Raw genomic sequence first — 110,301 nt, 5'->3', positions numbered from 1 at the left:
CCACCAGGCAGCACTCCATGACACTGATATGGTAAATTATAAGAAACAGTGGAGCTATTACAAAAAAAATCAATTAATGTGTATTTAAATCAAAATGAACTTTACCAATGGGGCTGCTGAGAGCCTAACTGGGGTGCCTAATCCACTAGACCACCAGGCAGCGCTCCACAAAACTGATACACAAATTGGAAAACAATGGAACTATTATAAATAATTCTTTTACTATAAATTGGTGTGTACTTCAACCAAAAAGAACTTTGTTAATTGCTGTGACCCCCGGCTTATGTGAAAGGTGAACCTGGTGGAATTTATTGGTATGCAAGGAAGAAGGATCCAAAGGCCAAGAACCCCCCAGAATTATTCCCTTTAAACAAAAACAAAATAACAGAGACAAAATAAAGATCCGTTCATTCTGAGACGCCTGGACAAACTGCATAGGCGGTGGGAAATTCGGACAAGGGATGACAGTTCCAAAGTCGACCTGCTGCATACATGAAGGATGGGGAGTAACGGTAAGGCACTAGAGTTCACAATCCACTTTTCAGGGATAGGGACGTACTTGAGGGACATTTATATGACCAAGCAGTTGAGCTGCCTGGTTATACTGATGCCACCACACGAAGGCATCCCTCACCGGCACCCAAAGATGTTAAAAATGCAACATAAAACAAGAACTCCCTGCAAAGAGCACTTTTACACCATTTAAATATGAAATACCTTGACGTAATGCATGCACAGGGTTTCCCACCCGTTATGGAGATACAAGTACGGAGTATGATGAGATTATAATGCGAATTTTGAGTCAGAAATGCTAACTTAAAATGGGTCCATTATTATTAAGAGACTGTTCAAAAGCTAAAGCAAAAATATCCTCCTCCAAAAATCATCATAAGATCACCAATAACTGCATAATGGCTAAGATTCGGATCCAAGGTGATATACAATGCTTTTTACACTCAAACTTGTCCCTAAAATAACTTCAAACTTCTAAAAAAATAAATAATCTCAGAGGACACTCTCTGTAACACTGGGTAACTCCCATTAAATAATAAGTAACATATAAAACCTTAGCTACTGCATTTCAAAATTAATTAACACATAAGAACTTTATAATATCAAGCAAGAATCCATATATATACAAAAAAAAATGAAATACACTGTTTAAAGGCAAGCAGAAGTGAATACAAGAGGCATATTTCAGAATTCGTTTACAGGCACCCCTTTCAAAGCATCTGGCTATACATACACCAGCAAACAGACTGATATATACATAGGCAAAGAGAGGCAGGGATATAGATGGATGGATGGATGAAGATAGATAGAGAGATAAACAGAGAGATAGATAGATAGACAGATAGACATATAGACAGACATAAGATTTGTTAAAGATGAGGAGTAAGGAGGTCTGTTCACAAGTGTTAAGGTGTGCTTAGATGGAGAGCATGGAGATAGACATTATAGTATAGTGTGTGTGTGTGTGTGTGTGTGTGTGTGTGTGTGTGTGTGTGTGTGTGTGTGTGTGTGTGTGTGTGTGTGTGTGTGTGTGTGTGTGTGTGTGTGTGTGTGGAATAAAGCAAATCATTTGAGTGAAATTGTTAAAAGGGAGGGAATGATGATGATGATGATAACAAATAAGTAACATAATTGCTCATGTAATGCCACTCAGGGATGAGTGAGGCTGGTCACTCTCATCTTAAACGTCGAGACCAACTGCCTAGCCCCGGGCTCCTACGCTCCTCGTGGGGCAATGTAGGATTGGATGATGGATGGATGGATGAAGAAACAAGTAATAAAAATTAATAGCATGGCAAATTAGCTGAAAATAATAGACACTTGTAACCACCATAATTTTGGGCAGCAGAATGATAATGATGATGATGACCAACATAAATGAGGTACAGAGGGGGAGAGAGGTGGGGTGGGAAGGACACACACACACACACACACACACACACACACACACACACACACACAGGGGAGGGGGAAGAGGGGGAGAAAACCTAACAAAAGAAACACAGGAAAAGAGCAAGAGAGAGAGAGAGAAAGGGGGGGGGGAGAGGGAGAAACATAGGGGTAGCAGGGAGGCACATACTCCTCCAGAGGGAGACATTATAAAGAAAGGAGAGAGAGAGAATTCCCACTTCTCCACCTTCCACACTCATTAAAACACAGACACAGGAGCAGCAAAGGAGCGAGTGAAAGAGTCACACTCTCCCTTTCTCTCTCTACTCCTCCTTTTCCACCTTGTACAACTTGCACACACCCTCTGCACACCCCTGGCACAGCAGCTTGTTGTGGTGGGCTAGGGGCATGCCCATGCGGCGGGTGCGAATGTACTGCGGGGTGACGAGACCATAGCATGTAGCAGCAATGTTGTAGTACAGGTTTGTGATGACCTGAAAGAGCACATACTTTATTATAACTCTCACAATAATCTGGCCTAGATTTTGGTCATATTGCAACTTATTTCATGTAGCCCAATGAGACAAAGATCATGCTACAACTCTACATCTTTTCCAAAGCTCTTTTCCGTGAAGAGAGAGCAGTTTTAGGACAACTTAAAGTAAAAAGGACATTGAACCATAATTCCTTTACTGTTGCCTGGCAAAAAAATTTACGTTTCTCCATCCTTAAAGTTGAGTTATAACAAGAGAATAAGGCTAGAACACGGTGCTTGTCACAAGAAAGCGCTGTGGAGAGGATGTACAGTTGTAGTACTATATTATTCTACCACTGTGCAACGGGAAATAAACTGCAAAAGGACGAAAATCTTTGCCTACTTAGAGGGAACGAAGTATAACCTAATTCAACCCCACCAAACCAACAAAACTAAACTTAATATTGTGCTTCCTCTGGGTACTGTACTAAAGAAGCATCTGGATCTCATGTAACGCAAAGCCAACCTAATCTAGTCCAACCCAACCAAACCATACATAACTAGCCCTATGTCTAACATGGTGATGCTGTGTTCTCCTCCCATGTGCCTCCTTAGGGTGCTACAGAGGCAGCTGGAGCTCCAATGTTTGTGATGGTTGACACAGCCTACAGTCCTAGCCTTTGTAGGTGATGATGATGATGATGTATCGTCTGCCATCACCTCTGTGTCGGTTCAGGGTACCACAGGGGCAGCTGGAACCCCTGTGAACCCAACCAACCATACAATACAGTACATTACTTTACCTAACTAACCAAACTTAGTCTACCCCAAATTAGCCCAACCATTCTCACTTTCTGTGCCTCCTCAGGGTACCACAGGGGCAGCTGGAAATCTTGTTCTTGTGGAGGCTGACATTCCCTACATTTCTGGCCAGCCAATTGGTACACCACTGTCCCAGCGCCGGTACGCTGGTCCTGTCGGTACCGGAAGACCACTATGCCGTACATGGACGTCCACCCGTCACTGCACATCTGTGGGATCACCATCACCATCAAAAATATTGCCATCATTATTATCATCATCATCATCATCATCAACAACAATATTACCACCATTATTATCATCACCATCATCAACATATCATCATCATTATCATCAATATCATCACTGACATCCACCATCACCTGGTATTACGTTTTTTACCGTCATCTTCCTTCACAAAACACCTGCCACATCTCCTTATGTTTTATATTCATGTCAGTTGTCTCCCTTTCTCAAATTCACCACATTCATCCCCATCCATCCATTCACCTATCTATCTACCTATCTATCGGTCTGTCTCCTACCTCACAGTAGAAACGAACTTTGGCCAGATCCTTAAACGTGTTCCACTTGGATCCACTGGGTTCCCATCCTGACTTGGCAGGACGCAGCGACCACGGGTCAGGAAAATTGCGGAACAGTGCATTCATATGTCCGCACCAGACATCCTCCACACTCCTGTTGAATGAAGCTACAGTTGTTTACATCCGATGGAAATGAGCTACTGTCATAAATAATATCATGTTCTATCCATGAAATCAAATGGGTCTTCATTATGGGGTACGAATGAGACTCTGGTAAATTGCGGAACGGTGCATTCATATGACCACACCAGACATCCTCCACACTCCTGTTGAAGTAAAGAGACTGAGGTTGATTTCACGTGACGGAACTGGGCTACTTTGAACATATGCAATGTTGAGTTGTGGCTGCACGGAATTCTGTGAGCCTGAGTTGTGACCTACGACAGGGACTCATAGTTTACTGTAATCTGTATACTTTAACTTAGAGAGAGAGAGACTCACGGATGTCCCTTTCTTGGTATTGAGTGCAGTAGTCGTGGCCTTCCAAATGTGTTGACAGGCAGGTCCAGTTGATGGTAGTAGTTGTAGAAGGGCAGCAGCTGCATCTGTGGGCCCTGAATCAGGGGTCCACCTAGCCTCGGTCCCCTACCCTGGGATCGCACGAGCCCCGCTGCCATCATGGGGTGCCGTGGAACCCCTACAATGTCCCGCCTGGCTCTTGGGAAAGGTGGGGCGGGGCCAGGCATCCAGCCAGGGAGTCCGAGGCACGGCGGGGCAAGACCCAGGGTCCACTCAGGGTACGGCAGGGCAAACTGGGGCATACCTACTGGCAAGGCTTGAGGCATACCCTGGGGCTCTGGGGAATGCATGAACCTCACCATATCAGTCTTTCTGGGGGGACATGGGAGAGATGCAGGGAGCATTTCAGGGCACCTAGGGCGGAGCAATGCACTTGGAGGCACCAGTACAGCATCCTTGGGCACTGGCAGGGGCTCAGGATGGAGCGGGGCATCTGTGGAGTCAGGGTGCGGCGGGGTATAGTCTTGGGTGGGGTCAACAGGGCATGGTGGTAGTGGTGGGGCACTGGGATCAAAGCAGTCCCCCTGAGGTAAGGCGTACTGACCTATGGGGTACCAGCAACCGTCCAAACCAAAGACCCCAAAATGATCATGTGATGGAAACAGCTGAGGGTTAATGGACACTACATCGCCTTGCTCTTCCTCCTTCTTCTCCTCTTTCTCTTTCCTTTCCTCCTGCTCTTGTTCCTCCTCAGCGCCTTCTTCCACCTGGGCAGTGTCCGAGTGTGGGTGGGTCAGAGGGTGATGTGTCGGGAGGATGACTGGTGATACATAGACACGACGGTCCATCCCTTCCCAGCCATACTCCACTTCTTCATTCTTCAAATGTCCTTCCTCCGCCTGTCCTGCCCCGCTTCCCTCCCCCGGGGCAAACTGGGGCAAAACAGGGCAAACAGTGTATACCACACAGGGATATGTTGCATCACAGAATCCAGGCGGGGCGGTGCAGGGCTGATCCGCGGGACACATGTAGGGAACCACAGGGCTATGCTGGCCAGAGTTGGGATATGGCTGGGAAAAGGCGAGCAGGGGCACGCTGGGGCAGGCCGTGGCCGAGACAGAAGTGGAGCAGATTAAGGATGGTGAGGATATGTTGAAGTCTTGGGCAGGAGTGGGGCTGACCTGTGGCGGGGCAGGGCAAGGTGGAGGGGAACCTGAAAGGGGGCAGGATGGAAGAGATGTGAGAGACTGTGAGGGAGCGGGGAGCAGATTTTGAGGTGGGGTGGAGTAGATACTGGGAGAGAGGGATGGGTTACCAGTAGGGAGGATGGCAGGGGAGTCTGGACGGGCTGGGGGAAAGATGGAGTAAAGCTGGGTAGATGCAGGGCAGGAGGACAGGGACGAGGAGGGTACAGGGTAAGGTGGGGCAGGGATGAGGGTGGAGTGGGGTGGGGTATGGTGGTGGACTCGATGCATGCTCAGTCTGGATGGCCCCTCTGATGTTCTCATGTCGACTAACTCATTCACTGACATGTCTGTAAATAATAATAATATTAATAATAATGATGATGATGATAATAATAATAATAATAATAATAATAATAATAATAATAACTACATCATCATCATCCGGACCTCCTTTCCCACCCTAGGGCAGGGTGAAGAATAGCAATGTCCAGACAGCGCAAGTCTGACCAATCCGATGGGCCACACTCACCATTCACTCACCATTCAAGCCCCCGGAATCCTGGCTCAATCGGATACGCCAAAAACATTCACCACTTTCTGTAGCTTCACATAAAGGTATCCAATAGAGTCAATCCGGACGCTGTCACGTTAAAAGGGGTGCCAAATCCCTGATCATGCACTTCTCACAACATTCATCCACCCAGCCCATCTTTTGTCAGCCCCCTAGCCTCAGCGACTTCCAAAGCTCTCTCCCACACACACTCATCCACCATATCCTTCCACCTTCTCCCTGGCCTACCTCGCCTCTTCCATCCTTCAAATTCGCTTAGATATACCTTTTTCACCACTCTGTTGTCATCCATTCTCTCCACATGACCATACCATCTCAGTACACTCTCTTCGATTCATTCCGCATCTTTCACTAATCATATTTTCGTGCCCTATCCACTCTCTCTGATCCACATTTTTCTTTATATGCAAGGAAGAAAGAATTGCCCGCAAACCGTTCCTTCCACGAAAAAGACAAAAACAATACAACAGACAGCCAAATTCAAGATCCGTTCATTTCGAGATGCCTGGACACACTGCGTTCGAAAGACTGGAGATCACAAGAAGTCGCAAATACAGACAGAGGGAGACAGTTCCAGAGCTGACCTGTTGCATAAATGAAGAACTGGGAGAAACGGCTAACACTTGCATTACAGAGTGAATATAAACACCAGGGCAGAGAAGGGTCAGTGAACACGAATACCAAGGTGTCTGGATATACTACAGTACTGTGTCTATACCAGTGGCGCCCCGAGACAGACTGTGACCAGCCAGTAAAGACAGAACCAGTAAAATAGTGTCGCCGCGGCTAAGTGACATTCATGTGTGCCGCGGCCCGCGCCTTGTAATGTGTATAGTAATATCAACCGATCTGACCCTCCACCCCATCCACATATAGTATATCCGGTCGGGTACATTAAATGACAATTGTGCCTTAACTCCAATAACTGTACTGTGCCCTAGTGACTTGTAATATCCATGTGTGTTGAAATAATTGTATTTGCCCTCAACAACCTTACTGTGCTGTGTACACTTTATACCTGTAATAGTAACTCTGTCACCCTGTCCATTCTGTATCCAGTCTCTCTTTGTTCTGTACTGTATGGAGTTAGAACTAAGACAAGAGATGTGCTAAGGTATACTGCCGTTTTTATGCCCTGTTCCTTTGTGGGTGCTTTACTTCCGGTCCGGAAAGAGGACCCCGCTCAGTCGCGGGCGTTTTTAGGACGAGAGGTCGGACAAAAAACACCCAGCATAACAAAAACGAAGAGAGTTGGTGATAGGACAGAGCCCTGAGGAACACCACTGTTGACAGATCTAGGAGAAGAACGATGGCTGTCTATGAATGCAGCTACAGAACGACCAGAAAGGAAGCTATAAATAGGGGCACAGATAGAATGATAGAAACTGTAAGAGGGAAGTTGGAACTTAAAGATTTATGCCAGACTCGATCGAAAGCCTTTGAGACGTCAAGTGCAATGGCAAAGCTTTCGCCAAAGTCCCGAAAGGAGGATGACCAGGAGTCTGAAATGTAGGTGAGAAGATCGCCAGTGGAGCGTCCATGACGGAACCCATACTGACGATCAGAAAGGCTGTGAAAGGAAAGATGCTTTAAAATTTTTCTCTTAAGAACAGACTCGAAAACTTTTGAGACACAGGATGTTAAAGCAATTGGACGACAGTTAGAGGGCTGGGAATGGTCACCTTTCATTGGGACTGGCTGAATGAGGGCAAACTTCCAGAGAGAGGGAAAGGTACAAGTTGATAGACAAGCGCGAAAGAGTTTACCTAGGCAGGGTGTAAGCGCATAAACACAATTACATTCCTCAACAGCTCATCTCCACTGCTGTCACTCTTAACTTTTCATTTTCATGCCACACCATAGTCTCATATCCATATGTTAAAGGTGGCACTAACACTCCTTCATGTAGGCCTAAGCCTCGTGCAGCTGCAATACTCAAACCTCTGTTTCTTAACAAGACCTTCATTGCACCAGCAACTTTCCTTCCTTGTGTCACTCTACTTTCAACTTCTTTTGCATATTTTCCTACCTTTCCTATCACTGTACCCAGGTATCTGAACTCTCTCACTAATTCCCGTCTCTCTCCAGTCACTGTAACATCACACTGGGAGTCACCTTCTCTCTCAATAACCATTACTTTCCTCTTTTCTACATTTACTCTCAAGGCACGACGCTCACAGACATCAACAAAACTCTGCACTAGTCTAGCAAGTTCTTGTCCCTCGCTTGGACAAAAAAATGGCGCCCAAGTCAACATTATGACGGAAATAAGTCAACAGAAGTCAAGTTCGGTTGACTTTTAACACTCGCGAAATCACAGCTCTTGTCGCACGCCGGCACTGATCGTGAACCATTCACTTACATGCCCATTTACCCTTACACATGCCTCACTACCACCATAAAAACTCTTGACGGCACCTAGCAGCTTACCATCTACACCGTACATGGGTAAAACCTTCCACAATCCTTCTCTGTCTACTTTGTCGTATACTTTTTCCAGATCCATAAATGCCATAAACGCCTTATCCTTCTCACAAGCCTTCTCCTCTATCTGTTTCACTGCAATTATTTGATTCTCACATCCTCTGCCACTCCTACAGCCACCCTGTTCATCACTCACTAGGACTTATGAACAACAATACTAATAAATACAGCTGCAGGCAGCAATGCTAGGGTTCAGCAACCACCACGCACAGTGTAGGCCACTAGAGGTGGCGGATACAGGGACTCCGGAGAAAGTGTCTGAAGATGAAAACTGCACACAGCGATGTGAAAAGCATCTGAACAAAAATCTGATTTAAAAAAAAAATCTTCTGATGAACACAAATCGTCTGGCCCCAATTCACCCGATGAACAAAAAATCGTCTGGTCAACAAAAATCTTTATACTGACAATTTCGTCTCATCACTGGAGCTGCCCTGCCTCTCGTCTGACTGCCTCCACAGCCACCGGCCTGTTGCCACCCACAGGTATCCCTCCTACCTTACTTTGTACCACCTTCAGCATCACCAGGTCATTCATTGTCCATGCCAGTGTTTCCACGCCATACGAAAGGCCAAGCACTGCTACACCCTTCCATACACCTCGCACCAACTCATACACCAGCTTAGGCACACTTCCCAGTCTCCCCATCCAATGCTTTGCTCTACAATCTTTTTTTTTTCTTTGTCCTCTAACATCCTTTCTCATCAACGATCATTCCAAGGCACTTCAATTTATATATTCTCTTAATATTTCCACTACCCAGCACCTGGCACTTTTCACAACCAAATTCACGTTCTGGTCATTACCATACTGTCACTACATCTAGCGTTATTTGCAAGGTCTGATTACTCTCCCTCAAGATCACTACATCATCTGCATACAACAAAATGCTCAGGACCTCATGCTATGCCTGTATCCCTAACACTAACCTCCTTATTCTCAATGCCAGCTCTTCTGTATACACACCAAACGACGGTGATTATATACAACCATGCCTCACACCTCTTACGCTCCACCCATTCTGTTTCCACACCACACACTCATGCAAACTCTTACGTGGATGAGCTTCCCACTCACTCCCCCTTCTTTCTGGGATCCTTCGCCTTCCTTCAGTACGTAGCCATTTTCTCGATCCTCTCTCTCACACATCAAATATAGTACCTTTCCCTCTTCTGTTCATCCTAAATTCATTCTGTTCCTCGCCCAGCACTCTGTTCCTCTCTAGAATCTCTCAAACCTCTCTCAACACGCAATTTCCTAACGCTCTCATACCGTATTAAATTTCACCATATTAACTAAGATATTAATGCCACAAAAACCACACTATACTCCACGATATAACCTGCATACGGAGATATTTCCTACACTGCGTTCTCCAATGAGCATCCGGAGAATATTATCAATAGGGGAAATTCTGTGGATTAAATCTTACATCACGGCGCCATTTTCTTCCTCTCAAAAACGATGTTCAGTTCCACAATGTTAACTAAATTATTAATACCACAATAAACAGACTATACTCCACGACTGTACCTGTAGACGGAGAGACTTCATCGTCGTCTTCCAATAGGTGATGTGGTAAGGCAAGTAGGTCAGAAATAAACGCAGGCTCCAGCATGCTTCCTACACTGGATATGATGCAATATGGTGTTGCTGGACTTGTCTTTCTGAAGGCTATCATCCTCCTTTCCGTGGACAGGAAGGGAGATGGGGCACGTTTGCAAATCAGGCAGTGACACCACTAGATTTTACCTGCTACACAATCTGAAGGGATCCCTCTATAGCACCGAAACTCAAAAAATAATCCTAATCTCGGGACTCGCCATTACTTACCCCCTCAAAAACCATCGAAAAATCGCATGTTTTAACTAAGTTATTAATACCACAATAACCAGGTTACACTCCAGTACAATACCTGTATATACAGAAATGAGGTTTCAGTACGGTGTCCTTCAATAGGCGTCCTGGGAAGGAAATTATAGAAAAAAATAACAACACACTGCGCAGCAACATGTGAGAGGCTCCACGCTGTCTGGGACGGTGGCCAGTTGGTTCGAATTTGAAAATGTTAATATTATCTACATCTTTATATCCCTATCAATTGCATTTTCCTCTATAATACTTTGCTTTCAAATTATATTAAAAGCTTTTCTGCATTCTGTATGTTATTCAGTCTGGTTCGAATTTGAACGAATTAATATTTTGTTTCCTTCTATGGTCACCTTCCTGCAGTATATTTTCTCCATAACGAGTAAAATTCATATTAAAACCTATTTTTTCCTCTATTGGTGGTTTTATAGATGGGGTTAAAATCATTAATATAGTCGCTGTAACGTGGATATTAGTTTCCTGAAAGTCGAGCTGAGTTAGGACCGTCTCTTTGGCTACTGTCAACTCTCCAATGTGACAACGCACAACAGAGCTGAAGGGAGTTACAGATATTAACCGGATTAAGAGTTGTTGGAGCCCAGCATCTTGTGGGGGTTCCCTAATTAAAGAAAAGCCTGAGCGCCAAATATGTGAGGCAAAAGGCAGAGGGGCATAAGGGGGCGCGATGTCGCAGAGAAGTGCGCTGAGCAAGTGTGCATGTGTGTGTGTGTGTGTGTGTGTCACGATGAACCACTGTTTTCTAAGTGTTCTCTACTCCAGCCTTCAAAGCGCCTTTTTCTCAGTATCCGTGTGACAAGTTGCTTATTACCATTTCTGACTCGTCTGGTCATCTTCCTGCTTCTCTCTCTCTCTCTCTCTCTCTCTCTCTCTCTCTCTGGGGTGAAAGAATACTTCCCCAGTATCCCTGTTGTGGTAAGAGACTAAAAGGGCCCTCTTTATCTCCTAATTTTCTCTCCTTACTGCGTTGGGGGGCACGGTAGCACAGTGGTAGCGCGCCGGACTCGTAATCGGGGGATTGCGAGTTCGAGCCTCGCCCGGGCTGCCGTGCCGGGAGTGGTAGCTCGCTCCTGTAACCCTAGCGGGGCTATATAGTCCAATACAGGGCTTAGCTCGGGGGAACTCCATTTTCTCCTTACTGCGTTCTGTCCCACCTCTCTTCTTGATATTTCCTTGGTTATTTTCCCTCAACTCCTCTCAGGTTATAGTCATGTGGAGAGGATGAAGAATGACAGGCTGACTGGAAGAGTGTACTGGAGTGAGGTGGAAAGGAAGAGAGAGAGGATGAGATGGAGGGAGAGTGTGGAGACATTTGAGGGAGGTAGATAGATAGATAGACAGATAGATAGATGGATAGTCCTCTCCCTTTCATCTTGTCCTGACTACCCCGTCGACATACCAGGGGCCATATTCTTAAACATATTTACTATCGTTTCCCGCCGTAATTTAAATATGTTGTTACGAGAAAGACTAGACAGGGGAAAATTTTGCACTGCTTTCCTTGATCTTCCTTTCCCTTCCCTTCCCTTCCTTTCCTTTCCCTTCCCTTCCTTTCCTTTCCCTTCCCTTCCCTTCCTTTCCCTTCCCTTCCCTTCCCTTCCCTTCCTTTCCTTTCCCTTCCCTTCCCTTCCCTTCCTAAGACTTATTCATGAAGTTAAAACAGTACAAAGAGGAAGATGCCAAGTGTATTTCAGGTGTGGCCACGTATATGTCAGGTGTGGCCAGGCATAATTCAGGAATGGTCTTAGGGAAGGAAGGAAGGCAGGCAGGAAAGAGGGAAGAATAAAGAAATAAAGACAAGAGAAAGAGAAGGAAAGCAGGTGGGATGAAGAAAGGAAGGAAGGAGGCAAAGACGGGAGGAGTGCAAGATGGAGGGAAAGAGGGAAGACAGGAGTAAAGAAAGAAGGAAGGCAGGAGGGGAGGAAAGAAGGAAGGCAGGAGGGAAGGAAAGAAGAAGAGGAAGAAAGAAGGAAGAAGGATGGCATGAGAGAAGGAAAAATGGAGGCAGGAAGGAAGCAAAGAAGAAAGAAAAAAGACAGGAGGAAGAGGGGAAAGGCTGCAGGGAAGAAATGAAGAAAGACAGGAAGGAGGGAAAGAAGAAAGGCAAAAGGAACGGAAAGAAAGCAAGAAGGAAGACAAAAGGGAAAGAAAGTGAGAAGGAGGAAAGGAAAGACGGAATGCAAAGGGAAGGATGGTAGTCAGGAGGAAAAGAAAGAAGGATAAAAGCACAAAGAGAAGGAAGGCAAGACGGAAGGATGGAAGGAAAATTATAAGTAGAGGACGTCCGTGAAGGAGGCTTAAGATACGGGATTGTACACAGATTGCTTACTTGACTGAATTTCTTTTCTTTGTCCCATATTTATTTTCTCGCACTCAATTATACCATTACTAACAATCCAGTTCTCACTATACGTTAATAATTCCTATTTGTGGCTGTATTAAGGCAGACGGAGAAATAAATATATCAAAGTCGACTCCAAGTAACGAACAGTTTGAACGGATCCAGCAAAGGGCACAACAACACAAGTATTGCACAAGGGTTAGTCGCCTCCCTTTTCAATATATTTTATCCTCCGTTTCTAAGCATGAGTGACACTGGCGCCATTCCCAAAGGAGCTGTGAGGCCAAACGTGGACGTGAAGAAGGAGAACTTGAGAAATGAGAAGCGGCAGGTGAGTGAAATATGGTTGGGGTTCGCAGGGGATGGGTGCATAGTATATTGGACAACTGTATATTAATTCAGACAAAAATTGGCCATTGTAGATTGTTATATTCTATTTCTAAGGCTGTAAGAATGATGGTTAGTTAGAGAGTATATAGTGTAAAAGATAATAAATAGCTGCAGGCGAGTGGAATGGGTTGAGGTTTCTAGGGCAAGAGAACTTGTATTTAAATATAAAAAAGAAGTGTTTATTATAGATTGTTATAGTACTTTTAGTTAAGCTGTAGAATTGTAATTTATTGTGGTAAAAATAATGTCTGAAGAGAGATGTAAAGATAGTTACGTACAGTTTTTAAAATAAATATGAAGAGAGTGTATGTGAGTGAGGTGGAGGGGGAAAGAGGGAGGGGGAGGCCGAGGATGAGATGGAGGGATGGGGTGGAGAGGTATATGAGAGAGGGGGGTGTGAGTTTGGAGCAGGGGAGTGAAATGGCAGGGGACAGGGCGACTTGGAGGCGATTTGTTTGTGGCCACCCCAAACAGGATTGAGGCGTCTGGCAATAGATAGATAGATAGATGAAGAGCACTGTTGAAACTACAAAATACTTAGAGATATACCATCAGAAATTGGTAATCCACAGTTCATTTAAGCAGGAGAAAGACTATCAGTTCGCTTATTCGCTGAGATCGTTTTCCATATTTCTTTATGATTATGGTGGTAAACAGCTGCTTGGTGGTGATTCTGTTTTCCTGTTGTTTTAATTCTTGTTTTATTTTTCTGAAGCTTGTTGTTTGGCCATGTGGAGAGGATGGAGAGTGAGAGACTGATGAGGAGAGTGTATGTGAGTGAGGTGGAGTGGGGAAAGAGGGAGGGGGAGGCCGAGGATGAGATGGGGGGTTGGAGTGGAGAGGTATATGAGAGAGGTTGGGAGGGCATGAGCTGGAAGCAGGGCAGTGAAATGGCAGGGGACAGGGTGACATGGAGGCAATTTGTTTGTGGCCACCCCTTACGAGATTAAGGCTTCTGGCAGTAGATTGATAGATAGGAAGATGTTGTTTCATGTGCATATTGGTGGACATTTGTTGAAAGGTACTCTATCTATCTATCTATCTATTGCCAGACGCCTCAATCCCATTTGGGGTGGCCACAAACAAATCACCTCCAAGTCGCCCTGTCCCCAGCCATTTCACTGCCCTGCTCCCAACTCACACCCCCCTCTCTCATATACCTCTCCACCCCATCCCTCCATCTCATCCTCGGCCTCCCCCTCCCTCTTCCCCCCTCCACCTCACTCACATACACTCTCTTCGTCAGTCTACCAAAATTTATGTGCTTTTCCAATTTGAGTTTGGTTAAGTAAGGTTAAACTGTGCAGGTTAAAATATAGCTTAGGTTAGGTTACTTTCGGTTACAGTTGGTTAGATTAGTTAGGTTACGTAAGGTTTGATTTTGAATGCGTAAGGTTTGGCCAGTAACAATAAATTCTGGTACCGGTAGTGGTTGTAATACATCTGCCATTATGCTCAAGAAACAAACACACATGAAGAAATTGGATTAACATACACACATGAATAAATCAGATGAACATGGAAAACAGCAGGAAAACAAAATTCACATGAAACTTAATTATGCACATTTAAGAGGAGCCTGTGGAGTCACATGGAGAGACAGGCTGACGAATGAGGATATAAAGGAGCGTTGTGGTGTGGATGTGGATGTGATAGGAAGCGTTATGAGGAACACACTGAGGTGGTTTGGCCATGTGGAGAGGATGGAGGGTGAAAGACTGACGAAGAGAGTGTATGTGAGTGAGGTGGAGGGGGAAAGAGGGAGGGGGAGGCCGAGGATGAGGTGGAGAGATGGGGTGGAGAGGTATATGAGAGAGGGGGGGGGTGAGTTGGGAGCTGGGGAGTGAAATGGCGGGGGACAGGGCGACTTGGAGGCGATTTGTTTGTGGCCACCCCAAACGGGATTGAGGCGTCTGGCAATAGATAGATAGATAGATGGAAAAGATAAAGAAAAAAAATAAAAGCAACCAGGGAATAGGTGAAGTGAATCAGTTAGGTGTTTGTGCCTCATTTTTGTTTTCAACCTGCTTCCATGCATTAGTCTTGGTCATCTAATGGTGGCTTTCCATGCTGCTCGATCTCTGACAGCTTCCCTATTTAGTCCCTTAACCCTGAGGTCATGCTCAGTGACCTCATCCCAGGCTTTTTTTGGTCTACCTCCCACCACCCTACCCCCAACATTAACACTTCTCGCTTTCTGCACTCAGTTATCATCCCCCATCTGCTCCACATGCCCAAACCATCTCAATCTACCTCTCCCCATCACAACACCAATACACTCCAGTCCCAGCCTACCAGAAATCTGTAAAGAATAAGGAGTGGTTGGTAAGCTTTATCTGGTGGTGCCCCTAAATACGATCTTTACAGAGAAAAATACTGCATTTATAATTTTCCATCTTATTCTTGCTACATCTTGACAGCTTTTGCTCAACATATGAGGGGTAAAGGAAGACAGTACCTAACCCCTTCAGCTCTGACACTCGCCTAAGCTAAAATAATCAGGAAATAGCAGTGTATATTAGTTTATGTATTAATATTCTTGTTAATACATATTTTCAGAGTGAAACTGAGTTCCTTGATGACCCATTGGACCAGAAGTTTATCTCTATGGACAAAAAAGGTGTTGAGAAGAGAGTTCCAGCATTAGTGAGTATCAATTTGTTTGTACAGGTATTCCCCCCTACACTAAATAATACCCTGGCTTAGTGATGTGAAAAAATTAACACCCTTCCCCGCCCACTGATGGCAAATCCCCAGTTATCCAATGGGGTTTTGTTTTCTTTCAACCTATTCTGATGATATATTTAAATTTTGTGTTTTGGTTGATTTATAAACTGTTTTAGACTCAGATGAATGTGCCTGACTGATAGGTGGGGTGAACACTGTCATTTTTGGGTGCAGTTTAGAAGTTTCATTTTTCTCCAGACATTTTTGATGATTTTCAGATTTTATTTTTGGGTTTGTGTGAGTTGTAAACTGCTTTTAGACGTGTGTTTTAGCTCTCGGGGGGTTTAGATGAGCTAGAAACTTGTTCTGGGGTTCATTTGGGTGCGTTTTGGACTTGGTTGGGGAAGGGGAATCCCAAGACTCCCAAACACATCCCTATACAGTACTTTCTGTGCTATAACGTCCCCGTTTAACGATACTCCGGCTCAACGATTGGTTTTCCCAAACGCATCTCATCGTTATAATTGTGTTGTTTGTAAAGGCTCCAACATGCTTGCAACTCTTCCTTGGCAATGTACAGCGCACCTGTGCCGTACAGAACCAGTTGGGCGAAGAGGCTGACGTTATACTGTGTCCAATTTGTTGGTAGCTACCAATTTCTCTCAAATTTATCACCAAACTCCTCTTTTCATTGAAATAATTTGATGATAACAGACATGTGAGATAGTTATATAGTTATTACATATATTTTGGTAAATAACACTTTTTAAAAAGTAATTACTGGTCTGCCCAAAATGGGGGGAGGGGGGGTGTATTCTTCCCCTCCCCACCTTCCCACAAATCTGTACCTGTTATATGGGTCTGTGTCACCCTAACTAGGCAGTTCATCTCAGCACCCCTGGAAGCAGCCTCACAGCAACCTTTATACACCAGGTTCATGTTCACTGCTAGATCAGTATTTGAATGAGTTTATTTATTTATTTTTTTCTGTGCCATCTCCTGGGAATTTTACATAGCCTAGAATAGACATTTTAAACTGGAAGGGTTAGACACAGCCTTCACACACCTCTTCAGTAGGAAAAACCTTTGATAGGTTGGATAAAGTTGTTTGGGAGCAACAGGAGTAAGGTATTAATGGTGTTGCCGAGTTTCAGGGGATTAACAGGGGAGTTGGGTGTTTGGAGACTGCCCAGCTGTCTCCTCCTGCCTGGGATCTGAACCTGGGACCTGTTGGCTGTGAGCTGTTTGGACTGACCACCAGAGGATCTGTGTGTGTGTGTGTGTGTGTGTGTGTGTGTGTGTGTGTGTGTGTGTGTGTGTGTGTATGTGTACAGGGGGTTAATCTGTTCATGTATGTTTTCAGCACAAGGGATGGGCAACACGCAGTACACACATCCGGTACACACGACCTCCAGTGGGTGGTGGTGCATTGATAGTGGGTGCTTTGGATTCGTGGTTGGAGGTGATGGAGTTTCTGACAGAAGATTTACGCCACCTCCTCACACTGCCTCATCACAGGTATCCCATCAACACTACTGAGTTTTGGCCTACAAGCAAGGTGAAAACATTGACGTGGATAGTTTTAATTGGCAGTAGTTGCAGGGAGGGCAGCAAAATGGCGGGGGACAGGGGAACATGGAGGCTGTTTGTTTGTGGCCACCCCTTACGGGATTAGGCCTAAGGTGACTGGCTATAGGTAGATAGATAGATAAGAGTTATAATGGTAACTGAGAAAATAAGGTTAAGAAAAACAGCCTACAGTACCATGAACAATTAATGTAATGAAGTATCTTGGAAAGTGAAGAGTTTTTTGGAATCTGAATGTTCGCATGTGGGAGTATGTACTATACTGTAATTCGCTCACCTCAGCTTAGCCAAGATTTCTGTCCTTTAGCAGCTTATTTCATGCAGCTTGATGGCATAATAAAGCAGTTCTACAGCTCCAAAGCCTTTCCATAGCACTTCTTTGTGACCAGCATTATACTCTTTCATCATCCAGATTACTTGTCAGTTCTCCAGCCTCACTACCTCTTCTGCCTCTCTATGTCGCACTCAGAAATCTTAATTATTTTTACAACTCAGCATTCATGATGGCGAGATGATATTTGTCAGCCAACTGAAAGTGTAAAGAAAATTGTGATAATTTCTTCCCACCCACCATACAGGCCGGTCCTGTCATACGAGTGGGATATATTAACGGAGGACTGATGGCAGAAACTCGTATATCAGATTTAAAAAAAAAGGATTGTGAAACTACCATAGCAGAGTACATGATTTATGGGAAAAATGGGGTTAGGTCAACTGATCCTGCTGGCATCACCAAATTTGGGTCTAATTGTCCATTCTCACTTCATCAGTTTTTCATATAGTGGATGCATGTATAACAGGACCTGCCTGTACCCTAATATAATCCATCCATCATCCAATCCTACATTGCCCCATGAGGAGCCTTGGGCTAGGCAAGTTGGTCGTGACATTTAAGATGAGAGTTATAATCATGTATCATATTTTCTCTTTCCTCATGCGAGGTTGTGGTCACAAGTGGTATGGGTTAGGTTAACTGACCCAGCCGACATCACCAGATTTGGGTCTAAATTGCTCATTGTCTTGTCATTGGTTTCTTATGTAACGGATGCTTGTGTAACGGAACCTGTCTGTACTCTAATCTAATCATGTATTTTATTTTCTCTTTCCCCTCTCAAGGTTCTGGTCACAAGTAGTATATGATGTTGGGTTACACGACAGCCTAGAGTCATATTTAAGCAATGCCCATCGCTGGTATGAAACCGATGACCTGGATGAATGTATCAGGCCAGTGGTGGAAAGCATACACAAGATGGTGCTACTGGTGTACATCAGGATGGCCACACATAAGGAAAGTAAGGTGAGAATATCAGTGGCTTCAGGTTTTCATGTGTGATTATGAGCTGGTCCTTCACATGCAAGGTAAAATATTCTAAGCCAGTCAGTAGCTAGGAAGGATACATGATTTTTAAAAGCACACCTCTGAACTCTTTACCAGATCACAGACTTATATCATGCACAGAAACTTGAAGCAAAATTCTGTTGGTTGTGCGTTCATGTGTACAGGTACAGACTTAAAGATCAGTGCACCGTATTGTGGTAAGTTGTGCGGTAGTCATTGAGAAACAACTTTCGGAGTGTCGGATTGGTACGTGCAAATGTTTGAACTGTGATGTTATGATGATGTGGACAATTTCTATCATGATTATTGTTTTTATCAATGATTATTATTATTGGTAGTACTGTATATGCCTTACTGTATAGCTAGTTGTCTAATGTACTTAAAGGAATGCTCTGTATAGCCATTAGGAAATATGTCACGTCAGCCAGAGGAGCTGTGTCACTGAATTTACTTGTGATTGGACAGGATATGGGTAATTTGGAACTGCCTTCCTCTGTCTGTATTTCCCACTACCTATGACCTCCAGTCTTTTAAATGCCTTGTGTCCAGGCATCTCAAAATGACTGGATCTTGCATTTGGCTCTTTGCTATCTTGTTTATGTTTTTTCTTGGAGGGAACAATTTTGAGAGCCTTTGGCCTTTGGTTTCTTCTTTTGCAGAAAAAAAATAAATAAATCTCACCAGGTACATAGAAACCATTATGGTAACTTTAATACTGCCTCAAGTGGATAATAAATCAGTAGAGGGGTGAGTCATGGGGCTTCTTGTCAGTTGAGGAAGCTCCCTAACACTGCTATGTCTGATGGTGCCCCTGAGGTGGAGTTTCAAGCACATGTTTGAAAGTAAATGAGTTCAGTAGCAGTTCTAGTGTTATTGAAAACTATACCTACTCTACACAAACTTGACCCATAATTCTACCCCTGTCCAGTTTATTGCACATCCATTTCATTGCATTGTTCCATGAAACACATGTATAGTGCCCCACATAACAGGCATTGTTCATCATAGCCGATGGAAGTCAGGTGGCTTCATAATGTCCATTAAATCTGATATCCGGTCTATCGAGGTACGTTAAATCAAGAGTCTACTGCATTTTATTATTCTGACCCAATATATTACCAACAGGTAAATTAATGATTTGCCCATTATTACCACCAGTAAGCAACGTTGGGTCTGGTTAGTACTTGGATGGGTGACCGCCTGGGAACACCAGATGCTGTTGGCATAATGTTCTCCCTATGTGTCAAGTGGGGTTGGTGGAGGATTAGTGCCCCTCCCTGTAAAACAATTAACTCTAAGCCCTTGGCCACCCCGTTTGGGATACATGGCGTCTGGCAATGAATGAATGAATGAACCTATTTAACTGAGGATGACACTGCTTGTTAATAGCGGGAGTAGCAACAGTTATTATTCCCACCAAGTATGTTATATTTTTCACCTGATAGGACTGGGCCATTCCCGCAATTAGAATACTAAGCCGTGCTTAATGAAATTCAATGCGTCTTATTTATGAGGTAAGGATGAGTAAGTTGTTTGATGTGTGTGGTGATGAGGACGGAGAAAGGGATCAGGATGATGATGATGATGATACTGTATACTTCTTACCATTATTTATTTGTATTTTTGCCAGTGGTGCCACATAACTCCGTCGGTGTTTGGTGACATAATCTACGAGAATTACCTGTTCGATATCTGCAAGTTGTTTGACCTGTGTATGTTGTATGGACGAAGCAAACGCAAGCTTGTCACCCTTATGCTGTCAAACATCTTCAAACACCAGCCCAACTACTACAATGATTTGACTGAGGCCGTCGGCTCCATACGCAATGTGAGTAGGCCGTCCACTCACTGCATGTGGCACCTTTTTTGTCTTTCGTTTATAATACCTACTCATGTTGTCAATTATCTTTACACATCAGCCCAAGTACTACAGTGATTTGGTGAGTATGTATGTGCCATCCACTCTCTCAATGTAACACACTATTCTCTGCCCTTTATGTAACTGAACTTGTCACACATCTCCAAGCATTAACCCAGTTACTACAGTGGTGTGGTTGAGGTCATCCCAGCTCCACACAGTGTGAATATACCATCCACTTAGTCAGTGTAGTGAGTTTAGTTGATGATGACAGTGATAATAATGACAACTGATGATTCCAAGGGCTTGCATGGGGAGTGAATAGGAGTGTGGCTCATTCAGTTGGGCAGACTTTGATTAGCATTTCATTCATTCAGTTTTTTCAAGCTCTCCGGAACCTACCTCACCCTACCTTGGGGTGGGAAAGGCAATCTGGGTGATGATGATGATGATGATGATGATGAACCTGCCTCCCCGTAGCTTCGGGTAGGAAATGAAATGTGGATGATGATTTTTTTTTCTTCCTTAGCACACTATGGAGAGAAATGAAGACAGTCTTGGAGTGTTGGAATATATGTTTCCTTTGCCCTAAGTAATTCCATTGACAGAAGATAATGATGATGATGATAATAATGATGACAGTTTTCCTCTTCTTCCCCCACAGGTCATGGAGAAATTTGAGGACAAACTTGGAGTGTCGGAATACACGTTTCCCGTTGCCCTGAACAACTCCAGCGACCGAATATCACCATCAGAGCTGGAAGACATTGTTCACTTCCTCTTGGACACTTTCTCATCACTACAAGTGTTCCTGTCATTGCATCCGCCGGGAGCCAAGTACTTCTGCCACGAAAGTTTTGAAGTCAAGTAAGTGTGCAGCATTGTTTTTTTTTTTAATTTTGTTGTAGGTGATGTACTGGTGGTGATGACCGGCATCCAATCCATGTTATGCTGCTCACTTCATCTTTCACCTTTATCATTCTTTTTCTGTGTCAGCCCTCCTCTCTTCCTAGTTTTAATCATCATCCACTCACTTGATATAATGCTGCCCATTTCTTCCTTGATCTTTATCACTCTTTTTCCGTGTGTGCTCCCCTCTTTTCCTATTTCTCCCATTTTTTCTGTCACTTTTTAACACTCTTCTTTCCTTTTCAAGTGGCTTTACACTGAGTGACAAGCCTGATGGTTCTCTGTAAAACAGGAGACCATTTACAGTGCTGGGTGGTAACCATATAACCAACCCATTACATGTTCCCTTCATGTCAACAAGTGGGTTGGCAGAGGGTTAGTGCCCCTCCTGGTAAAACAACTAACTCAAAGAAAAACGGCAACTTCATACAAGATTATGGTGTCTGGCTGTAAATACAGTAGATAGGTAGTTATGTAGCATGTTTTTTTAATATTTTATTTGATTAAGGTGATGTGGAGATGATTTCTTTGTGGCTGCCCCGTATGGGATTAAGGCATCTGGTAGTAGAAAGATAGATACATTTCCATATGAAACATGACCTGATCCACAGTAATTACAACCCTTTGGCAGTTAGGTGTTTGACTCAGCTGAATTGAATTGACCACTTGCAGTGGAAGCATAACAGTGTTCATCAAGTATTTGGCACAACGTCAAGTAAACGTAGAGATTCATTTAGCCATGGTGAAGTGAGTGATGATGATGATGATGACTACCATAGCAAGGCTGTAAGGATGATTTATTGAAATATTTCAGGTTATGTCAGTGCTCCAGCAGAGTATTGCAGACACTGATACGTGAAGTGAGTGAAGATGATGATGATGACTACCATTGTATGTCTGTTAATATCCAGATTGTGTGTGTTCTGTTTCAGGTTATGCCAGTTCTATGACAGAATATTCCCGGCGCTGATTCATCGAGTGAGTGACAGTGGTGGTGGTGGTGGTGGTGGTGGTGACACGAGACTGATGGACAAGGTGAATATAACCAGAATTGAGGTGCTGAAGGTCTTTCGCTCTCTCCACCACCACAAGTGCCTCTCTCCACTGGAAGATGAGTATGTGTTTATATCTCTTTTCCCATAGTTTGTTCACTTTACCCTGGCTCAGATAAAGTGTGTGTGTGTGACAGAGAGAGAAAGAGAGAGAGAATCATTAATGCTCATGGTCTTTAACTCACTCCTTTACCACAAGTGCCTCTCTCCACTAGAAAATGTGTGTGTGTGTGTGTGCGTGTGTGTGTGTGTATATACAGGGTGGCCCATATATAACACTCCACTTCCCTTCCACCAGGTGATATTTTGTGTGGTGTGGGGCAGCTCAGACTATTATCAGTACCTACCCTGTATCATGTATTCATATTCTGCTCCACAGCCACACTCACTCTGGAGTTCTGTAACCTTACCATGGCCAAGATTTTCATTCAGCAGCAGGAAAAGACAATGCTATCTGTGGCTGTATGTCCTTTCCCAAGCACTTTTTCATGACTAGCATCATATTGCAGTTAATCTCTTGTGCAACTCAGCAGTGAAGAGGGAGAGATGACAATTTTAGTCCAAGTTAGAGTGCTGCCTACTTCTTCCTTCACCTTTATCATTCTTTTTTGCCTGTCCTCCTCTCTTCTTGTTCCTCCCATCTTTCCGATCATTTTTTATTACCCTTCTTTCCTTTTCAGATGGCTTTACACTGAATGACAAGCCTAATGGTTTCCTGTAAGCCAGGAAACCATTTATAAGGCTGGATGTTACCCATATAACCAGCCCACATGTGTTCCCTACTTGTCAACAAGTGGGTTGGCAGAAGGTTTATTCCCCTCCCCATAACACAACTAACTCAAAGACAAATGGCCACCCCATACAGGATTATGGCGTCTGGCAATCGATAGATAGAATAAAGAGCATAGTAGACTGAACCATTTCCTCAACACATAGATACTGCCATGTGAATTCCTAGGGGAGAACCATTTATTGGGGTCATCCTGTTTGACATTTTTCCACAGCTAATACACATGTATATCAGTCTTGCTAAATTTAGCTTATAAAGAACTGAGTATTTTATATGAGAGAATTTTGTAGACTGAGAGAGTTTGTTAAAGCTGAAAGTTGGTAAATTTAGCGTATAAAGAACTGAGTATTTTATATGAGAGAATTTTGTAGACTGAGAGAGTTTGTTAAAGCTGAAAGTTGGTAGAGAGAAGTTCATTATAGCAAGGCTTTATTCATTTAGTATTTTAATATGGGGTGGAGAGGTATATGAGAGAGGGGGGTGTGAGTTGGGAGCAGGGCAGTGAAATGGCGGGGGACAGGTCGACGTGAAGGCGATTTGTTTGTGGCCACCCCAAATGGGATTGAGGCGTCTGGCAATAGATAGAGATAGATTTTAATATGATATCTAATTTTTCTCACTACAGCTGGATTATTTTATTAAGCTTAGAAGAGCTATACTTTTTTCTTTTTTTTCAAGATGGAAGGAACCAGATGATGGAAGCTTGCAAGATTGTTTCCTCAAATAAGGGAAAAAAAAAAATAATGAGAGCCAAATACTTGTATAGAAGAATCAGGTGCCACTGATGTATTGTAGGTTGAGGCATCCACACACACATAATTGATATATATAGTGCTACCATCAGGTGGCTCTGCACTGAGTGACAACCCATAGCCTCCCCCCTTCCCCTCTCCTTTTAGTTTCAATGACTTCGCCAGAATTACATGTGTTGCCTTTTGTTGCATAATGGCAATATTTGACGCATCTCAGTGTCTAGTAGCCTCCCTGTTCAGTCTTTTATCCTTAATGTCACACTCTTACTTCGTCCCAGATCTCTTTCTATCTTCCTCCAGCAACCGAGAGTATAAATATGTGTGTTGTTTTATCCCTTAGGCCATCAGCAACAATTGTGGGTGAGTGTGTGGAGAATTTCATGAATGCCATGTCCAGTTGTGCTGGTGAGAAGACCTTCATTGCTGACTACTGCTCCATTTACCCACTCAGGCCCGACCTGGAGCTGTTTGAGGTGGGTGTAGGACTATCTGCCTGTCTGTATGCTCTGAATATCTCTTTATCCCCTGAAATGAATGTGGTAGACTGCAGGATAAGGGAGCATCAGCCTCCAGTCCAGTGGGTTCACAGCCAGATAAGCCTGGGGTTGCAGCCAATACCAGTACTAATACTAAAACTTATACTATTACTACTGTTACTACCACTTTCATTGCAGAAACATGGAGGTGACACAACAATGCTGAACTTTGTAACGGATGTGGTAACGACGGCGCTGAATGATGGTGGGGTGACAGCTGACCTAACTGACCATAAACTACAGTCTTCATCAACCAGCAATGCCTCAGAGGTACTTTTGTGTGTGAGAGAAAGAGAGAGAGAAACCTTAACCTAATCATATCCCATAAGTCCTACATGATATTACACTCTGGTTTAGTAAGCAATCAGTTCAGCTCACAAACCTCTCCATTATCACTGCCCAGTTTAGCGAGTAAAACATGATTAAATTCTGGTAGATTTCAATATGTGTATAGTAACATCTTTCATTTCATTCATTTTGTTACACAGTTTCGTAGGGGTTCCAACATGCTTGCACGTGTCAGCCTTGGTCACCTAATGGCAGCTCTTCATGCTGCTTGATCTCTGGCAGCTTCCCTGTTTAGTCCTTTTTCCCTGAGGTCACACTGTATGACCTCATCGCACAACTTTTTCAGTCTTCCTCTCACAACCCTACCCTGGACATTCACACTTCTCACTTTCCACACTCAGTTGTCATCCTTCATCCTCCCCACATGGCCAAACCTCAGTCTGCCTGTTTTGATAACCTTTGTTAGAGGAGCCACTTCCATTGTCTGACATTATCCGTTATGCAGTTTAGCAACAAAAGTGCATAAAATACAAACCAAAGTACCTAAAATGCAATTCCTCAGTTTAGTACAGAATTGTATCTAGCGCATAGGGTAGTGTTTGAATTAGTGTGTTAAATAGAGGAGATCCAGTATACATATATACCCTATGTATTTACTTTCAGGTGCCAAACAAGACTGACGAGAGTGGTATGAATGGGTACGGCCTTGTTCCTGATGACGTGGAGTTGACCTCAATGGTGTCCAGTGTTCAGGATTTGTTACCTGATCTTGGCAATCACTTCATTAAGCAGTGTTTACAGTAAGACCATTCACACTGTCTTATGAACCTAACTAACGCAACCTAACATAGCATTACATAACACATCCTAACCAAACATAACAAAACAAAACCTAACCAGACCATGATAGTTACTTCAGGCAGTGTCTATAGTAAAACCATTCACACTTACTTGGGAAATTAACTAAACCAACTCAGCCGAACCTAACATAATGTAATCTGACCCTAACCTTAACTAATCCAATCTAACCTAACCTAATCTAACTTACCCTATCCTAACTTCATCAGACCTCCAAACTGGAAGATGGCCTAAACAGCTTACATAACCAAACATCATCAAGATGACATTGCTGAAGTTGAGTTAGGTTAGGTTGTGGCCTAAAGTGAATTACGGCCGAAACAGCCAGGACCCTTGGTGGGTACCGACTGACGGCACACATATGCACGCGCCAAATTTGAATTTGTGATTATTATTTTAGTTGTGTTTACATTGCTTTGACTGTTTTTTTTTTTAGTATACAATAGTTCATTCATTCTTTCATTGCCAGACGCCATGTATCCCAGACGGGGTGGCCAAGGGCTTAGAGTTAATTGTTTTACAGGGAGGGGCACTAATCCTCCACCAACCCCACTTGACACGTAGGGATGCCAACAGCATCTGGTGTTCCCAGGCGGTCACCCATCCAAGTACTAACAATAGACCTCTTGAAAAAATCCAGTTGTTAGAGGATTCTGGGTGTTAGAGAGCTGTATATAAGAGGTTTTACTGTAGTAACGGTACAGAGAACAAGAGAGAATTGTTAAAATTGTTAGAGGCAGAGGGGGAAAAATTACTGTTATTACTAGAGCAAGAGTGAATTAACATTGCATTGCAATTATTGTTCTTATCACTAGTACTATTATCATTGTTATTATTATTACTATTATAAAAGTTGTTATTATTATTATTATTATTATTACTTCCCAGATACTACAGCTACTCAACAGAAGAGGTCATCAATGCCTTACTGGAGAACAACCTCCCCCCGTCCTTGGCCACCCTTGACCGTTCAGCCACCATTGACCCGAGCACCACCTCTACCACCCCGCCACAGCCAGCATCACCATCACCACCACCACCACAACCACGAACCGCAGATGACCAGGTTAAAATGAACCCTTTGAGTTTCTGATGGTATTGCTGTGCGTCATGTGCAGTCCAACCCCAGAGATTCCTTTGACACATCCACGCATCATATTAAAATTACTGCACAATAACCAGCCTAAAGAGCAATAAGCTACATATCATTCAAAAGGCAATTTATCACAGTTTTTCATGATGCAAAAAAAGAAGTTATATGTCTATTACTTTATTTTTGGTGAATATTTTTCTATGGCAGTGCCTTAGACCTTAGTGATAAAAGGGGACATGGCATACCGGTAATTTATTTTTTTGTTTTCCTTTTTGAACAAACAATGATAAAGATGAGACTGCTGAGGAATGTATGTGGAGTACAGAGAGTGGATAGGATACAGAACAATGTGATTCATGAACGATGTGGAGTGAGGAAGTCGGTGGACACCAGAATCAAAGAGGGTGTACTGAGATGATATGGTCATGTGGAGAGAATGGATAACACTGGAGTGGTGAACAGGGTATATATGTGTGTGAATTTGAAGGAGGGAGGAGGCGAGGTAGGCCAAGGAGAAGGTGGAGGGATATGGTGGATGAGTGTGTGAGGAAGAAAAGGTTTGGAGGTCTGTGAGGCTAGGGAACTGACAAGAGATTTAGCTGCATGGATGAATATTGTGAGGAGAAGCGCATGATCAGGGATTGGGCACCCCTTTTTAACGTGACAGCATTCAGATTGACTCTATCGGATATGTTAATGTGAAGCTACAGAACGTGGTGAATGTTTTTGACGTATCAGAAAGAGCCAGGATTCCAGGGGCTTGGATGATGAGTGAATGGAAGCATGGCCCATTGGATTGGTCAAACTTGGGCTGTCCAGACATTGCTACTCCTCACCCTGCCCTAGGGTGGGAAAGGAGGTCTGGATGATGATGATATATATAAAGACGTACATACCCCATGTTTGAAGATAGAAATAGGATTAAGATGATGAGTATGATGATGATGATTTCCTGTATTTTTGCAAAGGTGCCAAACAAGTCTGAGCATCAGTTGCTGGATCGAGCCAATGTTTACAACAATGATGAATTTGACGTGTTCAGCAAATCCCAGGTTGACCGCTCAAGGATACACAAAGGGAAGAAAAAACATGCTGTGGTTCAGTATGAAGAGGACCCTGAAACAATAGAGAAGGTAAACCAACAGCATATTTTACTGTGTACTGCCAGCTGCTCTTATTCATATAAAAAACTGTCGAACTCTACTTCACCTGTCACCAAGTGTAGGGCCTGAAGCTGGGTTACTCTTAGTCCAGGCCATCCAAAGGCAGGAGACTGACTTGCACACTGGCCACCTCATGGACTTGGACCTTAGTTTGTAGGCAACAGTATATATGCATTGACCTGACCACTCTACCAGTAGCACCACCACCACTTCAGTTATTGATAAGTTTTTGGTAGGCTAATGGCTAATATACTGTATGTTTTAAGATTATATAACAACTCAGTGTTATTCAGTTGCAAAACACATTGTAAAGAAGTTGATTCTAATGTATAATGATTTGGTGGCGCAGCAAAGGGATTTTATGTAATCATCATCAAAATACAACTGCTTGGACTATTTTTGGGAGGGTGCTAATTATTCTGGGACAAGTTACATCATACCCCCTCTCAGTGTGGAGGACCAGCTGTATATGTGGGTCACTTTTATTTCAGTACTTCAGGCACAGTAGTCATTTTGGATTCTGTAATGGGGAGGGAGAGCTGAGAGCATCAAAGATGCTGAATACACGTACAGTATGCTTACATGTGTGTGTGTGTGTGTGCGCAATAGAGAGAGAAAGAAAGAGGTATAGAAATATCACACAAATCCTCCTCCTCCAGCTTAAAGCAATCGCACGTCAGTATGAAGAGCGTGGCGGCACCAGTATCTATGAAGATGAATTCCGCTATGAGGAAGAAGAAGACTACCGACCTTGGACGTATGATGATGAATATGATGATACGTACGATGATAACGAAGCCGGCAATATTGACGAATTTAATGCTGACAACGTTAAGAAGTAAGGGAAACATTTTTGATCTGGTACTCTTCATCACTTTCCTTCCTTATTTCATTTTCTCTCCTCTCTTTCCTTCCCAGCACCATTTTCTCCTCTCTTGCCCTCCGTATTCCTTCTCCTCTCCTCTCTTTCCCTCCTTACTCCCTCTCCCCTCCTCTTTTCTTCCTTTCTCCCTTTCCTCTCCTCTCATTTCTTCCTTACTCCCTTTCTTCTCCTTTCATTCCACTTCCTCTTTACATCAGTCTTCCTTTCACTCCTCTCGCCCCTTTCCCTTCTGTCGCTTCTCATCTCTCTCCTCCCCTCATTCATTTCCACATCCTCTCTTCATCCTTCTTCATTTCACTCCTCTCTTCCTTTGCCCTTCTCTCTTCTCCCCCTCATTTCCATCCACAGTGCTGAGTTGTAAGAGGTGCCACACTTACTCAGGGAAATACTGCTTCAATATTCACTTATTGGAATACACAGATAGATTGTAAAAATTCCTCCACATACTTTAAGTTGTCTCTGTGGACCCTCCCTCACCATGTGTATTGGTGGGAAGACAGATCTGGATTTGTATATATTTATTTGTTTTTGTGTGTGTGTAAGTTTAATTTTGATGTACTATATATGTCACAAATCCCTTCAGTTTCTTGGTATATATTACTGGGTGCGCTGTTGATGAAGTATCCTGCTGTTATGTTTTTTGTCTTGCTTTTGTAGACTGTATCTCATCCCATCCTTTCATTGGAAAAGCAAGGTCTGAGTAATAATAATGATGATGATGATGGTGGTGACAGTGATGATATTTTTCCTCACTAACAGATGCCCACGAGTCACAGGAGCCATGAGACTAAATGCCTCCGTCCATCGATCAAACCATACTGTTGTTTCGTCAGCCAGGTTCAGGTTCTCACGTGGGTCAGTCAGTCTCCACATTCTTCTATTCTCAGTCTCCACATTCTTCAGTTCTCAGCCATTCTCTTTGTAGCTTGACAATTTCTCTTTGGGTGCAGTTCATCTATAGTTCTTTTACCTTACCTTGGCCCATATTTTTTGTCCTTTTGCAGCTTATTTCAGGTAGGTAAGTGATAGAAAAAGACAGTGCTACTGTTCTTCCTTTCCATACTACTTTCTGACTGGTATCATATTCTAGTGTTAATGTACTGTTATAACACAGCACTCAAGATGGAGACAAGGAAGTTTTAGGCAAGTTAAAGTATGAAATGAGTACAGTAGACTCTCACTTTAATGACCAAGAGACCAGATGTAGGATTTAACAGACACTATGAAGGCCACTGAACTTTGTCTGCTATAATGAACAATGTCCATTGAATGGAGTGCAGTGGGTCACAATGCATGTGTTTCCCACCCTTTTTATGCCAACCTGGACTGAAATTGCCCTCTCCCCATTGTGATTATCGAGTTGTAATCCATAATATGATGCAGATAAGTGTTGTTTCTGCGTGTGTGTCTGTCCACATGTGACCCCCCTGGATTTTGACGTGCCATACATCAAAAGACACTGTCCGACAGTGTAAATTATGATTGCATGTAAGCCATGCTCACTTTCGTGCCTGATTTTTCACCAGACACTGGGAACCCTTTTGCAGGTCATACTGCTGTGGAATGGGGTAATATTTTGCATGGGCATGCTGGATATGTCAGCAGGTCCATGTCAGGTTTGTTGTTAGTGTGTTTCTTGGTGGCAAGTGCTTGGTGGCCCAACAGGGCTGCTGAGCACGTCACAGACTATAGTTATACTGTACTAGTCATGAAGAAGTGCTATTACAAGGATGTGAAATAAGCTGCAAAAGGACGAAATTATGGGCCAAGTTAGTGTAAACTGGGTATAGTTTTCACTCTTAGTTCAGTTTAGTATTGGTTTCCTCATCTTCCCTCTTGTCTTTGTACCTTCACACAGTACTTGTAGTTCTAGCAGCAGGTGCATCTGAAATGTCTGCCACAGAAAGGCAGCTACTTGCATGTGGTTGATGGATCTGCTTGGCCAGACAGATCAGGGTAAAGCCACAACAACAGCAACAATGACAACTGTATCTTACCTCCAGTACTTCTCTTAGCTTTAGACTTCCACACAAATTATGTTGTACAGTATGGTATCTTTTTTTCCTTTCTGTTGTTTCTTTACAACTTTAATCAGAGTTCAACTTTCCATTACAGTACTTCATGGATGTTTTTGTATGCTGTCCAGCCTGTCTTCAGAATCCATAGCCAGATCCACATCAGGAGGGTTTCCAGTGGTATTACAACAACCAAGATTCATCTGAGGAGAAATAACATGCTTAAAAGGAGAACAAACTTTTTTTTTTTTTATTCTCCCCAGACACATTTATTTATCTTGTATTAAAGGCAAACGTGGGGATGGATGCCATGAGGTGCTTACTGGTGCTGATCTCTGTAACATAGGCCTTTGAGCTTGTAGAGGCTGGTGCCATTATACAAGCATCCACTGTACAGGACACCAGCGATAGGAGAATGGCCAACTTAGACCCAAATTCGGTGATGCGAGCAGGGTCAGTTAACTTAACCCTGTTTCTCCTGTCAGTTATGCACTTCGTTATACGAGTTTCAGAGTCCCTTTTTTCCAGTCCGTTACACAAGTATCCGCTGTCCAAGCCTGTATCCTTTAATACAGTACAAGGCCACTGCATCCTGCAGGTTACCACAGTTACTTCCCCTAGGTGTTACCCAAGGATTCTCATTACTCACCAGCCCACAAAGGGTGGACGGACACCTGAGTTAAGTAGCACCAACCACCTGCACCAGCACCTGAACCCTGGTACGCATACTAACAGGATGGCAGCCTGGCAGTCAGTAGTGCTGAATGTCTTCATCAGCTTCTTCACTACTGTCAGATGTTTTATTCCTTTTGTCACCAGACAGTTGTAATAAGTTTTGGAGCTTCTTAACCATATAATTATTACCATAAGCCAGTTCTGCTTACCTTATGAACTGTATTTCAAACAGACGTCCAGGAATCATCGGAGCTGGCAGACTAAATGCTCCCATACAGTACGGCAACAGTCAGGATTCATCCGAGAAATCTGATGCAGAGGAGGAAGGCAGCACACTGACTCAAGAGGCAACTGAGAATAAAGATACTACCACTACCTCTCGGCCTCAGAATAGGTCCGTAATTATTATTAAGAATATTATTATTATTATTATTATTATTATTATTAATTTTTTTCTGCATTTTCATCTCTTCAACCTCAGAATAGGCAAGTTTCATTCATTCATTGCCAGACACCATGTATCCCAAATGGGGTGGCCAAGGGCTTAGAGTTAATTGTTTTACAGGGAGGGGCACTAATCCTCCACCAACCCCACTTGACACGTAGGCAAGTACTTTTGTTTAATGCTGTTACTAGTTCTGTAGGTGTTGTGCTTTCCTGTTACTGTTTCTCAGTCCTTTCCACCCCTTAAGTTAGTGGCAGAAGGTTGGTGATGATGAGCATGTACTCTCTTGAAATGGGATGCCACCTGTCGGACTGAAAATAAGGTAGTTAGATCATAAACTCATGGAGGTTTTGCAGTCATGTTATCTTGGTTTTAATTTTTCTTGGCAGGAGTAATCATGTGGGCGTCTGGCAGGTTTATATTATTACCCATATATGAATGAGAATGAGGGAGAAGTGTAAGATGGGGGGAGGGCATTGAAGTGGCAGGGGACAGGGCGACATGGAGGCAATTTGTCTGTGGCCACCCCTTATGGGATTAAGGCGTCTGGTGAGAGGTAGAGAGGTAGACATTATTCCACTACATATCATTCAGACATGTACAGATCCAGTCCTGAAACTGAGTAGGAGAGGCACATTAACTTTACTGTTTGACTGTAGGGTGATCTCCAGTAACAAGTCCACCAAGTCACGGTCGCCAAGTTACCATGTGTCCAAATAGTGGTAGTAGTAGTAGTAATAGTAGCAGCAGCAGTAGTAGTAGTAGTAGTGGTAATAGTAGTAGTAGTAGTAGTAGTGGCAACCAGACCTCCCACATTTCACAGGCACCAAGTTACCATGTGACCAAATTCAGTAGTAGTACCGGTAGTAGTAGTAGTAGTGCAGTAGTTTTAGTAGTAGTAACAGTAGTAGTAGTAGTAGTGACAGTAACAGTAGTAGTAGTAGTAGTAGTGGTAGTAGCAAAAGCAGTAGAAGTAGTAGTAAATAGTAACAAGTCCTTCCACACTTGACAGGCAGCAACCCAGCGTAAGACCCAAGAACAAATTCAGTACTCGAGGCGTCCAACGGATTTTCTCCAAAAAGTCAAGCAAGCCCAAACAGTCAACCCCAGAGCAAAATGCCGGCCCCGGGCCCTCGGAAAATGGACCCCAGGCAGACCCCGTGCCGACCCCAAACCAGCCCAGACCAGAAATGAGACCGTTCTGTGAGAATCCCGAGGTTGTGAGACAGAGAACGGAACAGAGGAGAATGGACAGAGAGGCTTATAGGAACAGAGGGTGAGTTGGATGATGATGATGATGAAGCAGTGTGATTTATTATTTTATGGATTTTAAATTTAGTTGGTGTTATGAAGGTGGTGGTAAAGGATGTCTTCATATACTGGCACTGATATATCTGGAGGGTGGAACTGCTCATTTATGCAAACACCCCTCAGCTTGCTGTCCACTGCAAGGAGGAGGATGGACTGTGCAGGAAAAGGGTAACTTCAGCCTGCAGCCCACTGGGGTCACATCCACATGAGCATGGGGCCGCAACATGAGATTAAACAATGTAGTTGTCATGCACACATGTTGCAGTGTGTATGTTTTTGTGTGGTGTCCAGTAACATATTGTATACACATTTCACTTTATAATGTCACACACTCAACTATGCCCACCAAACTTTTTCCATATTCATGTATAAGAATAAGATGCATAAAAATAAAATCTTTGTGTCATTAATAATAGCTCTCGATAACAGTCTGTGTCCATTCATCGATCATGTAACCAATTTTTGCATCATCACGAGCTTGGGGACAAAGGCTAATCTGTCATTTAAGGCAAGGCTGACCGGCCTCTCTCATCCTTGTGTGGCATAATGTGAGCAGCAGACTCTGACCATCCCTTAGATATAAACCCTTTCATGCACAGTGCAGAGCATCTTAACCCACTAACTCACCAGGTGTCATTTGTTACATGGTTACCACCTAGCATAGTAAATTGTTTTGTGGATTGCAAGAACCCTTTAGCTTGTCACACAGTGTAGAGTCATCTTAAGTGATAACAGTATTGTAATATTACAGTATATTTAGATAATACTAATGATGTTGTTGATGGTATATACAGACCAAGATGGCACAGTGAAGGAGGCAGGGGAGGCGAGGGTTCACAATTAAGCAACGGTATGGGTGACAGGCGTCCCAGGATATCCCACAGCTCCACAAAACACAGCGGCAAGAGTTGGCGGCACAGTGAGGGTGGCGGCGGAGGTGGTGGTGATGAGGAGAGGGGGTACAGGGGTGGGAAATGTAAGTACTGTATGTGAGAAGAGTGAGAGGTTTTCCAGAGTAGATACCATAGAGAAATGCCTTCATGTGGCACTGCTTAGTAAAACAAGTGTCCCTTAGCACTCTTCACATCCCCTAAAAGGAGGGTGGGGGACTGCTGGATAAGGGCAGCTTCAGCCTGCAGTCCACTGGGTGCATGTTCCAATGAGTCTGCCTGATCCTGAAGCCACAGCACCTCCCATCCAAATTAATCAGAATCACTTGTGCTTACCAGTGTACATCATCACACTAACTGTCAGTCTTCATATCCTTTAAAATCTGTACATAAGCCCAGTTCTGCAGACATTTCCTTCATGCTCTCCTTGTTAATTATTTCCCTTCCATTGCTGACAAGGAAGACAGTCACAGCCACATTCAGATCTCCTGAATATTGTGCAGGATTGTCATTTCATAGTTTATTCTCACTGCTAACAATTTGTATAGTTTTTATACTGTAGTGTATTCTTACTGCTAACAACATTATCCAGATTATGAGAGCTTTGTTAGTATCACCAAATTGTGTTATTCTGCTGGTTCGACTGATTTTATTTATTTTTTTTTGATGGTGAAGATGATGACAGTGATGATGATGATGATGATTATAATATTGAAGGCCTTTTGTACTTTTTCTGTCTTTGTTTCAGGGTCCTGCCTCACCCCATCTCTTGTATGAAATTAGAATTAGGCTGATGATGATGATGATGATGATGATGATGACAGTGATAATGATGATGATGATGTTGTTGAATGTCTTTTGTACTTTCTCTTTCCTTGTTTCTGGGTCCAGCCTCATCCCATCTCTTATATGAAAATTATAATTATGATGATGATAATGATAGTGGAGAAATCTTTTCACCACATGAAGTACCGTATTTTCTTCCTTTGAACCTGAGAGTCTTAATACTGATCGTTTTCCCTTCACAGATAAGGAAGATACAAACCACGGCCACGCTCAGAGCCGCCAGTATCGCAACAAAATGATCCACAGGAATGACCATAAACGACAAGGAGCACAGGCTAAGTTTAACAGAAATAACTGATTGGGGTGGTAGTGTGGTGTGATGGGGCTGTGGTGTGGTGTTATAGGGTGTGGTATAGTGTGGAATGAAGGTGGTGAGTTGTGGTGTAATGTGGTGAAGTGTAGTGTGTGGTATAATGTGATATGGTGCAGTGTAGTGTGGTGGTGTATCTGGTATGGTATGATGTGGTGTGGTACTGTGTGGCTGGTCTGTGATGTGGTATGGTGCATTGCAGTGTGGTGTGGTGATGTATGGCCTGTATGGTGTGATGCAACTTATCTATGCCACAATATTGCTTATGTCATTAGGCCTATGCAGAAATACTGTATAATCGTTCCTTACGTTCCTCATTCCTTATTGATAGCAAAGGAAGGAAGATTATTTTGTGATTTTCCTCCTTCCTTATTGGTAAGGAAGATGCACTAGTAAGTTTAGCTCACTTATTATCAGTAATTTTATTATTATTACTATTATTGTTACTGTTTGTGTCATTAGTTGTTTGGTTAACCCCTTCAAAACAATGAAATATTTTATGGTATATTTTTGCTGTCTGATGCTTTTATTGCAACTCTGTCAAGAATTTTTCAGACTGGTTGAGTTAGATTAGCCTTCATTAACCAATTTGTTGCTGGAGAGGGAGGCCTTCATGTGGTGGCATTGATGTATTTAAGCAATGCTTATATAAACATCCTTCACCTCCCTTTACCCCGGATGGTGGATTGCAGGAAAAGGGAAACGTCAGCCTGGATGTAACTAAGCCACGGTTATACAAACATCCTTCATATTGGACTGCAGGATGGGGACATTTCCAGCCTGCAGTCCACCAGGTTCACATCCCTATGAGCTTTGGGCCACAACAACTATAACAGATTTGTATTTCATTTGAAAAGAGGTGTCTGGAGGCAAGAAATTATAAAAAACAAAAGATGCATCATTTGTACCCCCCTCTCCAGATATGAAATATGTACTAGCATTATGGTAGACCCTCCCTGTAATAGACTGATTGGGGTGGGAAGCCTGATTCAATAGAAAATCCGTTATACCCGATGTTCCCCCCTGAGGTGGGATTTTAAGCACTTTTGAAAATAAAATTAGTACAGTACCGGTAGAGTATTCTAGTACTGCAGATGAAAATTGTACTCATGTTACACTAACATGGTCAATAATTTTGCCCTTTTTACAGTGTATTTCCTGTGCTTGTTATTGCATTTTACAGACGTTGTTCGTTATGGCTGACAGAAGTCCAGTGGTTCTGTAGTGTCCGTTAAATCTGATATCCGGTCTGTCCAAGTAGAGTCTTTTAAATCCAGGACCTACTGTAGTTTTTTACCCTGGTACCTATAGTCTGTTCACCTTATATTGGCAGGGATTTTTGTTATTTTCAGCTTATTTCACATTGTTCATTGGTAGAAGAAGACTGCACTTCATCATGAATATAATTCATTCACCTTAACCCTCTCGTTACTGGAGGACGCAGGCTGTGTCCAACTGCGGGCAAGTACTCAGGATGTGGGCCGGCTCGGTCTTGGCCGCGCCGGCCCACATCCTGAGTTTCTGCGCTCGTGGTACTTTGTAAACATTTAATTCTCACACCCTTAGTTTTGCGTCTATTGCCATGATTTTTTATTCCTTGTAATCTTGAATAGTTGTACTTGCTTATGGTGTAGATAAAAACGTTTGGCGAACATGAATTATGCACTGATTACAATGTTTTTTCTTTGTGATTTCTCATAGTAACACAGTATATGTTTTTTGGTAATTGTTACTGAGAAAGAGTTTTAGGAAATTTCATTAGCTACATTTTGGTATACAGTATAAACATTTTCTGTAGGACAATTCGGGTCAGTTTTACATAGTGTAGAAGGAAATTATCTTAGGATGGCGCTGCAGTGAGGGAGCGGTGTTTCACACAGCCAAAGTTGTTGGTAAATTATTGTTTCCCCTGCCTTCATATATGCCTCTATCTGCCTGACTTTTTATTCACAGAATCTCGAATAGTTATACTTGCTTATGGTTTGATAAAAACGTTCGGTGAATATAAATGATGTGCAAATTTACATTTTTTTTTTTCATAAAGCAAAAAAATCAAGGAGTGACTTTGTTTGACTTAGCTTGAGTCATCCAGTATCGAGCGGGTGAGATTAATTCAACGCTGCCCTTGTCATCCAGTAACGAGCGGGTGACTTTTGCACTGCTGCCCTAAGTATATATCGAATGGGTTAACTTGGCGTAGACTTTTGTCCTTTTGCAGCTTATTTCACGTAGCTCAGTGGCAGAAAAAGACAATATAACGGTTCTACATCTTTTCCAGAGCACTTCTTCATGACTAGCCTCATATTCAAGTGTTAATCTATTGTTACAACAGCTTTCTGATTGGAGATTGAAATTTTATGCCTAGTTAAAGTGAATGGGGTGTACTTTTAGTGTTAGTTATTATTTATTATATTAATTGTAATTATTATTTTACCCTGTCCTGTGAGTGGTTGTGGCTTAATGTAATGGAAATATATTTTATACATGGATTATTGTGTTCCTGCAAGATATGAGAGAGAGAGAGAATGATGAGGATGATAGTGGATGATGTTGAGTGACCGTGAAATGTGTGAACGGTGATGAATATAACTGTGATGATGATGTTATTGATAAGGATAATAATGATGATGATGGGAGTGGTGGTGGTGATGATGATACTATACATTTCCACTGTTAATACACACCAACTGTAGAGCAGTTTCCATTTTATTTGTACTATGCAATTTATTTTCTCACTGATGTGCTTCATAACTCATTTATTTCCTAATTATACAGGGATCTCCAAAAAATAGCACTGTTCCAGAAACTCAGCTGGTGGTGTCATGTGTGTTTCGTGGCTCAGTCTGCTGATGTGGGTGTAGGTGTAGTAGTGGGATCAGGGAATTAATAAATAATGCAGGGTAGGCATTGGTAACTGAGCCATACCTGCAGCAGTGGGGGTAGAAAATGATTAAATGGTGCAGGATAGACATTGATAACTGCAGGAAATGAATAAATAATGCAGGATAGACATTGATAACTGCAGGAAATGAATAAATAATGCAGGATAGACATTGATAACTGCAGGAAATCAATAAATAATGCAGGATAGACATTGATAACTGCAGGAAATCAATAAATAATGCAGGATAGACAAAGCACTGACTAAGCTAGCCTGGAAATGCCAGAAATCCCCCAGCTGAGTTAAAGGGAAGGGCTGTGTGTAAACCCCCCTGTCTTTGTTATTCATAAAGTTTGTAAAGTAACTATTTTTTGTAAAACTGATACTTGGGTGAAACTATAAAGGGATTTTCTTGTAACAGGGTACAGCGCTGTATTTACATCTAACCCCTTCTGTATTACTTGTGTCCTGGAGATGGATACCTTCATGTGGTGGCACCAATATAAGCTGGTGGATCCACTGCCTGGTTATACAAATGTCTCACTTCCTATTTACTTAATGGAGAGGGCTTCCTTCATGTGGTGGCACTGATATAAGCAGGTGGATCCACGGCCTGGTTATACAAATGTCCCTCAACTCCCTCCCTATCCCCTGAATGAGAATCGTGGACGCAGAATGGCCGCCTTAGCCAGCAGTCCACTGGGTTCACATTGAGATGATCCGAAGGCCACAACAACAACAGCAAGAACTGCAAGGGGTCTATATATATATATACAAAGATGCATAATTTGTATTTATATATTGTTATTAAAGCATGTTATTGATTTATTGGTGAATTTTGCTACCATTGTTAGAGGGAAGGATCTCTCTCTCTCTCTCTCTCTCTTTGTCTCTCTCTCTCTCTCTCTCTCTCTCTCTCTCTCATATTAAAGTTTGTTAAAGGAGAGTAAGGTAAGTTTTCTATTATTATTATTATTATTATTGTTATTATTATTAATTATTATATTATTATTATTATTAATTATTATATTATTATTATATTATTACAGTATTACTATTATTATTATTATTATTATTATTATTATTATTACTACACTATACCCTGCTCTCAGGTGGGAAGAGGAGGTTGAGATGATGATGATGACTGGAGGAGGAGGAGTGAGAAGCTTTGTCTTATTTCTTTATATTGTTTACCTTTAGATGATTTGATTTTAGTAAAGGAGTTACAATAGCTTTTACGAGATTAATTTATTATTCTTTATTTTCCCCATCACCAAATTATGTATAAATATTTTTTTTTCATAGTGAGACTTGGAGGCGATTTGTTTGTGGCCACCCCAAACGGGATTGAGGCGTCTGGCAATAGATAGGTAGAGAAAGTTGACTTTTTTTTTTTTCATAAGGCTGACATTGTATTTTTATTCGTGCTTCAACCATACAGTTTTATTTTTGCAGTTAAGGAGTTTCCAGAATGATTTCTGTATGGATGATTTTGTTCTTATAGTGTAGGTCTTATCACAGTCATGTTGCTTTATTTTTATGCAGGAGTTCACAGTCTATAAGGTCACGTCCACATCAAAAGCTTGCTGGTGCGGTTGGGTGTTGAAGACGGGTGTAGGTGGGCGTTTGGCATCATTGTAAGCCATAGATGACCACACCCTCCCTGGCTGGGTCTTCTTGTATGGGTTTCAGTGATGCCCAAGTTTCACGCCTGCCCGTAAGTGATTGGTGTGGATGTGGCTTTAGTTTTGTTGAGGAGAGAAAAGGTTGATGTCTTATTTCTCCGATATTACTACTGTTAAACTGTTATTTACATTATAAGGCAAGAAGGAGTTTGATATGTCTTTATTCTTGTTATCACTGTAGCACACGTGTTTGTATCTGATAAGGATCCATAACCCCCTTTTCAGCCTAGTTGGTGGCCAGGTGTGGTCAGGTTAAATGGTGAATTTGGCTAGTAATCAAGGAGACTTGTACTTGCCTCATAACTAACATTCATCAAATTTTATACAACATGGCATATATTCATGTTATGGGAGTAATCTAGTTCCATCAGATGCAAACAAACTGGCCATAGGTGAATTTATTTTCTTTTAATTTCTTTTTAATTTATTTTAAATTATCAAAAGTAATGGCAGTTGATATTACTCTTTCTTGAATATAGATATCACCAGATGAGGTATACACTAAGGAGGGAGATCGGCATCTTTTGTCTTTCCTCTTGCCACCACCAGATAATTTATTCTTGCTGTGGAAGAGTTCACAGCTGTTTTGCTTTCTGCAGGAGGGGCCATGTTAATATCTTTCTCTATTCATTGCTTCTGCTGTGGCGTATTTGGCATTGATGCTGAAGAACAACTTTCTTGCATTGGCACTGATATAAACTGGTCACTTGGCCACCTGGTGTTAAAAACATCCCTGAACTCACTCCCTAACCCCCAAGAGAGGGATTGCAGCCTGGAGACAAGTACAGTACATCCCCCTAGTACGTGTCTATATGGGCGGCAGAGAACTTCTCATACTAGGGATTCGCGTACTGTGAATACATAAACTTATGGGAAAAATTACATATGGGTGGCACCCCCCTTCATGGGCAACCGGTGAGATGCCTTTCAGACCTAAGTATTGTACTATGCAAGGAATCTATCTAAGACATATTATTTAAGATAAAGTAAACCTACAAGATCATGGCTTTACTAGGTAAATCATTGGTGGTAGGTGTTGGCGACCATCATCCACTCACATGATGTAGTGCTGCCTACTTCTTCCTTAGCCTTTATCATTCTTTTTCTGTGCGTGCCCTCCTGTCTTCCTATATCTCCCATCTTTCCTGCCACTTCTTATTGCTCTTCTTTCCATTACAGGTGGCTTTACATTGAGTGACAAGCCATATGGTTTCCTGTAAGCCAAGAAACCATTTACAACGCTGGGTGGTAACCATATAACCAACCCATACATGCTCCCTTCGTGTCAGCAAGTGGATTGGTGGAGGGTTAGTGCCCCTCCCCGTAAAACCAATAACTCAAAGTCAAATGGCCACCCCTAATGGGATTATAGCATCTGGCAATAGATAGACAGATAGATAGACCTTTACCTGTTATCGCTTCTTGGGGGGGCAATGTCGTGTACTCGAGGTAACCCCAGATTTGGGCCACTCTTCGCTGCCCGTCTCTCTTACAAGGAGTTCAATTCGCATACTAATAAAAAATACACTAAAATAAAAAATATAGGTCCTCACGTACAAGGGGGATCGAGTACTCAGAACTCGCCTGCTGTGGGGATGTACTGTAGTTTTATCTTGCAGTGCACAGCATTCATGTTCAAATAAACCTGGGGCCCACTACAATACCACTAATCTTTGGCATTGTGTTCGTATTGTTGCCACCACCTTCTAGTGTTGGTCAGAGAGGAGTAAGAAGGTTGCTCGTACTTTACTTCGAACCACAACTGAGGCTGAAGTGGTTAGTTCATCGGGCACATCCACACTCACATCTATAAAGGCAGAAATTGCATCTATTTTAGTTGTATTATTGCCACTGCAGGACGACTTAGCACACCTTAAGATCTTTAATGGCATATTATGATGGAAAGGTTATCATTAAGTTCAGAATGCTGAAAGAAAGGGGGAAGGTGACTGGCTGAAGAGTGTCCGTGTTATGAATTAGGAGGGAAGAATGCACAGGAGCAGAGCAAGGAAGACGGAATGAGAACCTGTGTGTAGACCTTCAGTACAGCAGTTTGAGAAGAGAAACAGCGCAGGATTGTGACATAAGGAGAGGAGGCATCATGTGAAAATACCTGCACATGCTGGCAAGGTTCATAGTCTTTAAATGTAGTATAACTTGGCATAATATTGTAAATGCAGTCCACTGTTTTTAGTCTGTTCTGCATGACATCATCTGGTGTTTGGTCAGCTAGATTCAGTGCATCTATAAGTGCTGTATGTGTGTTCACTTTACTGCGACAGTAGCCTAGCGGTTTGCACTGATACTCTTCAGTAGTTACAAAGCTGCCAGTCTGATAGTTCCAGGGTTCAAATAATGGTGCAGGCAGCAGGCATCACTTGACTCATAATTTACAACCATCCACCCTTTGTGGGTTCGTAAATAAAATGAGTGCCTAGGAACCCTTCACCATACCCTGTACAATATCTCTGCACCTGCATTCTGAGCACTGACATAACTGCACCTCACCTGGTGGTAGGTCAGTGGGCGTGGATGCCTCTTCAACCAGCGCTGTACATGTACCCAGTCTGCTCCCCACCGCTGTCACCATACCTTCCGCCCGCCTCCACGCTTCATCTGCCGCCTTTCGCCCTGCCTCCACTCGGGCGTCAGACATTGACTCGTGGGAATAACTGAACACCAACTGAAACGTCAACATTCTCAGGCCTGTATGACTCACTCTGGGCTGGATAAAATTGTCAGATGTTAGCTCAAAGAGAATATGAGAGTTGTCCTGACCTTGAGAGGGCTAAGTCAGGCTCATGTGGCTCAGGCAGATAAATAGATAGATTGACAGACTGTAAAAGTCGTATCTGGGGTCATTATTGTCCCCTTAATGACATCGAGTACTGTAATGGTTGGCATTTCCCATAGTTAGTACATGAGGGGTTTACTGTGTACTGTAGATAGATAGATAGATAGATACAGTATATATTTGCGTCGTTCTTTCATACCTTCTTCAGTGTGACTACATCAGTAAGCTTGTCCAGTAAGGTCATTGCAACATTTCTCACAGCCTTGGCAGGAAGCTGCACTGTGATTCGCACCAGTAGTGTTACTCCTCCGTCACCATCAGTTCTCTCTTCGCCTTCCTGTATGTCGTCTGTTTGGTGCTGGTTTAACTGTAATAGATGGAGAGATAGATAGGTAGTTAGTTGACTGACTGTACGACATAAATGTTATGCCACAACCCTCACCATCAACTCCTTTACTCTTCTATATTTCATTTGCCTGCTGCTTATTTAATTGAAATAGATAGAAAAATAGATATAACAGTTTTGCTTACACCTGAGGGAACTGGGCTACATCCACGGCTTCAATCCAAAGCTTGGCAGCTAGAAATTCAGTGACCCTTAAAAACAGGATTAAAATGAATCTCCCAGATCACTATTTTCAGTTTATTTTTTATCCAGTGGAACTAGGCAACTCCAACAGCTTCATTATTAAATTATAATTGCATGGAATTCATTAAATCTTACTGGAAGGCAAGAATGAGTTTTCTTAGTTGTCAAATAATCCCTAGCATTATACCAGATGTTATCACAAAGTTTAGCAATATCCTAGTCAGGTTATATATGGTTTTAGCGATATTCTGGGTATTACAGAATTGCAGATTATTTTCAAACTAAGTGGCATTCTTGCGGTCACAAAAGTTAAGCGGTGTTTGCAACGTTTTTTGAATTTACCGCCAATCGCCATCTTTTCCCGCGTTCTGGATGTTAACGCGCACGCAGCTGTCGCTCCCATGTTTTTCTTTGCTTTTTGTGGTATTTACGGTGATTTTTCTCCTGTATTCATCTTCCACGGCTTCAGTAAGTATCATAGCCATTGTCAAGGTTACAGTGTGGGATAATTTTTTTTCCTTTAGCTGTAATATGGAAGAGATATGGAGAGGTAGCTTCACAGACTTCGTTACTCGTTCATAATTGACTCTTAGATAGTTTATAATTAGATTTATATATGTACTTCTGAAGACATTTTTAAAGATTTCAGTACATTCTAGAAATATCAGCCTCTGGGAACGAAGTTAGCAATGATTGTGGCTTTTTCAATATTCGCGCAATGTTTTACCGCATCGCAAGTTGCCTTCCATAGTGTCACCCTCCCGTATCTTATTTTTTGTTATTTGCGGCACATTTTCCTCCAGTTCTCGCACCTGTGTCTTCAGTAAGTATCCTGGATCCCTTCAAGTTGAGAATATGGGATTATTTTGTAACAGTATTGAACTTGGGCCCATTTGGGGGAGATGCAGAAAGGTGAACTTACCAAATCATCGTATCGGTGAAACTTCTCTTGCTCGTGGGATTGTTTATGCTTTTATCCTAACTCATCGGGGCTGGAGAGGGTCGCCTTCTTGTGGTGGCAGTGATAAACCCTGTCGGCTCCTCTCCCCAGTTATACCTGTGTCCCTCAGCTCCTTCCTTTTCCCCCAAACTTCAGCCTGCAGTTCACAGGGTTTGCGTATGAACATAGGGATGCGACTAACTTCCTCGTCTTTGGTGGCGCGGGGGTCATGTTTCCTTGTAATGAAGGAGATTTTGTCGAAATGTCATGCAGCAATAAATTGAGGGCCTCGTAGCACTTCTTCCATAGCGATTTGTTTTGCATACTTGGCCATGTTGATAAGTTAGAAGATATTAACAGGAAAATCCAGTTTGAGGGCATTACCAGGCGATTCCTAAATATTTCCTTGACCCGAATTCTCATCGGTTCAGAAGGCTCCCCTAACACCTCCTCCTTAGCGATTTATTATTGGATATGGGTGGTTATTATCCCTTTGATCGTTATTAAGTAGAGTAGGGGTATATTGGAAGGATTTATATAACACAGAAGAGGATAGTAAGGCATAAAAAACAAACTAAATCGCCTAGAAAAATGTGTTTGGGAGCTTCCGTAACCGACGAGAATACTGTTAGGTCATAGTAAATAGCATAGTTTTGGTGAGACCATGGTTAGATTGAGCTAAATTAGGATCACAGCTCACTTAACTCACCATCTGATAAACATAGGGAAACAAGAGTATAGTTTGGGTGAGAACAGGATCAGATTGAGTTTAGGATCACTTAACTCACCACCTGATACACATAAGGGAAGCAATGTAGTCTTGGTGAGAACGGGGTTAGAATGAGCTCAGTTAGGATCACTTGGCTCAACTCACCACCTGATACACGTAGGGAAACAAGAGTATAGTCTTGGTGAGAACGGGGTTAGATTAAGCTCAGTTAGGATCACCTGGCTCACTTAACTCACCGTCTGATACACGTAGGGAAACAAGAGTATAGTCTTGGTGAGAACGGGGTTAGATTGAGCTCAATTAGGATCACCTGGCTCACTTAACTCACCGTCTGATACACGTAGGGAAACAAGAGTATAGTCTTGGTGAGAACGGGGTTAGATTAAGCTCAGTTAGGATCACCTGGCTCACTTAACTCACCGTCTGATACACATAAGGCCTCCTCTTGTCTATGGACGCTCTGCACTCGTCCACTGTGGGTTTGTGGGCGACTAAGGCCACGGTGAGACGGGCCAGCAGGGGGCGAACCTCTACCTCACCCACACCACTCACAGCCACTGCATTCATTTCACGGCTGTTTGGTGTTCATCTGAGGGAACTGGATCAGCATTCATCTCAGTCACTGCATCATCTCACAGTCACTGCATTCAGGTCTTGCTCCAGGGGCTTGAGTAGTGGATGAGTGAGTGTGTGGCCCATTTTTCACTTGCTTTCTGGATCCAACTTCATCCCGTCCTTAGGTGGGGAGAATAAAGGTCATGATTATGATGATTACAGGTATGATGACGTTGGTGGTGGTAATGGTTGTTGTGATGATGATGATGATGATACTGTTGAGTAAAAGACAGGATGGTAGGATGTCCTGGCAAGTGTTGGGAGCGGCACCACGGCCACAGACTGGAGGGGTTGAATATAAGCAACGGAAGAGTTTGCACTGACGAACGCGGTGGCAGAGGCACCTGTTTGTTTTGGTGCCGTTGTCATGGCAACCGGGGACGCGATTCACAAGCCGTAGGGGAGCCGTTGTCTTGGTAATGAGAGACGCGATTCACACGCTGGAGGGGGGGCGCCTTCATGTGGTGGCACTTATATAACCAGTCCCTCAGGTACTCCCCTATCCCCCTAGAGGAGGAGGACCTGCCGGGAGAGGCTAGCACTGAGACTACACACTACTGGGGTGCATTCAGATGGCTGGGATTGCAACTTTATCTGGAATCCTCGGTCATAATCTCGATGAATGCAAGGCCCTGTGATGATGATGATGATGATGATGATGATGATGATGATGACATTATTGTTGGTGATGCTGATGATAGTGGTGGTGATGGTGATGATGATGATGTTGATGATGATATTATTGTTGGTGATGCTGATGATAGTGGTGGTGATGATGATGATGATGGTGGTGGTTGGTGTGGTAGTGATGATGATGATGATGATGATGGTCGTGGTTAGGATAAACAAGAGATATAAGTTTCTTTTCTCAGTGTTCCCTCTCCTTCCAAGAAAAGGAAAGTAGGAAAGTTGAGAGAAAAATGTATCGCATGGTTAGAGATAATGTGTGTTAAGCAAAATACTCGTGATTTACTGCAAAAAAGCAAGATGCCTTTTCTTTCATTTATCACTCTTCCTCCCTCTCTTCATCATCATCGTCACCACCACCACTAAGACCTCTCCATTAAATACATTAAATTTCCATCCGCCTCATACAAAGAAGAAGAGGAGAAGAGAAGGAGGAGGAGGAGGAACAAGAAGAAGGAAAGAAAAAAATATGCGTACTTGCTGCTAAAAGGAAAGTCAGACACATAACTATATAGAGGCAATGCATTTTCTGCCTGTGCTTTTCCTTGTAAGAGAGCGGACGTGTTACAAAGGCTTGAGTGAAACCGTCTGCCTATCGAGAAGCAAGAAGACGGTTTAAAAGCACCATTGTAGTAGTAGCGGTGGTGGTAGTAGTTGTAGTGGTGGTAGTAGTAGTAGTAGTTGTAGTAGTGGTAGTAGTAGTAGTAGTTCAAAGGCTTGAGTGAAACCGTGTGCCATTCTAACAAACTGACAGGTGGTAGCAAGAAAAAAATATAAAATCACCGTAGTAGTAGTAGTAGTAGCAGTAGTAGTAGTAGTACAGTAGTGGTAGTAGTAGTAGTAGTAGTTGTCGTTGTTGTGGCCCATGGTTCATGTCGAGGTGAACCTAGTGGACTGCAGGCTGAAGTTCCCCCTGTGCAGTCTTCTTTTCAACGTTTGTATGACTAGGCCGCGCACCTGCTCGGGTATATCGGTCCCACCACCTGAAGGCGTCCCTCTCCAGCAGTGACTGAGAATATTTGAGTTTATTAAGAAAACTATGGAGTGGCAGAAGAAGACAAAGCGGCATTCAGTGACGATGATCATGTGTCTCGTGATTTTTACCTTCTTCGCGCAATACCTCGCATTTTCTCGCATTTTCTGGTACCCGGTTGTTAAGCCTTCTGCCCAGCACCTTAACAACGACGAAGATGATACGGGTGAGTCGAGGGGGGGAGAGGGGGGAGGAACTATATTGAAATTATGGTAGTACTAGACTTACTACTGCTACTACATTTTTCCTACAGGGAGAGAGGAGGGGGGAAGGAAGTTATATGGAAATTAAAGCCATATCATACTGCTATTACTACTACTACTGCTGCTGCTACTACTACTACTGTTATTATTATCATTACTACTACTACTACTACAGGTATTTTTCTCGTGCAGGTGTTGAACGTGTAGGGCCGCCACAACACATCAGCTACTTACAAATATCACCACAGCCATCGCCAGAACACCTTAAATACACATCCAGCCTCCAGTGTTATTTGACAACGGGAAATAATCAACAGTGCAGACAGAAACAACAGAATGCCCTACCACAGAGAGCACCACCAACCAGACGTGCAACCAAAACTGTTAGAATTATTACAGAAAATGCCAGTGTTGCTACCAAATACACCAATATTGAGCATGCAGCCAATAGAACTGATGTCACTACAATTGTCTATACAGCAACAAGTCTGAACACAGTTGCTAATACCAGTGTTGCTACCAATGATACCGGTGCCAGGACATTTGCTAGTCTTCCTACCAACCGTGATGTGTCCACTCATACCAAGGGTGCTACCAGTGTCAGTGTTATTACCAGTGATGCTACCAGTGTTCCTACCAATGCACATGGGATTGAAAATTCCAAAATAGCTGTTACTCCCAAGGTTGCTACCAAATATGATGCCACTGGTACCAGTCATGATCGTACCATTCCCAGCTCTGCTACCACATACAGTGCCACCAATTCCAGTGTAGCTACCAGACATGATGCTACCAATGCTGATGGTCCCGTAAATGAAGTTGCTACCAATTCAACTGTTACTACCAGTCAGAGTGTTGCTGCCACATACGATAGCACCAATCCCAGAACAGCTACCAGACATGATGCTACCAGTCCTGACGTTGCTACCAATCTCTCCGTTGCTACCAAATCCTTGAGGGTGCTGGCAGAGAGAGTGCTGAGTAAGATGACCACCATAACGTTACCATGTCGACGATTGCTGAGGCAGGGGGGAAGGACCTGTAGGCGTATTCCGGATGGTGACAAGTGAGTTAGCTCTCTCTCTCTCTCTCTCTCTCTCTCTCTCTCTCTCTCTCTCTCTCTCTCATGAAGTAAGTCTGATTTCATGATAAACCCAGAAAATTGTGACTCCATAAGATAAATCACTTACTCGCATGTACTAAGTCATATTCTAACACAGGAAGCTCTGCCTGGATGGTGGTCAAGTGGGATCAGCGCCGAGGGGTTCGTGTCTCGTCTATTCATTCGGTATTGGACACGATTTCAGTTTCGACAGAGCGATGGCGGCGTTGGGATGTGAGGTGTTTGCTTTTGATGATGATGACTCGCATAATATCTACCCCACCACTCCTTATTACAGGTATTTATTATTATTATTATTAGTAGTAGTAGTAGTAGTAGTAGTAGTGGTGGTGGTGGTAGTAGTAGAAGTAGTAGTAGTATTTCTGAGTAACCATAGGAAATGGATGTGTTTCTGAATCAGCCTAAACACACACACACACACACACACACACACACACACACACACACACACACGAAAGTGATCTAGTGTTTCTACAACCATTTTTACACACACACACACACACACAGGAAACTGATCTAGTGTTTCTGCATCCATTTTTACACACACATACACACACACACACACACACACACACACACACACACACACACAGAGGAAACTGATCTAGTGTTTCTGCAACCATTTTTACACACACACACACACACACACACACACACACACACACACACATGGCAGGGATCCAAGCTGGTGTATCAGTTTTGTGTTCAGCTTAACAATGAAATAAGAAAAATAAGCTTTGACTCTACCTTAAACTCTATTCGCTCTATACCTATTAGCTTATTAACTCTATTAGCTATGTACTCTATACTCTATTATCTTCAATTACACACAAAAAAATATGACTATTTTTCAATTCTGTTTCCTCTTCGTAGGGTACAAATGATGCCATATTGTGTGTGTGTGTGTGTGTGTGTGTGTGTGTGTGTGTGTGTGTGTGTGTGTGTGTGTGTGTGTGTGTGTGTGTGTGTGTGTGTGTGTGTGTGTGTGTGTGTGTGTATCTTTCAGGGTGTACAAGTTGATCTGTGTGTGTGTGTGTGTATCTTTCAGGGTGTACAAGTTGATCTGTGTGTGTGTGTGTGTGTGTGTGTGTGTGTGTGTGTGTGTGTGTGTATCTTTCAGGGTGTACAAGTTGATCTGTGTGTGTGTGTGTGTGTGTGTGTGTGTGTGTGTGTGTGTCTTTCAGGGTGTCCATGTTGATTTGTGTATGTGTGTGTGTCTTTCAGGTGTACAAATTAACCTTTTTTCTCTTTCCATCCCAGAGTTCACTTCACACACGTTCGTCTCGGCTCAAAATTACTGTACCAAGTTGTAGAAGACCGAGTTCGCAATGAGACCCGCGCCTACCTGTACCGTACCTTAGATAACATAGTGTACCGTCTTGGCCACCGCACCGCCACGCTCCACCTCCTGAAGATGGATGTGGAAGGGGCAGAATGGGATATTTTTACTAATTCTATATTTAAGGTGAGTGGATGGTTGCTGTCTCTCACTTACCATACCTGGACTTGTTCTGTCTGTCCGTATATCTATCTGTCTGTCTATCTATCTATTTTTCTATCTATCTCCACCCCATAGGCCTACCTCCACCTCCCTCCAACTCACACACACACCCTCTCTCCCATATCTCTCCACTCCATCCCTCCACCTCACACCCCCTTCCCTCACAGATCTCCACTCCATCCCTCCACCTCATCCTCGGTCTTCCACTCCCCCTTTCACTGACATACACTCTACATCTGTACGATACACACATGATACTGCCTAAGTGGGTAATTTGGATATGGAAACTAAGAGATAATTCAGTGTCTTTTATTGCTGCTACCAAATCCACCTTGACAAAAATAATCCTTTGTGCATATCCTAAAGTTATTTCTGTGTGTGTGTGTGTGTGTGTGTGTGTGTGTGTGTGTGTGTGTGTGTGTGTGTGTGTGTTCTTACCTAATTGTTCTTACCTAATTGTATCTTTACAGGAATGAGTCCAGCTCGTACTGTCCCGTGTCTTAAACCATATTTATCGTACATATCCTTAAATTTGTGAATTGTTTTGGCACACACTATTTCATTCGGTAGTGCATTCCATTGATCAATTGCTCTGTTTGGGAAACTGAATTTCCTTACGTCTTTATCACCTCTCTTCTTATCATCATCATCATCATAGAGTTGTACATTTGATAAGGCCACTTTTGTGTGTTATTAAGGTTGTATAAATATCCTCATGTATACCCAACTCCCTGGAGCTCACAATATACATCTTCCTAAGGTATTTGGTACAGTTTATGTGCTTAGATTCAATTTTGTGGGACTCACTCCTCCCTCTCCCTCTACCCTGCCTCACCCCACCTCCCTCTGCCTCACCCCTGCCCAACTGTGCCTCACCTCGCTCCATCTGCCCTGCCTCACTCCACCTCCCTCTGCTATGCCTCACTTCCCCCTGCCCTACCTCACCCCCTCTGTGCACATAAGAAACTGGCGTCTTCGAGGACCTCATTTCTCAGCAAACATTTTTAGCTACTTAACATAAGGTTGTAAATCGCACCGTCCATGGTGGTGATGTAGCGATTCAGCCAACTGTGATAATGCTGGTAAATTTTCACTTCACTCCCGTATTCAGAGTTCAGCTATTTAACTGGACAGAACCCCACGTAAATGACTGAGGTTGATTCAGGGCACAAGGCTTTGTATGGTACTGGTGATTAACAGGATAAACACTGCACCTTTCTCCCTTCCTGGCATAGTTTCAGTCCCTTACCAAGATAGATTTTTAGATATTGAATGGACAGTTCCCCTACACACACACACACAAGTTTAGGAGATTATTTACCACGCATTTTTGTCATAATCTCTTGTCTTGATTGTATTTTTTGTCATCTTGGTTATTCTTTTGTCTTTTCTGTGTAGCATTCCTTCGTGGCACTGTTTCCCCTTCCACTGCTGCTGTATCTTCAATCCCTGGTCTTAATATTGCATCAGGTTTTTTGACCGGCAGTGTCCACCTCATGCTGGCAGAATCGGAGCCACTCGCGTCTTTGTCATTCTCTTTTCTTTGTCATACTCTTTTGTCTTCGTTGTCATACTCTTTTCTCTTCTTTGTCATACTCGTCTCGTCGTTGTCATACTGTTTTCTCTTCTTTGCCATACTCTTTTCTCTTCTTTGTCATACTCATTCGTGGCACCAAACCTTGCTCTCAGGACGGTAAACAGTCTTTTTCTATCGCTGGTAAATCTTCAGTCCCTGGTCTAGATAATGCTTCAGGTTTTTAGACGGGCAGTTCCCACCTCGCAGAATTGGCAGGTTTTTTGTCACTCTCTTCTTCTTGGTCGTGTTCTTGCACAGCCCAGGGTCTCCACAGAAGGCTGGGTGGCTGTCTTTGGCTTCTCTGTGGCTGTCTTTGGCTTCTCTGTGTGTCTTTCTCTTCTCTGTGTTGCTGTGGGGGGTCTTTTTCGCAGACGCCTTTCGCCTGTCTGTGTCTTGCTCCCAGGCTTTTGTCGCTGCTGCCTTCTTATGCTCGTTCTTGGCACGAGGTTTGGGCTTCCTCCTGTGACAGAGCTGTGGAAAGAGATGAGTAAGTATGAGTATGAGTAAGTATGAGATGTGTATGATGTTGAAAAGTAGCTACATGACCCATTCTAACGTATGGAAGTGAAGCTTGGACCCTGTTGCAAGGACACAAGGGTGAGAGAGTGGGGAATATAAGCTGGAAGGGCATGTGGAGTTGCGTGGACAGGCAGACCAATGAGGAAGCAAAGGAGCATTGAGAGGAGCATGTGGACTTGTGGAGAGACAGGCAGACTAATGAGGAAGTGAAGGAGCGTTGAGAGGAGCATGTGGACTTGTGGAGAGACAGGCTAATGAGGAAGTGAAGGAGCGTTGAGAGGAGCATGTGGGCTTGTGGAGAGACAGGCAGACTAATGAGGAAGTGAAGGAGCGTTGAGAGGAGCATGTGAACTTGAGTGGAGAGACAGGCAGACTAATAAGGAAGTGAAGGAGTGTTTTGGTGTTGTGGATGTGTTAAGATGCATTAAAAGAACCTTGAGATGGTTTGGCTATGTAGAGAGAATGGAGAATGAGAGCCTGACAAGGAGAAGTATGTGATAGAGGGGATGAGGGAGACACAATGAGATGGAGGGACAGGGTGGTGAGCTATATGAGAGAAAGGGGTTTATGTAGGAGAGAGGGCTGACTGATGGCGGACAGGGTGACGTGGAATGCTGCTACAACTACTAATAGACTCACCGCAGCTGCACGTTCAAAGGGCTCATTCCCAATCTCCATCTCATCTTGGCTGGCATATTCCTCGTCCTCAAACCCAGCTCCTTCCTCCTCTTCTTCCTCACCCTCAGCTCTCTTCTCTGCCGCATTCTCTCCATCACCGCTCTTCTTTGCCTCGTTCTCTCCATCACTGCTCGCTGCAGTTTCATTCTCTCCTTTGCCTCTCGTCGGAGTTTGATTCTCATCCTCTCTCTCCATGCCTTCTTCAGAGTCGTCCTCAATTTCTCCACCAGCGCCCTGTCCGAAATTTCCTGGCCGTCCCCGTGCCTTAGGTCGGACCCTTGCAGTTTCCCTAGACGTACTCTCGACTTCTTCCTCGAACACATCCTCGAGAATGAACTCCTCGAGGCTAAGAGTTCCTTCATAGTGGAAGTTGGCTTCAGCGTCTGGATTCCCCTTGAGGTTGAGACTCTGTTCGAGGTTGAGGCTGTCTTCAAGAGGGGGACTTCCTTCAAGGATGAGACTGTCTTCAAGAGTTGGATTTTCTTCAAGGTTGAGAGTTCGTTCAAGGTTGAGGCTGTCTTCAAGAGCGGGACATCCTTTGAGGGGGAGACTGTCTTCAAGGCTGAGATTCCCTTCGAGATTTAGACTGTCTTCAAGACTGAGACTCCATTCTAGGTTGGGACTCCCTGTGGGGTTGAGATTGCCTTCAAGTGTGGCCTTTCTTTCGAGGCTGAGACTGTGTTGAAGGTTGACCCGTTGTTCCAGGTTGGCTCCGCCTTCATGTAGGCAGCATCCTAGAGGACTGTGACATCCTTCCAAGCTGTCACTCCCCTCAGGATTCAAAATATCCCACGCATTGTCATTCCCTTCGAGGTTAAGACTTCCTTTGACTTTGAGCGTCCTGTCGAAGTTATGACTCCCTTCAACGGTGGCACTTCCTCCAAGATTAAGATTCCCTTCAGAGGCACTACTCCCTTCGGCACACTTATTGCCCTGGGAGGAGGTAGCAGGTCGGCCCTTCCCGTAGTGGTAATCGCAGAAGACCAATTCCTCTTCTTCGTGCGTTAAAATAGGTCTTGGGCCGGGAGTGGTCCTTGGCGTGGGTCCTGTGTTGTGTGGGCGGTATGTGGGCTGCTGTGGGATGCTGACGTGATACCAGCCGTCCTCTTCCTCACTCAGCACACACTCTGGCGGGAAAAGGTACTCAGATGATTTAACTGAGTGAGGTTTGTATGCTACTGAATGATGTTTAGATGTTTAGATGACACCACCCGTCTCCTTCATTCATTATAGGAAAAAGCAGCGCAGATGAATTTACTGAATTTAGATGGACAGACAGACAGATAGATGGATGGATAGATAGATAGATAGATAGATAATAGATGGGTTATTGAAAGCGTCTGGCTATAGATATGGTGAATGATGTTTATAGAATGTGTACAGATAAAACCACCTGTGTGTGTGTGTGTGTGTGTGTGTGTGTGTGTGTGTGTGTGTGTGTGTGTCGCATTCTCATCAGTTAAGGAAGCTCCCTAACACCCCTTCCTATGCTATTTATTTTGCATATCACACCTTATTGCCCTAGTCTGTGTTAAATAAATCCTTCAGACATCGCCATACTCTGCATAAACAACGTGAAAAGGATACTAACCAGCCATATCCAGAAATAAATCGCTACGGAAGAGGTGTCAGGGGTCGAGCCTCCCTACCCAACGGCAGTATGGGCCTGTATGTGTGTCTGGCTGTGAACTGAGGTGGCCTGGCTTCGCGTCTTTGCTTATATTGGCTTTAATTGCACTGAGAGAGAGAGAGAGAGAGAGAGTCGGAAATGTTAATCCAGCTAATTCCACTTGCGTTTAGGGAGGAAGTCTGAGGGGGACTGACAGGTGTGGCTTAAACGTGGATAGATGAATAGAGGAATAGATAGATAGATATACACACACGCACACACACACACACACACACACACACACACACACACACACACACACACATACACACACACTATAATGTAGTTAGTGTCTTACCACGTATTTTAATAATAATAATAGTATTAATAATAATAATAATTTGTCATATTGCGTTATGTACTAGTTTTTTAAGATACAGAAAGCTTCTCTCTCTCTCTCTCTCTCTCTCGTAGTTTGTCTTGCCCTTTCCCTCCCTCCCCTTCTCCCTTTCATTCTCACGTCCTCCCCCCCCCCCTCTCTCTCTCTCTCTCACCTTTGACAAGCACAAATCCATCCTTAACCGTTGCTTCGTTATCTTCACAAAGCATAATCTTTTTCTGTTCCTCTTCCCTTATTATTTCCCCGTTGGTTCTGTTAAGAGCTTTACCGTTACTGTTTTCAGATATTCTTGCTTGGCTTTCCGATATTCTTGCTTGGCTTTCAGATATTCTTCCTTGGGTTTCAGATATTCTTGCTTGGCTTTCAGATATTCTCAGCTGGATTTCAGATATTCTTCCTTGGGTTTCAGATATTCTTGCTTGGCTTTCAGATATTCTCAGCTGGATTTCAGATATTCTTGCTTGGTTTTCCGATATTCTTGCTTGGCTTTCCGATATTCTTGCTTGGTTTTCCGATATTCTTACTTGGTGTTCAGATATTCTTGCTTGGATTTCAGATATTCTTGCTTGGTGTTCAGATATTCTTGCTTGGTGTTCAGATATTCTTGCTTGGTTTTCCGATATTCTTGCTTGGTTTTCAGATATTCTTGCTTGGTTTTCCGATATTCTTGCTTGGTTTTCCGATATTCTTGCTTGGTTTTCAGATATTCTTGCTTGGCTTTCAGATATTCCTCCTTCGTTTTCAGATATTCTTGCTTGGCTTTCAGATCTTGCTTGGTTTTCAGATATTCTTGCTTGGCTTTCAGATATTCTTGCTTGGCTTTCAGATATTCTTCCTTAGTTTTCAAATATTCCTAAGATCTTTTCACATTCTCCACGCCAGTTCTCGCTCCCTCTGTAATACAACGGCAAATCTTCTCACATCTTGCCTTCCTCACAACTTCTTATCTAAGTTTCAAAATATAATATCACTACTACCAGCGACTATCGAGGAACTTTAACCGCACCGACACGTAGTCTCCCCCCCTCCTTTTAACCGAACACTGAACAGCTGACGTAGACTTTACCTTTTCTTATACGGAACCGCGCTAGTGTTGCCAGTCCAGCGTCACATCTACCGCCAACCTTTCTGTAAAAAGTCGCTCTTAACGCAGCTACATAGAAGAAAACGCCAAAATTTCGCCGTGGGAAGTAACTAGATTTCTTAATATTTATCAGAAAGTTGTTAAATGACCAAAATATAGCTAAGAGTTTGCCAGAATACCTGTAGTGTTGGCATGTATCATGTTGCAGCATGTTGTGGAATCTGGCAGCAGACCTTGGTAACCTTGATCCTCACTCAGTAACTGTCTGGCACTTTCCACTACAGACACATTGAGCAACACACTTCTTACCCCTAAATGAATATGTAAAGGTGTGATTAGTACTGATTACCTCATATTATTAAAAAAAGGCGATATTAAAACTCCGGAAAAACACTAATCTCTTAATATAATCACAACTATTTATTATTATCAACACATTGTGCAAGTGTGTGTTGTCATGACCTTGTGATTGCGTCAGCCAGGATACCACTTCTGTCTGCATATCACAGGTTACTGATTGATAAGAAGGGAAAGAAGTGGTGGGCTACGGTTTATTACTACTACTACTACTACTACTACTTCTGTACTACTACTACTACTACAACTACTGCTGCTACTACTACCACTACTACTACAGGAGTATATGTTTATTTTTAACACACGTCGGCTGTGCTATCAACCTGTTTCGTCATGTTGTGTGTGTGTGTGAGAGAGAGAGAGAGAGAGACTACGCTGACGTGTTATTAATCACACTATCACACATTATTCAGTTATATTCTTCAGTTTGATGGTGAAGGGGTTAGTGAAGGCTGTACGTAACACCCTATAGCCGGAAAAACATCACCAGCATCATCATTTCGGAGTGTAACGATGATGATGGTGGTGGTGGTGGTGGTGACGATGATGGTGATGGTGGTAATAGACAATACTCGTAAATGTATGGTGATAATGATAGTGTTGATGATGATATTGATGATAATGATGACGCTAATAATAATAATAATCTGTCTATCTATTGCCAGACGCCTTAATCCCGTAAGGTGTGGCCACAAACAAATCGCCTCCATGTCGCCCTGTCCCCCGCCATTTCATTGCCCTGCTCCCAGCTCACACACCCCTCTCTCATATACCTCTCCACTCCATCCCTCCATCTCATCCTTGGCCTCCCCCTATCCCCCCCTCCACCTCACTCACATACACTCTCCTCGTCAGTGTCTCACTCTCCAGTCTCTCCACATGGCCAAATCACCTGAGTGTGTTTCTCCTAACGCTTCTTATCACATCCACATCCACACCACAATGCTCCTTCACGTACATCGTCATTCGTCAGTCTGTCTCTCCGTGTGACTCCACATGCTCCTCTCAGATAACTCATTTCCATTGCTCTCACTCTTGACTTCTGTCCCTTCAACAACGTCCAAGCTTCACTTCCATAAGCTGGTATCACAATACTGTCATGTAGTAACTTTTTCACATCCATGCTTACTTCCCTGTTTCTTATTACTGCTTTCAAGGAACCAGCAACCTTTCTTCCTTGTTGTACCCTTTCAAGCACTTCACCCTCTAAAATTCCATCCTTACTCATCACACTGCCCAAATACTTAAACGCATTAACATTTTCCATTTCCTCCTCATCCAACCTCACTGTATATTCACTTCACTTCTCTCGAAGACTTTACTCTTCCCTACATTCACCTTTAGATTCCGTTTCTTACACACTCTCCCAAACTCATCCACCAAGCCTTGCAGCTCCCCTTCGTCTTCACTTAACAACACAGTATCATCTGCAAACAGCAATACAGGGAGTTTCCAAACACTGCCCTCATTAGGGCCACTCCAACATCCACTGCCCTACCTTGCATCTCTTTTATAACCCCATCCATATACAGACTGAACAACCATGGAGACATGACACATCCCTATTTCAATCCAACCTTCAAGTAGAAAAATTCACTCATTTCATTATATCCACATGCACTGCAGCCTTAGCACTCTCATACATACTCTTCACAGCATTCAACAACTTCCCATCTACTCCATATATTCTTAATACTTTCCACAATCCTTGTCTATCCACCCAGTCATATGCTTTCTCCAAATCCATGAAGGCCGCATACAAATTCTTTCCCTTCCCTAGAAACTTTTCCACTAAAGATCTAAGAATGAATATCTGATCTACACAACCTCTTCCCTTCCTAAAACCTCCCTGTTCTTCTCCAACTAATTCCTCTGTTATTTCCCTCTGTCAATAAGTATCCTACCACATACTTTTCATAATAATAATAATAATAATAATACAGCCATTAATCTTGAATCCATTTCCAGAGCAATATCTTGGCCCAGACGCGACAACTGGCTGTGGAAATACACATGGAAGATTTCTTAAAGCCAGACCTTACCACACAACAAGCTTATGTGACGCTGTTGGGCTACATGAGGTAAGGTTATGTGCGTTTATATATACGTACACACCTGTGGATATACGTACACAGATACAGACATACACTGATACATACACATAAACATACCTACGTGGGTACACACACACACACACACACATGCGTTACATACACACCTACACATAAACATACCTACATGGGTACACACACACATGCGTTACATACTTACACAGCTACATACACACACTAGCATATTGTACTCCAGATACACATAAACACCTACATGGATACACACACCACACACATGCATTCCATACCTACACACATAATTTTGCGTGTGTGTGTGTGTGTGTGTGTGTGTGTGTGTGTGTGTGTGTGTGTAACTCCACTTTCCACTTCTTTTCAGTGTCTTCGAGGGCTTAGAGGCGAGAGGATTCCGATTGTCACACTACGAGCCAAACTACCTCGGCCTTAAGTTTATAACCATAGCCGGCCTCACTATGCCTGTGTGTTTGGAACAGCTGTGGATCAACGTACACACAAACACGCACACACCCTCCTACACCTCACACACACACACGCACACGCACTTTTCCTCCCACACCCCTCGCACCCACATCCAGCCCCACCCACTACACCCCGGGGATAATGTTCTAGACCTACTTTCTGATCTTCACGAGGAATTTGATTAGTTAGCCTGGTGTAGGTTAGGCCAAATTAGGATCTGTTATTCTAGATTAAGTTAGATTTAGTCAGACTGAGTTAGAATAAGTTAGATTGGGTTATATTCGGTTGTCTTCTGTTGCACTAGGTTAAGTTATATTAAGTTACAATAAGTTAGATTGGGTTACGTTATGTTCTGTTGCTCTAGGTTAAGTTATATTTAGTTAGACTTAGTTATGGCAGATTAAGGTCATTTGTTTTTTGTGTATACCCCATAAAGGAGGTAAAACACACACACACACACACACACACACACACACACACACACACACACTGCTCGCTGGCGCAGTGGTAACGTTCTCGCTTGCCATCTGGTAGACGGGAGTTCGAGCCTCGCTCAGGTTGCGAAAAGTTTCACTGACGAAGTGGGTGGTTACTGTCCCCCTTGAGCAAGGGGATGGGTGTGTGCGTGTGTGAAGGTCACAGCCTTGCCCTTAAATCGGACTATATGAGCTCTCAGCTCCTTTCCGGGAAGGGTAAAAGCTGACGATCACGACCATCAAGTGATCCTGACCGACCCGGTGAATTACCCGGTGAATTACACACATGTATATATGTATCTGTGTTTATAAACTGTATATGTACGTGTGTCTGTCTGTCTGTCTGTCAATCTCAAACCACCTGTTTATCTATCTATATCGATCTCAGACTATCTATCCATCCATATATCTATCCATCTATGTAGCAGTCCTATACAAAACACAGCCATCCCCATCCCCCACCCCTAACCCCCTCCTGCGTCGCCTGCGCTTGGTCCTGGAGCGCCCTAAGTACAGCTGCAGGAGGATGATTCGATATGGTGGGCGGTTCTACGGGGGAATTTCGAATGGAGATAGGTAAGGATTTTTTTATCTATCTGTCTGTCTATATTTATCTATCTGGCCTTCTCACTCTCTCTCCCCCTCCATTTTTTGCTGATGTGAGCAATAATAATGTGATGATTACGATGCTGTTACTGATGATGATGATGATAACTTCTTAATTCTAGTCTGTCCCAACAGAAAGGTCTGCTTGGACCCTATGATATCAGTGTCCACATCTTCCTGTCTGGTATATAGTGTGGGTGATGATGTTGATAGATAGATAGATAGATAGATAGATGATTTTAATGCTGTTAGTAGTGAGGATGATGAACTCTTAAATCCAGTCTATCCCAACAGGTCTGCTTGGACCCTATGATATCACTGTCCACATCTTCCTGTCTGGTATATAGTGTGGGTGATGATGATGATGATGATGATGATGATGATAAACCTCTTAATTTTAGTGTATCCCTACAGAGAGGTCTGCTTGGACCCTGAGCCATCTCCATTCCCATCCTGCTGTCTGGTATAGTGTGGGTGTGGGTGGTGATCTTGCCTCCGATGCAGCTATGGGCAAGTTTGGCTGTCAAGTGATGGCTTTAGATGACTAGGTGCCCATGAGAGTTATCCACAGCATCACAGGTAATGCTTGTACTGTAGTCTCCTGTAGTCTGTCTTCACCTGCTGGGACTAGGAACTCATGTCTGGTAAGGGTGTGGGTGTGGCTGGTGATCTGGTGGCCTTACCTTGGTGTGGCCAGGGGTAAGTTTGTTGTGCGATGGCTTTAGATGACAGCCCAGCCCATCAGACATCCCCATCACTAATTAAGTTGTACTCCATTGCATGTGTTCAGTCTTGCCTGGTGGGGCCATGTTGGATTTGATGATGGATGAATAGAATTATATTACCCTCTTGTCTTTGTCTTGTTCCATTGACCAGTCCATATCAAGTATTACACACCATGACTTATATTATGATAATCTCTTAGCATTAAGGCATTTAGTTATTGATAGATAGATAGATAGATAGAATTCCTACACCTACTGGTTACCATTCAAAACCCATTTTTTCTGCAGGGTGAACTTTCCCATGTATTCTTGAGCATTGACTGTGATGTATGGTAGGTGAAGGGGCCAGGGGAAGATCGTGTTCATAGTATGATCTAAATTCACTTGTTATGAGCCATGTTCTAGATGAAGACTTGCACTTGGTAGGAAATCATTAGCTGCTTTATTAATCCCCATCCAGTCAATATAAATAAATTTGATTTTATTTTTTCCCAAGGGTTAAGTTTTGACATAAACCGGTGAGTATAATTCTACTTTTCTTTTTCTTTTTGGGGGGTGAACTTTTTTACACGTATTTATGTGTTAATGTGTGCTTTTTTTTTCCAGGATAAACTCATGTGTACCTTTACTTTTGTGTCAGTCAAAGCCCCCCTTTTTTTTCTGCAGGATGAACTAAGCATGTGTAACCTTAATTATGTCAATCAGAGCCCCCCTTTTTTTCTGTAGGGTGAGCTTCTTGTGTGCAGTCTTGTGTCCATCAAACTCCTTTTTCCTGCAGGGTGAACATCCTCCATGAATTGCTGAGTGCCAACCGTGATGTATGGTTGGTGAAGAGGGCTTGGGGGGGGGTCCTGGCTCCCCCTATATCAGCCTGGCCCAACCCCTAGACATCATGTTCATTCAACGTCATGGCACGGCCATCATCAACGTCCTCTGAATCGACATTGATGGAGCTGAGTTTGCGGTTGTGGAACACTCTCTCGTCCAGGTTGGTTACAGACTGGCATTAGCATCAGTTAAGAAATCTTCAAATAATTTCCTCAGCTATTTATTCTTGGATATGGCTGGTTCATATTCTTTTGTGTGTTATTCATGCTCTCTCATCTCTCCTTCATTCAGAAGACAAACGAAATCTATCTATCTATCTATCTATAGCCCGACGCCCTAATCCCGCAAAGGGTGGCCACAGACAAAACGCCTCCAAGTCACTCTGTCACCCACCATTTGACTCCCCTCCCCCCAACTCACCCCCCCTCCCTCATATACCTCTGAACTCCATCCCTCCACCTCATCCTCGGTCTACCCCTCCCTCTCCCTCCCTCCACCTCACCTACATACACCCTCTTAGTCAGTCTTTCATTCTCCATTCTCTCGAAATGGTCAGAGTAAATGCATGATAACAGTTTCCAATTTTACCACAACAGACAGACATACTGGAGTGAACCCAACAGTTGGCCATAGAGTTACATCTGTCAACAGTACGAGACCATCCCAACACACCTCTCCAAGACCCCGTTGCTAACTACACAAGGTATACTGTCATCATCATCACTGTCATCATAATCAGTCACCACCAGCATTACCAGCATTACCTCTTCACTACAGTCATCATCATCTATTCTTATATCCACCTAAAGATGAGGAGAGGGAGGGTCCACAGGTTCTCAGCCTTTAATATGATGTCAGCTAGCTAGCTTTTATCTTTTATATTTTAGTTTCATTATTAGAGAGAGTGAGAGAGATGCAACACTGATGAGAGAGAAGAGAGGGGGGGTCTGTGAGAGGAAGAGAGTTGATGAGACAGATATTGTTCTGTGAAGTGTTGGAAGGGCTAGAGGAGTGAGGCTGGCCCACTGTGAATCCAATCACCTCAAGCCAGCAGTTGTCTCTGTGGATAGACAAACTCTCTCCTTGTATGCTGAACTTCTCTGGGTAAATGTGCAACTCTAGAATGCCACAAATGCACACCACAGGATCCTCAGTGAGAAGTACTGTCTAGAGATGGGTTAGTGAATGGAAAGACATAGTTGTAGTATGTACTAGTAATAGCAGAATCAGTAGTAGTAATAGTAATGTAGTAATTGCACCTCTTGGTTAATATAGATGTTTTAAATCACCCAAGCACTGTTAATACAACTACACTACTACCACAGTTCATTCTTTTTAACGAGGCAGAAAGTTTTGTCTTTCTGCAGCTTATTTCCCATGCCTCTGTGGCAGCATATGACAATACAGTACTGCAGTTCAGCACCCTGTCAGTACGGTACCACTTCTTCATGACTAGCACCATATACTAGTGCTAATCTCTTGCAACAGCTTGATATTAAAGATGGTGAGATGGTAATGCAGTCCCTGGTAAGAATGAACTGACAGTACTTTCAAAAGGTTTTCTTCAGTTTAGAGACTTTTAAAGATCATGATTTAGATACAGCCTTCATTAACCCCTTCACTACAGTCTTCCCTAAACAGAAAATTATATAGTTAGGAAGAATAAACTCAGTCAGCAGTGGTGTTGAGGGATAAGCAGCCCCTCTCCCTCTATGATGAGCTGTAGATCAACAACTATGTATCTCAAGGTTCTAACAAAGAACGAATTTGATTACTTTGAAATATTTTAGTGAACAGATAGAGGGAGATACTTTATTATAGACATGTATGGATATCCTTAGTTCTTTCTTGCTATTTTTAAAGGCTTTTCTTCACACAGTTCCACATGCTTCTCTCAGGTAACTTATTTCCACTGCTTTATCTTTTGACTTGTCCTTGCAACAAAGTCAGTTGCCTACGATGCCAAACCCTTACTATGTGCAACAAAAATAACTTGCCAGATGCTATAAATAATAACTGTGTCAATAGCCTGATGCCTTAATCCCATAAGGGGTGGCCACAAACAAATTGTCTCCATGTCACCCTGTCCCCCGCCATTTCACTGTCCTCTCCCCAACTTACATCCCTCTCTTTCGTATACTTTTCCACTCCATCCCTGTATCTCATCCTTGGTCTCCCCTTCCCTCCACCTCACTCACATACACTTTCCTAGTCTCTCACTCTCCCTTTTCTCCACATGGCTGTACCTTAAATAATAACTGTTATAACAACCCATCAGATTACATACAGAGACAAGCTACTGGTTCCAAAACATAGAATGTGGTCATTTTGTTGTTTATTAAACTTCGTCCTCGTTAAGCAACATATTCGGGATTCCGTTGTTAATGGGAAACTTCCTCTGTGTTTCAGGACACTCGAGACATCCATTGATCACCTCAACCTGAAAAAAAATAACTAACTTTAGCAATAGGAATGTTAAGTCTTTCAAATGCAGTGTGGCCAGGCATCTTGAAATGAACAGTTCTTGAATTTGGCTGCCTTATTTTTTATTTATTTATTTTTTGAGGGAGCAATTTACAGGCTCCTGGCCTTTGGTTCCTTCTTCCATGCATTAAAAAAAAAAAGCAACATGTGTGGGTTGCATACAGCAGACTAGATATGTGAAAGAACAGAGTGGAGGGATAGTGTGTATAATTATGAGAGATGGGGTGTGTGATCTGAAGGTAAGCCAGACAAATGGGAGAGGGCAAGGATTCAGGTGTCTGGCTATTGACAGAGATATCCTGTAGACAGATATGCATAAACTGTCAGTCCCTTTGTATATTACTGCTGTCTGTATAATATATTCTGGCAATCACCTCAAGTAGAATATGGTGTAGTTTCTTAAGAAGTTCCATATCATTCTCGTATCCCTCTGGTAGTGTGTCTGGTAAGTCCTCTTTATGGCCAACCTGAAAGAAAGAAAAGTGTTACAGCATTTTTTCATCATCATCTTTAGCTGCATCACTATCATCATTAGCAGCATCACTATCATCATCATCAGTAGCAACATCACTATCATCATCATCAGTAGCAGTATCCCAATATCCACTGTCATCATCAATAGCAGCATCACTCTCTCCATCTTCATCATCATCATCATCATCATGTGTCCAGTGAACAGAGTATATGTTAATCTCAAAAACAGTTCAAAACAGTGTAGAAAACTATACATTCATAATAAGGGATCCAGTAAGGTATGTACGTTTCTCAAAAAGCACTGTGAATGAAGCACATTTTATATCTAGATGATCCATTATGACAGGTGATGTTGGGTGGCAGCAAGACATTGGTTAGACCTTGAGTTTTCTGTTTTCTCTAACAATTTAAATATCTGTTTATTATGTCTGTGTCTATTTCAGTGTGTATCTGAATTAGAATTAGACAATAAGGTATACATATTATGTTGTGATAAACTTACACACTGTGCAGCAAATATGAGAGCATTCCAGTCCAGCTTTGGCACCATTCTGGAGATGAAGTCTTGGTCAAAGTCGATGTCAACGTTTCTCACTTCATCTGCCTGAAATACAGGATAGTATGTTATTTGTATATTATTATTATTGTTGTAGTTAGTTTTTATTATTATTATTCCCGTCCGATCAGCGAAGTTAAGCAACGTTGGGTCTGGTTAGTACTTGGATGGGTGACCGCCTGGGAACACCAGATGCTGTTGGCATAACGTTCTCCCTACGTGTCAAGTGGGGTTGGTGGAGGATTAGTGCTCCTCCCTGTAAAACAATTAACTCTAAGCCCTTGGCCACCCCGTTAGGGATACATGGCGTCTGGCAATGAATGAATGAATGAAAATTACTGTTATTATCCCATTATTACTATTATTATCCCATTTTTGTGCTTTTTTCTGTATCCATATCCTACTTCATCCCACCTTTTAGACAGGGATTAGGACTGGGGTGACAAAGGTGAGAGTGATGATTATAACATAGCTACTGTATATGTGCAGAATGACGCTATGTATCTGTCATTATATATACATTTATCATTAAGTATACATTTATCAACCCTAGTGATGATGTTGGCCTACACTCACTGCTATCCCCACTGCAGTAGGCTGGGATATAATGAGCATAGTAATGTTAGCATATGTTATTTGGGTGTACAGCAAGTCTAATTTAATACCATCCTCTTCAAACTGTAAGCTCAAAGGTACTACCAGATCACCAGGTAAAGTCAGCATAAGAAAATCAGTTAATTATTGCAAAAGGACTATCAAAATCAGGCCAAAATCAAGGTGGTGCAGGTCTTACAAATAATTACCTATTCAGGGTGTCCTCCAGCTTTTGTCAAGCAGATCTAGTAACATTGTACGGTACAGAAGTGACAGATTGTTTTGATTTAACTTATAATGACCCTATGCTATTTTTATTGTGTTCTATGGCATTTTATCATCAAATCTGGTAGGTCTTCTCTGGCATTTCATTCAGAAATGTCTTCATAGGGGTGTTATGTTCCTGTAAGTATGGCACGAAGACATTAACCTTGTGACGGCTGGCTTAAAATGATTTCCAATAATGCTGTTTCCTCGTCAGTCTTTTTTGTCCTTAGTTCCAATCATGCTGCCCTTGTCAGTTTTTCTCTTCCAAGGAGAGGGGGGGGGAATATCCTGGGAGATGCCTTAAATCAACCAGTCAGTTAGTGGAGGGGAGCATGACTGAGCCCAAGCTTGCCCTTAGCCAGTCACCAATGATTTTATCCAATCCATGTCATAGGCAGCCATGTTAAGGATGTCAGCATTGTGTGATGGATATTTTGTGCTTGTTTTAGGAATAATACAGCCACCCTTGAACTTTTCTGTCATCACAAAGTTTTACCAACCAAGGTGAAGTGTTCTGACTGTAACAGTGTGTGCTGGTACATACAGGAGAAGTTTTTGTGGCTATGCAGTCACACCTATATACAATACAGTACACCATATCCCTGAGGCAAGACAGAAAGCACATGTGTTGGGAGGTTAGGGCAGCGTCCATCCCTGAACATGGCGAGTTGATTGAATAGGCCAAAACAATACCTGGTCCCTTAAGTACACGGCTTTCATAATTACAATAAGTTCGAGATGGACGGTAAGAGTGGCCGTGTGGATGGTGAACGTCGAGCACAGCCAGCCTTGGTTGGGTGCCTCTCTTATTCTAAAGTTTCCACGCAACTGGTTGATTCTCTAGACAATTTTACTGTGGTGGGGATGGGGAGGAGAGAATGGAAAAACGGGTACTTCTGATAAAAACTATCCTCAAAAACTTTCAAACCACATGAAACCCCACCAGAAAACCTCTCAAAACACTAAAAAAAGAATGAGTTCATTTTAAAAACAACCCTTAATGCCTGTACTGGTCAGCATAATATAGCTGTTGAAGGAAAACAGTTTAATCCTGCAGTCTATTGGGTTTACACTGATAGTCTACAAGAACACCCGTTCAGAATGATTTTCTTTAGTCTACCAGGTTCTTATGAGGAAATCCACCTTTGACGTTCTTAATACCTTTATTACTAAGCCTGTTATGGGTCAGGAGAGGGGAACTTAAACCTGCAGTCCACCGCGTTCACATTCATATAAGTCTGGGGCCAGAATAGGCTGACCTCTGACCTTTAGCAAGCAGTCCTACAATAATATACCTGAATCTTAAGAGGAAATCCTTCTTTAACGTTCTTTATGCCTTTACTAGTCAGCATATTGTGCGTGATGAGCTTCATTCTCCTTATAACTTGAAGGAAAATCTTGACTTGGAGTTATGTAGAGTTAAATGAAGAATATTCAGAGTGACTACCTCCCTGTGGACGATGTTTAGTGTGACATCGGCCCTGGCCTGTTTCGGATTTTCTAGGGTTATGATTATTATTTTTCATTATTAAAATGCGTTTTATGTCCTTTTTTCAGCCTGAGATGATAAACGGTATCTCTGTATTCAGTCATCTATATGGTCAAGGACAAGGAAAAATGGTGCTGTATATTCCGTTCACTCGGTCGCTTGCCTCTTTCTGATGTATTAGACGTAAATAGTATCTGAAAAGTGATAAAACAGCAAAGCTTTGTCATTAATATGCGTATATATGCCCAAGTGAACCGCATCAATGACTCAGCAGTGAGCCGACATTATTTTTGACCATAGAGACTGTTTTGAGGCTATAAAATGTTAATCACCAGCATTTTACAGTGTTCGGAGGACATAATTGATTATATATTGCATGTTTTTCTACTGTGCTGATGTATTGCAGTACGATATATCCAGATGTGACCAGATTTCGAAATTACGAAGGTTAAGTTTAAATCAGATTTGGCTCTATAGATTTGAAGAGGGTAACTCTGCAAACCATATCGTACACTTAGTACCGTACATATTCTCATTAGGTAAATAATTGCAATGTAATACTTAAAAATGGCGTATGATAGTTGCATTGCGCTTATCGTTGCGTCAGTGTCTAGTCAGTCCGTCACAGCAATGGCTTCAGCTACCCTCGTTGAAAGGGCTCCGGCTATTTCCCTCTCAAAAATGGAGGTTGACGCCGCTGACCTGGCAAATTTAGGTAAATATCAAGTATATTAATATAGATATACTAATGTAAATATGAAATAACGTTTATATATTCAAAATGGCGGAGATATAAGCGTGTTTATGTCCCAGTCTTCCACTTTGCTGATTCATTCTGTTGGGTGGCTTTTGATAAACGTATTTTAAAACTTACTAGGCTTTTTCTTATTATATTTACGTGGATATTGAGTGAGGTTAGGGTTAACCATGGTACTCTGAGGGTGGGGGATGGAGTGGTGGGTTATTCTTTCTACTTCCAAACGATTTTGTGTCGTATTGAAAGGGATATTGTTGTGGCCATAACTTCATATTCACCTGATCCTGGTGGACTGCAGGATGAAAATACCCTCATCCTGCAATCCATATTAGTTTGGGGAGATGCGGAAGTAGCTGAGGGATGTTTGTAGAACTAGGCAGCTGAGCCGCCCGTATATACTCATGCCATCACGTGAAGGAGTCCAGCATCTTTAAGGCTTTATCCAACCCATCCATTTCAGAAAGTTTCGCCAGAGTTGAATAAAATCTTGTGGAGGAAGCAGGAGGGAAATGAGAAGGAAGTGTTTGGAGGTCATTGAAACTACCTTTACTGTGATGTGAGGTGGATGGGGGGAGAATATAAGATCATGGTGGCTGGTAATAAAGAGATACGGTAGGCTTTTACTTTGCAGAGGTTACATACCAGTAGACTTTCACCATATTCTTAAGTGTTAATTTGGAATCAGCTTCAAAAACTGTTTTAGTGATGAAATTTACACAAAAATGGGAGGACATGCAGCAAACACAAAAGATCCAATTATTCTCCTATCTTCTCCCACACACTGAGGTTTGCTTCTCCCAACACTCCCCTCTGTCTCACTTTCACACACTCATTATTTTCTTTGTGTCCAGATGTAGCTTATTAGAGAGCTGAAGAATTATGCTTGTTCATTTTAATGTGGTCTAATATTGCCACATCCCCACCTTCACTGCCAACATGTATCTATCTATCTATCTATTGCCAGACGCCATAATCCCGTAAGGGGTGGCCATTTGACTTTGAGTTGTTTTACGGGGAGGGGCACTAACCCTCCACCAACCCACTTGTTGACACGTAGGGAGCACGTATGGTTTGGTTATATAGTTACCACCCAGCGTTGTAAATGGTTTCTCGTCTTACAGGAAACCATTAGGCTTGTCACTCAATGTAAAGCCACCTGTAAAGGAAAGAAAAGCAATAAGGAGTGACAGGAAAGATGGGAGAAATAGGAAGAGAGGAGGACAGGCACAGAAAAAGAATGATAAAGGCTAAGGAAGAAGTAGGCAGCACTACATCAAGTGAGTGGATGATGGTCGCCACCAATGTAACAAAAGACTAATACCTTACTGTAATATAATCCTAATCACAAAGAAGTGTACCCAAGGGAAATGAATAAAGCTGAAGAGAAATATCAATTGTTGGAATATTCCTGAACAGTGCCCTGTCATCAGGGTGCAGGAACATGATGGATGGGGACTGGTTGTTCTTGGCTGGTTCTGCTGTGGGTGAAAGTTTCTGGGTTGGGGATCAGTAGTTGTGAGTGGGTTCTCGATTGTCCACCTGTGTGGAAGGAGCTGAACTGAGTAACTGATGAGAAAGGTTCGGCTCCAACCCCGTGGAACCTGCGAGGTGGAAACCCCCTGGAGTTGCTCATTCACTTTTTCTGCTGTGATCCACCCTGAACTGATCTTGCAGTTATTCTCCCCACCTACCTTTGGTTTACTCCAATGTAGGGTAGTTTCCCCTCCCCCACCTACTCTGGGTATATCCCAAAGTAGGCCTGCGTACTTCAGCTTTGCTCTGAAGTAGAATTCCATTAGTAGATTGACAATTGATGGATCAGTTAATAGAGAAATGGAGACAGAAAGTATCAGTGATATAAATGTTCAGTTGAGGGAGGAGGTAGGGAGGACTGCTCATGTTGGAAAGAGAAAAAAGTTATGGATGGATAAGTATAAAGGCTTGTCAGGAGACAGATGTAAATGATAGGAATGATTAGTTGAGTGAAAAGCAGAAGAGGCAGGATTGCTTAGCAGATAATGAAATGTGTATAGTCATGAAAGAACAGTGGCGAAAAATTAATTGGGAAGGAGAGAGGTGTCGAAGGAATTGTTCCGTGGGATGAGAGGATTAAGGAATTAATAGAGAAATATGATGAGAATAACTGTGAAAGGATAAGAAGCAAGTTTGGATGGATGTGAATGACGCAAGTAAGAATTGGCCACGTACAGAAACAGACTCTTCCTCTCCTGGCCAGGAATCACTGTTGTTGATACCGATTTTTAAAGATAAACAGAAATTGGCAGATGCATAGGTGGTAGGTGGTGGTGACCATCATCCACTTACTTGATGTAGTGCTGCCTACTTCTTCCTTAGGCTTTATCATTCTTTTTTTGTGCCTTCCCTCCTCTCATCCTATTTGTCCCATCATTCATGTCACTTCTTATTGCTTTTCTTTCCTTAACAGGTGGCTTTACATTGAGTGACAAGCCAAATGGTTTCCTGTAAGCCAAGAAACCATTTACAACCCTGGGTGGTAACCATATAACCAAACCATACGTGCTTCCTACGTGTCAACAAGTGGGTTGGTGGAGGGTTAGTGCCTGTCCCTGTAAAACAAATATATAACTCGAAGTCAGATGGCCACCTCTTATGGGATTGTGGCGTCTGGCAATAAATAGATAGGTAGACTACACTTTAACTTTCCACCTTAAATGGCCCAGATTATTTTATCCTGTATGTTCATGTCATCATTTTATTTATTTATTTATTTTTTCTTTATTACCCACTTACTTTAGCATAAGAAAAGAATATAGCATCAGTGTGGACTACTGTACAAGAGGCAGTCTGTCTTTGAGTAGTGGAGGGAATAAGGATGATGATGATGATGGACCTCTTCCATCTCCCTCTCCTGGTTGGTTTGCCATGACGCCAGAGTTATTCAAACGAGATCTTTCACACTTGTATCAGTATAATCTGACCTGATAAGATCCACTGTTTGTTATCAGATATGAGGCCATTGCTTTCCGCATGGTCTATCTATCTATTGCCAGACGCCTCAATCCCGTTTGGGGTGGCCACAAACAAATCGCCTCCAAGTCGCCCTGTCCCACGCCATTTCACTGCCCTGCTCCCAACTCACATCCCCCTCTCTCATATACCTCTCCACCCCATCCCTCCGCTTGGTACCCCAGTATAAATGATAGTCATGACAAAAACCTCATCATGCCTACTAAATGTATTGTTTAATAAGGCTTCAACATGCTTACATGTGTTGGCCTTGGTCACCTAATGGTGGCTCTCCACTCTGCTCAATCTCTGGCAGCCTCCCAATTCAGTCCCTTATCCCTGAGGTTACATTGTATGACCATTGACCTCGTTCCAGGTTTTTCAGCCTGTCTTTCACAACCCTATCCCTTTGACATTCACAGGTTTCACCAACACCCAACTGTCGTCCTTCAGTCTCTCCACATGCCCAAAGCATCTGTCTGCCCTTCCTCATCACAACACCAATACACTCCAGTCCCATCCTTCCTCTGTGTTTATCAGTTTACTTGTTTTCATCTGAGGGAACAGGGCTACTCTCATAACCTGAATACATCTCTGATTGTGTGAAATTCATTGAGCCTGAGTAGGAATGAGTCTCCTTGGTTATGACTCAAGTCAGCCCTCTGTTCTGACACAATTTGAACATCAACACAGCTGAAAGGAGTTAGTAATCTTTGTTAGGTTAGGGTAAGTGCATTTTATGGCAAGGACAAAGTGACTGAGGATAGATTGACCTTCTGTCGATCTATATCCATCTAAATCTGGAAGTGGTTCTGAGACAGCCATTGGTGATGCATAGGGAATGTTCTGTATGATTTCCAGGGTGTTTTTGTGGGTATTAGATTGGATGGGAACCTATGGTGCGGAGGCAGAGGATATCACTGGTCTAATAGATTGTTTGTAGAGTAAGGAGAGAACACAGTTAAATACAAAGAGATGCACATAAGGGTTTTGCCTCGACGTGTATAATGTGAATCTCTCTCTCTCTCTTGTTTACTGGTATCTCTATTTATCTCAGTAATGTCATGCTTCCTCCTGGGATTCCCCCTTAAAAAATGGCCATGACAGAAATATGTAAAAGCCACCCTACTTCGTCCATACAATACACTACTGTGATTGTAGGATATATTTTGATTACTGTTATTGTTTCCCTTGTTGCTCTCAGCTCTTCTGAACATGAACCTGGTGGACTGCTGGCTGAAGTTGCCTAAATAAACCCATTCTCTGTGAAAGACATTTTCTGAGTTGAATAAAACTGTCTGGTTTTGGCAAGAATAATGTAGAGATTGTCCCCTGCATTGAGAGGGCTTACTGTTATTGTCAGCAGTCATTGATTTTGTTGTTTAACCCCTGATTACAAGTGTGGTTAGGGTTTATATTTGCTTGATATAGATGGGTGGCTACCATAAGCCCTGAGAGATACTAATGTGAGGGTGAAATGTGACTCTAAGCTTGGTAGCTGGCCACACAGTCACAGGCTTTGAGACAGCATCCAGGCTGACAGTTTTACAATGTTACAATTCACCTCCACTCCCTCCCAATGGCTTCCAGCAACTGTTTTGAAGTATATAACAGGTTCTCATATTTACATTGCTCTCTTAATGCCATGCAGGGACAAGTGAGGCTGGTCTCATCAGGACTGAGACCCGAGGCCCTGGACTCCTACACCTGATGGTACAGAAGAGGATTGGGTGATGGATGAACTGACAATATTAACTCTGATCTTTGTCCACAGGGTCTGAGGATGAAGATGATGCAGCGACAAGGGAGGCGGGAATCTTAGCCTTGGCCGAGCAGTATAAGAAGGCCGGCCAAGCACATCAGTTGGCCCAGCTGATCAAGGACACCCGGCCATTCCTGTCACAGATTTCCAAGGCCAAGGCGGCCAAGCTGGTCCGCACAATGGTTGACATGTTCCTTGACATGGAGGCAACGACCGGACTGGAGGTGGAGGTTTGTAGGGAGAACATCGAGTGGTCAAAACTCGAACGCCGAACTTTCCTGAGACAGTCCCTGGAGGCCAGACTTGTGGCACTGTACTACGACACGGCACAGTACACAGAGGCTCTGGCTTTAGGGTCCCAGCTTCTCAAGGAACTCAAGAAGCTTGATGACAAGAACTTGTTGGTGGAGGTGCAGCTTTGGGAGAGCAAAACATACCACGCCCTCGGAAATTTGCCCAAAGCGCGAGCCGCACTCACCTCCGCCCGTACAACAGCTAACGGAATCTACTGCCCGCCCAAACTACAAGCCGCACTCGATCTCCAGTCTGGGATACTTCACGCAGCCGAGGAGAAGGACTTCAAGACAGCCTTCTCTTACTTCTACGAGGCTTTTGAGGGATATGACAGCATCGACAGTCCCAAGGCGCTGACGGCACTCAAGTACATGCTGTTGTCCAAGATCATGCTGCAGTGCCCAGAGGATGTGCATAATATAGTCAGCGGGAAATTGGCGCTGAGGCATAGCGGGAGTCACGTGGACGCCATGAAGGGAATCGCAGCAGCCAGCAGCAAGCGTTCCCTAGCTGACTTCAAGGTGACCCTCAACAAGTACAAGGAGGAGCTGGAGGGTGACATGATTGTAAAAGCCCACCTGAACACTCTGTACGATAACATGCTGGAGCAGAATCTGTGTAGAATCATCGAGCCGTACAGCCGTGTCCAGGTCGCGTACGTGAGCGAAACGATAGGGTTGCCCCAGGACACGGTGGAACGCAAACTCTCCCAGATGATCCTCGACTCGAAATTGACGGGGATTCTCGATCAGGGAGCGGGGGTTTTAATCGTGTGGGACCCTGTCACGAAAGACAAGACCTACGAATATGCGATCGACACCATTAAGGCGATGGAGAAGGTGGTGGACGTGTTGTATCAGAAGGCCAAGAAGCTAACGTAAAATAGAGTCAGCTTAGCCTTGCACAGTTAATGTATTACTATATAGGGTCTGCCAAAAATAGTGTAGTTAAGGATGTAAATTTAGTGTGAGGGACGTAAAGCATATCATTAAGGCTTAGATCAGTTTTATAAGAAGACTGGAGTACTGTACACCTGTATTTAGATTTGTATGGATGCCTGGTGGTCTAGTGGGATAAGGCACTTCAACCAGTTAGGGACTAAATGTTTTCATCCAAGGAGTGACTGGGGTTTATTGCTCATATATGGAGGAATGTATGGTCAATCATCCTCACTTTCATTGGTTTTACTGGGTTGCCAGTCTCTGATTCTTTCTCATTAGGCAAGAAAATATTGGATAGTAGCTTAGTAAATGAACTTTAACAAGATCTAAATATTCCATCTTCCTCAGATTAAGCCTTACTGAATATGCAATGTCTCTCATACTAAATTCATTTCCGTATGTCACTACTTTTGCCAGACCTTCAATTACTTTTTGGGGTATAAGGGGTTCAAGTTATTTTTTTTATCATAAGAACGCCCATTATTATTATTATTATTATTATTATATTTTTTTGGCAGATTTTACTCTCCACACTAGCCTATATATACCTGTTTAGAGGAGTGTGAAACCCCTTTGGACCGAGGACGGATTTGTGGTTAGAGTGTGTTAAACTTTCAAACCTTGATTTGGTGGACTGCTGGCCACAGTTGCCCTTCTGCTGCTGTCCCCCGTCCTCCTTTTGGGGGATAGGGACTTCATTTGTATAACCTGGCAGTGGAACCGCAGTGACATCAGCGCCACCACATGAAGGCATCCCTGGTACCAGGTAGAACTCAGGGTACATTAGTTAACCCCTTCAGTCTGATGATGTATTTCTCATTTTATTCATTCCGTTTCCTCAGTGAAGTCATTAAAATAAACAAAGCTAATGGGAGATTGTCTTAGTGAAGGAAATAATAATGAATGAACTTCATTTCTAAGTCTGTCAAACTGAATGAAATTTGAGATGCCTGTAGACTAATTCCTAGGAAAATTATTATAGTGAACAGATAAAAAGAATTTTCAAAGGGCAGGATTTAATGTAATTATGTAGAGTTGTGATGACAGGTAGTGGCCACTGTCTAAGTAATATACAGTTGTCTCATGCTTGGTTCAAAGTTTTGAGCAACCCACGCATGACGTTACAGGGTCCCGCAGCCATCCCTTGGCTGGGGCAGCGGTAGGGAGCAGTGTGTCTCCTCTTAGTCTCTTCTCACTTGTGCGGGAAGCTCAAACGTGCACCATTTGAAAACATGCCAGTTTAAATGTGGAATAATTTCCGAAGCTAAAGAGGTCAAAATTAGATTTAAAAGTTTACCTTTATCAAAGAAAGTTTTATAAGCCAATGAGGAACATTTGAAGTAAATTATCCAACCATGGTGTACACCTACGTCCGCATGTTGCTCTATATTACATGCCTGCATTTACTTCAAGCGTCACTCTTCGTTTTATAAAACTTTATAATCACCTTTAATTTTCTTTAATAACGGTAAACTTTTAAAGCTATCTTTGACCTCTTTAGCTTCAGAAATTATTCCACTTTTAAACTGGCTGCTTATATTGCAAGCATTTTACAAATATAAATATATATATGTTAAAATAAGAAGAGCTGTAGATTTACCACACTCCTCAGTGTTGCTTAACCAATAAGCAGCTGTAATTCAAACATTTCTTGGCTCCTACCAGCAGAGCTGAGTGAATAGGGTATACTTGTCACAATTGAGTTATCCCTTTACTTCTCATTTTCTCTCTATGAATTTGCACTTACCTCATGCCTGGATCCTACCTCACCCCATCCTTAGGTGGGAAGAATAGTCAGGATGACGACGACAACAACGAATGTAATACAGGCGGGTCCTGTTATACGAACATCAGCCATACCAGAAACAAATATGAGAATGGGCATTTAAGACCCAGATTTGGTGATATGAGTAGGGTCAGTTAACCTAACCCTATTCTTTCCCATAAGTTATTTACTCTGTTGCATGCATTTTCGAGTCCCTTTTTTTATTAGATTTGTTATACGAGTTTCTGCGATCCAAGCAGTTCCACTCAGATAACGGGACCCACCCAGAATTTGAAAATATGGTAGGAAGAATGTAATGAAAATCCATAATTGGCCTGAAGGGGTTACATGATGATTTTGATGATGAAGACAAACACTCAAGGTAGCAGGAAAGCAACGTAAAATCCTTCTTCGAGCTGAGGGTGTTTTTTCCTCGCTGTCTTGTAAATATAAACTATGGTCTTGTGACGAGGAGCGGGTTCTGAGTCGAGTGAGGAAAGTAGTCCTACGTTCACCTTACGTTTATTTTCTAAGGCGTCTTATGTTCATCTTATATTTTCTCTTCGTCTGTTTACATTATAAGCAGGAAATTCTCACTGTCTCTTTTTCATTTTAAGTGATTGGATTTCAAATGAGGTGTTTTGGAGTTAGGAGAGCAGATTGACCAAAATTACTCTGATGCCAGACAATTGACTTCAGGTAAGGGAAATATATGTTAGATCAGGTTGATGAAGACTTGATCTAACCCTAAGCTTAAAGTCTTTCCAAAAGTTGATAACATTTTTTGCTAGTAAGGTGGAGCAACCAGGATTTATTTGTGTATTTTATATTTACCGGGTATTTTATTAATACCCATTGCCATGATTTTCCCTCCCCCACAAAAAAATTTAATATGAGAGTTTTGTTTTGTTTTTTATACTCATTATCATGTTATTTTTTTCCCCTATATTGTCTTGGTAACTGTGCTTGGTGTCTTGAGAAACTATTAATTGTTAACAATCATGTTACACAGTGCCAGATAGTGTTCTCCAGAATGCATCCTGAAAGCCAGTGGTTGGTTGATCTGCCCGTCTGGCTCTAAAGTACCTCAAATATGAAAGGTAATTTTATATTTTTGGTATATTAGAAAGCACTAGGAGTATTCAGTATAAGACTTAACTGTTTAAAGAAAGAAAAATTACTCTCCTACTGTAAATCAAAATGGCCTTTCTGTTAATGTCTTTCTTCGTAAGTCTGTGTTGCTTTTTTCCCCATCATGTTAATAAATGAGCCACACCATCGTTGTACAGTACAAGTTTAGGCAGGTTTAACTCGTGTGTGTAACCCCATTTAACATTTGTGTACAAACAAGTCCTCTTTATAAGCCAAGAATATTAAAAGAAAAAGGGGGGGGTGCTGCCAGAGATCGAGCAGAAGGAATAGGGAGGCTGCCAGTGATCGAGCAGCATGTTGGAGCCTTTATAAATGATACGATATGATAGAAACAACTCTAAGCTTCCCCATGTAAGTAAAGAATATCAACTTTCCATAATTTTAGCTCAGGTAGGGTGATCTCTCGGCTAATTGAAAATGTGGTCTACGTTAATTTCTGCATTGATCATTCTGTCCAGTGACGGGTTAATTGATTTTACAATATAAACCTTTCTTGGGCAGGGTCCCAGCTGTGTGAAATTGTGCAGCACTTGCCAGAATAAAATACAAGCATCTGAGACACTGTGTTCCTGGTGATAGATTACAACAATAATTTTTGTAAGTGTAGTCAGTGTTTTCATCTGATAGAACTGGGCTACTGTTACAACTTTTATGGTGCTTGAAAATCGATGAGCCGTAGTTATGGATATAGTCTCCTTGGTTACCAGTCAGATCCACCGTCTGACCCAACTACTCTCTACTATCAGACTAAGGTGATTGGGGTTACGGATATGTGTCAGATGAAAACAGACCAGTTGTTGTGTGAAATTGTTATGAAACGATGACAGGAAACTTGACTTATGACGAGGACTTGGCGTACTTTTAAAAATAGCATCAAAATTGTGAGTGCTGTGTTACCTGTGCCCTAGATACTTACTTCACTACTAACCCACTGAGGGACAGCTTGGTGTGGGGACTTAACCCTGCCCCAGTACACACCCTATAGGAGATGATAAAGGCCTAGTAGTTCATCGGATCAACCATTTGTATGGACAGCAGGAGTTTACAGTGTGTGATGTGGTGTAGGCACTAAACCCTGCCCTGTACCTGATCCTGTAGGAGATTTATGACCAAGTGTTGTATTGGGTCAGCCAGCTATGTTGCACAGAGAGCAGGAGTTAACAGTTTGCAACTTGGTGTAGGGGTTGTCTTGTACCAGATATTGTCAGAAATGGATGACCCTGTGATGCATCAAGTTAGCATTACTGTATATGACTTGGTATGGGAACTAAAGCTTACCCTATTCGACACCTTGCAGGAGATGTATGGCCCTGTAATGCATCAGATCAACCAGCTGAACGTATAGCAAGAGTTCACTGTGTATAATTGTTGAACATCAGCCACCTAAACATACCACAGAAGCCAGGTGTAGGAGACTGAGGTTTGAAATTTTCCATCTCTGGTAGTCAGCCTGTATAATACAAGTGTTTGTAATCAGATTTAAAAGTTTCTTTGTTATTTAGTCAGCCTAAAGTTAACATTGAAGAGCTACCCAGTGTAAAAATTGCAGTAGTTAGTACTCTCACAGTAGCCAGGGAAACCACAGGTACAATATCTCAGTGAATTATGGGATCACCGTAATGGCAAAAGTACCCCACAGCACTGAATATTGTCCAGTCTGTTTCTTAAGTTGTGCATGTAACGTAGGTAATATTATGGATCCATTTGTGAACAGCTGAAGTATGTTAATTGACAGAAACACCAAAATGGCCAGTCATCTTACCTGTGTGTTCCAGTCAGCCATAGAGATAGTCAGAGTAAGGTACTGTATTTAAAATTGCTAACATTATACGAGACCTCTGCTATAGGGTTTGTTTGCTGCCATTAGCCTTAGATATGTATTGAGCACATGGTGGAATTTACAATGACTAACATTGTACATTTGCTATAGGGTAACATTACTGTATATGAGATGTCTCATGTAGAGTTTGCTCCAACCAGCCACAGGTAATGAGTTGAAGTACAAGATGTTATGTACAATGAGTAATGTTATGTGAGACATCGATAGTATTTGTTTGTACGAGAAAAAGAGTCAAAGTGTGGTATTTTCAGCAACTAACGATATACAGTCATCTGCTATAGGGTTTGTGGGTCCCAACGTACAGTATCTCGGTAACCTACCCTTACTAGTAATAAGGGCAACTTGACCTGTTTTTAGGTCTATATTGTAATCAGTCGGCTAACTATCAGATTTATCTTTGAGAATATTTTATAAATTAAAAGGTATATCGTAGCTCACTTTTTATTTCACCTCCAGGATGGGGTTTCATAGAGGACTTGGAAAAGACATCTGGCTGATGAATATTGTGGTAGGTGGTGGTGCCTATCATCCACTCATTCAGTGTAGTGCTGTTTACAGGTAACTCTATATAGTGACAAGCCAAGTAGTCTCTTGTAACCCAGGAAACCATTTACTATTCTGGGTGGTAACCATATAATTCCCATCTGGGGGTTAGCATGGGGTACTAGTTCTCCACCTCAGTTTTTACTCAGTGGTAAGTTTCAGAACCTCACCCCATTATTAACTGGGAAAAGAGGTCTGTATGTTGATGGTGATGATTAACCATTTTCAGCATAAGTATGTATTTTACGTGGTAGGTGGGGGCGCTCACCATCCACTCACTTGATGTAGTGCTGCTCTCAGGTGTCTGCCCTTTCCTCTCCTCCATCCTTCTTTCCTTCCATCCTCTTCTGTCTTTCATTCTTTCCATGTCCTTCTGCCTATGGGTGACTTTACACTTACTTGTCTGTCATTCTTTCCTTCACGCTTTCCTCTTCCTTCTGCCTGTGGGTGACTCTACACTGAGTGACAAGCCAAATGGTTTCCTGCTCACCATGAAACCATTTACTACGCTGGGTGGTAACCATATAACCAAATTTTGGTGCCTGGTGGTTTAGTCGGTGATTATGGCGCTCCAATCGGATTGAGCTGGTGAAGGTTTATATCTGAGGGCTAGTTGGGGTTCATGTAATGCCACTCAGGGATGAGTGAGGCTGGTCACATCTTAAATGTCAGGACCAACTTGCCTAGCCCCAGGCTCCTATGCTCCTCATGGGGCAATGTGGGATTGGATGATGAATGAATGTGTATGTATTTTAAAACATTAGGTTCTAGTTAGTCATATTTAGTTTATTCTTATTTGGTACTGTTTTCTACCAAGAAAAGGTATCATTGAAGGGATTTATTTTTACTCACTGGCCAAACTTCTGAACCTCACCCCATTCTTAGTTGGGAAAAGAGGTCTGGATGATGAACGTTTGGCCTGATGATTTTTTCTTTTCCCTGTGCATTCAGTTGATGTCCTTTTTAGCATATTGTTGCTGCTACTATTATTTTCTTTAACCAAAAAAAAAGCTCTCAGGCAGGAAGCACTCAACCGTAAGTAGAGTCACTCAATCTTTCTTCTGAGCTACCACGATGAGTCCAAGTCCAAGCTAAGACTTACATTAATACTGATCTTATTACACAGCTTGGTTGCTAGTCAAATCAACCCTCTGGTGTGATTACACTTGTCTTTCAATCTAGGTGAAAGGATATAGATCTTTGTCATATACCTCCCCTAAAATGTAGATGGGGATTAGGGTTAGGATGACAATAATATTCCTTCAAAATACTGTATTTACACATTTTATTCTTAAACCTATACATGTGCTGTGTAAGGATATTATGACATCTTGATTGGATTTTAAACCTTTCTTGCCACCATTTTGATTTTCATTCAGCTTAGGGTATACCTCTAGTTGTGCAAAGGAGTGCAGTATATGTAATGGGATGTATAAAAGTCTTCATATCCATTAGACAAGGGGAATATTTCTTGCCACAGTGTTGTATGTCATGCAGCTCTCCAATAACCCCTCAAAGGAGTTTTATTTATTTGTTTTTGCCAAGTAATCTTGTTGGAGAGGTATGTGTTCATGTGTTGGAACGGATATAGCTGGGCAGTTCCACTGCCTGGTTATACGAAGTTACGAACGTCCCGCATTCCCCTCAAAAGGAAGATGTTGGACTGCAGGAGGATAGCATCTTCAGCCTGCAGCCCACCATGTTTAGGTTCAGATGAGCCTGGGGTTGCAGCCTTTACAAGGCTGCTTCCATGTGCTTCGTAATTTTGACTGGACGTACAGCAGAAATGATTGGTTCCAAACATCCAATTTCCCAAAACATCTTCATCCCAGAATGTTTGTTCATGTTTTACAGAGGTGCTGATACTGTAGGCCTACATATCCTCACACAACCAATAAAGTATATTTGAAGGTAAGGTTCTTTTGTAGAGATGCATAAAATGAGGAGATAAATTATTACTGCAAGATACTTCATTGGACAGGTAATTTGCTGTTTTGGGGGGTCTAGAGTGTTTATTACATTATTTTTTCATGGTTATTATGATTCCACTTTACAAAATAATCTTCCACAAACCTTTGGAACCAAACATTTCAGATTTGAGAGTTTGTACTGTAGATGCAGCAACCTCAGGCTTATCAGAACGTTAGCGTGGTGGACTGCATGTTGAAAGAACCCATCTTCTGTCCAACATCCTCTATTTAGGGGACAGATGGGGAGTTGAGGGGTGTTTGTATGACCAGGCAGCTGAGTCAATTGGTTATATCTGTGCTACCACATGAAGGCTTCCCTCAGCAACACCTATAGCAAGCTAAATAAAGTCAAAAAGGGACTCGAGGATATTGTTCATCCATTTATTATCCAACCCTTTATTACCCTATGAGGAGTGTAGGGGCTCTGGAGTAGGCAGTTTAGTTCAGACATTTTACTCTTCAAATATGGTGATTTTACAGCTCAGTATTATTCTTACCACCTTCAGATTGTTTTTATGAATTCTAGCAGTGCTCTTGAAGAATTTCCCTTGTAACTGAGGTTGTAAAGATACTTTGGATATTTTAGTTTTAGCAGTAGTCTAGAAAACTTCACAAATAGCAAAGCTATTAAAACACCGGCTTGCAATTTCGTGGAGTTTCTATATTGGAGAAACAGCCACACTTGTGACATTATGAATTGAGCGTCATTTTCCAGCTCTACAGGTTGACGCCCTTTCAGCTGTCACGCTCCCGTGTTTTTCTTTATTTTTGTGGTATTTCCAGTGTTTAACCTTAATTTCTTTAACATACAGCTTCTGTAAGTATCACAGCTTCTTTATGGGTGATAGTGTGGGATAATTTTAATATATTTAGTCATTTTTTTGGGGGGCAGGTGTTGAGGCAGGTGTATAAGCCAGCTGAAAATCATTCCCCTCCGGTACCATAGTTTATTTATATTCAATAGATTCTTATAGAATTACAATATTTTACATTTTTTTTACAAACTTTTAGCACCATTCTTCATAGTACAACACCTTCTGGAGCTATTTTATGAAGTTTCTAGGAGTTGAGTCTAGCTGTAACTGACATTTTGAAATTAGCGCCATTTTCTAGCTCTTGGGATTTGATAATGATTCACCTGTCGAGCTCCGTGATTTTTTGTATTTTTGTGGTTTTTAAGTGTTCTTTTCTGCCAATTCTCTCACCTAGAGCTTCAGTAAGTATCCTAGCTTGTTTTAGGTGCCACTGTGGGATTATTATAATATATTTTAGCTTTATTTGGTGGAGAAATAATGTATGGTGTGAACATAAGGTAGTTTCTGAAGCTTTCGTAATAATTTCCTTCGCCTTAGATTGTATTATTTTATGGATTTTTATATTTCTAGCAATAATATATAAATTTTGACATACCTGCAGCGATATTCGAGACATTACGGCACTTTTTTATAGCGATTTTTGAGAACTAGTTAGGGACGTCTGTGACATTTTGAATTTGGCGCCATATTGTCCCGCGCGGTGGTGACAGCCCGTGCATTCTCAGGCTCGTCTGTTTTTATTATTTTTGTGGCATATTTTGGTGTTTTTCCTCCATATCTCACAACTATGGCTTCAGTAAGTACCCTAGCATCATTTAAGGTGACAATGTGGGCTTATTTTATGGTATTTAGCTGTATCTGGGGGAGAAATATGTGATGTACTTCGTCATGCAGCTCAGTTTCATGTCTTCTATGGATTTTATAGTTCTAGTGATGATATAGAATACTTTTTACATGGTTTCAGTGATATATTAGGCATTGCGCCACTTTCTAGCAGATTTCTGATAGCCAACTGACCTGACATTTGAATTTGGCGCCATATTGTCCCGCGCTGTGGTGACACCCACTCTATTCCATGTTTTTCTTTATTTTTGTTATATTGTCCTTGCTTTCCCCCTTCAGTTGTCTCACCTACGGCTTCAGTAAGTATCCTAACTGCTTTGTAGGTGATAGTATGGGATTCTTTTACTACATTTACCGGTATTTTGGAGGAAATATGCGGTACGCTAGTGAGGTGGATTCACAAGCGTAATATCATCATGTAGGTCTGTCACTGTATGTCTTATATAGATCTTTTTTTATAGTTCTAACGATAATCTAGACTATTTTTCAGCAATACACTAGGCATCAGAGTACACTAGGGATCAGAGCGCTTTCTAGCACATTTCCGAGGTGATATTTGAATTTGGCGCCATATTGTCCTGCGCGATGGTGACGCCCACATTAGTGTCACGGTCCCATGATTTTCTTAAATCTTGTATATTTTCGGTGCTTTTCCCCCCTCACTTTTCTCCCCTACAGCTTCAGTATCCTGGCTTCTTTGGAGGTGACATTGTGGGGTTGTTTGATCACATTTAGTTATATATATAGAGGGAGATACGGGGAGTTAGATTAACACCATCACAATTTCCTCTCATAATTCACGCTCTTTGTTTATGGTATAGGTTTTCAAAAATAGTACTAGCAATCTTACAGCAAAATTATCAGACTCCCTAGGATATATACAGGGGTTACAGGACCGCTTATAGAGAAATATTTGGACTAGGTAGGTACGCTTGTGATATTTTGAACCTGGCGCGAGTTTTCCCGTCCTACTGTACAGGTGACACCCACCCATGTCCCGTGTGTTTCCCAATTTTTGTGGTGAACGTAAGAAAAGAGGATACTGAATGCTAGACAGCTCCTAGAAGAGTAACTGAACTACCAGGATGAGAAAGGATAGCAAAGAAGTCTCTCTCTCTCTCTCTCTCTCTCTCTCTCTCTCTCTCTCTCTCTCTCTCTCTCTCTCTCTCTCTCTCTCTCTCTCTCTCTCTCTCAATCAAGGTTATTAAAATAGCCTCACCTACGAAAACTAGAACCAGGACCCCCCCCCTCCCTTCCTCAGTCTCCCACCACTACAATCCACAAACACCAACTACCCTGTCTCCCACAACTACTGTATAATCCACAAACACCAGCTACCCTGTCTCGCATACCATAATCCACTAACACCAACCACCCAGCATCATCATAATCCATGAATAACAACTCACTCTCAGTCTCCAATCACCACAGTCCATGAACACCAACTTCAATAGTATGGCTGCAAATTTGGCGCCAGATCTTGTGTTTTTTATTAAGTTGTGGCGCAAAAAATGCAGCTTTTACCTTGTGTAGCGTGTTTTGAAGTTGCTTTAACGCAAAGTGTGAGTTGCTCGCCTTTTTAAAGCCCACTTCAGCGCTTCTCATGATTCCTATTGGGCAAATCTGTCTAATACCGTCTCCCATCACCACAATTCATCTCTCTCTCTCTCTCTCTCTCTCTCTCTCTCTCTCTCTCTCTCAGTGAATCTGTCCATTTATCTATCTTCACTTTTTTGCCAAGGCCATCACATCAACTGCTCACTACAGACGATGACACCGCCTGTATTTACCAAACTGCATGTCCTGTTTATCTATGGCTGTCAACTTCCAACCGATTTATACAGCCTCGCCATTGCTGCTACCACCCCACACACGACGACACCCCTTTCTCACCGAGCCAGTATCTTTATTTTTCCATATTTGCATCTTTTTCTGTAAATCTCTGGCTGTTTATCTATCAGTCAGTTTATCTATATTAGTCTACCTGTTTATATCTTTAACATTTTATCTTTATATTGTTATTTACATGCCTATTTGGCTATCTTTACTTTTATCTGTTTGGCTATATATATATCTTGATTTATATAACCATTTGGCTGTCTTTGTATCGTTTTATGAAACTATTTGTCTCTATATCGTTATGTAACTTTGTCTTTGTACTTTGATTTGTATAACTATTTCGCTGTTATTGTATCTTGATATATATACCTATTTGGTTGTCTTTGTATTGATTTATATACCAATTTGACTCTTTATATCTTGATTTTTATAACTATTTGGCTGCCTGTCTCAGTTAGTTAATCTATTTATATGCTTATCTTTATATCTCTGTATCTTTATTTGTGTGTGTATATATATCTGTTTGGGCGTCAATCTATCAGTCAGTTAATTATCACTATATCTGTCTTATTCATTACTGTATCTATCTTTATATCAGTATATTAATATGTTTATCTATCTACAGACCTGCCATGGCCACCACACCAACTCCTGTCGATCCCCCAGACTACAACGCCCTCCATACTGACCTACTTCGTCGTCTTTTAAAGTGAGATAATCTTTATTCAATTACTCCTTTATTTAAGCACCTTTTAGTGAGATATTATTCTTTATTCCTTTATTTGGTTACTTCTTTATTTAAGCACCTATTAGTATCAATGTATTTTGCTTTGCTGTATTGATTGCCTTTAAGCCTTTTCAATAACTAGGGATTATTGTGCCAGTTTTATTTATTTTGCCTTATTTAATGCCTTATGCCTAATATTTTTGAATTATTATGCATATTTAACCTATTGTGCTTTTTTAATTGCCATGTCTCAATGGTGGTAGGTGGTGGCGACCCTCATCCACTCACTTGATGTAGTGCTGCCTACTTCTTCCTTAGCCTTTATCATTCTTTTTCTGTGCCTGCCCTCCTCTCTTCCTGTTTCTCCCATCTTTCCTGTCACTTCTTATTGCTTTTCTTTCCTTTACAGGTGGCTTTACATTGAGTGACAAGCCAAATGGTTTCCTGTAAGCCAAGAAACCATTTTCAACGCTGGGTGGTAACCATATAACCAAACCATACATGCTCCCTATGTGTCAACAAGTGGGTTGGTGGAGGGTTAGTGCCCCTCCCCGTAAAACAAATAACTCAAAGCCAAATGGCCACCCCTTACGGGATTATGGCGTCTGGCAATAGATAGATAGATAGATAGTCTCTAATAACTAGGCATTATTTTGCTTATTGTGCATTATTCTATCTATCTATCTATAGCCGGACGCCCTAATCCCGCAAAGGGTGGCCGCAGACAAAACGCCTCCAAGTCTCTGTCATTATTACTTTGTCTAATAACTAGGTATTATTTATTATGCTTTATTTGGTGCCTTAAGCCTCTTTAATAACTGAGAATTCTTTTGGTTATTTTATTTATTGCATTTTTATTGCTTTATGCCCAATTATTATGTGTTGTAATATTTTTTAATTATTTTTCTTAGCTGACATTATGCTTTATTGCTGTGGTTAATAACTAGGAATTATTTTGCCTCTTTATTGTCTTGTCTGTGTAATAATTAGGAATGATTTATTTTTATTTACTCCATTAAGCCTCTTTAATAACCGGGAATTCTTTTGGTTATTTATTTTGCATTATTTAACGCCTTATGCCTAATATTTCTGAATTATTATGCTTATTTAACCTATTGGGCTTTTTTTTTTAATTATTTGCCATGTCTCTAATAACTAGGAATCATTTTGGTATTTATTGTGCTTTATTTATTACTGTCTCTAATAACTAGGAATCATTTTGCTGTTTATTGTGCTTTATTGCTGTGTCTAATTACTAGGAATTATTTCGCTATTTATTATGCTTTATTGCTGTGTCTAATTACTGAGAATTATTTTGCTGTTTATTATGCTTTATTGCTGTATCTAGTAACCAGGAATTATTTCGCCTATTGTGCTTCTATTTATTGATTTGTCTCTAATAACTAGGAACTTTATTTTCCTTTACTGCCTTAAGCTTCTTTAATAACTGAGAATTCCCTTGCTTATTCTATTTATTGTGTTTTATTTATTTCTTTATGCTTCTTATGCTGTGCTTTTAGTCAATTGGTAATACGCGTGATAGGAAGCGTTATGAGGAACACACTGAGGTGGTTTGGCCATGTGGAGAGGATGGAGGGTGAAAGACTAACGAAGAGAGTGTATGTGAGTGAGGTGGAGGGGGAAAGAGGGAGGGGGAGGCCGAGGATGAGATGGAGAGATGGGGTGGAGAGGTATATGAGAGAGGGGGGTGTGAGTTGGGAGCAGGGCAGTGAAATGGCGGGGGACAGGGCGACTTGGAGGCGATTTGTTTGTGGCCACCCCAAACGGGATTGAGGCGTCTGGCAATAGATAGATAGATAGATAGTAATACGCGTTGGGTTCTCTGGCGTCACACTGTTGCTCCATTTGTGTCCAACTCTGTAATGCAAGAGTTAACCAATATTCTCTCTCTCTCTCTCTCTCTCTCTCTCTCTCTCTCTCTCTCTCTCCCTCTCTCTCTCTCATCCTTATTCCACGCAACATCCGTCTAATTACACGCGCTCTGCCCCCTTTCTGTGATGCTAATGCTTAACCAATGCTCCCAGTCCTTCATGCATGCAACAGGTTAACACTGCAGCTCTCTTCCTTATTCCATCCAACGCCCTTCTGACTACACACTCCTCCTCTCTGTCCAAATTTGTAATGCAAGAGTTGACCAATTACTCTCCGTCACTCATGCATGCAACAGATCAACTCTGCAACTGTCTTCCTCATTCTGTATTTCTCTCTACCTATGACCTCCAGTCTTGTAAACACAGTGGCCAGGCATCTCGAAATGAACGGACCTTGAATCTTTTTTTTTTTTTCTTTAGATAAAAAACAGAATAAGCTGTAGTTAGGTTAGGGTTAGAAAGCTTTTTTAGTAGTGAAGATGGATTTTACCACACTAGTTTGTTTATGGCCACCCCGTACGGGATTAAGGCGTCTGGTAATAGATAGATAGATAGATAGATATTTTTTTTTTAGTTTATATCTATTGCCTCATATTTCTTTTAAGATATTTTTACCACTTGTATATTACTTTGAAGATATTTTACCACTTGCTTATTACTTATAAGGTATTTTACCACTTTAATAATGCTGTAGAGTTGTGTTATGTCAGTGTATATCTGCTAGGGGGGTGTGAGTTGGGAGCAGGGCAGTGAAATGGCGAGGGACAGGGCGACTTGGAGGCGATTTGTTTGTGGCCACCCCAAACGGGATTGAGGCGTCTGGCAATAGATAGATAGATAGTTAGACCTGTAGCCTATACCGTTGGCTATAACCCTAGGAAGCATATATATTATTGTGTAGATGTGTTATGTCAGTGCGTTACATCTGCATTACCTCTATACCGTTGGTCATACTCCAAGGAAGCATATATATTATTGTGTAGGTGTGTTATGTCAGTGCGTTATATCTGCATTACCTCTATACCGTTCGTTATACCCGAAGGAAGCATATATATTATCGTGTATGTGTTATGTCAGTGCGTTATATCTGCATTAGCTCTATACCGTTTAGTTATACTCCAAGGAAGCATATATAGTATTGTGAAGGTGTGTTATGTCAGTTCGTTATATCTGCATTACCTCTATACAGTTGGCTATATCCCTAGGAAGCATATATAGTATTGTGAAGGTGTGTTATGGCAGTGCGTTATATCTGCATTACCTCTATACCGTTTAGTTATACTCTAAGGAAGCATATATAGTATTGTGAAGGTGTGTTATGTCACTGTGTTATATCTGCATTACCACTATACCGTTCGTTATACCCGAAGGAAGCGTATTCGTAGCCTGGCTGGGGTCACAGAGGGTATTTAGCAGGCAGTTTAGGGTCTGTCATGCTGTGTTAATTTCCCACATATATATATTATTTAAAACACCTGTAATATCAGTGTGTCGTCTCGGTTTTGTCTCTGGCCAGTATGATATGGACTCGGGAAGCGTGTGCGTGATTTATTTTGATATATTTAGGGTCGTACAGGGATCTTTTTTGGGCTAATTGGGGTCTGTCGTGGTGGGTTTGCTATCATAACCTTTATCTGTTACCACTGCCACATCTACCACCATAACTACCACCACCACCACCACCACCACTACCTCACGCTTATCTTTATCTATCTGTCCATCTATCTATCTATCCATCTATCTACATTATTCCCCATTAATATCAATGTCTATCTATCTATCAGTGTCTGGGTCATGGAGGATTTATAACTGGCAGATTGGGAGATATCAGAACAATACGATAATAGTTCTCTTCCTCCATCTTATAGCACTTCTTCGTGATTAGCACCACGTTTTAGTGTTAATCTCAGGAGTCATCAGATTCCCCGTAACTGACAAATGGCGATTATCAGCTTTGAACAATATTAGATTATACACCCTACTCAGAGCACTTCTTCGTGACTTGCACCGCGTTTTAATCTCATGAGGGTCCGAGTTTCACACAGCCAAGACAGTGTTTAGGTACGATATCGCCTATCTAGCACTTCTTCGTGATTAGCACCGCGGTTTAATCTCATAAATAGCCAAGTTTCACACAACCAGCACAGTATCCAGTTCCGTCGGCTGAAAACTAATCAGCCAATAACCACTACCGTACCAACTGCTATATCTGGCTGTGCCCTTGTGACGCCTTAGCACTTCTTCGTGACTAGCACCACGTTTTAATCTCAGTCTTCCGGTATCAGTTGTGCAGTTCCGTCAGCTGAAAACTAACCAGCTCTAACCCCAACGAACTGCTGTATCTGGCTGTGCCCTTGTGACGCCTTGGCACTTCTTCGTGACTAGCACCACGTTTTAATCTCAGTCTTCCGGTATCAGTTGTCCAGTTCCGTCAGCTGAAAACTAACCAGCTCTAACCACTGCTAACTGCTGTGTCTGGCTGTGCCCTTGTGACGCCTTGGCACTTCTTCGTGACTAGCACCACGTTTTAATCTCAGTCTTCCGGTATCAGTTGTCCAGTTCCGTCAGCTGAAAACTAACCAGCTCTAACCACTGCTAACTGCTGTGTCTGGCTGTGCCCTTGCGACTCCCATCTGTAGTCTGTGCGGATGCCTGAAGGGTCCTTAGTAGGCAGGAGGGTAGGAGGACACGAGATTGGTTAACACACTAGGCTTATTGGGGCTCTGCTTGTCGCTTTCCATCTCCCTGCTACTACTACTACTACTACTACTACTACTACCACTACCACCACCACTACCACTATTGCTACTACTATTACTACTACCACCACCACCACCATCATCAGCCATGCGACCTACCCTCCTCCACTCATCTTTCCCTTCGAATTGATCTCTCTCTCTCTCTCTCTCTCTCTCTCTCTCTATCTATCTCATTAGATTCAGCGTGCGTGCGTATATAGTCCTACCATTTTATCCTGCCATCACGTCCTCGGTCTTTCTCTCCTTCACTCCATGTTAATGACTATCACGAGGCCTTAATCTGTTAACTAGCATGTGATTCTCTCTCTCTCTCTCTCTCTCTCTCTCTCGGATAGGCTGAAGAACGGAAGAGAGGTTAGTTAGGAGGAAAGGATGGGAGGTAGAGATATGAAGAGGAGGGATAATAGAAGAGGAAGAGGAGGGGGAAGGGGAAGAAGAGGGAGGAAGAGGAGCAGGAGGAAAATGAAGATGGAGGGAAAGACAGGCAAGGAGCAGGAGGGGGAAAGGAGGAAGAGGGAAGGAGGAAAGAAAGACAGGAGGTGGAGAAGGAAGGAAAACAGAAGAATGAGTGGTTGGTAGGGGATGAAGTGGATGATGATGAAAGTGGAGGAAAAGAAGGCTTGTAGAAGGAAGGAGGAAGAAGGTACAAGGATGAGGGGTAGAGAGAGGACGAGGTGGATGATGATGAAAGTGAAGATGAGGATTGTGAATGATGATGATGATACTGAAGATGAGAATTGCGGATGATGATGATGGTGGTGATGAAAGTGAAGAAGAGAGCTGTGAATGATGATGAAGGTGGAGAAAAAGAAGGCTTATAAAAGGAAGGCGGAAGAATGATAGAAGGAAGAGAATTAGAGGTATGAGGGGTAGAGGGAGGACGAGGTGGAAGATGAAGATGAAAGTGGAGAAGAGGAGAAGTGTGGATGATGATGATGATGATGAAGGTAGAGAAGAGGGGAACTGAGGATGATGGTGATGACGCAAGTGGAGAAAAAGAAGGCATGTACGTGGAAGGACGCAGCACAGGTTATAAAAAAGCGACAATTTACCGTTTTTATGCTCGTAAAATCTGAGTAAGTAGCATATTCGGAGGACACAAGACCCGCTGGGGGATACCTGCTCCCTCCCCTTCTCCCCTGAGCTAAAATCCTAAGTAAAATTAGATTGACGGTGGCAAGAGGAGAGTATGAAGGACTTACTACCTGTTCTCTTATCATCATCATTTTCTCCTCCTCATCCGCATCCATCCTCCTCAGCCTCATCATCATCATCGTCATCCTTTTCCTCTTCTCTGCCTCCTCCTCCTCCTCCTCCTCCTCCTCCTCCTCCTCCTCCCTCTCCTCCTTCTCCTTCTTCTCAGCCTCATCATCGTCATCCTTACTGTTATTATCATCATCCTTTTCCTCTTCTCTGCCTCCTCCTCCTCCTCCTCCTCCTCCTCCTCCTCCACTACACCGTTCGTATCTATAAGGCAGCTGGCATCGCAATGGAGGGGTTTTAGGCCCATATTCCCGTTCAGTAAAGATGCTCCCTAACACCTCTTCTTCGGCGATTTAGTTTTGGGTTGGCAGGTTAATATCAAATCCTACCTTATTTCATGCCGAGTTTATCGATATTAAATCAATTTAAGCAACTCAAAAGACGGTAGTATGATAAGGAAAATAAAGTGGATTGAGATGGTTTGGGCGTGTGGAGAGGATGGGGATGATGACTGATGCAGAAAGTGAGAAGTGTTAACGTTAGGGGTAGGGTAGCGATAGGTAGAACGAGAAAGTCCTGGGACGAGGTCATTGAGTGTGACCTCATGGACAAGGGACTGAATAGGGAGGCTGCCAGAGATCGAGCAACATGGGGAGCCTCCATTATAGTACAGCAGATAACACATACAATCGTTGAATTGATGATACAAGCATGAAATTCGGCTGAAATATTTATGTTGTATTAGATTTTGAGAAAAAAGTGCTAGCCACTTGAAATTCCACGTATGTCCGAATAAGTTGATTATGGTGACAATTTTTAGGTATTTTGCCATGGCGATAATGAATTTGATATGAAAACATGTATAATTGTGGTATTAACCCACTCACCTGACTAAACCTGACAGGGGCGACTGCAGAGTGGAGTCCAGCGTAGTCCATTCTTTACACAGTTGCACCTTCCGCCTCCACATTCTATCTTGCATCCACATTTTGTCAGTTCACGGGAACATACAGAAGTGGGTTCAAGGGTAGTCTACACGATTTTCCAGGTGCTGTTTTCTTTTGACCATCCCCACTTGGCGTGACACTGGGTTTCTGTCTGACGGATGAGACACTGGCCCCAAACATGCCCTGCTTGATAGGCAGCTCGTTTGGCAGGTTCCCTCAGTGCACTTTGTGTTGGTGGGATTAGGTCGTATGATCTCTGCTTTCGTGCGAAGAGATCAGGACTTGCCTCATCTACAGAAGCAGTTGTACTTGATCGATCATACATCAGAACACCATATCCCTCTAGAACTTGTAGATCAGTCTCCTCAGTTTTAGATGAGCACTGACTGAGTTTCACAAACGTGGCGGAGGCTTCAATGAAGACATTCCATGTCTGCCAAGCTTTTTTCTTCCGTTTGCCATTGAAACTTGGTACAACATCACATCCAGTGAAGGCGTGGAAGATCAGCATCCCCTTGGTTTTCTCTGGTCCTACAGCGGAAACAAGGTCATGGATAGGAAGCCATCGAGTGTGCTCCGCTTTGCCAAATACTATCCACATTTTGTCCAGGCCTACTGCTGTGAGGCAAGGCATAAGGGGTATGGCAATGACTACAATGTCCGTGTCATTAGCGTCAATCATCAGTGACTTGTAACCCTCCCTAACTGCATGCCAGGCATATAATAATATTCGTGTGTCGGCTCCCTCATGGGTACAAGGAGCCAACTCCTCTAGTCTGGTCCTGATGCAACTGGCATTTGTGAGTGCATTTTCCTCCTTTGTCACAAAAACTGTTGCTTGTAGTCATTTTAGTCACTGCATCAGCAAGGAAATGGAACAGTTCGATTTTGTTGTTGCTGTCTCTGAGGAAGCTCCTCCAGTTTGATGGTGTTCTACTTTTTGCTGTTACTCTTCTGATGGCATTCCCTCGTTTACTTCTTGCTTCAGCCTTCAGGCTGGACGACAATATACATCAGAGATGATGTCTATTCTCTTGTGGTTACTACTGTAGTGTTCTGCTTTAGGATGAATGTCATTCCTGGCGTATTCTTCAAACGTCTTTGGTGTTTTAGGCGTTGCTGTATTAACCAGTGATGCACCATCCACAGTCAGTACATCAGATTCTGGCTTTGTCTCTGGAAGCTTCACTTTAGCTTGTAACACATTCACCAGATCCGACTTCGTACACGTATGTAATGTACCCTTCTTGCTAAGGGAAGCCCCGTTGAGGGGGGTTCACCTTGACGTGGTGGAAGGGCTTGAAGCGTGGCTGGCAGTGCCACCTACTCTGCAGGCATGCCTACCTTTGTAGGGTTCGGTATCTGTTGGCCTCGTGGACCAAGCACCCCCTACATCAGTGGTCGAGGAGGCTTACTGGTGATGTTAGTCCCTGCCCATTTACCATCTAGGGCGGGACTGTTGTCTCGCCGCGTGTTTGTCGTGTGTGGCGTCCCGTAATGCTGGGAGACGGGAGTCCTGGGGGTTTAGCGAACAGTGCGCCCTGCAGCTAGTAATACACCTCTTTGGTCCCTTATTCTGGCTAGATGGGCAGCCTGGTTGGGCCTGACTAGGTCAATCGGCTGGTCATGCGTTGACTAGGGTCAAGTGGGCACTAGGGGGCCTGGTGGCTCCTATCTTCCTGGAGTCATCCTTGTCCAGGTCCCCCAGTGGTTACCTTCGTATACTCCTCTGCTGCCCCTGGGGTTGTCAGTGGTTTTGTCCCTGCCATATGGCCTCCCCCTGTTGGGGCTCCGTGGTGGGTGGAGGGGTGGGGGAATGAAGTCATATGTTGCTTATAATGGATTGCTCCTGTCCTTCCCAACGTGGCCTGAAGGATGACGACCATTGTCTGCTCCTGGACTTCCCTATGACCCATCTAATGCAAAGGATCTGTCTTCTAACACTGACTCATTTATTACCATGTTGGAACCTTATCAACAACTGGCCCATTCAAAGCCCCATAGCGCGTCTGGTCCTACGCTACTATTCCATCCCCACGTGAGGTCTTGCCTGGCTTTTATGAACCAGCCCATTTTGCTCGGTACCTGGTGATCCGTGCAGTGGAGGGTGTCCCTGTGGCGGACTTCGATGTTTTTGAGGTGTACTGGACTATTGTTTCTGCTTGTGGTAGGGAGCCAGAAATGTCATCACAACAGGATGGCAGCCTCCTTGTGGAGGTCACCTCTCAAGAAGAGAGAGGTCAACTCTGTTTTCTGTCTGAAGTATCTGGTGCCTCTGTTACATGCTTGCCACATCCCTCTTTCATCCAGTCTTGTGGGGTGGTCTACTCTCGAGAGTTGCTCCAGTACTCAGGAGAAAAACTTCTTGAGGAACTAAAGGTCCGTAGTGTCATCAGAATTGAAAGATTCCATAAGAATTTTGTTGGTATCCTTTTGCCTACGCCCTCCCTTTTGTTGACTTTTGATGCTACTCAGCTTCCCTCTTCCCTTAAGGTTGCTTGGATGTCTTTAAAGGTGAAGCCATATGTACCCAGTCCAAGACATTTATCACTGTCAAAAGTTTGGCCACATCAGTAAATACTTTTGTAGACTGTTACAGGGGCTTCCTGCGGTATGTGCCACATGTGGAATTTCCCACGAGGATCAGAATTGTTCTGGTACGGAGACCTGTGTCAGTTATGGGGGTGACCATGCAGCTACCTCCAAATCTTGTGACAGTTACAAATTTGAGTATGAGATCTTGTCTCTGCGCACTCGTGAGAGGATTGCCTTTAACCCCTACACACCAGGGTTTTTCCGATGTTGCACACTCCTCCTTACGGGGGATATCCGTGATGGAAAAAACACCCTTACTTCACATCCTAATATCTGCCAAACTACAATAGCTAGAGAAAAAATTAAAGATACATAAGAATCACCAAGTCTTTCCCTTTCAAATGAAGGTATCTCCACGTCTCCATGTGGTCCTGTCGCTGAGTAAGGATAAGTTAAAGTTCATAGGATAGCGGGAAGATACTCGCGGCTATACACGTCAACCGGCTTTGCTCCGTGCCCAAAATCATGAGGTCTATACACATCAGCCGGCGGTTAGGGGTTAAGGAAGCTAAACACAGAGTCATGTCTATGTATATTCGACCTGGAGTTTCCTTCGCTTCAGTTCTATCACGGTCCATCCAGCCAGGCAGCCATTCTGGTGGTAGTGAACAGGATTCTCGATGACATGAGAACCCGAGTACTCTGTCTACCTCCAGTGTGTCCGATAGGCTGCTGATTCCCTCGGTGCCCATCAGCAACAAATTTGCAGCTCTAGGTGACACTACTGATGGAGAAGGTACCTCAGCTAGTACCTCCAGGAATATGTTTAAAAATATCTCCGTGATTCTTTCTGAACTTGTGCAGGCTGAGGTACATAACCTTCCCTGATCCTCCTCTAAATGCATTCAGGAATCCTCTGAGTCATTGGTAGATGTTCCCCCAACTAAAGCTTCCCATGATGATCAGGGTGGCCCTCCAGATGGTGCTATTGTCCCAGTCGTAGCCACCGAGTTGGATGGTGTTGCTGTGGGCCCAGACCCCAAGGTATCCCCAGTATGGCCAGGGGCTAAGTCTCCCACTGCCTCTCAGGATCCCAGGCCTGTGGGGTACACTGCTGATCATACTCCTCCTCCTGATGGCACTGCCTGCTCTGATCCGGCTAAGGCAGCTTGCAGTACCCCTACCAAGACATCTCTTGCTCCACCACACAAGAAGACCATTATCCGGCCTTATTCTTCCTCCACTTTGCCATCTTCAAAATTGGGTATTTTGGGTTCCTTGTCCAAGGGGTTAGCTGTGATGAAGAAACCTATTAAACCTAACCCTCGGCCAAGTACGTGGAAACCCATCAAGGTTCCCAGTGTCAAGAACTGTGGTACTGGAAGTACCTTAATATCACACCACCACACTATGGGATCTATAATTCAACGGAACTGTCATGGTACGTGCTAGTTGGGAGGAACTGTGTAGTCTTATTGCCCGCTTTTCGCCAGTATGCATATGCATTCAGGGGGCAATGGTTGGAGATGCTGCTCCTTCTGGTCCTCCTGGTTACCATGTATTTTATTCTGATCCTCTTCGTGGCCAGGGACATCATGGTGGTACTGCAGTCCTAGTTTGCTGTGATGTCTCATTCACTTGTCTGACTCTTTCAACTCCATTGCAGGCTGTTGCCATTCAGATTTTCCTTTGCCGCTAATATACAGTGTGTAGTCTTTATCTCCCTCCAAGTGCTTCTGTTGAAAGGGTAGATCTTGCCCGGCTTATTCGTGACCTTCCATCCCCCTTTCTTTTACTGGGAGCTTTGAATGGCCGTCACCCACTGTAGGGTAACAGTATGACCAACCCTAGTGGTGCTATGCTGGCTTCGTTGGTGGAGGATGAGGAGTTGGGGGTGTTGAATTTAGGTGAGATGACATACTTTCATAGTCAGACTAGTGTATTCACGGCCATTGATTTGTCTCTGTGTTCAGCTACTGCTATTTTGGATTTTAAGTGGGGTGTGTTACCAGATTTGCATGGCAGTGACCACCTCCCGATTATTTTAACCTCTGCTGAATGTGAGCCACAATGTCGTCTCCCTCGCTGGTGACTGGACAAGGCAAACTGGCCACTCTTTAGAGAGTTGTGTTCCACTGACACTGTGGAGGATTTTCGTAGTGCTGATGAGGCAGTGGCGTATATTTAACCGATGTAACGTACTCAGCAGCCCTTTTATCTATTCCTAAGGCTTTTGGTCGATTTCCTAAACATCCAGTTCCCTGATGGACCTCTGAATGCACCTCTGCAGTGAGGGCCAAACGGATCGCCTTCTCTCAGTTTCGCTGCCATCGTACAATCACTCATTATTTGGTGGCTTTTCGGAGGGTGTGTGCTCATGCACGTCATGAATTGAAGGAGGCTAGACGTGCTTCCTGGTGGGAGTACGTTTCCTCCCTTCACTTCGGGACTTCTCTCACCCAAGTGTGGAACTGGGTCAGAAAGATTCTGGCATATTTTCTGTACCTTGCCCTCCTGTTTTATCTGATGCTGATGGGGCTGTGACTGACCCCTTTGTGGTTGCTGAAGCATTTGTCCAGCATTTTGCTGGTGTGTCTAAAAAGGACACGGATTTGTCTTCAGCACGCCAACGTCAGCACTTGGAAGCCTGTAGCCTCAGCTTCACATCATCTGGGGGAGAGTCTTACAATGTCCCCTTTTATGTTTTTGAGTTTCGGGCAGCTTTGTCAGAGTGTCATGATTCGTTTATTGGCTGTGATGATATTCCATACGCCTTTTTACGTCATATGTCTGGTGAATCCCTTTCCTTTTTACTGGCGCTACACAATAGGATCTGGTGTAATGGTGAGTTTCCATCTCCTTGGGGTGTTGCTATAGTTATCCCCATCCCTAAGCCTGGAAAGGATCATCTGCAGGCTCCAAAGTATTGTCCCATCTCTCTGACCTCTTGTGTTAGCAACGTGTTGGAGAAGATGGTAAATGGCCGGCTCATGTGGTATTTGGAGACGGGCAATTACTTATCACCAGTCCACTATGGCTTTCGTAAAATGCGATCTACCACTGATGCCCTGATGCCCTTGGAATCTTCCTTCTGTGAGGCTTTCTCCACTAACCAGCACCAAGTTACTGTCTTCTTCGATGTGGAGAAGACATACGACACTGCCTAGCGTCGTGGCATTTTACTTTCAGTTCATGAATTTGGCCTTCGTGGGCACTTGCCTATTTTTATTCAGCAGTTTTTATCTAATCGTTTTTTGAAGGTATGAGTGGGACGAGTTCTTTCTAATGCTCGTGCACTTGAAGATGGAGTACCACAGGGGAGTATCATTAGTGTTATTCTGTTTGCTGTGGCCATCAACAGTGTAATAAGTGTACTTCCCGATGCTGTGCGAGGCTCATTATATGTAGATGACCTGTCAATTTGCTTCACTGCATCTAGGATGTCTCTGATTGAGAGGAAGTTGCAGCTGGCTCATAATAGAATTTCTGAGTGGGCTGAGTCTCGTGGCTTCCGTTTTTCTTTCCCCAAAACAATGGCTATGCATTTCTGTCGTCTTCTGTGGGTTCATCCAGACCCTGACTTATATGTTTATGGTCGAAGGATATCCTGTGTGGAAAAGACTCGGGTTTTTGGTGTTCTGTTTGATAGACGCCTAACCTGGGTTCCTCAAGTTGGTTTTGTGAAGGCAATAGTATTAAGGCTTTGAGTCTTCTGAGGATTTGGGGGCACACTTTTTGGGGTGCTGATCGTCAGACCCTCCTTCCCTTACATATATCTCTTATCCTGTCAAGACTTGAATATGGGTGTGAGGTCTACTCCTCTGCAACCGATGCCCGACTCCGGATATTGGATTCTGTGCATCATGCTGGTGTACGATTGGCAACTGGGGCTTTCAGGTCATCCCCGATTTCGAGTTTGTTGGTGGATTCTGATGGCCTTCCTTTGGTTTTGCATCGCCAGTCATTGATGATGAGATGTTGGTATCGTCTTCACTACCTTCCAGACTCTGTTTCTTGTGCCATTGTTACCCAGGATTCCCAATCATCTGTTTATGACTCCCTTCCTAGTTCGCAGAAGCCCTTTGGGTACAGGGTCCGATCTGTTAGCCCTCTCTGTTCCAAGACTCTGCAGTCTGTCCATGTCGGATCCAGAGGGTGGGTTTCTGGCTACTACCTTTGTGTAACATTGTGTATGTCCATTGTTGGAAAAGAGGACTTATTTCCCTCTCAGGTGTCCCTCTTTCTCTTTTTACAGCATGCCTTCAGTCATGAGGGTTCTGTCCCTATCTATACTGATGGATCTAAGACTGATACTGGAGTAGGCTTTGGTGTTGTCCTCTCCTCCTTCAGTAGGGGGGGTAGCCTTCCCAGTGTTGCTTTAGTGTGTACGGCAAAACTGACTGCAATGTTATTTGCTCTTCAAATTATTTTTACTCTCCCCCCAATCTCCTTTTGTGATTTTTAGTGACTCCCGCAGCGCTGTCTCTGCACTGGAGTCTTTTAATGCATCCGATCCACTGGATTTATCAATTTTAGAATGGCTTGTTCTTCTTGGTGGTCGTGGCCATTGTGTAGACTTGTGCTGGGTTCCCTCACATGTTGGTGTGATGGGCTATGAGAAGGCAGATACTCTAGCTAAAGCCGCGCCATCTCGACTGCCACCTACCTACTACCCGGTTCCCACTTCTGATGTAACGCCTTACTTGCGATACGCGATTCGTATGTGTTGGCAGAGACAGTGGGATGGTGTTGCTCATAATAAGCTAAAAGAAATTTCTCAGAGAGTGACTGTGCCGAGGGTTCTCCCCTCCATGCCTCGACGATTGGAGGTGGCTCTTACCAGGCTTTGCACTGGGCACTCTCGGCTTACGCATGGGTTCTTGATGAGTGGTGGGACTCAGCCGTACTGTGATGCTTGCCTTGTTCCCCTTACTATCCGTCACTTGTTGGTTGAGTGTCTAAGTCTGGGGGACCTACGTCAGAGATTCCTTCGTGGGCATAAGGGGGCAGATGGTGCCTACTGTCTGTCTTCGATGCTTGGTGGAGCCTCCAGGGATTTTATTTATCTTTTTAGTCTTCAGGAGGCGAGTCTCCTTCATCATTTATAAGTAATTGGTATTTTATATACTAGTCTTCTATTTTTCGTGTTTTATTTCTAATAATGGGTATTAAGTTAATTTTGAAAATGCACAGTTTATTTGCGGAGTCCTTTACCTTGTTGTCCGGCGGCATATGACCCTGGCAGTTGCGCTGGCAGATATTAATTACATTTAGTCAATCAATCAGTTGCTGAGTGAAGGAGGGAAAGACTGGTTTTCATGCTTGAAAAACTCTCGTCGGTCACACCCTCTGGTTTGGCAGGAGATAAGGCGGGAAAACAGTTGGCAGTCTTCCTTAAGTAATTTAGTCTCAGATGGGTTGGTTGACTGGCCAAAGTTTAAAGAAGTCTCTATTATTCTTTTTAATGGGCTGGTTGAAACAAGAGCTGTCAGCCTGTAGTTTATCCACAAATGTTTTGAACTGTTCCTTCCCTCTGTTATGGTGCGTTGCAATTAGTTGAGCGGCGGAAGGATCCTCTATGTCCTTTGTATCAAGAGTAATGAGATCTGTCTCTTCCAAAAATGGATTGCCCATATCTTCTATAACCATGGTAGGCCGCTGTACATTTTCAAAGAATGCCTTCTGATCTGTTGGTGGCTGTACATGGTGACGACTGTCTGTCTTTACATCTTTACTCCCGATACTTTTTCGTAGTTTGCAACAAGTTGGCTTCTTTCTGGTCCAGCCACCATCGACCTTCGAAGAGCTGATGGATCCTGTGTCAGACCTATAGCTCCCCCATCCCCTTTGATTACTGCATTAGTCTGCTCGTGGGCTTGGTCACTAGCCATTGAGGAGAAATCCCTGTCAGATTTGTGAATAACGAAATTTCATTTATGGAATTCTCTGGCGACCTCTGGGTGTTGCTTCTTCAGGCACATTATATCTCGTAGATGAATAGGAAGCCAACGTGCATAATTGACACTGTTGTTGGCAAAGAAGTTATGAATCAAGAACCAGAACTGAAACTGTGGACTCTCATTCCTACAGATATCACACCATTCTTCCGAAGTGGTGGATTTGTCAATATTGTCAGACTGTTCGCCAAGATATGCACTGTATGCTTCCTTCATTAGCTGAAATAAACAGCATGCGGTAATCTGGTGTGCTTGGCGAGTTCTGGTGACATTGGTAGCTGACAGAAATGAATCTGCTGTGCCAGAAGAGGCTACATCAGCTTCAACAAGGGCACTCGTCCATCCACTGTCACCTACTATGGACTCAATAGATTTCAGTGCTGTCATCTGAATATGTGGTCCGCTAAACATGATTACGAATTTGTCCTCTCCATATTCATCTGGCCAATGCCACTGGATTTGTTTAGCCATTGCGTAAACTGGGTGATAAGCAGTTAGATCCGGGGTTTGTCCGGGGTTTAGGAATGCCACACTTTCCCTTGTTTTGTTCATGGCGTGCTTAATGGTGGCAACACTGTGAGCCTGATCTCGCAGAAGAGGCAGTAGGGATGTGACACTGGTATCAAAATCTTTAGTTCTTTGATGGCATGCATGGTGGGCTGACCACGTTATGTTTGATGATTCATCTACGTCTGTGGTACCATGAACTGTTTCCAACCATTCATATTCGAGTCTGAGATTTCTTTGGAAAATACTTGAATCTTGCAATGACATGGTATCAGTTGTGCTTGGTGCTGGATTCCTCTTACTGAAGAAGGCTGGTTGGTAGGATGTCGGTGTGTGACTCAGGTAGCTTAGGAACTTTTTTTGCCGTACCGTCCGTAATCTTGGGTGCGACCCGTACTTCTCTGTTATCTGAATGTGGATGCTGAAACACTGAAATACTTGTACCGTGAAGGGATGTACTTGCTGTGGTGGCTGTTGGATTGTGGTCCCTGTTGTCTGCTGCTGAAGTAGTGAAGAGACCCTTTCTCAAAACTGGTGGACACATTACATCTTCTTCCACATATTGCTTTACAATAGTTTCACCCAGCTGAGCAGATATTTCCAACACTCTGTCATACGATATGCTAATTCCATTCTCATGAAGCTTCTCAATTAATTCTCTTCTCCTTGTCTTGGCAAACACTTTCATACCGACATACACAGCAAAAGGTGTCTTGCGGTCTTTTGAATACTTTTTTTTATATATATATATATTTTGTATACCAGTTGTACCGCAAAAGTTGTGCAATGGCTAAGTCTGATTTTACCACATCGTGCCTCAGATATGATGTAATATCTACACCATGTTCGATGCTACACGCGAACTGAAGTAGTGCTGGTGGAACGGCTTCTTCTCCAAAGCCTTCTTTCAAGTCCTTGCTGAATTGGGTCTAATGGCGAAGCATTTTTCCGTATGATGTCAGCAGCTTTAGCTAGGTAAATAGCTTCACTTTATTTGCAAGCATCAAAAAGAACTGAGCCTACATCCTTTTTGAATGATAAGAGTACATCACGCCCTTTCTTATGGGCTTCAGGCTCAGGAATCCTAGTGAGTAATTGGTCCTTTAACCTGGTTGAGTTGACATCTGGGAAATCCACACCAAGTTGTTCTAAGCGACGCTTGTACAGTGAGGCTAGATCAGCCAGTCTAAATATAACTGGTGTTGTTTCTTTATTGGTAACTTTGCTATCCATGATGTAGGTTATAACGTCTTAAAAGGCCACAGGATATAACTCTATTTCTAGATTACTACAACCCTCCTCTTGCTTTATTGAATTAAGATGTGCTCTTTCTATATTGATTAAATGAACTAGGCGTTGTGGGTGATACTTCATCTCCTGAGCAACAACGTCACCAGCGCTTAGCTTTGCAAGGAGCATTCCATGTTTTACTTTAGAGTCTTGGCACATTGATTAAGCCTTCCATTAAGCTGCATAGTCGTCACTTTCCGTAAATTTGATATCTCACATTCTTCCTCACACAAAAAGCATTCTACTTTAGGAGTATCTGAGGTTCTTTGTCTTTTGTCACGGTTCTCACCTGAGCCACCTGATGTGCTGGGAGTTACTCTCTTCTTCTGTGCTCTATCTAACCTGGTGTTATTAAACAGCAATATGCATCTACTCTGATATCTTGCTTTTGTGTGTGTGTGTGTGTGTGTGTGTGTGTGTGTGTGTGTGTGTGTGTGTGTGTGTGTGTGTGTGTGTGTGTGTGACTGCTATACCTTCAGCTTCATCTAGTCTTGCAGGATTGACATAGCAATGATGGCATGAAACAGTGGTACAATTTTTTGCAGTGTTAGTGTAACCAGCATAATCTTGTTTCCTTTGGCATGAAGTCAGTGCCGACATTAGCATTTCATTGTTTTTTGGCCTGACAAAGGCAGCATTTACTCCAGTCTGTTTGTCTCTTTGATTCTGCATCCATGTTTAAGAATTTCAAATGGCACAGGCTGAGGGTTTATCGTTTTACCAGCTGATGCTCACTTTGATTTATGGCATACAGTTAGGTTCATGCAGTTGCCTTACACCTAACCCCATCGTTCATCCCATGTCAGTTAAATCCAGTGCCATCTGTACACCATCCTATAACGCTGAAAGCCCCTGTTATCCTTGGCTCGGCTCTCCCGCGGTGGCACAACCTGTAACTTGAGGTGCGGCTGTCTAATATGATAGGGGCTTATTAGATAGCATTTGTGATACTAAACCTGGCGTTTAGCCGACACTGAACCCCATGCTGAGTTGCACAGCAGTGTCTGTCACCAGTGTGCCCTGGTAGTGAGCCACATACACTTTTATTTCTCCTAGTTGAATGTGCACCATCTCCATCTGCGGCATGAGAAAAAATAGATCAGTAAAATGACACCAAGATGTAAAAAAACGAACGATTTGATGATTAAGTGATGTTTCAACATCAGGAAGGGATAGGTAGAAGCAAAGAGAGTGGAGGGGGGAGGGAAGCAGAGGTGATGGGTGGGTAGTAAAAAGATTTGTTAAAAAGAAAAGAATAAAATGAAAAGAATGGCCGTCATATTGGAATTGTTCATGGCTAGCACTTACTTCTTAGAAAGTGACCTAGACACTACATTCATGCCAAATTTCATGCTTGTATCATCAGTTGAACGATTCTGACCAAAAATCACACTTAACTGCTCCACTACGGATCATAGTGAGCTTCTTTAAGCGATAGGCCTACGGATCACAGTCTGTATGATGTATAATCCTGTTGCTATATTATGGAGGGGATTCCCAAAACTGAATAAATACTTCATAAGATAGCCACGTAAAATACCAGATCGCGACCCAAGTGGTGAAAGGGGATGCTACCGACCGGGAACTCAGCCCGGGTATTCTTTAGCCGGGAGACTGTGTTACGTCAGAGGGGGAGGGGGTCGTGGATAAAGAGTGAGCAGGAGGAGGGAAGATTAGGGGTGGAGGAAAGGGAGGAGAGTGAGAGAGGGAGCCTATTAGGTCACAGAGGTGGGGTGGTGGATTAAAGGTGAGCAGGGGAAAGGGAGGAGGAAAGGGGTAGGGGAGATTAAGAGGAAAGAAAGTGAGGGAGGGAGACTGTTAGGTCATAGACGGGGGGTAGTGGGTAAAGGGTGAACGGGGAGGGAAGGAGGAAAGGGGTAGGCGAGATCAGTGGTTGGGGAAGGGGAAGAAAGTGATGGAGGGAGACTGTGTTACATCATAGAGGGGGATAGCAGGTAAGGGTTGAGCAGGGGGAGGGAAGGAGGAGAGAGGTAGGGTAGGGGAGATTAGGGGTGGAGGAAGGGGAAGAAAAGTGTAATACGGGTAATCTTTTTTGCCGGGAGACTGTTTCGTCATAGAGGGGAATGGGGTGAGAAGGGGGAAGTAAGGAGGAAAGATTTAAAGGAGATATATAGGAGAGAAGGGGGAAGGAAGCGAGGGAGGGACGTGAGGAAGAGAGGACAGTGAACGAAGGAGAGGCATTTGAAGTTGATAAGAGAAGTAGAGGCAAAGGGAATGGAAAAAGGGGAAGAAAGCGAAGGAGGGAGACGAGGAAGATGAAGATGGAAGGAGTAGAGAAGGGATAGGTAGAAGCAAAGAGAGTGGAGAGGTGATGGGTGGGTAGTAAAAAGATTTGTTAAAAGGAAAATAATAATAAAATAAAGCGCCCTGTCCATCTTGACCATGTAAACATCCTTTTCGTGGCCCACCTCAGGGCTTTACTGCTTTGAATATTCGTAAATTGATGCTCAGACCTCATGAGTTTTACCATTGGCGAAGGGAATTTTTTGCCGTCAGCCACAATAAATGAATTAGTTTTCTAGGACTGAGCTCCCTGAATTTGGTGACGTGTGTGTGTGTGTGTGTGTGTGTGTGTGTGTGTGTGCCTGTATGGTTGTGTTTGAATGATTGTGTGGGTGTCTATCTGTCTGTCTTAGGAAGTGTTTTTGTGAGTGCATGGATGGGTGTGTTCGAATGAGTGACTGTGTGTGTGTGTGTGTGTGTGTGTGTGTGTGTGTGTGTGTGTGTGTGGTTTTTGAGAAGTCACTTGTCGTATATAAAGTCTGCATCCTCCTCCAGCACAAAAAGTTTCTACAAAGATAGATTATAAGCTGAACTTTAATATCTATAGCACAAGAGATAAATCCTTAGCCCCTTTCTGCTTAGTTGACAAGTAACCGAGACTCATTCTTACCTCACAACAAAGGCTTGTCGAAGTTCACGCAGCCGCGACATAGTATTCGTAGTATGCGTGAGAATGACCCAGTTTCCTCAGATGAAAAGGCAAAGCGACTGTTTTACAGGCGAGAGTTAAATGTCACAGAAAATCGATTAAAAGGCTGTGCGTGGGGGTTTAAATCTTCTTCACCTCGATGACGCATTTCACGCCACTTTTTTGCCACATTCATTTCGTACTTTAAACATGGGTGCGTAATTTTTCCCTCCGTTCAAGAGCACGTTCACTCTCCTCACTCTGAAATTCTTTGAGGGTCGACGGTGAGGTAACATCTGGAGAGAAAATGGAAGGTGCGTTCGTCTGTGCGTACGCGGGAAGGCACATGGGAGAGATGGGGGTACACAGCCAGTCAGCTGATAGACGCTGAGGGGAAAGGTTGTCGCCCCCCGCGCTCGTCCCATCTTCACTATCTTCTTTCCTCTCCCCTTATAGTCTCTCGGATACCTTTTGTACTTAATCAACTCAAGCCAGGGGAACTACAGAGTGCCTGAGTCGCCGAGCGGAGTGCGTTACGGGAGCGTAGTGTTGTGAAAAGTGTCATAACTGTGTCGGTCTGTTCCCCTCGCATTGGTGAAATTCAGACACAAAACCCGCTACTTTCTAAGCAACTGAAGGCGGATACATCGCTAAGTCAGCCAGGTATCCGTAGCCACTATAGCATACCTCAGCCATGAACTGGACGGTTATACTCCTTTTAAGCCTAGTTTCCCTTGGCCACGTCTATGCCAACACCCCGGCTAAGGAACACAGTGATGGCATTACGTTTGCGTCAACCTACGAAAATTCCACTGAGGTGGGACCCGAGGACTCCTTCTATCAACACATCAGTGAACACATGGGCGGCAGCGCCAAGGGGCAGGTCGCTGAAGAAGGCGGTGAGGGAGGCCAGGAGGGAGGGGGGAATGAGAGATACCCCGTGGCCGTGATTGACTTTGAGAGGGTACAAACGCCTTTTATCATCGGGTTATGGATATTCTGCGCCTGTCTTGGCAAAATAGGTGAGTTATTTGACCTAATTTGGCACTGAATAGTGCTTTTAGCCTCCTTTTACTTACTACTGGGGGTTGTTTAGTAAGTGACGAGATTTCGGAATTGGCTTGGATTGGATGGAACAGTTAACAGCTACTGGGTGAGACAAGAAAACGATGATACGTTTGTCCTACAGTGAACTTTATCATTTTACTAGTCAGGGTTGTACAAGTGATGCGATTTCGGATGTCCGGTGGCTCAGAGTAGAAGAAGATGACACGTTTTCCTGCCCTGAACTTTATTTACTAGTGAAGGTTGCATAAGTGATGAGATTTCGGATATCTTCTGGGTTTGGATGGGACAGGTTAACAGCCAGTAGGTCAGAGTAGAAAAAGATGACACGTTTGTTCTGCAGGTTCACTGATGATGATGATGATGACTTCCTACGGCCTGTTTGTTGATATATTCCTTGCAGTACACCTGGGTATTGGCGTTTGTTGATAATAATGAAGTATAATTAGCGTATACAGGAATATGCAGGTGCTATATCCTAAATAAATCGCTCGAGAGGAGGAGCTGCCAAGCCTCTTATACCCTCTTATACCCCCTACAGTACGTCCCTTCGAATTTATTTGATTCTTATGATATTTCTATTTGTGGTTTATTTTCACCTGAGGGAAATTTTTCACTTAAATACTATCTCGTGGTTGCATAAGTTTTGAGGCAGGAATGAGTCTCCTTGGTTACTAGTCAAATTAAACCTCCACTCTGACTCCGTGGTCTTGAACTGAGCTGAAAGGGTTAAGAAAAAGTGCAGGGGACGTGTGTGTGTGTGTGTGTGTGTGTGTGTGTGTGTGTGTGTGTGTGTGTGTGTGTGTGTGTGTAGAACAGTACATATGAAAGAAGTGTTGCATTGGCTGTGTGTGTGTGTGTGTGTGTGTGTGTGTGTGTGTGTGGAACAGTACATATGAAAAAAGTGTTGCATTGGCTGTGTGTGTGTGTGTGTGTGTGTGTGTGTGTGTGTGTGTGTAGAACAGTACATATGAAAGACGTGTTGCATTGGCTGTGTGTGTGTGTGTGTGTGTGTGTGTGTGTGTGTGTGTGTCAAGGGAACACACTACCACATTATTTAGCAGAATATCCTACCAACGAAGCTATTTTATTTCCAGTTTAGAAGGGACCTCCTCCAAGAAAGGTCCTTGAGCTGTCTGGTTAGGCCGTGCACTGAATTGCCTGGATAAATTATAGGGTAGATTGTTTATATATCTATCTATCGGTCAGTCTGTCTTTCTCTTTCCTTCTGTGTATGTCTGTCTGTTCAATCTGTCTTTCCGTTTGTCTGTCACGCCAACATCTATCATTTCTATCTATTCTTTTACCATTGAGACTGTGTTTGTATAAATCCTGTTTACTGTAACTTGGCCTAAAATCCCCCTCTTTCCATCTTGAATGCTGAGTTGTTACTATTAACGCTAGAACATGATGCTAGTCACGAAGAAGTGTTGTGAAAAGGATGTAGGGCTAGTGTATCGTCTTGTGCCACTGAGCTGTGTAAAATAAGCTACAGAAGGACGATAATCCCGACCATATTAAAGTAAAAAGTAGCCTTAAGTCCAATGATATTAGATTTTATTCGGCTACACCTCACTTTGCACACCTGGACAGATAACCTTTACTTTCATCACCTGTAATAGTAACACTAATTAGGGACAGAATTTATTAATAGGTGTGTGTGTGAGAGAGAGAGAGAGAGAGAGAGAGAGAAAGAGAAAGAAAGAGAGAGAAGAGCAGGTTGATCTAGTCCTAGGGGTATTCTGATAGTCTTCTTTCATCACTGGAACAACTTTAATATTCTACAGTACTTTAACTTGGCCCAGATTTTTGTCCTTTCCTTGGCACTTCTTCGTGACTAACACCATCATCATCACCATCATCATCATCATCACCATCACCACCATCATCATCATAGTCATCACCATCATCATAGGTACAAACTCAGCATTCAAGATGGACAGAGGTCAGTTTTAGCCCAGGTTAAAGGGAAAAAAGGTTTAATATTCATTCCTCACTGTGGTAATGATCTCGCGTCCTCTCAGTCTGCAGTCGGCTCCTCTTACCACTTCACCACCACCCCCTGTATGCCAGACCAATCTTTTTTCTTACTCCCAATCGATGAAATTTGGGCCCGGCGCCAAGCTGTCATTTCTCTCTCTCTCTCTCTCTCTCTCTCTCTCTCTCTCTCTCTCTCTCTCTCTCTCTCTCTCACACACACACACACACACACACACACACACACACACACACACACACACATTATCAGTATCACACAAGAATTTATCATAAAGTTACAGCTCAGATCTTAAAATACTCATTACTTATCAGCCTTTATTATCATATAGTTCCCATTGCTATCTTCCTTATCATTATCAGCGCCTTGGCCTTGCACTACATGACACAGTACATTTTTTTAATCTCCTTTGACCTGCGTACGGAACAGATAATGCAGTTTAGTATGTAATCATTATTATTATTATTATTATTATTATCATCATCATGTGTATCGTCATCATCATTATTATTATTATCATTATCATCATCACCTTCCTCATGTTCATCATCATCATCATCATCGTGTGTATATCTATGCGGATCATTTTATCTATCTGTCTATCTATCGAGAGGGGGAGGGATTGAGGAGCCACGTAGAAAACACTTGTATTGTTTTATCAATTGTGGAGTAACTCAGCCCCATTGTCAATAGTACCACAAGTGTTTAGTCTCTCTCTCTCTCTCTCTCTCTCTCAAATATTTACTAAACTCACTGCAAAGAAACCCAATGTAGGGAGTACCGTCTGACAAAATCGCCAATATCTATCTAACAAATCGCCAATATCTATCTAACAAATCGCCAGTATCTATCTAACAAGTCGCCAATATCTATCAATCAAGTCGCCAATATCTATTCAACAAATCTCCAATATCTATCGAACAAATCGCTTGTATCTATCCAACAAATCGCCAATATCTATCCAACAAATCGCCAATATCTATCAAGTCCATCCACCCATCTATCTATCTGTCTGTGTCTCTACTTGTCTATCTAACAATACATCTATTCATCTATCAAGGCCTATATCTATCTATCCACAAGTATCTGCTGTTTATCTATCCATCCATCTATTTATTTATCTCTGTCTATCTATCCATCCATCTGTCCATTCATCCATCTATCTATCTGTCTATCTATCTAAATCCATCCATCCGTTTATCTATCAGCTTACATACGAGTACATTCATCCTGTCTATCTAAATCTCTATCTATCTGTCTATCTACCTATTTATCTATCAAATTACCCTTTAATAATAGCCAAGCATCTGTCCAATTCCTTCCATATAGAGTAATTTATCTGTAAACACAGGTGTAGCGCCACACCTGTCTGACCTACACCTGCTTGTATCTATCTATCTATCTATCTATCTGTCGCTTGTGGTATCCCGTGAATTTTTTTTTACCAGGAGCTTATAGGGTTTATTCTCTCTCTCTCTCTCTCTCTCTCTCTCTCTCTCTCTCTCTCTCTCTCTCTCTCTATTCATCCATCCATTTATCTATCAGAGTATCTATCGTATAC

General features: G+C 42.9%; 6 protein-coding genes and 1 non-coding gene across 7 annotated transcripts in view; 4 read left to right on the top strand and 3 right to left on the bottom strand.

Annotated features, from left to right (window-relative positions):
- The first annotated feature begins 11,344 nt into the window (after positions 1-11,344).
- TRNAT-CGU (transfer RNA threonine (anticodon CGU)) lies at positions 11,345-11,419 on the top strand. Its single transcript has one exon. It is a non-coding gene; the product is annotated as a tRNA-Thr (tRNA).
- A 1,523-nt stretch (positions 11,420-12,942) lies between these two features.
- Positions 12,943-35,427, top strand: LOC145411207 (activating signal cointegrator 1 complex subunit 2). Its single transcript, XM_080281273.1, has 17 exons — positions 12,943-13,043; positions 15,662-15,748; positions 17,133-17,287; positions 18,473-18,653; positions 20,326-20,523; positions 21,218-21,420; positions 22,395-22,577; positions 24,397-24,529; positions 24,731-24,862; positions 25,544-25,680; positions 26,627-26,804; positions 27,800-27,964; positions 28,654-28,832; positions 31,800-31,961; positions 33,025-33,288; positions 34,118-34,299; positions 35,242-35,427. Exons 1-17 carry the CDS (start codon positions 12,957-12,959, stop codon positions 35,355-35,357), a joined length of 2,742 nt encoding a protein of 913 aa, XP_080137399.1. The 5' UTR covers positions 12,943-12,956; the 3' UTR covers positions 35,358-35,427.
- A 1,370-nt stretch (positions 35,428-36,797) lies between these two features.
- On the bottom strand, positions 36,798-45,555 carry LOC145411199 (uncharacterized). Its single transcript, XM_080281266.1, has 4 exons — positions 45,409-45,555; positions 42,929-43,096; positions 42,444-42,618; positions 36,798-36,904 (listed from the first exon to the last, which is right to left on the bottom strand). Exons 1-4 carry the CDS (start codon positions 45,553-45,555, stop codon positions 36,798-36,800), a joined length of 597 nt encoding a protein of 198 aa, XP_080137392.1.
- Positions 45,556-51,789: 6,234 nt separating this feature from the next.
- LOC145411380 (uncharacterized) lies at positions 51,790-55,314 on the bottom strand. Its single transcript, XM_080281415.1, has 3 exons — positions 55,087-55,314; positions 52,885-54,050; positions 51,790-52,197 (listed from the first exon to the last, which is right to left on the bottom strand). Exons 1-3 carry the CDS (start codon positions 55,139-55,141, stop codon positions 51,859-51,861), a joined length of 1,560 nt encoding a protein of 519 aa, XP_080137541.1. The 5' UTR covers positions 55,142-55,314; the 3' UTR covers positions 51,790-51,858.
- An 8,562-nt stretch (positions 55,315-63,876) lies between these two features.
- Positions 63,877-67,400, bottom strand: Trmt112 (tRNA methyltransferase subunit 11-2). The gene is made up of 4 exons (XM_080282116.1): positions 67,228-67,400; positions 65,018-65,119; positions 64,416-64,508; positions 63,877-63,997 (listed from the first exon to the last, which is right to left on the bottom strand). The coding sequence occupies exons 1-4, from the start codon at positions 67,303-67,305 to the stop codon at positions 63,896-63,898; spliced, it is 375 nt and encodes a 124-aa protein (XP_080138242.1). The 5' UTR covers positions 67,306-67,400; the 3' UTR covers positions 63,877-63,895.
- A 651-nt stretch (positions 67,401-68,051) lies between these two features.
- On the top strand, positions 68,052-77,415 carry Rpn6 (regulatory particle non-ATPase 6). Its single transcript, XM_080281370.1, has 2 exons — positions 68,052-68,136; positions 72,941-77,415. Exons 1-2 carry the CDS (start codon positions 68,052-68,054, stop codon positions 74,101-74,103), a joined length of 1,248 nt encoding a protein of 415 aa, XP_080137496.1. The 3' UTR covers positions 74,104-77,415.
- A 28,776-nt stretch (positions 77,416-106,191) lies between these two features.
- Positions 106,192-110,301, top strand: part of LOC145412177 (putative Na(+)/H(+) antiporter nhx-9) — a 97,912-nt gene continuing 93,802 nt past the window's right edge. The window contains exons 1-2 of the mRNA XM_080282111.1: positions 106,192-106,496; positions 106,557-106,701. Of these exons, the coding sequence (XP_080138237.1) occupies positions 106,374-106,496; positions 106,557-106,701 (268 nt within the window). The 5' untranslated portion in view covers positions 106,192-106,373. The remainder of the gene's footprint in view (positions 106,497-106,556; positions 106,702-110,301) is intronic.

This window comes from Coenobita brevimanus, chromosome 11 (assembly GCF_032717465.1).
Source record: "Coenobita brevimanus isolate Jiangsu-jjx chromosome 11, ASM3271746v2, whole genome shotgun sequence".
In the NCBI taxonomy this organism is placed as follows: Eukaryota; Metazoa; Arthropoda; class Malacostraca; order Decapoda; family Coenobitidae; genus Coenobita; species Coenobita brevimanus.
The sequence above is the reverse complement of the archived record's forward strand: the minus strand, read 5'-3'. Positions and strand labels throughout refer to the sequence as shown.

What these genes read in the sequence shown, in the direction of transcription:
- LOC145411207 (XM_080281273.1), top strand. Translation starts at nt 12,957, where the DNA reads ATGAGTGACACTGGCGCCATTCCCAAAGGAGCTGTGAGGCCAAACGTG. An exon ending in CAACCAGCAATGCCTCAGAG is followed by an intron (nt 24,863 to 25,543) that starts GTACTTTTGTGT and finishes ATTTACTTTCAG; the next exon opens with GTGCCAAACAAGACTGACGA. An exon ending in CACGAACCGCAGATGACCAG is followed by an intron (nt 26,805 to 27,799) that starts GTTAAAATGAAC and finishes ATTTTTGCAAAG; the next exon opens with GTGCCAAACAAGTCTGAGCA.
- LOC145411199 (XM_080281266.1), bottom strand. Translation starts at nt 45,555, where the DNA reads ATGAATGCAGTGGCTGTGAGTGGTGTGGGTGAGGTAGAGGTTCGCCCC. An exon ending in ATGTAGTCACACTGAAGAAG is followed by an intron (nt 42,619 to 42,928) that starts GTATGAAAGAAC and finishes TTGACGTTTCAG; the next exon opens with TTGGTGTTCAGTTATTCCCA. An exon ending in GCCCACTGACCTACCACCAG is followed by an intron (nt 36,905 to 42,443) that starts GTGAGGTGCAGT and finishes ATGTTTACAAAG; the next exon opens with TACCACGAGCGCAGAAACTC.
- LOC145411380 (XM_080281415.1), bottom strand. Translation starts at nt 55,141, where the DNA reads ATGCTTTGTGAAGATAACGAAGCAACGGTTAAGGATGGATTTGTGCTT. An exon ending in TGGATTTGTGCTTGTCAAAG is followed by an intron (nt 54,051 to 55,086) that starts GTGAGAGAGAGA and finishes TTTTCCCGCCAG; the next exon opens with AGTGTGTGCTGAGTGAGGAA. An exon ending in CCTTTGAACGTGCAGCTGCG is followed by an intron (nt 52,198 to 52,884) that starts GTGAGTCTATTA and finishes CTCTTTCCACAG; the next exon opens with CTCTGTCACAGGAGGAAGCC.
- Trmt112 (XM_080282116.1), bottom strand. Translation starts at nt 67,305, where the DNA reads ATGAAGCTCATCACGCACAATATGCTGACTAGTAAAGGCATAAAGAAC. An exon ending in TCATATTTGCTGCACAGTGT is followed by an intron (nt 64,509 to 65,017) that starts GTAAGTTTATCA and finishes TCTTTCTTTCAG; the next exon opens with GTTGGCCATAAAGAGGACTT. An exon ending in TACACCATATTCTACTTGAG is followed by an intron (nt 63,998 to 64,415) that starts GTGATTGCCAGA and finishes ATTTTTTTTCAG; the next exon opens with GTTGAGGTGATCAATGGATG.
- Rpn6 (XM_080281370.1), top strand. Translation starts at nt 68,052, where the DNA reads ATGGCTTCAGCTACCCTCGTTGAAAGGGCTCCGGCTATTTCCCTCTCA. An exon ending in CGCTGACCTGGCAAATTTAG is followed by an intron (nt 68,137 to 72,940) that starts GTAAATATCAAG and finishes CTTTGTCCACAG; the next exon opens with GGTCTGAGGATGAAGATGAT.